This window comes from Salmo trutta, chromosome 5 (assembly GCF_901001165.1).
Source record: "Salmo trutta chromosome 5, fSalTru1.1, whole genome shotgun sequence".
Lineage (NCBI taxonomy): Eukaryota > Metazoa > Chordata > Actinopteri > Salmoniformes > Salmonidae > Salmo > Salmo trutta.
This window is the reverse complement of record NC_042961.1, coordinates 20,764,822-20,909,000: the sequence shown is the minus strand read 5'-3', so window position 1 is coordinate 20,909,000 and position 144,179 is coordinate 20,764,822. Positions and strand designations below refer to the sequence as shown.

General features: G+C 41.2%; 3 protein-coding genes and 1 long non-coding RNA gene across 8 annotated transcripts in view; 1 reads left to right on the top strand and 3 right to left on the bottom strand.

Annotated features, from left to right (window-relative positions):
- Positions 1 to 32,426, bottom strand: part of LOC115193839 (V-type proton ATPase subunit B, brain isoform) — a 46,664-nt gene extending 14,238 nt beyond the window's left edge. Inside the window, exons 1-7 of the mRNA XM_029752911.1 lie at positions 32,232 to 32,426; positions 10,393 to 10,448; positions 9,788 to 9,886; positions 9,612 to 9,705; positions 8,949 to 9,026; positions 7,534 to 7,673; positions 4,802 to 4,903 (exon numbers count right to left, since the gene is read on the bottom strand). Coding sequence (XP_029608771.1) covers positions 4,802 to 4,903; positions 7,534 to 7,673; positions 8,949 to 9,026; positions 9,612 to 9,705; positions 9,788 to 9,886; positions 10,393 to 10,448; positions 32,232 to 32,337 — 675 coding nt within the window. The 5' untranslated portion in view covers positions 32,338 to 32,426. The remainder of the gene's footprint in view (positions 1 to 4,801; positions 4,904 to 7,533; positions 7,674 to 8,948; positions 9,027 to 9,611; positions 9,706 to 9,787; positions 9,887 to 10,392; positions 10,449 to 32,231) is intronic.
- Positions 32,427 to 54,432: 22,006 nt separating this feature from the next.
- vax1 (ventral anterior homeobox 1) lies at positions 54,433 to 86,228 on the bottom strand. Of its 4 annotated transcripts, none has more exons than XM_029752910.1 (4): positions 86,055 to 86,228; positions 62,724 to 62,977; positions 60,309 to 60,496; positions 54,433 to 56,482 (listed from the first exon to the last, which is right to left on the bottom strand). In XM_029752910.1, exons 2-4 carry the CDS (start codon positions 62,938 to 62,940, stop codon positions 55,943 to 55,945), a joined length of 945 nt encoding a protein of 314 aa, XP_029608770.1. In that variant the 5' UTR covers positions 62,941 to 62,977; positions 86,055 to 86,228; the 3' UTR covers positions 54,433 to 55,942. The 4 variants fall into 4 exon arrangements, with proteins under 4 accessions (XP_029608770.1, XP_029608768.1, XP_029608769.1 ...); XM_029752908.1 differs by lacking the exon at positions 86,055 to 86,228 and adding an exon at positions 63,087 to 63,695; XM_029752909.1 differs by lacking the exon at positions 86,055 to 86,228 and adding an exon at positions 63,114 to 63,695.
- A 10,373-nt stretch (positions 86,229 to 96,601) lies between these two features.
- Positions 96,602 to 99,565, bottom strand: LOC115193836 (uncharacterized). Of its 2 annotated transcripts, XR_003878243.1 has the most exons (3): positions 99,295 to 99,565; positions 98,532 to 98,585; positions 96,602 to 97,244 (listed from the first exon to the last, which is right to left on the bottom strand). It is a non-coding gene; the product is annotated as an uncharacterized LOC115193836 (long non-coding RNA). The 2 variants fall into 2 exon arrangements; XR_003878242.1 differs by lacking the exon at positions 96,602 to 97,244 and having other exon boundaries at positions 98,021 to 98,585.
- A 193-nt stretch (positions 99,566 to 99,758) lies between these two features.
- On the top strand, positions 99,759 to 139,901 carry pla2g4f.1 (phospholipase A2, group IVF, tandem duplicate 1). Its single transcript, XM_029752906.1, has 21 exons — positions 99,759 to 99,929; positions 103,175 to 103,257; positions 105,451 to 105,523; positions 105,722 to 105,858; positions 108,315 to 108,443; positions 108,533 to 108,573; positions 121,069 to 121,111; positions 122,741 to 122,795; positions 127,378 to 127,517; positions 127,622 to 127,729; positions 127,854 to 127,888; positions 131,944 to 132,082; positions 132,353 to 132,489; positions 132,801 to 133,023; positions 134,499 to 134,616; positions 134,904 to 135,041; positions 136,775 to 136,882; positions 137,992 to 138,171; positions 138,347 to 138,516; positions 138,685 to 138,871; positions 139,203 to 139,901. The coding sequence occupies exons 2-21, from the start codon at positions 103,249 to 103,251 to the stop codon at positions 139,421 to 139,423; spliced, it is 2,391 nt and encodes a 796-aa protein (XP_029608766.1). The 5' UTR covers positions 99,759 to 99,929; positions 103,175 to 103,248; the 3' UTR covers positions 139,424 to 139,901.
- Positions 139,902 to 144,179: the final 4,278 nt, after the last annotated feature.

Below are 144,179 nucleotides of genomic sequence, written 5' to 3'. Positions count from 1 at the left end.
TCCATTCAACACCTGGTCTTCCAGGTCGGTTAAATCAAAAACATGAACCAGGGTTGCCTACCCATGATGTATTGTATTATGTTCTGTATATTATGTATTCTATTTATTATATGTTTTGTTTTCTGTTACGACCCAAGGAAGAGTAGCCGCTGTGTTGGCAGCAGCTAATTGGGGATCCTAATAAAATGCTCAAATACTACAGATGGATGGACCTCCAGGGCTACAAAGAGCTACTTAACAGTGAAGTACCGTGCATCAGACATGCCCTCTTTATGAGAGTCACACAAGCGTGCATATATTTCTATGTGTAAGAAAACATTATAGCATAGGCCTATACCAAGGATTCCCAAACTTTTGGCCCATAACCCCATTTTGACAGTACTTCAATCTCAAAGAAGTTGAAGTGACAAACATCAGAAAGGTAATAATTTGGTATGATCTTCTGTGTAGAAAATAACAATTGACAATGTGCCCCCCCAGTCTGATTATGTGCCTGATCTTGTCCACTCTGTTCTAATGAGTCCTGTGCAGCTTGTGGGCATTGTAGAGACACAGTGTTCCTGACATTAATCTTTCAGGGATATTTTGTAGCTTAAAAACAGTTCAAAAGATAAAGCGTTTTCTTCCTACAAATGTGACTGTTTATTTCAACTGTTTATTACTGACGTAACCCCGGTTCTATCAATCAAGCACGATCTCTCCCCAGAGTTTCTCTCATGATTCCAGGTTGAAATCAGACAAGCCCAAATGGGGTCATGGCCTCCAATTTGGGAAACAGTGGCTTATACAAATGTCTGAGCCATGTTTACATATTGATTTTACACATATTTCACTTTATTTTAGTGTTGTTGAGAAATTGTCTAATTTAAGAATGCAAAGTGTTATTCCTGATTGTGCTCTCAGACATATGACTCAGGAATAAACACTTTTTAAAATAAACCAAAATTAAACTACACTAACTGTTGGAATTTCATTTCATGGAAAAATTGCATATTTGTCTTCTTTATTCAAGTGCTACAGTATACTACGTAGCAATTTTGGTTTTCCTCAATAGCTGACCCTACTCATTTTTTATTAATTGAGGATTTGACAAAACTGTCGGACTTGACCGAAACTCCAGAGAAAAATATTCCTTAAAGTCATGGGATCATTTGTCAGTTAATACAGAATTTTTGTAACTTTTTGGGAGAGTTTGAAATGGTGATCCTTTGCTCTGGACATAGACATTTCCTGGCACAGAGCCGACATGGAACTGAATAATACAAACTAATATCTAGAAAACAAAACCAGATATTTCCCCTTATAAAATTCCCCTAAAATTAATTTTAAGCTCAAATAATTAAACAAAATACATTTCAACTAAAAAAAAATTAAAAAACATTTCCCTGCCAGACAAGGATTGTCCCAACTTTCAAGAATCCCTGAAATAAGAGCACATCTTGTTTGACGCCTTTCACTCCAATTGCGAAATATCGTCCTGCTGCAACCCGTCAATTATTTAGTCGGAACTAGGGTTGACCGATATTTGGGGAGACCTCTTCTACCAGCTCCTACTCCAAATTCGATAGAATCGTTTTGCGGCGTTAATTACTGAATAATTCCAGACTGTGCGATTTATGTGCTTATTTATGCTATTATAGTCTCATTCTCATTAATGGCGAAATAATAAGGCTTAGTTAATTCATTTAGACTTCATTTTCAACATATTGATACAGCCTTAACTGATTCAATCTAAACTATGCCGTTTTAAGTTCAAAGAGTAAAGTCTTGAATATCACGATATATCATCAATGCCAAATATTCTAGTGAATCATATCGGCCCAACCCTACTCGGAACAGGTTTGATTGTTGGGGCGGCGCACAATTGGCCCAGCGTCGTCCGGGTTAGGGAGGGTTTGGCCGGCAGGGATATCCTTGTCTCATCGCGCACTAGCGACTCCTTTGGCGGGCCTGGCGCAGTGCACAGTGATCATGTCGCCAGGTGTACGGTGTTTCCTCTGATGCATTGGTGCGGCTGGCTTCCGGGTTGGATGGGCATTGTGTCAAGAAGCAGTGCGGCTTGGTTGGGTTGTGTTTCGGAGGACGCATGGCTCTCGACCGTCGCCTCTCCCGAGTCCGTACGGGAGTTGCAGCGATGAGACAAGACTGTAACTACTACCAATTGGATACCACGAAATTGGGGATAAAAAAAAAAAAAATAAATAAATAAAAGTGTTGGGTGCAGGGAGCGACAATTGAATGAAAGTAAAAAATTTTTTTTTTTTACATTGTTAAAACATTTTCAGCGTGACGCGTTATGCTCAACCTAGTTTCACCACAAAACAGCAAAAAAATGGCCAAAAATAGAATCAGCTCACCTGCTTTTACACTATCTAATATACTGTATGCGTACAATTTCTACTTACATTATAAAAAAGGGATGCAAAAGGCACTTTGTGGAACGACCGTATAGTTGTTCCTTCTATCTGATTAAAAGAGACGGAGTCCAGACAAACTAGTACATTTTAACTAGTGTTATGACACGTAAAATAACAAGACGACTATAACCTGAATGGCCTTCCGTACAAACGCTTTTGCTGCGGTCATTCTCAGCGGCAATGTTGCTCAAAGAGGGGAAACGCAAAACTATCAAAGGCTAAAACACTTGGACAAAAGAATATGGAAGGCTATTCAGGTCATAGGCTTCTCATTATTTGAAAAAAATTATAAATACTGAACAAAAATATGAAATGCAACAATTTCTAAGATTTTACTGAGTTACCGTTCATAAGGAAATCAGTCATTTCAAATAAACTAGGCCCTAATATATGGATTTCACTTGACTGGGAATACAGATATGCATCAGTTATTCAGAAACGTGGATCAGAAAACCAGTCAGTATCTGGTGACCACTATTTGCCTCATGCAGAGTGACATCTCCTTCACATAGAGTTGATCAGGCTGCTGATTGTGGCCTGTGGAATGTTGTCCCGCTCTTCAATGGCTGTGCGAAGTTGCTGGATATTGGCAGGAACTGGAACACGCTGTCGATCCAAAGAATCCCAAACATGCTCAATGGGTGACATGTCTGGTGAGTAAGCGGGCCATGGAAGAACTGGGACATTTTCAGCTTCCAGGAATTGTGTACAGATCCTTGCAACATGGGGCTGTGCATTATCAGGCTGAAACATGATGGCGACGGATAAATGGCACAACAATGGGCCTCAGGATCTCGTTACGGCATCTCTGTGCATTCGAATTACCATCGATAAAATGCAATTGTGTTCGCTTTCCATATCTTATGTCTGCCCATACCATAACCCCACTGCCACCATGGGGCATTCCGTTCAATGTTGAAATCCGGAAACTGCTCGCCCACACGAAGCCATACACATGGTCTGCGGTTGTGAGGCCGGTTGGACGTACTGCCAAATTCTCTAAATCGGCGGCAGCTTATGGTAGAGAAATGAACATTCAATTCTCTGGCAACAGCTCTGGTGGACATTCCTGCAGTCAGCATGCCAATTGCACGCTCCCTCAAAACTTGAGACAATGTGGCATTGTGTTGTGTCACAAAACTACACATTTTAGAGTGGCCTTTTATTGTCCCCAGCACAAGGTGCACCAGTGTAATGATCATGCTGTTTAATCAGCTTCTTGATATGCCACACCTGTTAGGTGGATGGATTATCTTGGCAAAGCTCCCTAACAAGAAAGTAAACTTATTTGTGCACAAAATCTGAGAGAAATAAGATTTTTGTGCACATGGAAAAGTTATGGGATCTTATATTTCAGCTCATGAAACCAACATGTTGCGTTTATATTTTTGTTCAGTGTATATTACCAGTTTCCAAACTGTCATCGATGCTGACGTATGTGGTGACGTGTGAATATTTCAGAAAAGTGTGGGGGGGAAACGCATCGGACTTGGTGTGAATGGTTTTGTGTATCAAAATCGGAAATTCGTTTTTTTTCTGGAATTCGTATGGGGGAAAAATGCAATAGTTTGAGAGACAGGGACGTTAAATATTAAAGGGGTGGCAGGTAGCCTAGTGGTTAGAGCATTGGGCCAGTAACTGATAGGTTGCTGGATCAAAACCCCGAGCTGACAAGGTAAAAATCTATCGTTCTACCCCTAAACAAGGCAGTTAACCCACTGTTTTGCCCGGTAGGCCGTCATTGTAAATAAGAATTTGTTCTTAACTGACTTGCCTAGTTAAATAAAGGTTAAATACATTTTTTTTTAAATCTGATGTTGAGGCTTAATACACTGTTCTTTACACTGTGTCCTTTTCCTAAATTGCAAACTTCTTCTCAATGAATACATACGATTTAAAATGTCTTAATCCCTTTTCATACCCATCTGCCAGTACGCATTGCATTTCTACTACCCTTTCAGAGAGTTAGTGCTTATGTTACAAAGCCCTCAATGGGTGTGTGAATTAGCCATCAGCAGGGAGAGGATAAGGGGGGCCAGAGGAGCAGAGGTGGGGGTCACTAACATCTCTGCCACAGGTCACAGAAGACTCCCCACACAGTGTTAAATAGTCAAGAGCAGAGCAGCTGAACTGGAGAGAATTTGATACTGGCTAGCTAAATGTGTTCAAGACTGCTGAATAATAACCGGCATGGCCAGAATCTGCTCAGAGGAGCAGAAGTAACAGGGGACTTAAACGCTAAGTCACCTGGTGAATGAGAGCGAGAAGAGGAGAGGGGGGATTGTCACGGTGGGGTTAAGAGGAGGGATTAGCCTAACACTAGAGGGAAAAAAACAGATCAGATAAAGAGAGATATTTTGTCCATCTAGTGCCGCTCAACTCACCCCCATGGCAGCAAAGACAATGGCAAAGTTATCGTCGCTGTAGTCCATCACATCCTTGGATTTCTTCACCAGGCCAGCCTGACGACAAATCTGGGCAGCAATCTGAGAATCAAAACATACACAGGATTAAAAATGATGACGTCTTGAAACATTCACGTTGATAAAACAGCCAGTCTATTAAAAATGACTGGACATCAGCGAGCACACCATCCAGCTAGCTACCGGAGCGGTGCGCGTGTTTGTGTGTGCGCGCATGAGTATGCATGTTTGTGGGGTGTTTGGGTATGCATAGTTGAAGAACAACTCTGTGATTAGGAATCGAGAGGGGAGGAATTTCACGCTTAATGTAATGGTTGCCACCTGTTGATCAGGGCTGACCTCTCATTGCACCCTGAGCTGAGACACCTGGCCCATAGAGAACCATGGCAAAAATGACCCCATGACATCTGTTTAATGAAACGAGAAGCGCTTTATAGCATTCCAGTGACGCGAGAAGTCGAACAGCATCATTAGTCAGACAAGGAGTACCCTGTTCACTGTTTTTAGTACAGTGGGACACTACAGTGGGCTCTCTATCCAACTGCCCTCTTTTGATCATGCACTTCCAGATTGGAGGATCATTATTTTATTCCCATTCAAAACAGTTGCTAATCAAGGGACCGGATTAAAAAATATATATGTATACACAACACCCAAAATCGGTGTCATCCTTTTGCTTCAGTGGGATTCTATGCATTTGACTGAGGCTCCCCCTCCGCCAGAATCTGATCGCGCATGTTTCAGTTTGGCAGTCTGCCCTGACCAACAACACGGCTTTCTGTGAACACAGAAAAAAACTCAAGTGTTGGGCCTCCATTGTCTGGCCTGAAGGTCATAATGAGGCTGTTTGCAGACTGTGATGGCTGGTGAGAGGACAGCCACCTCAAGCGTTAAGGGCCTCATGGCTGGGCTACCGATCCTATATTAATCAGTGCCCTTCACACGATCGCCTAATCCCCTCTCGCCATCATTGTCTTATTGGTTTAATTCATTTCCCAGTTCAACCAGGGGGCATCAGCTCTCTCTCCAAGACCTTAGAAAATAGCCTCCCTTCAGTCATGGAAAACCATGGCCACTGTCTGATATGACAATATGAACTATCGAAACTATTAATCTCGTTTCCAAATCAAATGTGCAATAGTTTGGTGGTCTGGACTTTTTTGGTAAGTCCTTTAACACTGATATTCTCATCTTGTCCCTGAGATTTAGTGGAGAGGTTAGTAGAGAATGATCAAACTAACACCGAACGAGGCTTGTAATAAGAACATGTTGGAATGGAGAAAGATTTGGACTTCCTTGACACTGCCCCGCACCTTGTCCCCATGTCGTGCCATAAATCACAAGATTGAGTTAGATGAACAAAAGTCAAGCTGGCAATGACCAACATTCCTCACTTTTCAGGTTCAGTCAAAGGTAAAACCCTGTCCTCCATTAGTTGCTAAACGTCCTATTAATTTGAGTTCACTCAAAGTCGGCTAACTGTCGCGTTGAAACAATAAGATAACTATTCCAATGAATCAGATAAGCAAATCGTTTCAACTCTCATTTGTCCAAATCCTAATGAAATACTTCAAGGCACCAGAAGAACTCTGGGGGGGGGGGGGGGGGTTTGGTTGGTCAATTCTATTTTTAGACTGAGATTCGGAAGTCCAGATGGCTGCCATGTGCCGATAACTAACACACTGACACAGAGGCATGGATCTGAGTCACGCTTTCATGACACAATAACATCAACTTAAAACTAAATCTGACATATTCAAAAGATTTCAAGTGGTGCCTACGTATATGGTATTATGCCACCTTCAGGTTTCTCTTTAGTAGGTTTAATGTGTTCATACCATTGACTAAATAGGCTGTTAATATGAGCCTAAAATTAAATGGAGAACAAGCATCTAGTTAACAGTGTGTCTGATACACAGACTATCAAATGTGACAGGCACATGATTGTGCGAAAACAACATGTATGCCACTTAGCAGTGCATACATTTTTATGTATGGGTGGCCTCAGCAGGAATTAAACCTACACCTCTTGGCACTGCAAGCACCATGCTCTACCAGCTGAGCCACACAGGACACAAGACCTATGCTCTCAATTGACTCCAAGTAGTCCAATAAGTAGGCAGTAAAATGATTAAATGTGTTTGGCATTCTGGAGTCCTGTGTGTGGAGATGGAGACAGGGTGAGGCAAGGCTCTGTGTGAAATAAGAAAATGCCCTCCACAGGCAGTAAAATGTCAAAGTGGATTTCTGAGATGTCCTCCTGACCCACTTCGCTGTTTCTGCCAGTTCCTGCACCACAGGGCCAAAACAATAAAATCTTCTCAGCCCATTAGCACTAATCATTTAAACACACGTGCACGCGCACACATACATGCGTTCACTTGCACACTTAAGTGCGGGCACACTCCACAAGGGGTGTTTGACAGAAAAAATAAAGCACAGAAGAATAGATTACTACAAACCAAAACAGATGACACTAAATTAGAATCCCCTGACTGTGATAATGCAAATAGCTGAGGTGTCTAACAGAATGAACTGCCTCATGTTACAGATCACATTGTTCTGCTAGTGTTTGAAGGTCCTCTCCAATGCTATTGACTGAGGCTAGAATATGGCAAAATGCAGCCCAAGGCACATATAGCTTATTTGTTTGTGTGGCCTAGCCTTGTCAAGAGCTGGCGTCTCCATCGTACCTCGTTGTGGGGTAGGCCAGCGGCAGAAAAGATGGGGATCTTCTGACCTCGAGCAATGCTGTTCATCCCATCGATGGCAGAAATACCAGTCTGGATCATCTCCTCAGGGTAGATACGGCACTGAGGGTTGATGGGTTGGCCTGGGACAGGTCACAAGCAGAGGTTCAGAAACACAAACCAGAGGGTAAGCCACTTCCAACCCAGGCATTGGCCAGGTAGAAGTAATATACAGTGCCCTCCATTAATATTGGCACCTTTGATAATTATGAGCAAAACGGGCTGTGAAAAATGCCTTTGCTGTTTATCTTCCTGGTCTTTCATTCAAAATATTCACAAAAATCGAACCTTTAATTGAAGTAAAATGATTGAAATAAATACATGTAAAAAATATTTTTCTCCGATACGTGTGCCACAACTATTGGTACACCCAAGAAATTCTTATGAGTAAAATCTAACTGAAGTATATTCCCATTCATATTTTACATTTTTAAGTTCACCTGAGTGATGAGGAACACTTAAGTGGTAAGCCATGACTTCCTGTTTCACTGGGGTATAAATATGAGGTGACACACAGGCAAAGTTCCCATAGTCATCCATCACTATGGGAAAGACCCAAGAATATATATGTGCTCTCCTCCAACTCATCCCACAGGTTTTCTATGGGGTTTATGTCAAAGGACTGAGATGGCCATGGCAAAACCTTGATTCTGTGGTCTGTGAACCATTTTTGTGTTGATTTTGAGGTGTGATTTGGCTCATTGTCCTGTTGGAAGATCCAACCACGGGTGCCAATACTAGTGGAGGGCACTGTAATGGATATAAATGGTAGAGTTGGCCTCATAATAGTTTAAATTCAGCTATTTAAACTATGTGTAGTTGCACACAAGTAAACTATGGTTTAGAAAATAAAATGAAATAAGTACACGTGAGGGAGATGTAGGAAATCCCCAAAAGGTTTCACATCAATACATGGTCGGAAGATGGAACAAAAAGGTCAGAACGGAAATCAGGGTCAAACACATTGTTGCCTTTAAGATGACAGACTCATGACCCTCTTTCAGGTCATCTATTCATTGGGATGCCATGCCAACACGATGGCACGCTACACGTGAAAAGGGACTCGGGGGATGGGATCAACAGTCAATAAAAGAGACAGAGTTTGGCCTTGTGGCAGAGATACAACTAAAGACTGAAATCACACTATACAAGCTAAAATATAGCTTCACATCTAGATCCACTAGCAGAATAGAGATGGACGCTTATCCGTTGTGAGCTCAGTATATTATGATTATCGTCAAGGTACCATGGTTCTATTTTTTTTATCATGTCAGGGTCAATTTAATTTCACCACAGACAATGTTATCTAGGAATATTTTTTCACTTGGTGAATGAACTGAACTATAGCTCCGTCCTACCCATGATATCCAGGTAGTCTTCAGCCAGCACAGTGGGGCCGCGGTCAATGGGCTTGCCTGAGCCATTGAAAACACGTCCTGAAATGAAAAAGCGTAAGACATTCTCTATTGGTTTCATTTCATAGCACATGGATTGCCATCAACATAATTCTCTCTGCCTCTGATTCCTTAATAAATAGCAGTTATTTCAGGTTTCAGCCAATAGTGGAGATACTGTATCTAACATGTTCATTCATTTTAGGCCCATTAATCAGAATACTCTAGCAACAAATGGTTCACTCTCTACTATTCAAATACACCTGACCTTGAGACCCAATGATGTGGTTTGACATTTACAAAAGGTCATTCAAGCCTCAGATTTTCTTCAATGTTTTGTTCCCCTAAGTCACGTGCGGGGAAGACTCAACGCAGGACTCAAATTGAGGAATTAACAGAGGTGAGGTAAAAATGGAGCAGAACAATTGTATTAAGCACACTAAGAGAGTAAAGCTTCCAGGGTATGTTCTTCTTTGTGTGAGAAAGGGGCAGTAGGAAACAGTTATACAGATTGATGAAAACAGACGTAGAGCAGCCTAATTAAGTCTTAATCAGTGGTGGATTTCATGCTTCCTCCTGCCTAGCACCCACAGGATGCCACTCAGCTTGTTGGAGGGCTCATCTTACCCAGCATGTCCTCAGACACGGGTGTGCGTAGGATGTCACCGGTGAACTCACAGGCCGTCTTCTTGGCATCAATACCAGATGTCCCCTCAAACACCTGAAAATTACATTAAAACAGGAACTTTCAGTCGTTTGTGGTGTGTACGCGCGTTTCTGTGTGTGTGGGGGGTGGGGCTCACCTGTACGACAGCCTTGGTGCCAATCACCTCCAGCACCTGGCCACTCCTCCTGGTGCCATCAGGTAAAGTCAGATGCACAATCTCAGCATACCTGGGAAACTGCCACAAGATGGAAAAACATACATTTAACAAACATGTTTCTTACGGTCTTTCAAAACAGGAAACATACACAGCCATCAATAAGGATAACCCTGCAGAAAATAAGAATATCAATAAGCAAGCCAGAACACAAATTATTATAGAGCAGAAACCCCCCCCAAAAAATCTGACATAATTGCATCAGATGCTCGATTAAGTTCTGGGGGGTGGCGACGTTAAAAGGAAGATAAACGCAATTTGCGAAGTCTCCACCCCCCTTAACAGAAACTCTGCAAGTTTCAGGCAAGTCTATGGGCCAAATGTCCCCTCCCCTTCCCGAAATTCAAATGATGCGAGCATTGAGATATCGTGATTAGTCCAAATGATCAGTGACGAACAATCTGCATACCGGAACAAAGTTCCTCATTATCAGTCACAGCCTGTTGACAGACGTTACGATACCAGTTAAGTTACGTGCGTCTGTCCACGAGAGATTAATAGAGAAGTAATGTTAAGTTTTCAGTCACCTTCACATTATCCAGAATCACCAGGGGGCCATTCACTCCAGACACAGTAGAATAAGCTGAAATAGAGAAGAACAGTCAATTTGTTTTGCATCACGAACCACATTTTAATCCACAGTTTTTATGCGAGTCAAGTCGTACCGTATGGAGAAATTTAAAAAATCACGACAGCTGTGATGGAAACAGGAAGTTACGGTACAACTTCATATGCCGACAGATAATTTGTTTGTTTGACACGGTGGGATCTTTGTGTCTAAAATTAATTATGCGAGAAATGTCAGTTGAAACTCCTTTATGCGCAAATATTGATATAATAACCATCACATCGAAGTAAACTTGAAGTCACGATGATATGGTGTGTGTTCCACCCACCAGGGAATCCATGCAGTTTATTAGGCTACAGATTAAATCAATTATGATGAACTTCACAGTGTGAAAGCGAACAGTGATGAGCTTGATGCACCTTTCAAATAAATGTCAAGGTCTTATTCTGGTGACATGGTCGAAGCTTGACTGTCGTTTGACAAATATTCTCGCTCTTATGCATAATAATCTCACGTAGACTAGCCTTCCAGCACAGCATCTGCAAGCTGATGGCTAGAGCACATGCCAGAGTAGGCACATTTTCTATTTAACGCAACCGTTTGTGACAAAACTAAAAATCGGGTAGAGTTGAAAATGCAGTGGAAACGTATTGAACTTCTGAAAAAAACTTCAGCGAAAAAGTACTGTGTGTGTGCACTGTTATCAAGCACTGATTTTTAACCGCAACAAATCAGTTTGGTGGAAACACACCATCGGTGGGAAAACAATATTTTCTTAATTCAGATTTTGAATATTTGCATGAAAATCTGTTCCTAATTGGATGGAAACCTAGCTACATAGGCAAAATTGTTTCGCTTGCAAGTAGATCAAAACCATGACCTTCAGTATAGGGGGGGGGGGGGGGGGGGCATGAAAAACATGTCCACCAGACCCAAGAGTGGGCTTAATGTTAGACAAGAGATGCGACACCTTTGAACCAAAATGTTAAAAGCAATAGTGACGGAGGTTAAGAAAGGGGCATGGCTTTTTTTGCATGAAAGCCAACAATCATATGGTAATAAGTAGGCTAGTGTTTTTTAAGGATACCTATGTTAGTAATTACAAAGTGACCTTTCGTAAAGGGGTTTAAATGGCTTTCATGCATTTCATGGCCAAATGTCAAGGCCAGGCGAATGGAAAGGAAAATACATGAAATATACGCACTTTGAACATAAGGGGAAAATTGTATATACCTAGACCAAAGTCTACAATTTCTTAAACAATAGGACAGACATGCAAAGGTGATTGTTATGGGAATTAGTGAATTTCGTAGAATTATAACTTAGCACAATCCATTCATTAATTCATTCCCTGTACTCACATTCACCCCAGTGTCTCCACTTTTGCAAGCTTGTTAGTTTTTTTTGGCTCCAACCATCTCTTTTGTCTGTGCAATTAGCCTAATTATTAATTGCTTAAAATGACTTTCACCCATCTCCAAAACATCCGTTTAAGGTGGATCAAGGATTCAGCACTCTTTTGTGTTCACTTGGTCCCGAGACCCTAAACCTCATTGTAAATACACATATTAGAGCACTAACCGCCTTAGGGAGGGATGTGGCCCCTAAGGGCCAGGAGTTCTACACAACCACAGTGCGCAAAGCCCTCCCAAACTGACTTTCTACTATAGCATGGGTGCATGGGCCCATTTCCTGCTTCCAAAACACCAAAACGCACACCCCATCAAAATGATCACAAAACAAGGCAAGGCAAACTAGGCGATCAACCATGTTTTAACAAATACCCAAGAAAAGAAAAAATATGTTTTGGTGGATCTTTAAATCTGAACTAGGACTTTTAACCCAACGAGTCTCACCGTAATGCCTGTGCGTTTTGGACTTCTAACCACTATTAAACATTGCGTGTTCATCTGCATCTGTAGATACCAACCATTAGTCAATGTGATTAACGGGGGCTGAGCTACAGTGATGTTTGTGAGACAAGGGTGGATCCCGGCCTTTTCACTAAAATGTCTGTAGAGTCCGAATGGTTTGAGCTACAAACTATTAAAAAGCTGACACCCTCACGAACATTTATGACACAAGACTGGTTAGAAGGTAAGCAGTTCTTCTACATAGAAGACAATAGGAAATCCTAGGGCATAGTGTCTATAATACTGTAATAAACTAAATTGTGGTCACAAACTCCGAACAGTTGTCACTGACTAGTTGTTTATCCCACTGAGCAAAGACTTTCTGTACTTACAGCATTCATATACATTTAATCAAGGCTTTTGCTTTAGCTGACATTATTAACAGTTGTAAATAAAACTCATGAATGCAACTCTTTATGTCAAATTGGTTTGTGTTCTACTTGTAGCCCAGGTTGTCCTGAAAATAAAATGGTAAAACACTTCATTGTGAGGCTAAATATAAGGGGTGGACATGCAGATGAATTAAAGTGAGATAAATGAAAAGCTGATTTTTTTCTGGGGTCTCAGGACTGATAGGGTTAACTAGCCAAACTCACCACACTGTGTATTGAGGAGCCCAAGCTGTCAGTGTCATGGGAAATATACAGGTGGATGAATAGGTGGAGGCGGGCCTGGAGACTGTCATTAAAGGCCCAAGTAGAGACAAACAGAAGAGCATGACGGTGGTCCAAACTTTGTCCTCTTACTTTCTTTGGGAAAACATTACCTCTGCTGACATTGGAGCCAATTTGTCAGTGTATGTAAAAACGTGCGCCTCCGCCTGCTTCTCCTCGCACATCTGTAGCATGTGAAGGCAAGGAGAAGGGCCGTACGGGGGGGGCATTGTTTCCACCAGGTCTTCCATCATGCCCTCCTTTCTTTTTTTGTGTGGCCCGTCAATCTCTTGGCCAATATCAAAGCTGCAAGGAAATTAGAGCAGACTGGTTCTAACACTGAGTACTAAAGCCTGGCGGGGTGCATCCACTATGCCACTAATTAGGCAGCGGCCAACAAATAACCTGTCAATGCGCTATAGCCATTTCTCACACACACACACACACACACACACCTGCATTTCAACCCCTATTACCCAGCGTAAGAGAGGGGGGGCGAGAAAGAGTGTGAGAGACAGATGGCGCACTCAAGTGTGATAAAAAGAACCACCACAACAGAGGGGTGCTAGTTGCCCTTCATTCACCAAATAAACTGCCTCTGCTCTGACTATCAACCCCCTGCACCAGGAGTAAAGACATTTGTCGAGTCAAAAATAGACTATTTAAGATTCTAAAATCCACAATGCAATTCTGCAGCACCTCATCTGAACCAGATAGCTAGAGACAGAGCCTACCCATACAAAGGCAATTACAAAGTCACTGATTGATTCCCTGTTTTGCCTCCCTCTACCCTATGGCACAGGCCTTGTATGTAGGCTAATGAGTCGTCTAGCATTAATTAACACTGTGCTAAGCCTCAGTGCGAGCCCACGATCGCCTCAGTCTCAACACTTAATGAAATGATCCCCTAATTAGCTATGAATCCTGGTTCTCTCTATTTCATAACTTTAATTCAGAACGTGTCACTACTCAAATCTGCAAGTAGGCCTATATGAATTAAATAAGCATGCGGTGGCGATAATCATGATTTAGGCTAGCCTTGATGATATCTTGATATCTAGCCTAAATGATTAACTATGGTGCATCATAATATAGCCTAGCATTTGAGTTTCCATTCTACCCTGTTGATAAACAATATATGCCCATCTTTAATTAGAATTTACTTATTTAGGTTAGGGGTCATTGATGGCATACTCAAACAAAAAACCTTATGTAAACCTTGTAATTGACCTCGCATCTAAAATCTGGCTCCTTTCATAGCCTAAAGCCCTTGAGTTTCCACTCAAAATGGTTCCCAAAACTAAAAATACAATAATATGAATGCAGAAATATGCAGAACCACTGCAAATATCCCCACAATGAGTGTAGTGAAGGCCAGCAAAAATATGTCACTTCTATTGGCCCACAAGCTCAGTCTTTGCAAATAAATAAAAGATTAACCTCATGACTGACAGGATTATGCTTTCGCCTCCAACAAATCTTGGATATTCCCTTTAGAATCTTTTTTTGTTGTTCACCCCTTTTTCCCCCTCAGACAAATTGCAGAATGTACATTGGTTGGTCGTGTTTAGACCTATTATGGAGTTAATAGCTACACTTACCTTACAAATTGTCCATATGTCTAAAAAGGAGATTCATATGGCTATTTACTGAAGGGTTATAATTATGATGCAAGAAAATTGCAGCTGTATAATTGTACATGAACCTCTTAAAATCTTTTCAGAAGTCCACAAAGCTCTAATGGAAAATATATGAAAACAAATGGGAACGTAAGCGCAATTTCAAGACGGGCCTATTTTCAGAGACTTCATCTACGCATTTATTGTGAGAAAGAAAATTATTCTTGCAGCATCTGGTGGATGGTGCTCTCCTAAAATACCCCCCAAAAAGTCATTCCAACAAAACAAATAAAACGCATTGTTGCAATTATGGTTTAGACAAGGCCCACCAGAACTTATAATAATGAAAAACAATTCAAAGGCATCCTCTTGGACAGTTGCACACTACAAAAAATATATATAGTAGGCCACTTATTACACAAGATAACGATTAATCAATGGGCTATACATTCATATGGTGTGAAGTAGCAACATTTCCCATTAGGTTTGAAAAACTTTCTCCACCTCTCTTTTGCTACTTGAGCTCAAGTGCAGCGGTCCCCCGGCTTGGCATGCAACGGCAGTGTGGGTCACCCTCCGGCCTGTTCAGCTGCCAGAGCCCTTTGTGTACAAAGATGTTAATTGGTCCTAATCCGCCACTAGAAGCTGTTTTGGTAGCCTGACCTCGCACCCTGAAGAACACCTTGGTGTGAAATACTAAAGGGCCCATTCAAGTACCAGAGAAAAGAGGTACAGAGCATTCCAACACAATTCAATTTCCCTGCTGAAAGAGGGGGATCTGGGGGGGTGCTGGGATGGAGATGGGGTGCATCATCATTTGAATGCTGAATAAAATGGTACAAAGCAGTGGTAACAGTGATGTGCGGCTCACAATCACACATTCTACCCGACCACAAGCATGGACAGGGGGCTTCTCACAGGCTGCCAGGAGATGGGAATGCTAATTGGCCCAAGCCTGAAACCAGGGAACCTCCTCATACTAAAACATCCAACTAGCCAACAAACCCACTCCACCCCCCAAAAAATTAAGTCTAAACAGGTTCCATGGGATGTCCCAACTGACGTCACCCCATTGAAGTTGAAATTTAAAACGATTAGTGTTAGGGTTGAGTAAGGGTAGGTCAGGCAAGGGTTGCGTTAGAGTTCAGAAATCTGCATTTTAAACCATTTCACCTGAATGTATATTGAAAGTCAGTCTTGTTTTTTGCTTCAATAGAGTAATCATGGGCGTGCATCTATAGTTCCCATATATATATATATATATTAGTGCTTACAATTAAAAAGCAAGGTCTTCTTTACAAAAACTACGGCCATCATATTTCTAATGTTTATCATAGAAAGAATGTAGCCAGCTACATTTCCTAATGTTTAGCATGAAGTTAATCATGCATATAACCAGAGAAAAGTACTAGAGAAAAGGAGCTACACATCAGTCAGAGCGCTGTCTGCTGATAGAAAGCCCCTTTGTGAATTCTGATCCGAGTGGAGGAGAAGTGCAACTCAAGCACAAAATTAGTCTGAGGCTAGCAGAAATTACAATAAGAAGCATTTTAGATGTGCGTTTATGCGTTCTTTTTTTTGTTGCATAATTCTGCATTAACACGAGCCCTGGGTAAAGGTTTAGGGTAGGGATGTTCCCTTTTGTGCTATCCAGGATCATTATAATGGATATATGCGAAGGATTGGCAATAGAAACAAAGGTAAAACAAACTAAAAAAGTACAGTTTGCTGTTTTTTCAGCTGCTTGATGTGTGTGTGTTAGGTTTAGTTGGCTAGCAATGGTGAAGTAACGTTAGCCTAGCTATCCTCCAGAACTATATTATTTAGTCGACAATCAGCTCGTTGTTGACCATTTAGACCAGGGGTGTCAAACGTCCGGCCCGCGGGCCGGATCAGGCCCGCAAAGGGGTTTAATCCGGCCCGCGATATGATTTTGTAAAGTATAAAAATGAGCTGCAATTTTTCAATAAAAGAAACTGCTGTTCCAATTGCGTCCACTGGATGGCGCAATAGCAATTGTGTTAAGCAAGCAAACTGTTTATACCGGAGCAGAGCAAGTAGGTCAAGCAAGTGCAGCCAGTCCAGATGAGCTACTTTGTTTTGCCCGCGATAATTATTACGGCTTCTACTTTTAACATTTTGTGCTATGGCACCCTCATTGCCCCAATATGTCTCTGTCAAAAAAGAGAAAAGTGGACGCAGAGTGCAGTGTTCCAAGAAAAATGGTCATCCTCCTATTTATTCACGGAATTGAATGGGAAAGCTGTATGTTTGGTGTGTTCACAGCATGTTGCAGTGCTGAAAGAGTATAACCTTCGTCGCCACTATGTGAGTCTTCATGCCGACAAATATGACAACTTTCAAGGACAGCAGAGAAGAGAAGAGAGAAGGTGAATGAACTGTTGGCGGGTCTGAAGAAACAGCAGTCTGTGTTTACTCACAGCCGAGACATCAGTGACGCTGCAGTGAAAGCTAGCTACCTCATTGCTAATGAAATCGCAGTGGCTTCAAAACCATTTAGTGAGGGTGAATTTGTAAAAACATGCATGATGAAGGCAGCGGAGATTGTGTGCCCTGAAAAGCGCCAGGCTTTTGCAAATATCAGCCTGACAAGAAACACAGTTGCAGACAGGATTTCCAATCTTTCAGTGGATTTGGACAGCCAGTTGAAGCAAAAAGTAAAGTCATTTATTGGGTTTTCAGTTGCAATTGATGAAAGTACGGACATTACAGATGTTGCACAACTGGCCATTTTCATCCGCGGAGTTAATGACACATTGACCGTCACCGAGGAGTTCGTGGAGTTGGTGCCGATGACAGATACAACGACAGCAGCTGATATTTTCACCGCACTTGTTGGCGCGCTGGACAGGGTCGGAGTGGACTGGTCCCGCGCTGTCAGCCTGGCTACAGATGGTGCGCCCTCAATGATCGGGAAAAAAGCAGGCGTTGTGACAAAGTTCAAAGAGAAAGTGCAATCTGCAAATGGAGGACGTGATTTTTGGACTTTTTACTGTATTTTGCACCAGGAGGCTTTGTGTTGCAAGTCATTAAAGATGGATAACGTCATGAAGGTGGTCATCCAAACTGTTAATTTCATCCGATCCAGAAGCCTGAATCACCGTCGGTTTGACAGCCTTCTCAGAGAGAAAGACCACATCCATGGCCTGCCATACCACACTGAGGTAAGATGGTTAAGCCGAGGTGCTGTGCTTAGGCGTTTCTTTGATTTACGAGAAGAAATTGAACAGTTCATGGAAGAAAAGGGCAAACCAGTGTTAGAATTTCATTCCGCAGAATGGATGCAGGACCTTGCATTTATGGTGGATGTTACAGAGCACCTGAATAACTTGAACAAACAGCTGCAAGGGCGCAACAAAGTCGTCACGCAGTATTATGACAGCATACGTTCTTTCAAGTTGAAGCTGTCATTGTGGGAGACGCAACTCGCCGGTGGTGATGCAGCTCACTTCCCCTGTCTGAAAAATGTGTGCGCGACCCAACATGTGGCAGACATGAAGCGGTTCAAAGATAAAATAACGAACGGCACTGTTACGGGAGTTTGAGCAACGCTTTCAGATTTTTGGTGAACTGGAGAAAGACTTCAACGTTTTTTGCTCGCCATTCACCGTGAATCCCTCTGATCTGCCCGTCAGCATCCAACTTGAAATAATAGACTTGCAGTGTGACTCGGATATGAAGGGCAAATTTGCCGCAGCTGGCTTGGACACATTTTATCAGAATCTCTTGCCAGGTTACCCCAACTTGACAGCCCTCGCTGCAAAACTGTTGTGCATGTTTGGAACCACATATCTTTGTGAGCAAGTTTTCTCTGTAATGAGCATAAATAAAACAAAGATGCGCTCAAGGCTCACGCACAAGCACTTGAATCACATCCTGAAGTTGGCTGCCACTCAGGATGTGACGCCTGATATTGATGCGCTGGTGAAAGCTAAAAGATGCCAGGTATCAGGAGTCAAATAAACTATGCAACCCCACTTAAAGTGCTGCATGAGACACCCTGATATAGTTCTGTGATCTGTGATATACTTCTGTGAATCACTGAGGCATTGTGTGTTTGTGTGTTCTTTTTCTTTAGAATTTTCAAATAAACTTGGTGTTTTATGATTAATAGTGATGTTGTGCTTGTACTATTGTGGACACACTGTCCTCAGGCTCCAGCTTTATGTTTTATGTTGATCGTATTAAAACAAAGAAAACAATCTGAAGTTGTTGTTTTTAAGTTATATATACCATGATTTTACCGGTCCGGCCCACTTGGGAATAGATTTTCCTTCATGTGGCCCCTGAGCTAAAATGAGTTTGACACCCCTGATTTAGACATTATTTATTAAATAATGATTTAATGAAGTTGTCTCTAGTCATCATTGAACCTCTGCTAGCTAGTTACATGCCAATGATTTGATTAGCATAGCAACGTGGAATGAATAGAATAAACGACTGGGTCAAAACATGAAAATAGAATTAAAGACCAGCCTGTTTGGTTTGCAACTTCAGAACTAATTGGCTTTTGCCTGGACTATATCATCTGGTGGAAGGAAGGGTGAAAAAAATAAAATAAAAATGGTATCATTTTTTTTTTTTTTACACATTGGCAACCATTTTATAAAACCCATAAAGGCCCTCGACCCCGGGAATGATCGTGTAATAACTCCCGCCTTGGGCCTAAGAACAGCCCAGAGTTATCAGCCGATTGTCCCCGAGTTCTCATGCCTTATTGCTTAACTAACTGTCCAGTGAAAATCTTGCTTTTAAAAGCTCATACCCAAATAATGTTATTGACTCGTTCTATACTTGCATTTGTGGCCAAAGCATAAATCTTTTTTTAAAACGCACAACAACAAAAAAAAACACTTAAAAACCCCATCTCAAAACAGACCATTTCAATAACACTTGCCAATTCCTCAGAGGATGACGTCATGTTTTTGGCCAGGATGTTTCATTGGCTGAGCTAGCAAACCAGCAATTTACTTGTCATTAATATTTTTTGTTGACAGCTATGCCCACACCATTTTGTTGTTGGGTACGCCCACACCATTCAAAAACCACAGAAAATCTGCTTTTTAACACAGCTGAAGTCGGAAGTTTACATACACTTAGGTTGGAGTCACTAAAACTCGTTTTCAACCACTCCACAAATTTCTTGTTAAACTATAGTTTTGGCAAGTTGGTTAGGACATCTGCTTTGTGCATGACAAGTCATTTTTCCAACAATTACTCATAATTCACTGTATCACAATTCCAGTGGGTCAGAAGTTTACATGCACTAAGTTGACTGTGCCTTTAAACAGCTTGGAAAATTCCCAAAAAATGATGTCATGGCTTTAGAAGCTTCTGATAGGCTAATTGACATCATTTGAGTCAATTGGAGGTGGTTGTCACTATGTATTTCAAGGCCTACCTCCAAACTCAGTGTATCATTGCATAACATCATGGGAAAATCAAAAGAAAATCAGCCAAGACCTCAGAAAAAAATTGTAGGCCTCCACAAGTCTGGTTCATCCTTGGGAGCAATTTCAAAACGCCTGAAAGTACCATGGTCATCTGTACAAACAATAGTACGCAAGTATAAACACCATGAGACCACGCAACCGTCATACCGCTCAGGAAGGAGACGCGTTCTGTCTCCTAGAGATGAACGTACTTTGGTGCGAAAAGTGCAAATCAATCCCAGAACAACAGCAAAAGGACCTTGTGAAGATGCTGGAGGAAACAGGTACAAAAGTATCTATAGCCACAGTAAAACTAGTCCTATATCGACATAACCTGAAAAGGCTGCTCAACAAGGAAGAAGCCACTGTTCCAAAACCGCCATAAAAAGGCGAGACTACGGTTTACAACTGCACATGGGGGTAAAGATCATACTTTTTGGAGAAATGTCCTCTGGTCTGATGAAACAAAAATAGAACTGTTTGGCCATAATGACCATCGTTATGTTTGGAGGAAAAAGGGTGAGGCTTGCAATCCGAAGAACACCATCCCAACCGTGAAGCACAGGGGTGGCAGCATCATGTTGTGGGGGTGCTTTGCTGCAGGAGGGTCTGGTGTACTTCACAAAATAGATGGCATCATGAGAATTAGAAATGATGTGGATATATTGATGCAACATCTCAAGACATCAGTCAGGAAGTTAAAGCTTGGTTGCAAATGGGTCTTCCAAATGGAAAATGACCCCAAGCATACTTCCAAAGTTGTGGCAAAATGGCTTCAGGACAACAAAGTCAAGGTATTGGAGTGGCCATCACAAAGCCCTGACCTCAATCCCATAGAAAATGTGTGGTCAGAACTGAAAAGGCGTGTGCGAGCAAGGAGGCCTACAAACCTGACTCAGTTACACCAGCTCTGTCAGGAGGAATGGGCCAAAATTCACCCAACTTATTGTTGGAAGCTTGTGGATGGCTACCTGAAACGTTTGACCCAAATTAAACAATTAAAAGGCAATGCTACCAAATACGAATTGAGTGTATGTAAACTTCTGACCCACTGGGAATGTGATGAAAGAAATAAAAGATTAAATAAATCACTCTCAACTATAATTCTGACATTTCACATTCTTAAAATAAAGTGGTGATCCTAACTGACCTAAGACAGGGAATTTTTACTAGGATTAAATGTCAGGAATTGTGAATAGCTTAGTTTAAATGTATTTGGCTAAGGTGTATGTAAACTTCTGACTTCAACTGTAATTGGGGACCCCTCGACTACGCTATGGATGCAAGGACTGACCATCCATGACATCATAATTCGTTTTAACAATGCTTTTAGGCTACACAGCGCTTGTTTACATTTACTTTGTTTACAAACATTGGAGACAGGTAGCCTTGCTCAGGGGTCTTAAAAAGAGAGGTCCTTTAAAAAAAATGAAACGTGACGAGCTAGTCATTTCTTTCTAGCTTTAAAATAGGCACATCTTTCTCCTCTCACCTGAAACTCTTCTTCAGGTCCTTAATGTACAAGAGAAAGTAGTGCAGTAGTAGTGTTGTAGTATTTTCTGTCAATATACCTGGTAAAACACACTCAACTATAATTCTGACATTTCACATTCTTAAAATAAAGTGGTGATCCTAACTGTCCTAAGACAGGGAATTTTTACTAGGATTAAATGTCAGGAAATGTGAAAAACTGAGTTTAAATGTATTTAGCTAAGGTGTATGTACACTTCTCACTTCAACTGTACTTGATAAAAAAATAAAATCAGAAGGAAACCGATAGTAATTCATTATAGATCATATTTCATAGAAATCTGGAAACAGCTACTTTAAACCTGGTACACCAGGTGGATACAATTAGTTATCAGGTAGAACAGAATACTGCTGGTTCTCTGGATAGTAGGGGTGATTAAGTCATACAAGGATCATGATGGCGGTGTTCAAATATGACAGTTCCAAAGATTAGCCCAAGTACTGTAGACAGGCATTAACATACCTTTGTCAAAATACCTTAACTATCCTCATTAGGCTAACTGTTTTTAAATGGTGCCATTTCGACAAGATGTTGACCTAATTGTTTAACAATTCAAACCTTCAGGCTGGTGGTAGAAAATAAACCTATTTCTTCCACAGCGCAAATAAAAGACTGACACTGCTAAACTGAATTAAAGCAACCTTCAGATAAAATCTCAATTGCTTCTAAAACCAGTGTAAGAGATCACAAATGGAAACCAATTTATAAAAATACACTACCGTTCAAAAGTTTGGGGTCACTTAGAAATGTCCTTGTTTTTGAAAGAAAAGCTCATTTTTTGTCCATTAAAATATCATCAAATTGATCAGAAATACAGTGTAGACATTGTTAATGTTGTAAATGACTATTTTAGCTGGAAACGGCAGATTTTTCATGGAATATCTACATAGGCGTACAGAGGCCCATTATCAGCAATCATCACTCCTGTGTTCCAATGGCACGTTGTGTTAGCTAATCCAAGTTTATCATTTTAAAAAGGCTAATTGATCATTAGAAAACCCTTTTGCAATTATGTTAGCACAGCTGAAAACTGCAGTCCTGATTAAAGAAGCAATAAACCTGGCCTTCTTTGGACAAGTTGGGTATCTGGAGCATCAGCATTTGTGGGTTCGATTACAGGCTCAAAATGGCCATAAACAAAGACTTTCTTCTGAAACTCGTCCGTCTATTCTTCTTCTGAGAAATGAAGGATATTCCATGCGAGAAATTGCCATGAAAATGAAGATCTCATACAACGCTGTGTACTACTCCCTTCACAGAACAGCGAAAACTGGCTTTAACCAGAATAGAATGAGTGTGAGGCCCCAGTGAACAACTGCGCAATAGGACAAGTACATTAGTGTCTAGTTTGAGTAACAGATGCCTCACAAGTCCTCAACTGACAGCGTCATTAAATAGTACCCGCAAAACACCAGTCTCAACGTCAACAGTGAAGAGGCGACCCCAGGATGCTGGCCTTCTAGGCAGAGTTGCAAAGAAAAAGCCATCTCAGACTGGCCAATAAAAATAAAATATTAAGATGGGCAAAAGAACACAGACACTGGACAGAGGAACTCTGCCTAGAAGGCCAGCATCCCGGAGTCGCCTCTTCACTGTTGACATTCAGACTGGTGTTTAGCGGGTACTATTTAATGAAGCTGCCAGTTGAGGACTTGTGAGGAGTCTGTAACTAGACACTAATGTACTTGTCCTCTTGCTCAGTTGTGCACCGGGGCCTCCCACTCTTTCTATTCTAGTTAGAGACAGTTTGCACTGTTCTGTGAAGGGAGTAATACACAGTGTTGTACGAGATCTTCAGTTTCTTGGCAATTTCTCACATGGAATAGCCTTCATGTCTCAGAACAAGAATAGACTGACGAGTTTTAGAAGCAAGTTATGTTTCTGGCCATTTTGAGCCTGTAATCGAAAACACAAATGTTGATGCTCCAGATACTCAACTAGTCCAAAGGCCAGTTTTATTGCTTCTTTAAATCAGCACAACAGTTTTCAGCTATGCTAACAATTGCAATTGGGTTTTCTAATGATCAATTAGAAAACCCTTTTGGATTAGCTAAAACAACGTGCCATTGGAACACAGGAGTGATGGTTGCTGATAATGGGCCTCTGTACGCCTATGTAGATATTCCATAACAAAATCCGCCGTTTACAGCTACAATAGTAATTTACAACATTAACAATGTCTACACTGTATTTCTGATCAATTTGATGTTATTTTAAATGGACTTTTTTTTTTGCTTTTCTTTCAAAAACAAGGACATTTCTAAGTGACCACAAACTTTTGAACCATAGAATATACACTATGGTACAAGGACAGCTGAGCAGGATTATTTTTGATGAATAAGGAATTGAATAGCCTAATCAGCCTGCTTCCTGAAAACACTGTTAATGCTATAAAAGCCTGCATACAGGCATTGGCATGTTACAGACTTTGTAAATAATTTGTTGAAATGGCAGAAACTCAATATGTATATAAAAAACAAAAGTGTCACATTTCTGAGAAGCCAAATTTAAAACCAAATAGAATGTCACATGTATAGAGGGGGGGAGGAAATGCATGTCTGTTGAAATATTACAACAGTGATCATAAAGGTAAGCACGCACATGATTCAAACACAGGTATCAATTAGTATGAATAGGTTACATTGATAAAAGTCATTTACAGGGGCATTGACAAAAAAAAATGGGGATGCTGTCCAATTTGCCAGTACCTCCTACTCACCACTGTTTCTAACATACAGCTCTTCTAACAATGCTCCTCGTAGTGATGACAACCCCATCAAATGGGCATGCTTTTAACATTGCAGGTAGATGGCCCCAAAATGGAAAAAGGACTCCCCACCTGACTGCATTGATTGGGAAGCATGTAATCAGGCTCGGACCAGGGGAGAATTGGCTAGCAGGGTGGGAACACTAATCTGTGGGGTAGTTTTGCTGGTGGGGAGCATACTGATGGGGGACACCTATACAGAGAGGCAGCTGGTTAACCCCAGAGCCCATCTGCAAAGGTGGTGCATTTATAACAGATTGAAACAAGAAGGATGCCACAGCAACAGTTAAGAGCCATTTGCAGGGGCGAGAAGCATTTCGTCATTCTCTTGGTAGCCTAACCTGTCTAGAGATGGCTCAGTTTGGGTCCCTCATTGTCGGCAGTAGCAAAGGAAGGTTGAATTCAATTCAATTTCAGTCATGAAATGCACTGAATATTTGCTAAGTAAATTATAGTACTTTCCATTCTAACAAATTCTAGTAATTCACTGGGTAATTTAAAAGGGTAGCCACTTACTGTATGTTGTATCTGAAAAGGGGAAATCACTATTCTGATCTTGGAGGAAGTGATCAATGGAGCAACAGAGGAGATTTCTTGACATGGAAAATAAACTGGCCTCTCACTTCTCCATAAGGCTCACTACAGTCTAAGGAAGACGTGAAGAAATGTAAAAAACACCAAGCTAAGGAAATGTCTCAACTCGGATTGATTTCTTCTCATACAAATGCAAAAATAAATGTGGCATGTTCATTTTCTTTCATGTTAAGACAAACATCCACAGAAAGTATTTATTTCTCTGACAAGCCAGTTGCTTAAATACTTGCAGAGACAAATAATGAACACTATAGAATTGTTCAAAGAAATAAGTTTAGGACAGGTTTTGTACATTGAAAATGATTTCTACGTACCATCTGGAGGCATTTGCTTATCATTAGCCTACTACATCATTACAAAGAAATAGTCTGCCTTGTGCAATGCCTTTATAACACTGACTGTGTCCAACTAAAACAATGGGAAGCCATCCACTGGGTTAATTACCTTTGTCTCATGTCAATTTCAACAAAGGACCTTTATACAATTAAAGTCAAAGACTTGCTGTACACCTCTGTTTATTTCTCCTCCATTTCATAGAATATTTTCAGTGCCTCGCTCAGACGCCTGTTGATTCACTTTTGTACCGCAAAGCATTGGTACATTGTGATCCTATAGCCTAGGTTGCATTCATATAGCTACCCCAGGAAAATTGTTTATTTGAACCAAGTCTCTGAAAGTACAGGTTATGGGCTACCCACCAACCTCTCCCAATAAAGTTGGGTCTATGGCACGCATGGTACTGCAAAGATGCCAACTCATTACTATGATGGAACGCAAGATGTTCAATGCGTAGCATCTTAAATTATACATGAAAAGGGTGTTTGTCACTATTTTCATACCAGTTTCAAACATTTTTAAAAAAGAAGAAAAACAGGACGCCTTCTTATGAAAAACATGTGCAAGCTCATGCACCATTAAAATAACAGAGAGAAGGCTAAACTGCTTTCTAAAATATTATTTGTTGAAATTGCTGCCCGGACTATGAGCATGCATTGAATGGCGGCTGTTCAGTATGATGTTGGATGAAAATGAAAAATGGTTCAATCTGGCATGCCTACATTAGAGGGGACATTTGAAAAGTAGGATGGGAGGGAAATAGGGTTATAACGCAAAGCAGCATCTTCGCCTTAGCTTTCAGATGGCCTCTGCTCCATTAAGTAATTTCCTTCCAGTTTGCTAAGAGGCTTTTAGTCCATGCTTTCCTCTGATACTCAAGGAAAAATACCACCTGGCTAGCTCTATGATAGGACATGTTTGAGGTGTAAATTAATGAGGGACAGTGAAGAACATCAGTGAGATATAGACAAAGAGGCAATGTGAGGTACCGTCTACATGTAACTGCCAAAATAAAAGGAACCACTTCAGTAAATCAGGGACACAAAGTATTTTGAAAGCAGGTTCTTCCACACAGGTGTGGTTCCTGAGTTAATTAAGCAATTAACACCCCATCATGCTTTAAAAGGTCATGTATAAAAATGCCGGGTTGCCAATTATTATGGCTACCATGGCTGGAAGAGGAGATCTCTGTGACTTTGAAAGAGGGGTCTCAAAGGAGCATGGGGGTTTAAAAAGTGTGTGTCAGTCACCAGATCTCAACCCGATTGAACACTTACGGGCGATTCTGGACTGGCGCCTGCAAGAGCATTTTCCACCACCATCAACAAAACACCAAATGATAGAATTTATCATGGAAGAATGTTGTCACATCCCTCCAATAGAGTTCCAGACACTTGTAAAATCTAGGCCAAGGCACATTGAAGCTGTTCTGGCTATTAAGACACGCATGTTGGTGTTTCCTTTATTTTGTTAGTTACCTGTATTTCTTATGCAAAGGTAAATATCAATCAGAGCTTATTATTGTAACCTAAATATAGTGTCTGACCAGCACATGGAATATTTGTCTTTAGGCTAAAAACGTTTGGACAAAATCTCATATTGAAACTGTATTTCCAGCTATTGTCTACAGCAGAAATATTGTGTACGTTGTAAGACCTTAAAATGTCCTGAAAACCTGTCTGTACAAGAAACATACATATTTAAATACATCTTCAAGAAAGGTTCTTCTTTGATTTAGATCAGAAATATCAACTAAGGCCTAGTTTGTTGTCGTGAACATAGTCCTCTCCTCAAATAAGACTCCCTCCCTGCCTTCCAATACTTTCCTTTGTGGTCTTAAATATATTGAAGAGGTGTATTTCAGTTAATCAAGGCTAGGGGAAGCAAGACCAAATCTACCAAGAAACAAGTTTAGGATTAACAAAGGGTGAGGCAGGCTTCAGGTAGTGGAAAACTGATGAAAAATGGTAGTAAGAAACGATAAGTCATTTCCCAACAGCCAATGAGGGCAAGATTCCAATTAGGAAATTAGAACCATCACAAAGGCTAAAACTTTGTGATAATCATAAAATGCCCAGGGTGGGACATTAACTTTTTGGTCCACCAGCCACTGTTGTTAGATGAAAAAAATATATATATATTTATCTGAGTGGCTGGTAGATTTGACGAGCCAAAATATTTTTGGCATAATTACACCAAAAATCACAAGTACCGGATGAGCATGCTTGTTTCTAAGATAAAAAATATATTACTAGTAAGAAGTAAATGTTGTATATTGCTCAATTCAATTTAATTTTTGTGACCCAAATCTTATAACCAATATGCTAAAAGTTATAATTTAGACAATAGTAAAAACAGATAAACAACTGAACATCAAGAATCAACTGCCTGCCCTGCCACAAAATGCTGTGAAACAGCTTATTTATTATTATTATTATTATTATTATTATTATTATTATTATTTCACAGCTCAAATGCTGACATTTTTTACAAGGAGTACATAAGTTCATATTTAGGTGCGCACAAATACCATAAAATTAAACGCCGAATCTGAAATAGCTGCCTGTCCCTTTTAATAGCCAGGCAACGGCACACATTTCAGCAAATAAACACCCGTTTTAAATAAACATTGGGTCTAAATCAATTGCTTACGAGGTTACCATGAATGTTTACAAGGTTTATTTACATTAAATAATTCAGTAATGACTGGTAAAAAAAAAAAAAAATAGGCCACTGAGAACTTCTAGTTAACTGGCAAAAAGCTTTATTTTTTATTTTGAATAGAGGCATACTAAGACAAAAGAAACATGACAGTGTGTAAATGATCACACAGTGCAGGAAATAAAGACATTGAAATGCTGGTAGTGAATGCAGGAATTAAACAATTACCTAAAAAAATGAGCAAAAGCTGTGTGCATTAAGGAAATGGACACCTGGCTCAAATGGAAGCCTGTCTTCTAAGCGCCTTTTGTTCAGTGATTTAAGCAAATAAATGCCTGGGCTATTACTTGAAGCTTAAAGGTACATTTATGAGCACAAATAAATTATTTTCGTGTTTTAATGATAAGAAATGACTAAAAGTTCATGAATAAAAGGTTTTTGGAGTGTTCCATGGTCAATCAAGCACAACGTACTCACAAAAATAGGAGTCAGTCAGGTGAGACATTTTCAGCTGCCCCTTTAAGGGGAGGGCCTTTACCATGGTAATGGCACTCCGTGTCTTTCAGAGACTGGAATCTCTGTTGTAGAAAACGAACTAATATTGGAAAACAACCTAGCATGTGAACAAAACGATGCAACTAGCCAAGAAGCACAAGGACCGATAGTAGGTCTTTCAGGTCAAGTCAACCAACATTTGGGCTTTGGATTAAAAAAATAGGTTTTAAATGTTCCCGAATTCTGTTTGACCACCCGCCAACGTGACTGGTGAAAAGGACATTCTTACCTGCCAATGCCAAAATCTACCTGCATTTGGCGGGTGTTCATTTCCCTTGAAAAAGAAAATGAGCCACACGCAATAATTTAATAACCTAATGACCAACATTTTGACAGACAAGCTGTCTTCATCAGGGTATAACAAACACTGCGGGCCACTAGTTTATATAGTGTCAAAGGACACACAGGTGTCTGTAATCATGGCCGGGTGTGGCTTGATAACATTGGTTAATTTACAGATATAAATATTACATATAAAACACAAATGGATAGCATACGATCATAGATACAATTTGGCTACATAGGCCTACAAACATTTACAATGAATAGCAACATCACAAGAATGGCACAAGGTGTTCATTTCCCACCCTGAAAGTGCCACTTAAAATGGATCATGAACAATTGCCGCTTTCCATCATAAACTAACATACATGTACACTCACTAGCCAGTTTATTAGGTACACCCATCTAGTACCGGGTCAGACCCCCCTTTGCCTCCAGAACCGCCTGAATTCTTTGTGACATTCTTCAAAGTGTCAGAAAGTTCCACAGGGATGTTGGTCTATGCTGATACGATGGCATCACGCAGTTGCTGCAGATTGGACATCGGTACATTCATGCTGCTAACAACCCGTTCCATCTCATCCCAAAGATGCTCTATAGAATTGAGGTCTGGGAACTGCTCATGCCACTCAAGTAAACTTAACTCTCATGTTCCAGGCGACGTTTTTCCACTCCTCAATTGTCCAGTGTTGCTGATCGCGTGCCCACTGGAGCCGCATCTTCTTGTTTTCAGCTGATGGAACCCGGTGTGGTCATCTGCTGCAATAGCCCATCCGTGACAAGGAATGACGAGTTGTGCGTTCCGAGATGTCGTTCTGCGCCAATATGTCTGTTTTTGGACCGCCTGTTTGCTGGCAAAATTCTTGCTATTCTCCTTCAACCTCTTATCAACGAGCTATTTTCACTCACAGGACTGCCGCTGAATGGATGTTTTTTGTTCCTTGTAAATTCTAGACACTGCGTGTGAAAAGCCCAGGAGGGTGGCCATTTCTAAGATACTGGATCCAGCGCGCCGGGCACCGACAATCATACAACACTCAGTCGCTTAGGTCACTCGTTTTGCTCATTATGCTGCTTCTTGTCCTTTACAGAGATGTACATAGGTATACTCCTTTGTTATGTTGACAGGCAGGCCTATGGGCTACCATTTTATGTTCAAACTCAAAACATACAATATATGCCTACATCAAATGTCCTTCCACATATGTCACCAAGAGCAGATAGAGGCTGAATTCAGACGACAATATGGTTCTAAAGTCCTGCCTTTAGCCGGAATCAGACAGCCGATTCCACACCACAGCTGGATGTTGGCCATGCCTATTTTCACACCCTGGTGAAGAAAAGATGGCTGAAAGGCACCCTCTTCCCAATACACCACTGTTAAAAGGCCTCCGAGATGGAGGCATATCACAGATGGATGGTGACTCCATTAACTGTTCCTTGAAATAATAACATGGGGATATGATTTCTCTACATGTTCTCTTTCATATAAACCTGTATGAATTATTTTGGCCGCTGCTGAAGTGTTTAAACAAATAGTTTTTACTTTAAATGTATGAATCTGAGCTGCAAAAGGAGACTATTAGCTAAGGATGCTAATTAGAAATTTAGCAACATTAAATTCTATGCAGACAGGTATTTTGTACTGACAAGCAAAAGTCATTACAAGCTCCAGTTTAATTGATAAAGCTGGTCTTAATTTGTTATTATTAATCTGAGTACGTTGATAATGCTAACGTTAGTCAAATTTTCCAATTGCTGATGGCTAGGCCACATCTTGGGAGCCAATTTCATTCCTACAATCCGGTGCCTTTTGGACCTCAACTTCTGGAGGGAAAAATAATATCATTTTTCATTTTTTGTATTCTATCAGAAAAAGGGACATGTTTGACTTTCAGAAAAACATATTGGCTCACTCAGGCAGTTAAACCCCTGTTAGGTGCATAAGGTGCATAATCACATACAGTCACTGCATATTCCTAACATGGTGGAACCTAACAAGGTGGAAATGTGGAGACAAAATTATCCATAGCTCTGTGGGTGATTGAGATTAAGATAGTATAATGGTAAATACTTGAGGATTTGAACTTCTATATTAAATGCATTTTTGAATTTGATTAATTTTCTCTATAATTTAGCCTAAGAGGGTGGAAATGTATGAGTGAGACAGACTAGCATCATGAAACATGTAAAAACATAAAATCGAGTGTTAATATTTATTTAGCTTTGCACCATTGTTTTCTCAACAAACAATGACACTTCCTGAATGTGATGTCATTGTGGAAAGGGGCCGTTTACTTAAAAGGAGAATTAATACAAACTAAAAGGGTGGAAAGTGATATCAGGGACTCAGAACATGTTAAATACAATATTCATGAAAAAAATGTTTTTTGATGAGAGATTTTAAATGTTGTATTATTTGATGGCTTTTATTTCATGTAGAAGTTGATGAATAACATCCTTGGACATGGAAAAAAACAAACACGTACATCCAATGAAAGCAAATAAAGTGTTCAAAATGCAAAAAATTCCCTTTCAAGATCCATATTTTTGTGTTAAGGTAAAGGACACCTGAAATTGTATTTGAATCTTTTTAGACTCCACATTTTACACTAAATAAGGGGGACATGAAAGGCACCACACACTAGGAAAGACCCTTACATTTATATTTTAGAATGGGGCATCGACTGGCTATTAGTTTTACTCTTTGCAATGTCAGTCAAACATGTTTAAAGATATGTATGTAAATTATTGCTAGGATAGGGAATGAATCAATTAAAAATGAATGTATGCATGACACATCCTCTCCTGCAGCCGCTCACGTGATTACGTCACGAGTGGGATAATCGACCCATCTGTTACTATTCATGTCTTCCTATCATTTCCACACCACAATACAATTAGCTAGCTACCTAGATAGTTACAATTTCAAAGAAATGCAGCAGCGTATTAAAAAAAAGTAGCTAAAGCCGTTGAATGTGTGACACGATATATTTCGCTACCGTTTCACGGTTATTCAGTCAGGAACAGTCAGCTGACGATAGTTGAATTTGCTTAAACTAGCTAGCTAATTTTCGCATGACACTTGATTTAGTCCAACAGAGTACATAGCTTTAAACATATGCATGTAACGATTATTAAACTCTGATTATAGAATTGCATATAACATACAAGCAAAGATGATTTAGACTTCTGCAAAACAGCTCCGCGTACTGTACAGGTTTGCTAACGAGCTAATGCTAACAATTGGGCCCATAAGCTAATGTTAGCTTGCTAGCTAGTCATTTCACTCCTTTTCGCATTTTACTTATGTCGCCTACAGTGATAGTCGGTCAAGTTTTATATTAGATATTTCACAGACACTAAGTTTTTGTTTTCTCGCTAACGTTACCAAGCTATGGAAAAATCAACATTTGTTCTGACTAGGTACGTACTCAGCCTTGGTTGTGAGATGTAGTTTCTGGTCACAGCCTGTGTGTGTGTCCTTGCCGCAGCAGGTCCGTTGATGTCCATTGTCCTGTTTCCCACCAATGTTGCCATGGTTAAATTAACGAAACTCACTGGTTACCTGCTACGTTACAGTGTGCTGTGATGCTATTAAATGACACTGCGCTGGCGGCTAGTCATATGACTTTGGAAACCGGATGTTTGGGATTCCACTAGTTACTACAAACGCAAAGTCAAAATTGTCTATAGCAAAACATTTATGAAATAAATGGCTTATTGGTCTGAATTTAAGGTTAGGCTTATGCATAAGGTTTATCATTGTCGTTAGGTTTAAAATCTAGATGTTATGAAGATGAATTGTATAAATAGACGGGGTTTATGACTTTGTGGCTGTGGTAATTAGTGACGACGGGCTGTTTGAGTGTACAGGAAGACAAGGTCTTCAGTTGGATGCGCACGCCGCTGTTTATCAATTAGATGCGCATGCCTCAGCGCAATCATCTTTCTGAGTGTACAGTGAATATGGGATAGCCTACAAGACCGATCCTATGCTATGTAATCATATTAACACGACACTCAACCGATTAATTGGAGGAAATAGGTGAACATTTTCACACACACACTTAATAGATTTCATAATGCCAAATGAAAATGTGATTATCTAGATTGTCTTTCACAGCACATGTGGGGATTGCATTTCAGGCGGTAGCCTATCTAGAGATGGACATTCTCCCAGTATGTCCGCCTTTTGGTTATAGTGGTACTTGTATATTGAGGGCCTACAGTTTTAAAGGTCCTTGAAAGTAGGCTACTTCAGTTAGAATACCTGAACAGGGCTAGAAAAGGCCCAAATTGGATGACTTCTCACACTGCCAGTGGTCCGGTAAAAATCTATTTCCGTGTCTATTATTGCAGAAAATGTGTTTTATTTGAACTTTTGAACTTATGAAGTTGTGTGGTTTCAGGTACGCTATTAGCAAATTATGAGAGAACAGCAGAATGCAATTCCCACTGGAATCTCATAACTGAAAATCATGACTTCTCACTTTATAATTTAGTTTAATGGAATTTCTGGCAAAAGAGAGGGGCTTTGTCTGAAATCTTACATTGTATTCCACATAGCTTATTGCTGCCCTACATCACATTGGTATACTGTACGAGATAGTGATCTGTCACAATCGGTGATCTGCTTGTGCATCGTGACCTTCATTTGAGCTACAGTAGTAGCCTACTGGCTCCAGATTGCTCAAATCACATGTGCCTCACACTCACACAATGTCCTGGTGAGTGCATTATCACTTATTTTGAGTGACAGGGAGAAAAACGGCACTGATCCTGTCTCACTTGAAGCAGCACGTCCAGCACAATAGGTTGTAAGCGAATGTTTGAAGATGGTTTTGAACTGGTGCCCCCTACCCAACTGACACACACACATACACACCAGCTCTCTGATGGCAGAAAAAGCACTACAGATTGAAGTGGGTAAGCACTGCAGCGGTGAAGCTGACGACACAACCCATTCCCGTAGTCCCTGGAGAGCCTATCCAAACGTTTCAGACTGCATGCAAAAAATAGCAAATTGATGCTACTGAAGGGCTCCCGCCCACAGGAGCACTGCCCTCATTTAAAAAATATCAGCTTTTTTCCTGAGTATTTTCAAATGAGTTCAAAGGATATGATTTCACACAAACACCTTGTTACTACCTACCTAAGCTACTTGGAATATTGTGTTACTGTAAAGGTGAGGCCATTGTACATTTGGTGTTAGTTGATATGTTAAATCAACCAACATTTGGTGTTAGTTGATATGTTAAATCAACCAACATTTGGTGTTAGTTGGTATGTTAGGTCCACCAACATTTGGTGTTAGTTGATATGTTAGATCCACCAACATTTGGTGTTAGTTGATATGTTAGGTCCACCAACATTTGGTGTTAGTTGATATGTTAGATGCACCAACATTTGGTGTTAGTTGATATGTTAGGTCCACCAACATTTGGTGTTAGTTGATATGTTAGATGCACCAACATTTGGTGTTAGTTGATATGTTAGGTCCACCAACATTTGGTGCTAGTTGATATGTTAGGTCCAACAACATTTGGTGTTAGTTGATATGTTAGGTCCACCAACATTTGGTGTTAGTTGATATGTTAGGTCCAACAACATTTGGTGTTCGTTGATATATTAGATCCACCAACAAATGGATAAAATAATAAAGGCCTATTGTTTTATCAGGCTGTTAGTGGCTACATTTGTATTATTTAATATGACTAAAATGTATTGATATGACTACACAAAGATTTCTATAATCTTCTATCTCAAGGACAATTGACCTACACGAAATTAGATTGTTTCCCACATCCTCGAAAAATGTAAAAGCCCTTTGAAACACATTACTTGAGGTTGAGTCATCATGCCTACAGAATGCCTTTATATAAGAATGACATACTGTCAGTACATATAATGGTAAATACTGCAATTCAATTGTTATTGTTTCAAGTAAGGCCACTTAAAGGGGCAATCCGGGATTGTAAAAACAGCAAACCGTTTTGAAGCTATACAGTGTTTGTTTACAATTACATTGTTTACAAACATCATAGTAAAAACAAGCTTATATTATGGGTTCTGATAGGGTAAGACAGTTGAACTAAGCTTGTGAGGTGTTAGTTATATTGTAACAACCTTAACCCATCACCTAGCGACCTCATCAGGAGGCCTAATGGCTAAGGTGTTGGGTTGACAGTCGCTGTAACTTTCTAAACGTGGGTCTGCTGCAGCTGGCTTTGCACGGACTGATTGTTAGCGACGCTAGTGTTATGTATTGGGATTGTGCCGCAGAGCATCATGGGGGTTATGTGTGTGTAGATGATCATATTCTAGATAAATGGTTGAACTGAATTCCTTTGAGGATGAAACGTTAGTGAGTGAAGTGAATGAAGATCATGTGACTGAGGAAAATATTGCTGTGGCAGAACAGAACGTAACCATGTTGAGGAAAATATTGAAATGAGTGACAATCAGGAGCCTTTTGAGGAACGAAACATTTCTGGAATTGTCTGAAATATTGGACAGTTTGATGAAAGAATTGAGCTGTTGAACTCATATACAGAACACTTTGAATATTCTTTTCTTGCAAATAACATTGATAAAGACAAAATTGTGCCAACATGTTTTAGTGTAATGGCACAAAAGACATTTAATTTACTACGCAGCCTGCTACACCCAGACATGCCAGATGAAATAAGATGTATGGGGATATTGTGGAAATACAATATATATATACAAAAATACAGTGGCAAGAAAAAGTATGTGAACCCTTTGGAATTACCTGGATTTCTGCATAAATTGGTCATCAAATTTGATCTGAACTTCATCTAAGTCACAACAATAGACAAACATAGTGTGCTTAAACTAATAACACACACATTATTGTAATTTTTTTGGTCTATATTGAATTTTAAACATTTAAACATTCACAGTGTAGGTTGGAAAAAGTATGTGAACCCCTAAGCTAATTACTTCTCAAAAAGCTAATTGCCGTCAGGAGTCAGCTAACCTGGAGTCCAATCAATGAGACGAGATTGGAGATGTTGGTTAGAGCTGCCTTGCGCTATAAAAAACACTCACAAAATTTGAGTTTGCTATTCACAAGAAGCATTGCCTGATGTGAACCATGCCTTGAACAAAAGAGATCTCAGAAGCCTTAGATTTAGAATTGTTGACTTGCATAAAGCTGGAAAGGGTTACAAAATGATCTCTAAAAGCCTTGATGTTCATCAGTCCACGGTAAGACAAATTGTCTATGAATGGAGAAAGTTCAGCACTGTTGCTACTCTCCCTAGGAGGGGCCATCCTACAGAGATGACTGCAAGAGCACAGCGCAGAATGCTCTTTGAGGTTAAGAAGAGTGTCAGCAAAAGACTTACAGAAATCTCTGGAACATGCTAACATCTCTGTTGTTGAGTCTATGATATGTAATACACTAAACAAGAATGGTGTTCATGGGAGGACACCACGGAACAACGGAAGAAGGCACTGCTGTCCCCCAAAAAATTTCTGCACATCTGAAGTTTGCAAAAGTGCACATTGATGTTCCACAGCGCTACTGGCAACATATTCTGTGGACAGATGAAACTACAGTTGAGTTGTTGGAAGGAACACACAACACTATGTGTTTTGGAAAAAAGGCACAGCACGCCAACATCAAATCCTCATCCCAACTGTAAAGTATGGTGGAGGGAGCATCATGGTTTGGGGCTGTTTTGCTGCCTCAGGGCCTGGACAGCTTGCTATCATCAAAGGAAATATGAATTCCCAAGTTTATCAACACATTTTGCAGGAGAATGTTAGTGGCCCAGTCAGAGTCCTGACCTCAACCTGAATGAGATGCTGTGGCATGACCTCAAGAGAGCAGTTCACACCAGAAATCCCAAGAATATTGCTGAACTGAAACAATCGTGTATTCCTCCTGACCACAGGTCAGATCCACAACTACAGAAAATGTTTGGTTGAGGTTATTACTACCAAAGGAGGGTCAACCAGTTATTAAATCCAAGGGTTCACATACTTTTTCCACCCTGCACTATGAATGTTTACACGTGTGTTCAATAAAGACATGAAAACGTATAATTGTTTATGTGTTACTAATTTAAGCAGACTGTGTTTGTCTATCGTTGTGACCTAGATGAACACACCGTGTCACCGTCATAGGATGCCACTTTTCAAACAAGTCAGTTTGTCAAATTTCTGCCCTGTTAGAGCTGCCCCGCCCAGTCAACTCTAAGTGCGGTCATTGTGAAGTGGAAACGTCTAGGAGCAACAGCGGCTAAGCCTGAAGTGGTAGGCCACACAAGCTCACAGAATGGGACCGCCGAGTGCTGAAGCACGTAGCGTGTAAAAATCATCTGTCCTCGATTGCAACACCCACTACCGAGTTCCAAACTACCTCTGGAAGCAACATCAGCACAATAACTGTTCTTCGGGAGCTTCATGAAATGGGTTACCATAGCCGAGCAGCCGCACACAAGCCTCAGATAACCATGCGCAATGCCAAGTGTCGGCTGGAGTGGTGTAAAGCTCGTTGCCATTGGACTCTGGAGCAGTGGAAATGCGTTCTCTGGAGTGATGAATCACGCTTCACAAACTGGCAGTCCGGCGGATGAATCTGGCTTTGGCGGATGCCAGGAGAACACTACCTGCCCAAATGCATAGTGACAACTGTAAAGTTTGGTTGAGAAGGAATAATGGTCTGGGCTAGGATCCTTAGTTCCAGTGAAGGGAAATCTTAACACTATGGCACATAATGACATTCTCGACGATTCTGTGCTTCCAACTTTGTAGCAACAGTTTGGGGAATGCCCTTTCCTGTTTCAGCATGACAATGCCCCCGCGCACATAGCAAGGTCCATACAGAAATGGTTTGTCGAGATCGGTGTGGAAGAACTTAACTGGCTTGCACAAGCCCTGACCTCAACCCCATCGAACGAACACCTTTGGGATGAATTGGAATGCCAACTGCGAGTTAGGCCTAATCGCCCAACATCAGTGCCCGGCCTCACTAATTTATTTATTTTATTTTATTTCACCTTTATTTAACCAGGTAGGCAAGTTGAGAACAAGTTCTCATTTACAATTGCGACCTGGCCAAGATAAAGCAAAGCAGTTTGACACATACAACAACACAGAGTTACACATGGAGTAAAACACACATACAGTCAATAATACAGTAGAAAAATAAGTCTATATACAATGTGAGCAAATGAGGTGAGATAAGGGAGGTAATGGCAAAAAAGTCCATGGTGGCGAAGTACATATAATATAGCAAGTAAAACACTGGAATGGTAGATTTGCAGTGGAAGAAAGTGCAAAGTAGAAATAGAAATAATGGGGTGCAAAGGAGCTAAATAAATACAGTAGGGGAAGAGGTAGTTGTTTGGGCTAAATTATAGATGGGCTATGTACAGATGTAGTGATCTGTGAGCTGCTCTGACAGCTGGTGCTTAAAGCTAGTGAGGGAGATAAGTGTTTCCAGTTTCAGAGATTTTTGTAGTTCGTTCCAGTCATTGGCAGCAGAGAACTGGAAGGAGAGGCGGCCGAAGGAGGAATTGGCTTTGGGGGTGACCAGTGAGATATACCTGCTGGAGCGCGTGCTACAGGTGGGTGCTGCTATGGTGACCAGCGAGCTGAGATAAGGGGGGACTTTACCTAGCAGGGTCTTGTAGATGACCTGGAGCCAGTGGGTTTGGCGACGAGTATGAAGCGAGGGCCAGCCAACGAGAGTGTACTGGTCGCAGTGGTGGGTAGTATATGGGGCTTTGGTGACAAAACGGATGGCACTGTGATAGACTGCATCCAATTTATTGAGTAGGGTATTGGAGGCTAATTTTTAAATGACATCGCCAAAGTCGAGGATCGGTCTGATGGTCAGTTTTACAAAGGTATGTTTGGCAGCATGAGTGAAGGATGCTTTGTTGCAAAATATGAAGCCAATTCGAGATTTAACTTTGGATTGGAGATGTTTGATGTGAGTCTGGAAGGAGAGTTTACAGTCTAACCAGACACCTAGGTATTTGTAGTTGTCCACATATTCTAAGTCAGAATCGTCCAGAGTAGTGATGCTGGACGGGCGGGCAGGTGCAGGCAGCGATCGGTTGAAGAGCATGTATTTAGTTTTACTTGTATTTAAGAGCAGTTGGAGGCCACGGAAGGAGAGTTGTATGGCATTGAAGCTCGTCTGGAGGGTTGTTAACACAGTGTCCAAAGAAGGGCCAGAAGTATACAGAATGGTGTCGTCTGCGTAGAGGTGGATCAGAGACTCACCAGCAGCAAGAGCGACATCATTGATGTATACAGAGAAGAGAATCGGCCCAAGAATTGAACCCTGTGGCACCCCCATAGAGACTGCCAGAGGTCCGGACAACAGGCCCTCTGATTTGACACACTGAACTCTATCAGAGAAGTAGTTGGTGAACCAGGCGAGGCAATCATTTGAGAAACCAAGACTTGAGTCTGCCGATGAGGATGTGGTAGTTGACAGATTCGAAAGTCTTGGCCAGGTCAATGAATACGGCTGCACAGTATTGTTTCTAATCGATGGTGGTGCTCTTGTACTCTTGTGGCTGAATGGAAGCAAATAGCTGCAGTAATGTTTCAACATCTAGTGGAAAGCCTTACCAGAAGAGTAGAGGCTGATATAGCAGCAAAGGGGGGACCAACTCCATATTAATGCCCATGAATTTGGAATGAGACTTTTGACGAGCAGGTGTCCACATATGTTTGGTCATGTAGTGTACTTAAAGGACACTTTTCACCAAAACCACTAGTTATTGCTGAAAGGTTTAAGTTCCACAGAATGAATCAGGAAGAGGGAGAATCAGTGTCAATGTTTGCTGCTACATTAAAGAAACTATCAGAGCACTGTTCTAAGGTTACATCCAGGGGCTACTAAATGACACCATTAGAGACAGACTAATATGTAGGCTACAGAGTGAAGCTACACAAGAGACTATTGACAGAAAGTAATCTGACCTTGGCAAGGGCTATTGAAGTCAGTGTGTCCATGAAACTAGCTTTTAAAGAAGCTCAGCATTTGAGTTTATCTGGACGAGTGCACAGAGTTGCAACTGAAAATCAGACACAGGGAAATCAAGGTACATGCTTTTTGCTGTGGCATAGCGGGAGATCAGGCGTGCATGCTAGTGTAAGGACGTACATGCTAGTGTAAGGACATGGATTGCCAAGCCTGTGGTAAGAAAGTGCCACGTTGAACAAGCCTGTAGAAACAAAAAGAGGTCAGAGAAAACGTCAAAGACTGAAAACAAGAAAGAGACATTCCAACGAAAGAAAAATAACTGGTCCGCTTGCGTGAATGGGCAACACCGATCGTACAAGTACAAGGATCGTGGAATCACGATATGTGGGAACTTTAAGGTCACGCTGTGTTGTCGGCTGAGCAGTATCCGCTACCACACATCAACAACCTTTCGCGGGCTTAACTGGGGGTCAAAAGTTCCACAATAACAACCTCTGCAAGCCTACTTGCAGATGCATGTGGATGAAAAGTCAAAGGAGCTCCTGACCATCGTGACACACAAATGTCTTTTCAGGTACTGTCGTCTACCGTTTGGAATCACAAGTGTGCCAGCACTGTTCCAGAGGGTGATGGACCAGATCTTGAATGGATTACCAGGAGTACATTGCTACCTGGATGACATCCAAGTTACTGGAAAAGATGAAGAGGGCCATTTGATTTTTAGTCCAGAGTGCCTGTCTAACTTAGTTTTTTTTTCACAAAGTATCATTATCTGGCTAATAATGGGGGCCAGTGTGGGGGCCTCAAAGAAAAGAATGGGCCGATGTGTTAGAAATGCAAGGGACGATTTTAGGTCGCAGTAGCCACCTGGATGCAACCTTAAAGAGATTGAAGAACTATGCACTCGAGTTCATAATGACAAATGTGCATCCTTCCAATCATCGGTTGAATACCTCGGACACGTCATTAATGCCACAGGCCTTCACAAGGCTCCGTCCAAGGTCAAGGCTATCTTAGACAGTCCCAGCTCTTCAGAACATCAGCCAACTACGTTCTTTCCTGGGTTACTGAATTACTACGGACGCTTTATCCCGAGCTTAGCAACGAAGCTGAAGCTACTGCATGAATTGCTTTGTCAGGACAAAACATGGAAGTGGACAGAACAATGCAAGGAAGCATTCGTGAAAACCAAGGAAACACTCCTCAAATCTGAGGCACTTACATACTTTAACCCATCATTGCCCATCCAACTAGCTTCTTCTGATGCTAGTCCATATGGTGTGGGAGCAGTCATGTCCCATATCATACATTCCGGTGAAGAAAAGATTATTACTTTCACATCGAGGACATTAAACAAAGCAGAAAGTAACTACGCACACATAGAACGAGAAGACCTAGGCTTCGTTTTTTGGAGTACATAAGTTTCACCAGTATCTGTACGGGAGGAAGTTGCCCCTCCTTACAGATCATCATCCACTGACGAGCATTTTTGGACAGCATACTGGGATTTAGTCACTTGCTGCAGGCAGAATAAAAAGTAGGGGTTTGTCGAACTTGTGGATACTCATAGCAAGTGGCCAGAGGTTGCCATCAGGAAGTCTACTACTGCAGAGAAGCTTGGAGAAGTGTTTAGTCGGTTTGGATCGCCACTCCAACTCGTTAGCTACAAAGGGATGCAGCTAGTGTCCCAAGAAATGGTCACTTTCCTACAGGTGAATGGCATACAACACATCAGGTCCGCACCATATCCTCCTTCTACCAACAGGCTGGTGGAGAGGTTTCTACAGACCATGAAACATGTCTTAAAAGCGTCTCAGGGTCAAGGGACACTGCACCAATGATTGAACAGCTTCCTGCTATCCTATAGGATCATACCTCACACTACAACCAAGGCTTTGCCTGCATCGCTACTCATGAAGAGAGAGCTACGCACAAGCTTCGACCTACTCAAACCTCTGAATGCAAAGGAGTGCGATGTCAACAGGAGAGTCAAGTCAAACATTGTGAACTGAGAGCAAAGGATAGAGCTTTCAATCCTGGATAAAATGTCTTAGCTAGGAACTACCTCAAAGGACCAATGTGGGTTCCTGCTACAGTCATTGCTCAGACTGGTCCTGTGTCCTACACTGTCCAAACTGCAGAGGACGTCATCTGGAAAAGGCACACAGATCAGTTACTGTTGAGTAAAGGCACGACAGGACCATCAGTTGTAAGTGGTCTGGAACTGTTGCTGGGTAATGCCCTGACCCAGCGGTCGTCATCTAGTGGCTCACAGTCACCTTCTCAGGACACCAGCTCAGACGCACCAACACAGGTGTGTGGCGAGACTGTGACACAGGCAACTCGCATACCTACACCTGTGTCAACACCGCAGTCTAAAGGCATTGTTGAGAGTCACGTTGACCGCCTACGAGAGATAGGTGGGCACCTAGATGTTTGGACTTGTAGACAGACCCTCCCAACAGTTAATGTAAACTCAGCAAAAAAAGAAACCTCCCTTTTTCAGGACCCTGTCTTTCAAAGATAGTTCGTAAAAATCCAAATAACTTACATTTTACATTTACATTTTAGTCATTTAGCAGACGCTCTTATCCAGAGCGACTTACAGTAGTGAATGCATACATTTTTTTCTTTTTTTTTCGTACTGGTCCTCCGTGGGAATCAAACCTGCAACCCTGGCATTGCAAACACCATGCTCTTCACAGATCTTCATTGTAAAGGGTTTAAACACTGTTTCTCATGTTTGTTCAATGAACCATAAACAATTAATGAACATGCACCTGTGGAAAAGTCATTAACCTGTTGGGGCTAGGGGGCAGTATTTGCACGGCCGGATAAAAAAACGTACCCGATTTAAACTGGTTACTACTCTTGCCCAGAAACGAGAATATGCATATAATTAGTAGATTTGGATAGAAAACACTCTAAAGTTTCTAAAACTGTTTGAATGGTGTCTGTGAGTATAACAGAACTCATATGGCAGGCCAAAACCTGAGAAGATTCCATACAGGAAGTGCCCTGTCTGACAATTTGTTATCCTTCTGTTGCATCTCTATTGAAAATACAGCATCTCTGCTGTAACGTGACATTTTCTAAGGCTTCCATTGGCTCTCAGAAGGCGCCAGAAAGTGGAATGAGATGTCTGCAGTCTCTGGGCGAAGTACAGCAGCTCTGTTTGTTACTGGTCAGGCTGGGGACAGTGACACTGGAGATGTGCGTTCATGAGAATCCTCCATTTTTTTCTTTCAGCCTTTGAATGAATACAACGTCGCCCGGTTGGAATATTATTGCTATTTTACGAGAAAAATTGCATAAAAATAGATTTTAAACACCGTTTGACATGCTTCGAAGTACAGTAATGGAATATTTTGAATTTTTTTGTCACGAAATGCGAATGCGCGTCACCCTTCGGATAGTTACCTGAACGCATGAACAAAACGGCAGTATTTGGATATAACTATGGATTATTTGGAACCAAAACAACATTTATTGTTGAAGTAGAAGTCCTGGGAGTGCATTCTGACAAAGAACAGCAAAGGTAATCCAATTTTTCTTATTGTAAATCTGAGTTTGGTGAGGGCCAAACTTGGTGGGTGTCAAATTAGCTAGCCGTGATGGCCAGGCTATGTACTCAGAATATTGCAAAATGTGCTTTCGCCGAAAAGCTATTTTAAAATCTGACACCGCGATTGCATAAAGGAGTTCTGTATCTATAATTCTTAGAATAATTGTTATGTATTTTGTGAACGTTAATCGTGAGTAATTTAGTAAATTCACCGGAAGTTTTCGGTGGGAATGCTAGTTCTGAACATCACATGCTAATGTAAAAAGCTGGTTTTTGATATAAATATAAACTTGATTGAACAAAACATGCATGTATTGTATAACATAATGTCCTAGGAGTGTCATCTGATGAAGATCATCAAAGGTTAGTGCTGCATTTAGCTGTGGTTTTGGTTTTTGTGACATTATATGCTGGCTTTGAAAATGGCTGTGTGATTATTTTTGGCAGGGTACTCTCCTGACATAATCTAATGTTTTGCTTTCGATGTAAAGCCTTTTTGAAATCGGACAATGTGGTTAGATTAACGAGAGTCTTGTCTTTAAAATGGTATAAAATAGTCATATGTTTGAGAAATTGAAGTAATAGCATTTATGAGGTATTTGTATTTCGCTCCACGCAATTCCACTGGCTGTTGACTAGCGTCCCACCTTGCCCAGGGAGGTTAAGACACTAACAGCTTACAGACGGTAGGCAATTAAGGTCACAGTTATGAAAACTTAGGACACTAAAGAGGCCTTTTTACTGACTCTGAAAAACACCAAAAGAAAGATGCCCAGGGTCCCTGCTCATCTGCATGAATGTGCCTTAGGCATGCTGTAAGGAGGCATGAGTACTGCAGATGTGGCCAGGGCAATAAATTGCAATGTCCGTACTGTGAGACGCCTAAGACAGTGCTACAGGGAGACAGGACGGACAGCTGATCGTCCTCGCAGTGGCAAACCATGTGTAACAACACCTGCACAGGATTGGTACATCCGAACATCACACCTGCTGGACAGGTACAGGATGGCAACAACAAATGCCCGAGTTACACCAGGAACGCACAATCCCTCCATCAGTGCTCAGACTGAGAGAGGCTGGACTGAGGGCTTGTAGGCCTGTGGTAAGGCAAGTCCTCACCAGACATCACCGGCAACAACGTCGCGTATGGGCACAAGCCCACCGTCGCTGGACCAGACAGGACTGGCAAAAAGTGCTCTTCTCTGACGAGTTGCGGTTTTGTCTCACCAGGGGTGATGGTCGGATTCGCGTTTATCATTGAAGGAATGAGCGTTACATGGAGGCCTGTACTCTGGAGTGGGATCGATTTGGAGGTGGAGGGTCCATCATGGTCTGGGGCGGTGTGTCACAGCATCATTGGACTGAGCTTGTTGTCATTGCAGGCAATCTCAACGCTGTGCGTTACGGGGAAGACATCCTCCTCCCTCATGCAGGCTCATCCTGACATGACCCTCCAGCATGACAATGCCACCTGACATACTGCTCATTCTGTGCGTGATTTCCTGCAAGACAGGAATGTCACTGACAAAGAAATGATCAGTCTATAATTTTAATGGTAGGTTTATTTGAACAGTGAGAGACAGAATAACAACAACAAAAATCCTGAAAAACGCATGTCAAAAATGTTATAAAATGATTAGCATTTTAATGAGGGAAATAAGTATTTGACCCCTCTGCAAAACATGACTTAGTACTTGGTGGCAAAACCCTTGTTGGCAATCACAGAGGTCAGAGGTTTCTTGTAGTTGGCCACCAGGTTTGCACACATCTCAGGAGGGATTTTGTCCCACTCCTCTTTGCAGATCTTCTCCAAGTCATTAAGGTTTCGAGGCTGACGTTTGCCAACTCGAACCTTCATCTCCCTCCACAGATTTTCTATGAGATTAAGGTCTGGAGACTGGCTTGGCCACTCCAGGACCTTAATGTGTTTCTTCTTGAGCCACTACTTTGTTGCCTTGGCCGTGTGTATTGGGTCATTGTCATGCTGGAATACCCATCCACGACCCATGTTCAATGCCCTGGCTGAGGGAAGGAGGTTCTCACCCAAGATTTGACGGTACATGGCCCCGTCCATCGTCCCTTTGATGCGGTGAAGTTGTCCTGTCCCCTTAGCAGAAAAACACCCCCAAAGCATAATGTTTCCACCTCCATGTTTGACGGTGGGGATGGGGTTCTTGGGGTCATAGGCAGCACTCCTCCTCTTCCAAACACGGCGAGTTGAGTTGATGCCAAAGAGCTCCATTTTGGTCTCATCTGACCACAACAACTTCACCCAGTTGTCCTCTGAATCATTCAGATGTTCATTGGCAAACTTCAGACGGGCATGTATATGTGCTTTCTTAAGCAGGGGGACCTTGCGGGCGCTGCAGGATTTCAGTCCTTCACGGCGTAGTGTGTTACCAATTGTTTTCTTGGTGACTATGGTCCCAGCTGCCTTGAGTTCATTGACAAGATCCTCCCGTGTAGTTCTGGGCTGATTCCTCACCGTTCTCATGATCATTGCAACTCCACAAGGTGAGATCTTGCATGGAGCCCCAGGCCGAGGGAGATTGACAGTTCTTTTGTGTTTCTTCCATTTGCGAATAATCGCACCAACTGTTGTCACCTTCTCACCAAGCTGCTTGGCGATGGTCTTGTAGCCCATTCCAGCCTTGTGTAGGTCTATAATCTTGTCCCTGACATCCTTGGAGAGCTCTTTGGTCTTGGCCATGGTGGAGAGTTTGGAATCTGATTGATTGCTTCTGTGGACAGGTGTCTTTTATACAGGTAACAAACTGTCATTAGGAGCATTCCCTTTAAGAGTGTGCTCCTAATCGCAGCTCGTTACCTGTATAAAAGACACCTGGGAGCCAGAAATCTATCTGATTGAGAGGGAGTCAAATACTTATTTCCCTCATTAAAATGCAAATCAATTTATAACATTTTTGACATGCGTTTTTCTGGATTTTTTTGTTGTTATTCTGTCTCTCACTGTTCAAATAAACCTACCATTAAAATTATAGACTGATAATTTCTTTGTCAGTGGGCAAACGTACAAAATCAGCAGGGTTCAAATACTTTTTTCCCTCACTGTATGTCTGTGGAACTTGTTCAATTTATGTCTCAGTTGTTGAATCTTGTTATGTTCATACTAATATTTACACATGTTAAGTTTGCTGAAAGTAAATGCATATGACAGTGAGAGGGCGTTTCTTTTTTTGCTGAGTGTAGGAGGGGAGGAGTTATGTATTGGGGTTGTGCCGCAGAGCATCAAGGGGATTATGTGTGTTGAGATGATCAGGTTCTAGATAAATAGTTGAACTGAATTCCTGTCTCCCATCTCATCATTATTGAATTGCTATAAAGATGTGGTTATGAAACCCATGAGATATGACACCTAGTGTGCATGTCAACACCACTAGCGTTTTTAAAATTGAATAGTAGGTTAATTTGGGAGTTTCATGTGTCATCTCAAGGTCAAGGAAAGGGAAGGGGGGCATTGACAGTTCATTTGTTCATTAGTAAGAGGCAGATGTCAGCAGCAGAACAAGTTTAAAACAAGTAAAGACTAGGTAGCTTGTTTCAACAGCATATCTAACTAGTTGATTGATTTATATGCGCTATACCACAGGAGGTTGGTGGCATCTTAATGGTTTCCATGTGTTTGATGCCATTCCATTTGCTCCATTCCAACCTGTAATTTGAGCCTTCCTCCTCTCAGCAGCCTCCTGTATGCTATACGCACTCATAGATTCTACCCACACATCCACAGGCACATACACTGACACTCTCGCATCCCCCCACACATACACACACACACGCATGCACACTCACAAACTGAAGTTCATACACACACACATTCACTCACACACTACACACACACAACCACACGGCAGGTAGCCTCGAGGTTGGAGCGTTGGGCCGGTAACCGAAAGGTCGCTGGTTCGAATCTCAGAGCCGACATGATGAAAAATATGTTGCTGTGCAATTGAGCAAGGCACTTAACCCCAATTGCTCTAGGAGTGCTGGACAATAGTGACCCTGGCTGTGACCCCACTCCCTGCAGGTGTCTCAGGTAGAGTTGGGATATGCAAGAAACACATTTCCATTACACACTTGTGTGTAACAGAACAAATATAAACACCCCAAAAGTATTCTCACGTCTACACACAATTACCTTATTCGCTGCTGCTACTATTTATTATATTTATCCTGCTGCTCAATCACTTTAACTTTAACCCTGATTACACAACTTTCACCAGTATCCCTTTCACTAATTGGTACTGATGTTGAACTTGCATATAGTGTATATTTTTTGTATTCCTCACTTGTATTTCTTTTATATGACTTAGTATTACTGCAACGTTGAGGAAGAGCTCAAAGCAAAACATTTTACTTTACTGTTTACACCTGCTGTATCCGGTGCACATGACAAATAAACTCTGATTTGATTAGATTTAGTATGATCAGCTGATAGCCCACCCCAGTGGTTCTAGCTTGCTTATGAGTTGAGGCCTTCATATACAGTGCCTTCAGAAAGTATTCACACCCCTTGACATTTTCCACATTTTGTTGCGTTACAGACTGAATGAAATGGTTCTCACCCATCTACACACAAATGTCACTGGCCTACACACAATACCCTATAATGTCAAGGTGAAATTATGTTTTTAGACATTTTTACTAAATCATTTAAAATGAAAAGCTGAAATGTCTTGAGTCAGTAAGTATTTACCCCTTTGTTATGGCAAGCCTAAATAAGTTCAGGAGTAAAAATGTGCTTAACAAGTCACATAATAAATTACATGGACTGTGTGCAATAACAGTGTTTATCACAATTTATTTATCTGTACCCCACTCATACAATTATCTGTAAAGTGGGTCCCTCAGTTGAGCAGTGAATTTCGAACACAGATTCAGCCACAAAGACCAGGGAGGTAGATGGGTAAAACAAATAAAAAGCAGACATTCAATATCCCTTTGAGCATGGTGAAATTATTAATTACACTTTGGATGGTGTATCAAACACCCAGACACTAGAAAGATACAGACATCTTTCCTAACTCAGTTGCCAGAGAGGAAGGAAACCACTCAGGGATTTCACCATGAGGCCATTGGTGACTATAAAACAGTTACAGTGTTTAATGGCTGTGAGGATTCGTCAACAAAATTGTAGTTACTCCACAATATTAACCTAACCACAACACTAACCTAACCCATCAGTCGGATTTTAGACCAGGTCATAGCACTATATCTGTTGCATCCCTAGTTATAAACGAAGTGGTTAACTATGGATAAAAGGCAACATTGCACTGCCCTCTTCATTGACCTGTCAAAGGCTTTCGATACTGTTGATCACTCACGGCTTTCCTCAATTGGCCTAGACCAGACTGCATGTAACTGGTTTAAAAATTACTTGACGGATAGAACTTAATGTGTATCCACTGATGGTTTTAAATCAGGTTTACTGTATATTACAAAAGTTGTCTCACAGGGGTTGATTCTGGGTCCTGTACTTTTTACTGTTTACATTAACAGTATCAACTCTGTAAAAACATTTTACCTGCACTTGTATGCCGATGATAGTGTTGTGTATGCCATTGCCCCCACGGTTGACCAGGCTCTATCTGAACTACAATCTGTCTTCGTTGTATCACAGAAAAACATTATTGATCTGAAATTAGCATTGAATGCCAGTAAAACGAATTATACTGTATGTTGTTCTCTAGAGCGCATAAAAATAATTCTGATGATTTAATCATATGTACTTTGGATGGTGCATTTGGATAGATGAAAATATGTCTTTTAAAAAAAGCATATTGATGAGTTTATTAAGAAGCTGAGAATAAAAATGGGCTTCTTCTATAGAAATAGGTCCTACCTCTCGCTAAATAGCCGAAATCAGATTATTCAGTTGATGTTCCTATCGGTCCTAGACAATGGCGACATCATCTATATGAACGCAGCTGCCACTTCATTTGTTCTTAACTGACTTTCCTAGTTAAATAAAGGTTAAAAAAAAAAAAATTTAATGTCACGTAGGTTGATACATTGCTATGTTTTCATTTATAAAGCCCTTTTACAAAAAGTCGAACATCTTTACTTAACTTTAGACATACGAGGGATGGCTAACTCTGGAAATGAATTTGGTCTCTACTGAGTTAGGTAAATCAGCTTTTAGTTTTCTTGCGCCTTATTTGTGGAATGATCTTCAAAATGTTCTTACATTTGATGTTTTGATGCAGCTAAGGCAATTCAGTATTTACTGTAATTTATGTAATTCAGGGCTTATCTGTAAAATAGTATGACTCCCTGATAAAATAAAGGTTAAATAAAATAAAATTGACAGAGTGAAAAGGAAGGAGGAAGCCTGTACAAAATATTCCAAAACATGCATCCTGTTTGCAACAAGGCACTAAAGTAATACTGCAAATAATGTGGCAAAGCAATTAAAAAGTTGTCCTAAATACAAAGTCCTAAAACAAATACACTTCTCCATATTTTCAAGCATAGTGGTAGCTGCATCATGCTTGTAATTGTTAAGGACTGGGGGGTTTTTCAGGATAAAAAATAAAAGGAATGGAGCTAAGCACAGGCAAAATCCCTGAATAAAACCTGGTTCAGTCTGCTTTCCACCAGACACTGGGAGATTAATTCACCTTTCAGCAGTACAATAACCTAAAACGGAAGGCCAAATATACATTGGAGTTACAGTTTTGACTTAAATCAGTATGGAAATGAATGGCAATACTTGAAAATGGGTGTCTAGCAATGATCAACAACCAACTTGACAGAGCTTTGAAAATAATAATGTGCAAATATTTTACAATCCAGGTGTGCAAAGCTCTTTGAGACTTAACCATAAAGACTTACAGCTGTAATTGCTTTTATTTTCATGACATTTGCAAACATTTCTAAAAACATGTTTTCACTTTGTCATTATTGTGCGTAGATGGGTGCATTTTTTAAATTTTTTTTGCCATTTTGAATTCAGGCTGTAACACAACAAAATGTGTAGTAAGTCAAGCGGTTATGAATACTTTCTGAAGGTGCTGTAAGAAGGTATGGAATCCCATGTGCACTGGTCACCTGGACTGCAGGTCCTCTAATGTCCAGATTTGAGATGATTTTACGACTAAACAAACTGTGAAGGTACCTCACGGGCAACTCCAACGGAACGTCAACCAGAGAAAAAAATCTTGGCCTTTTCAAAATGAAACCACGTTCCTAATTATCCTATGGGCTATATTTTGGTATGCATACTTTATTTTACCAGTGTTGTTTTGGAAAGGACTCTTGTTTGCCACTCACAAATGGCCCCCAATGTTTGTAATGAAGTTGACGTGTTCATTTAGAAAAGTTTAGAAAAGTGTAGAAAAGTGGGTTGGCGGAATAGGCAAATGTATATTGCTTCATTTGCATATTTTAATACAATATTTCAGAAAGTGTGTCATACAAATAATGTCATATTTGTGTCTATATTCAACTGGAAATGGTTATTTTGATATATATAAAGAGAAAGAAATACTCTATTTTGGGTGTGGTGCCTGGCTTTAGCCTAGACAGTATGCTATTCAAGCTAACTGTAATTATGGAGTTCTAAGGTATTATGGCTTCTGTTTACTTTTTTAAAACTTTCCAGGTGTCAACAAATGTGTCATGATAGATTTTGATCAAGAAATCAGACTCGGTAACGTCAATAGCAGAGTGTAACATTCATAATAGTAATTGTTCCTCTCCAAAGTCATAATGGAAATGACAATATTTACAAAATTATAATATTTGTGTTCAGCAAAGCCTTTCCCTCGAAATGGCTATCCATGTTTTGACCTAAGACTTTCAAACTCACAGACTTTTGGTAATATGTTCAGTCTCTGCAAAAAGCTTGTCAATTTCATATAACATCCATGACGCCTCTTATTTACTTTATTTATCCAACATGCCAATACTTAGAAGTCCGCTTTTTAGAGACACGCATAAAAAATGTCATTTATGTTTTGTCTGTCCATTCTGTGAAACATTAAAAGTTGTGATTTTGCATGCAAATGTAATGTCGGTAATGTTGGTATGGCCCACTACTCAAAGTAGTCTCATAGTACAGACATGTAGGAGATTAGGCACTAAGGGTTTTTTCTCTTCTCAATCCTTTGATTGCATAATTGGATTAATTATTCAGTGAGGTTACCAGCCTGTCCACGGTAGGCGGGTCACTTAACATTCTGGGAAGGACTAGGAAATCCTCTAGATTTGTCACACTTCAGGAACTGAGGTCACTAGTTCTCGCTGGTCTTATGTGGCATGAGCGAGTTGACGCTTTGATGAGACCTGTTTACTTTCTAATCCCCATACATATGTACAAACAGAAAGAGGAAAGAGGTGAACAAAAAGAACAAAAACAGACTGGATGCAGCTTTTCTTTCCTCCCAAGGCCTTAGCTTAAAGACAGGTCATGTGATGGGAGAAATGTGTTGGTGGTCTCAAGCTATGACACTCCCCCCAACAACTCCAACGGCTCCCTGACCCCCCCACTTACAAAATCTCCCGAACTTCTGTCTAATTGGACTGCAGGAGAAGAGAGATAATGGGTGGGTGTAGGGGTGGGGGCATAAATGTGACCGTTTTTTTCTCCAGGGAGATTCCCAAGACACAGTGGGAAAGGTAAGATTCTCTGCCTGCGTTCATACTGCTGAAAGACAAAAGGCCCTCAGTTTCCAATGCCACTGAAGCATCACTTCATTCACCCACAGCAGAGAGAGGGATTGATGGAATGGAACTGCATCTTACAATTCTACTTAAGACCCAAGGCAAACATGCCCTGAACATTTTTATAAACGTATATGGCATGTTAAATCTGAACAGGGTTTTGTGTTCCCGTGGTACCCCAAATGTAATAGGAGGTGCAGTATCAGCACTCTTGAGTTGAAATATTTAAATGGGCACAGACTGTTCTTGTATCATCAGATTTCCTTGTAGCATATATTTCACAGTAATGACTAAAATGCTAATTTTACTAGTTCAAAGTTAGGTATCAAGGTAAAAAAAGATGAATCCTTTTTATCAAATTCCATCTGCACACAGGGAAATAAATGTCCAACATGGAACCATAACTTCAGCCATATTGGATTACTCCCCTCTTTATTTCTGAATCACTGGTTGAATTGCCATGTACTTTGTGTGTAAGCTCTTTGTACTGGTCCATATTTAAATTGTTGCTGTGGCAAAAGAGGGCTATAGCATTTTTAAATATGTGACCATATTTGACAGCCAATGTACCAGGTACAACTTAATGAACATGGCTGATATAAGCTAACGCTAATCCATTTGAAAAAAAAAAATCATATTTTTATGCAATAATCATTGACTCAAACAAACAGAAAGGTGTTTGACACATGGTTGTACAATTTGGTACACATGTAGTATGGTAGCCCAGTAGCCGTATCAGGGGTATTATGCCATTTAGCCACATGGTGGGCTATGTGCTTACTTGTTTGGAAACCCTGTACTACCTTGATAACAACAATAATCACATTCGTCCCCAGACTTTCATGGTTATGACTACTGCAACTCCTTTTTTAATTGAATTTTTTTTGTGGGTTCTTTTCTCCAGGGAGATTCCCAAGACACAGTGGGGAAGGTAAGATTCACTGCCTGCGTTCATACTGCTGATAGACAAAAGACCCTCAGTTTCCAATGCCACTGAAGCATCACTTCATTCACCCACAGAAGAGAGAGGGATGGACAGATTGGAACTGCGTCTTAAAATGTAACTTAAGACCACTGCAACTGCTTTTTAAAGAGACAGTTCCCCCCGTTGTGTGACATTTTTTTGCATTTTGAGTGGCTAAACTCAATTCTTTTCTTAGGCCGGAGTGGGATTTTTTCCTATTCCATAGAAAACAGTACTAATGAAAAGTCCTCCAAGGGTTCTTGAAGACAGAGACCTGCAAAGGCCCTTTTCGCTGCATTGCTTGGCTTCCAGACAACGTTTTTTCAGTGTCCATTTTGACAGTTCTATAACACTTTTAACAATGGTAATCTTTCAACTAACCCCATCTAGTTCTGAAAGTTTGTAAAAGTGAGTCAGACCATATTTTTTATATCACATCACCCTAGTCTCCTTTATTCCCACAATCACATTTTTGAATTTGTGATTTGCAATTGGGCAAATTATTGGTTATATTTATGCATATTTTTTATTTATTTTTTGTTTAACATTTATTTAACTAGGCAAGCCAGTTAAGAACAAATTCTTATTTACAATGACGGCCTACCCCGGACGACGCTGGGCCAATTGTGTGCCGCCCTATGGGACTCCCAATCACGGCCGGATGTGATACAGCCTGGATTCAAACCAGGGATTGTAGTGACGCCTCTTGCACTGAGATACAGTGCCTTAGACCGCTGCGCCACTCGGGAGCCCTAAGACTATGTACTCTCACTTCCTCTCCTCCATGTTATAATGATCTTTATCCAGTTAACTTACGAACATCTTCTCAAAGTCCTTTGACTTCAGTGGTAATATTCAAGACCACACTATGAATACAGCATTTTGAGAGAGTTGCACTTTTTGAAGTGCACTATTTTTTCTATTAATTAAAGGGTGAAAATGTATCAACATATAACATTTATTCTTCTATGCTCCTATCATTATTTATTAAACTGTCTCACACGATTTGTTTATAGCGATTCCATCTGCAGCTCACTATACTGTACATTTTCCCATGAGTGAGTGGTTAGGGTTTGGATTAGGGTTAAGGTAGCAAACAAAACCCTCCCCCAAAACACGTATGCTACTGTTGAACACAATCCTGGATACCAGCTTAGGGGGACTAATTCAATAACTGACATTTCCTTCCCCTTGTGTCAGCATTTCCTTTATAGTGCTGTGTGAGTTCACCATACGCTGAATAGGCTACAGTAAGTAGCATTGCAACCCAAAATAATACACAAGAAGGTCTCTGCATAGGGCATAACACCTCATTTGAATACCAACAAAATATGAAATAAATTGCTATTCAACCCATTGTCAATGAAGGTACATCATGGCCTTTTTATCATAACTGGATTATCATCAAGACGAATCCATGAAAGAAATTGAAAAAACACACATGGCTTTTTTGGTAGCCATATATATATATAATATATATCCACACTTGTACCACACATTTCACAAAGTTCAAAATATTTCACAACAACAGCACCAAAGAGCTTTGATTGATTTATCACCCCCCTCTTTTACATTCATTCATTCATTATTTTGCAGATATACTAATCATCTATTAATTACAGACGTGAATAATTTACAATAAAATAACAATTTTAGGTACAATTCTCATTTTCTTTCTTTTCTTTTATACTACAGTAATTTCACTCAGTCACCTCATGCTAATTTCCCTCCAAACCTTCCGCCATGGTGACTGACCTTAAAACATTTCACATGAGAAAAGTTATTGTCTTAAAGATTGAAAAACCTTCTGCACCGTTTTCAATCATGTTGCATCAAGCTCAATTCTGTATATCCAACTATGCAAGCAGCTTTCTGAAGTTCAAAAGCTTTCCCAGAACCCTTTTCTCCATCCTCTCTTTTCCCCACCCCACATTTCCAAGCTTCACTCCAACTCTTATCTGTACATGTAAATCTGGACTACCACTCTAATATTATTAAAATCACAGACGAAAAAGTGGAATACTGCATCTTTAAAACATGAAAGTCACAAATTTAGACTGTGTTAAAAATCATATTGGGAAACCCCTCACAGACCCATTTAGAAAACAACTAACACAGAACCATTTAACTATGACAACATTTTTCTTTAGTTTGTTTTGGGCCAAAAATAAAAACAAATACAAACTGGTATAAAAGACTGTTATTGTAGCTTTATATTGGAAAACTGCATATGTAAATGGCATTTGCATGTTAAATACCTGTGTTCGTCATGAGTATCTGCAAATGGAAAAAGAGACCTGCGATATTTACGTAAACAGAAATGTCATATTTGACAAAGGGCCGAATTAACTCCAAGTTCACCAGGCCGTCCTGAACTGACTGTCTGTCACCTGAATTGCACAAGCTGTAGTGCTTGATAACTCTAAGTCTACACACTGTGACACAAGTCTACCCAAAACAAGTAAATAATAAAACACAAAATCGAAAAAGGTACCATCATGTTACACCCTTGGCCAACCACTCAAAAGCTTTGTATGTAATGTGTCAATTATCTCCAGTAGCTAAACATTTGTGATGTGTTACCCAAACATAAACAGACTCATTTTCTGTGCTTTTTTTGGGATTACTATTGCAGATAAATAAATGTGAGAAAATGTGGCTAAAAAATAAAATGCTGCTCCTTAGTAATCTCATGGATATTTGTTCCTCTGATCATTTGTATTGAAATTCAGAACTTGGAGATTCAATTTTAATTTAGTGCATAAGTAAGAATGAAAATGTATACATGTGTATGTTTTTGTTTTGCTCCCTCTGAGAGGCATCAGATGTTCAGTTGGATTTACATGAACAACAACCACAACACAAACAGGACAGAAGAGGGTGAAACAAACAAACAAAACCAAGACAATAAAAAACAAGGAGAACAACAAAACAAATCAAAATCCTTTGAGAAACATCATTCCAAAACGTTTTTGTCCACACTCTCCTTGCCATTGGTCCGTGAGTAAGGTTCAAAAGCAGAAGAGCTCAGATAGCGGGCAGACAGTTCCTGCAGGTTCCCGGCCAGGGAGCCGGCCATGGAGAGCGGGTTGGAGGACATGCGGGTGGCCACGCTGCCAAGCAGAGAGGGCATGGGGAAGCTGAACAGGCCGTGAGCTGATGGGGAGCTCTGGAGGCCTGCCACCGTCCCTGAGCTCGTCACTATAGGTAGAGGGGGACTGCCGCCGGCCGTCCCAGAGCTGGCACCACTGCTGCTGCTGCTGCTTCCGTTGCTGGCCATGCCCATGGAGGGTCCTCGCAGGGCGGCACCCAGGGTGCCGTTGCCACAGTGCTGCAGGAGCCCCGGCAGGCCTGGTGGCGTGAGGAGCCGGCCCTGCTCCAGAAGTCTCAATACACTGCAGGTGGCCGCCGTCTCCGACACCACCGAGCGCAGCTCTGAATCTTTGCCCTGGTCCTTCTTCTGCTTCGTGCGTCGGTTCTGGAACCAAACTTTAACCTTGAGGGGAGGACAAAAAAACGCTCCAAAATCAGCCAGAAAATAAGCAGTAGAGACCTTCAGCAACAGGGTCTATTTGCAAAAGCCAAATTAATATACTTTGGTTAATATGTATTATTTTCTAATATCTGTAGGCATTTACTGCTACACCAATGTTTGCAGAAAATGACTGAATCATTTGGATTGTTGTAAATAATTACTAATTCCCTTGTGAACTCAGTATAGGTCACATTGATGTCCACATGAATTGAATTGAGATAGTAATAACATTGGTAGCACGATCAGGGACTTAGACCAGGGGGCCCGGCTTCTACCCCTTGACAGATTTAGTAGCTAATTTACAAAAATACGGATTAAATCAAAACCTAATGCCTTATAAATATTTACATATCAATGTCACATGAATGGATGTTATCAGAGTCACACATATACAATACAGTACTGTTTGGTCTAAACTGGTCTAAACTTGAACAAAACTTTCTGTAACGGGAGGCAGAAATGACTTTATAACATATTTTTATTCTAGTGAAATGCAGACTGTAAGATAAAGTAGCTAGAAATTAATAAAATGTACTTCCATGACCTTAGACATTTTATGAAAATTAAAAATAATTAATGAACTCAAAGACATGAAAGTAACAAAAGCAGGGTCAGATAGTAATGAGTATATATGTATGTGTGGTTGAAGTATACTGTAACAAGGACATGAGTATAACAAAGTAAAGTGTGCATACAGATAAAAATGGCTATTGTATTCCCATTCATGTGGATAAAGAAAAAACGTGTTTGTGAAGAGGCCATTTTGACGCTGAAGAAGTAATGTTACTGCATTTGTATTGCACATGTTTGATAGTCATTCAACAATGAAAACAGACCTCTCTTTTCCCATTTGCATTTCATATATTTCTATTTTAAATATTCTATTCCTTTTCCAAAAAGGATAATAGGAGTTTGTATTTTTTTTCTTCAGTTTTCTTCATGTATTTCCCCACCTCTATCAAGTCTGTGGCAATTAAACCTGATTGCTTTCATACGGATCATAATTAGAGTGAATGTGTCTCAATCAATGAGCCTCCAGCTACAGTACCTCAAACTGCAGCTACTTCAATCACATCTGAATAGCATGTTTTCCTCCATGTAGTTGTTGTAGATAAACAACTCAGTAATTCTCAAGGTTAGTTGGTCAATCGCAAATCTATTTTACACTCTGGAAGTAAGGAATTACATTATTACCATATTCCCTCATGTTATAAGAATATCCTAAATTATTGATGAACATCTTTTATCTGAGAGGATACATTTTCAACAAGGTCCAACGAGGGGCTCTGAAAAGCCAGCAACCCACACAAAGATGATTAGGTATGCACACTTCAGCATATGTCTGTCGTTTCTTAATGTAACACCCCAAGAGTGCATTGGAACAAAATGTTAATTTCATGATGCCATCATTAGAGACCACTTCATCAACGAATGAAGGAGACATTTGAAGATTTAATGCAATCAAGGAGCATGGCGGCGTGCAACATTTAATGTTGCATGTGAAAATACATTAAGAAATTCAAGCCTACTGTCCTCCCTATGAATGGGGACCAAAGGGCTGTGTGAAGTCTAAAGCACCATTATTCTATTCTAAAAACCACCAAAGAATTCTGAATTCATTGTGTGCTGACATGGTAAACTACATGAATACTGTAGCTGAATACAAAATAAAAGCATCAAATGTATTGGTCAGGAAAACATTTATTTATCATTGTAAAATGTATGGGGAATTTCTACTTTAGTGTGTGTATGTGTATATATATATATATATATATATATATATATATATATATATGTGTGTGTGTGTGTGTGTGTGTGTGTGTGTGTGTGTGTATATATACACACACACACACACACACACACACACACACACACTCACACACTAAAGTAGAAATTCCCCGAGATCAATATTAATATTTCTTGTAATGATCAGAAATGTGTGACAGAAACACGTGTCGATGCTGTGACTCAGAAAATAACATTGCATAATGCTCCAGTCTGACCTCTGTTCAAAGTCAAGCTTGTTTAGGCGCACTGAAACATTCATGAGGTACGTAATAAACATATAAGGTAAATGTGGCTGACTATGCCATTAGCCAGCTTGCAAGATAAACTAAGAAATAAAACTGTGCTACAAATATTTTGGACTAAGCTCTGAAGCAGAGAGCAAGATTTCCCTGAAGTGAAAATTATAAATTGGAGGGTGACTAAGCTTGGTATCTCGTCGAGAACGAGCAGACAAGTGCAAATACAGTTCACCCACAGTGGGCGCAGTGTGACCTTTCCCTGACCCCACAGCTTAGCATGAGGTGAAAGCACTTTTTTCTTTTTTTAAGGCCTGTGGACTAGAAACATACTGTTTCTGCACTGAAAATGAGCCTCCTTAATGCAATAATTTAGGCTAACAAGGTTCTAGAATTTGTTGGGATAGCAGTGATATGAGATGCATAGTTCACTAGGCTAAATACAATGAAAGAGATTTGATTTGATTTGAGTTTTGTATAACTTAACAATACTATTGCTAGAGCTATATGATCAGTGAAGCAGTCTGCCTTTTTCTAAATTATCTTTAACTAATCAGTCAGCTAAATAGAAAATGCCAGGGTTATAGTAAAACTTGCAAAGATTGTATTGGAATGGGATATGCTTACAGAAGTATGATGGCAATATAGAAAGCATTGCGTAAGTGAGGTAAGTGTGTGTAATCATACACTCTAGTTTTCTCATTTGAGATAAGATTTTGAAATACATAAGGGTCGTTCCACGAATAGAGTGCCCTTTATGTCCTTGTGAGTATATCTGTGTACATTTTGATAAACCACTAATACTCCAGTAGTAGTGTTTTCATGTTTGTCCGACTTCTAGGAAGATTGTAACCCACTTAAATTATTTGTATTTTATTTAGCTAGGCAAGTCAGTTAAGAACAAATTCTTATTTTCAATGACGGCCTAGGAACAATGGGCTAACTGCCTTGTTCAGGAGCAGAACGACAGATTTTTACCTTGTCAGCTCGGGGATTCGATTTGGCAACCTTTCGGTTACTAGTCCAATGCTCTAACCACTAGGCCTCCTGCCACCCCTTAACCCCAAGATTTCACCAAGTTTTCACCATCATTGTAAAGCCCTAGTTTTTTTGTTGCTTTGAAAAAGTAACTTCTGAAGATTATTATTTATTTATTGTGATTTAGTGATTAATATTAAACATAATATTAAACATCTAACATTGAACATCTAATAGTCAAATAATATTGTAAAAGCAGGTGAGCTGGTTCTACTCCTTTTGGCCATTTCTGGGGTTTTGTGGTAGAGAAATGAGTGCAACGAGCATAACATGTCACGCCTGTTAGACTAGATCGATAGGCTAGCTCAATTTTTTGGAAAGCTTGCATTCAATTGCCCCTCCCTGTTGTACACAACAAGCTTCCATTTCCCCTGTCTCAAGGGGAGTTATGGCTGACTTAAGATGAAATCGTCAACTTTGTTACGGTCAACCCTGTTACGGTCAGTCCTATTACTTTAATTGCCACTTTTATAGTCTTTTTTATTTTACTTAACCTCTTGACATGGGAAAACATTTTTTATGAAGTTGAACAAGTGCTCTTTATGACAGAATGTTAAAATGGAGTGAAAAAAACAGTTATTTTTTACAAAATTACACTACCCAAAAGGCACTCTATTCATGGAATGACCCATAACATATCTATGATAACACAGAATGTGGATTTGGTATTTATTTACTGATGGCCAGAGTGAAATAGGTACATGTATTGTGTTGCTTGAATTTACCTGCGTTTCAGATAGATTTAGCTGGCGGGCCAGTTCTGTCCGTTCCCTCCCAACCACATACTGGCACCTCTGGAACTCCATCTCCAGACGATAGAGTTGCTCTGCAGTGAAAGAGGTCCGGGTTCGTTTGGGACGGTCCAAATCCAGTCCCTTTGGCAGAATGATCTCTCGGATAGACCCTTTCGCATCTACAAAAAAGAAGAAGTGACCATTGAAGATTTGTCAATGATAACTATATTCAAAATGTAGAAACACTTTTGGCTCATCATTATCACAACATCAGAATGACCATTCATCCTTTTTAGTAATGTGTGTAGGCCTTCTGTTGTCCATGAAATGACCGATTACCGTCAACGAAAGACTTAGGTCTTGTTGCAGTGCATAGCATAAAGCTATATGAAGATAAAATCATCCTCTATGTTTGCAAAATTGAAAAATGAACCATCCAGGTAAGCACATAAATACGGCGCGTTATTTATATGAATGCATCACATGCACAACATCAACCACAGTAATATGCATAACTTAAATGAATCCACTGACATTTTCCCAGACAACTAGTGTACTTTCCAAACATACTAGGGGATAACCTCAACCACATTAAAAGCAGTCAAAAATAACAATTACTTTATTTGAAAAAGTACCGTTTACAGAAGAAAGTTGATCAAAAGTATAAAACAAATACAAAATACAATGATACATTTTTTTTTTCTTCATTGTAATCATTTCCTTTGGTCCACCCATTTAATTGCATCAATACTCCAGTCTAGATGATCCTATTTTAGCATCTCAATCAGTACTCTCTCCTAAGTAGTAAACTAACCTCAAAATAGTTGTTTTCCCTATAGTTTTCTACAATCAAAATGTAAATGTGTAATTAAAAAGTTGTACTTTTGTCATGTCAACGGAAAATAATTAAAGGATATACCTTTAGATAATGTGATATTAATTGTATAACTGTACGAGCTTTTAATGACTTAATAAAAAGGAGAGAAATGAGGAAAGATCATAAGGAAAAGGTTTTTTCTTAAGAATTTACTCAATGAACTAAAAGGAATTATTACTTTTTAAATTGTGATTGTTTCTCCCATCATCTGAAAGCAGCAAAAGATAACCTGAAAGCATAAACATTTATGTTTGAATTTAGTTGTCATTTCGTTGCTAAATTATTTCCATAACAGTTAGCAAGGATATATTCATGTTTTCAAACAGTCTTCATGTTTGACCAACTGTGTTAAACAGATTAAATAAATGATGTGTGCTTATTCTGCTACAATTTAGCCCTGAGGCCAGACGACACTCAGTAAGAGTACTTAAACAACATAACAATTAACTCATTTCTTTGTATTAACTGCATATGAAATACCTTATATTATTTAGAACAAGATGATGTAAGCAAATGCATTTTACGTCCATTATTATTACTTATTCATCATCTGTATCAGAATAAGATAAGATAGTGAAAACCTGTGTATCTTATGATTTGAAACTTCTGTGAATATTGCTTTCAAATGAAATAGTATTTTCATGGAGAGAGATTATATAAAGTAGCATGAAATTCATCCTTTATTTTAAAACCAAATGTACAGTACTTAATATCTTAAATAGATGTGCTCTATGATTCTAGAAGTGTGCTGTATAATTCAATTTCAGAAGAAACAAAATTGTTGTGAATGCAAACCATTTTGATAGGAGTATATCACAGGGGTAAAATTCGTAACGTTCAAAATTCATAAAAATGTGCAGATAGTACATTTTTACAAAAGTGCCAAAAAAAATGTATGTTTGTATTTACTTTAAATTCAAAATGGTTTAAGAAAAAAGCCAAAAATACTTTTACAATGACTAAAACTACCACGAGACAGATAAGAGTGGGGGTGTGTGTTTTTTATTTTTTTATTCTTTTGCATAATGTTGCACTCTCACCCGAGAATGCCCCGGAAGCTGCAAAAGGGACTATAGCGCATTGTTAACTGATAGTGCCTAATTTCCTGTGCTTTTTCTGAAAATGAACGAGTGATAAAAACAACAAAATAAACCAAATAGCACTCGGGAGAAATTTGCTGCTTTGTGTCAAATATATAAAGTCAAATGAATAAGTTTAACGATTCTAATGGTGGAAAATTTTTTGCGATCCAATACCTCAAATATATTGTACATACAGTATACAAACAGAGCATTTGGTTGGGGACAATGTAGCAGTATGTCTGTGAAACCAAAAGCTATTTCTATGCTTTTTGAGTCTACACAAAGCCAATACCAGAATCCCATATCCAAAACACCCGTCTGGCAATTCAGCATATCTCACATAGCAAATGATCTTATTTCATCCTGTGGATACATATAAAGTAAAGCAATGAGCAAACAGAGTTTATACACTGCAACAGGAGTAAATATGAGTGGAAATCCTCTCACCTCGGACAAGTATTCTCCGGCAGTAGTCCGGGTCCCCCGTGCTCCCCCGGTTTTTCTCACAGCTTTCCACCGTCCCAGATGGCGAGAAGGACTCCTGCTGATCCTTTAGGAAGGTTTTGGAAAGGTTTCCCTGGGAATCCTTGCCGTTGTTCCCATCCTTTATGCCGTTCTTCAGCCCCATCCCTGGTTCAGGCTCTTGGTTGTATCTGACCTCCATACTAACTTATCCTCTTCAATGTTTCTTTCTTTTTTTCCTTTGTCAGGTGAAAAAAACAGTGATTACAGAGAGTATTGCACGTTGTGTTGTCTCAACAGAGTGGCTTTGTTTTAGAACAGCACCTTTTAGACCAGAGAGTCACCTACCTAATGTTCGGGGAACGCTTGCCTCACCTGCCAAGGTGCCCTATTATCGTTGTCCAACTCACTTGCCCAATGATCATGGACTTATCACTGAAACTCAACAGCCTTGTTACATACACATCAGGCTGATAGATGATCTCCAAATAATCAGAGCCATGGACCGACGCACGCTCACTGTTTCAATTGATTACGGTAATTTTGCTGCCTCCACATTTGCGTAGCCTCATGAATACACTAAATTGTTTGGGAAATATATCAGGTCCTAATGGAGGGGTTTGCTCGCTCCGTCCCTCTCTGTCAGCCAGCTCTCAGCCAGGGAATCAAGAGAAATGATTGGTCTCACTTTGCAAAAAAAGCCTTCCTGAGCACACAGACACAATCACAGGGGTACGACACTTCCAGAAAAGTTCCCAGGCACTTCATTCTTCGATCCCCAAAACATGGCCAGCCATTTTCAACATTTCTCCGTTGTGGGTTGTCTGGCCACGATGGCTAACTTTAATTGCATTTACTGTGTCTTTCGCCAATGATCGTCCCTCTGCAACATACAGCTCTCACCGCTATAGTGCTATCCCAGGCGAGTGGGAGGGAGAGAGGGATAGAGAGAGAGAGAGAGAGAGAGATATAGAGAGAGAGAGAAAGTGAGAGCGAGATGAGAGATAGAGAACAAGAGAGAACGAAGAGAACGAGAGAGACTGAGATAGAGAGAATAAAGGCGAGGCGGAGAGACAGAGAATTCAGAAAAAAGTGAATCCACCCCAATTGAAATTTGTACTGGCCACGACAGCTGATTCACAAAAATCACACGGCTCTGCTTCACAGGAACCGTGTTAAAGTTTCCTATGTTGACTCACGTCACTCAGCACGACAAACAACAGCACGAAGAGTAGCCCACAGGTCCTTGTCATTAACGCTGCGTCCCCACCATTCATATATATGCACCACAGAAGCAGTCTGTTGCACTAATACAATCTTAACCTGCACGATCTGAAAAACACAAAAATGGGACAAAACTTGTCATTAGTGCCTACACTAACACCCCTGGAACGGCCCCCCTCTCCAGCACTCTCCTTCCACCCCGCTACCCACCCACCAACTTTTAGCTATTTTCATTGTCAGAGCAACAATATCTCAGGGAACAGCAGTTGCCAGTAATCCAATAAGACCATTGATTAGGCTACAATGATTCAATTCAAACCAATGGCCTTGTGCAAGGAACATTCTCCAGCCCTTCTCGTCACCTTGCGGGGCCAGAAGCCCTCTTCAAGCTGCCCCCCCTCCCTGAACACCATTCATTCCTTTATGGGAAACAGAGAGGAAAAGGAGTGAAAGATGGCAATTATCTAATTGGACTATTAACAAACAATTCTGTGAGTGTGGCTGCCAGGCAGCAAACTTGGGGTGGGTTTAAGGGCCGCATGTTGGACTAACTTTATTCACTGAGTGTTTGGGGGCGGCTGGTTGGAGTGGAGAAGGAGCGATTGTTAAATAAAGGTAAAAGGGGGCTAAAAAGAAAGCGACTGAAGAGGACTTCTGCTTCTCAAGCTGTGTTGCTGAGCTTCAGCCTGAGAAACAGCTTGTACACGCAGCCCTGTGGCCTCTCGGGTTCCAACAATGGCTCATCTTGTAAAATCCGGTCCTCAATGGCCAGTTCTACAGCAATATTGCAAAGACAGTACCGCAGAACAGTATGAATATAATGTTCAAATGCAAAATCCATGTTAAAGTATGCACCTTAAACCTTGTGAGTGTTCGAAAATCAATGGGTGGGCTTGTTGGGAAATTAAATGCTCTATTTTATGCCTTAGCATCTTGCATGTATTTTCACAGGCTTCACAGCTAGTTTCCCAATTAATTCCAATGTTTTCATCACAATGTGTTTGTTGTGTTTCTCATTTTTAATTATGAGCTCACTTGAAAGCTTTGCATACATCAAACAAGGTAGTAAAAGAGCACAGCAGTAACAGTAGCTCTGTACCTGTGTAGTAATGTTGTAATTACTATAGTAACAACATTGTATTAACATGCGGTTAATCACTTTGTAATGGTTATGGGGTTGAGCGTTCTTTGCTAGTGAAATAAGAAACAGTCAAGATACAGAAACCCTGGACCCACTCCAATTGACATACCGCCCCAACAGATCCACAGATGACGCAATCTCAATTGCACTTCACACTGCCCTCTCCCACCTGGACAAGAGGGGGAATAACTATGTGAGAATGCTGTTCATAGACTACAGCTCAGCGTTCAACACTGGGGACCCTGGGACTGAACACCTCCCTCTGTAACTGGATCCTGGACTTCCTCACGGGATGGGCCAAAGTGGTGAGTGTAGGCAACAACGCCTCCGCCATGCTGACCCTCAACACGGAGCCTCTCAAGAGTGTGTGCTTAGTCTCCTCCTGTACTCCCTGTTCACCCGCGACTACATGGCCACGCACGACTCCAACCACATCATAAAGTTAGCTGACAGTAGATAGGTAGACTGGTAGATCACCGACGGTGATGAGACAGCCTACAGGGAGGAGGTCAGAGACTTGGCAGTGTCGTGCAATGACAACAACCTCTCCCTCAGAGGTAGCAAAGCGCTAAAGAGGGTGGTGCGATGGCAAGGGGCCTAGCTCCCTGCTATCCAGGACCTCTATATCAGGCCGTGTCAGAGGAAGTCCCAAAGAATTGTCAAAGACTCCAGCCACCAAAGCCATAGACTGTTCACTCTGCCACCGTCCAGCAAACGGTACCAGACCATTGGCTCTCATGACCAACAGGCTCCGAGACAGCTTCTACCCCGAAGCCATACGAGTGCTAAATAAGTAAATAATGATGGTTATCCGGACCGACCCTGCACCGACCCTATCTTGCACTGACTTTATGCACACTCACAAGACTATATATACACACTATATACAATACCAACACTCATACACACACTACATTGATACTCCCACACACATTCACAAACACACAACACAACACCCGCGCACACACACACAGACACGCACACACATGCATACCAACACAACACAAACCCACATATACACACACACACACGAACACACATGTTTACACTCATCATTTGCTGCTGCTACTCTGTTCTTTATTTTACTCTTATTATGATCTATCCTGATGCCTAGTCACTTTACCCTGCCTTCATGTACATATCTACCTCAAATACCTCTTACCTCTGCACATTGATCTGGTACTTCCTGTATATAGCTCCATTCCTGTGTATTTTATTCCTCTTGTGCTACTCATTTTCTTTGTATTATTATTTTTTTATTCGTTGGGAAGGGCATGTAAGCAAGCATTTCGTTAAGTCTATACATGTTGTATTCGGTGCATGTGAACTCCATTACTACGCAATCAGATTTCAAATACTAAATTGCTGGTACTAACATGGTTATTACACAAGTATAATAGCAAGTTTATGTAAATTGTTACCAGAACCAGCGAGTACGCTAATACTGGTCAAAGTGCGACTGGTTGAGCTGCGGGTACTAAATGGGCATAGCCTTGCCCAGTATCAGTCCTGGCAGAGCAGTGTGCCCTCGGATCAGATGGCAAAAGCAAAACGAATACACTTAGAGGCTGCACCCCATGGTGCTGCAGCTTTAGTCAGACTTTCCACTCTATCCAAAAAAGAAGGTTACATCCCTCCCAATAACGGGCATGAGACATAACAGTCTGAGTAACAGTAACATTTTGCAACAGAAATAGCACTCGCCTTTAGCATTATCCTCCTGCAAATACAGTGGTGTCCGCTTGTAAGAATCATAGATAAAATCATTTATGGTGGGAAAGAAATTAAGGGAGAGAAACGTTTATAGACTTACAATTACTTACTCTGCTTGTAAGAAGTAATTGGTTATAAGATTGTCAAAGTTCTGTGGGTTGAATTTGTTTATCTTAAGAGAAGTACATTGTGGTACACATTATTCACGTATGTACAGTTGAAGTCGGAAGTTTACATACACTTAGGTTGGAGTCATTAAAACTCGTTTTTCAACCACTCCACAAATTTCTTGTTAACAAACTATAGTTTTGGCAAGTCGTTTAGGACATCTACTTTGTGCATGACACATGTAATTTTTCCAACAATTGTTTACAGACAGATTATTTCACTTATAATTCACTGTATCACAATTCCAGTGGGTCAGAAGTTTACATACACTAAGGTGACTGTGCCTTTAAACAGCTTGGAAAATTCCAGAAAATGATGTCATGACTTTAGAAGCTTCTGATAGGTTAATTGACATAATTTGAGTCAATTGGAGGTGTACCTGTGGATGTATTTCAAGGCCTACCTTCAAACTCAGTGCCTCTTTGCTTAACATCATGGGAAAATCGAAAGAAATCAGCCAAGACCTCAGAAAAAAATTGTAGACCTCCACAAGTCTGGTTCATCCTTGGGAGCAATTTCCAAACGCCTGAAGGTACCACGTTCATCTGTACAAACAATAGTATGCAAGTATAAACACCATGGGACCACGTAGCCGTCATACCGCTCAGGAAGGAGACACGTTCTGTCTCCTAGAGATGAACGTACTTTTGTGCGAAAAGTGCAAATCAATCCCACAACAACAGCAAAGGACCTTGTGAAGATGCTGGAGGAAACCGGTACAAAAGTATCTATATCCACAGTAAAACGAGTCCTATATTTCGACATAACCTGAAAGGCTGCTCAGCAAGGAAGAAGCCACAGCTTCAAAACTGCCATAAAAAAGCCAGACTACAGTTTGCAACTGCACATGGGGACAAAGATTGTACTTTTTGGAGAAATGTGCTCTTGTCTGATGAAACAACAATAGAACTGTTTGGCCATAATGACCATTGTTATGTTTGGCGGAAAAAGGGTGAGGCTTGCAAGCCCGAAGACCACCATCCCAACTGTGAAGCACAGGGTGGCAGCATCCTGTTGTGGGGGTGCTTTGCTGCAGGAGGGACTGGTGCACTTCACAAAATAGATGGCATCATGAGGTAGGAAAATTATGTGGATATAATGAAGCAACATCTCAAGACATCAGTCAGTAAGTTAAAGCTTGGTCGCAAATGGGTCTTCCAAATGAGCAATCACCCCAAGCACACTCGCAAAGTTGATGGCTTAAGGACAACAAAGTCAAGGTATTGGAGTGGCCATCACAAAGCCCTGACCTCAGTCCTATAGAAAATTTGTGGGGAGAACTGAAAAAGCGTGTGCGAGCAAGGAGGCCTACAATCCTGACACAGTTACACCAGGCTCTGTCAGGAGGAATGGGCCAAAATTCACCCAACTTTATGTGGGAAGCTTGTGAAAAGCTCCCCGAAACGTTTGACCTAAGTTAAACAATTTAAAGGCAATGCTACCAAATACTAATTGAGCGTATGTAAACTTCTGACCCACTGGGAATGTGATGAAAGAAATAAAAGCTGAAATAAATCATTCTCTCTACTATTATTCTGACATTTCACATTCTTAAAATGAAGTTGTGATCCTAACTGTCCTAAGACAGGGAATTTTTACTAGGATTAAATGTCAGGAATTGTGAAAAACTGAGTTTAAATGTATTTGGCTAAGGTGTATGTAAACTTTCGACTTCAACTGTATGTATAGCTCGATGGCAGATGGTAGGGAAACTACCCCTAATCTTTCCCTTAACTTTCTTCACCAGTATCCCACTTACCACTATCCTATCATATAATATGCATCTGTAGTTCATTCAAAACCTCTTTCAGAACACCTAACAGCAGCGGCCCCCAATGACATATTGGTCATCATGGGTGGGCTAGCGACTGTTTACAGAAACGGCCAAGTGCAAGCAGGGCCACTACCACTATCAGTTCTAGTAATGCCATAAAACATTCATCATGATCACAGCCAGCATGATTGGTGGGAAGGTTCAGTATCAGAGCCTTGCTCCTTCAGTGTGATTGTGTGTGTATAGTGTAATGGATTGGGAAACAGAGAGAGGACATTTCAATATCCTTCCAACAATCAAGGCAGGAAACCAGAGGTTTACTCTCAACACATTTAATGCCTGGATAGAAATGTATGTGTTTTACAAACAGACGCCCAGAAATCAAATAGGCCTTCAGGTAAAATATAAATTGGTTCAATGGTGTGGCTTGACATTTGTAGCTATCATTTGTAATTCCTTTAAGCTGCCTAAGCAAAGGTACTGCTGGCATTAGTGAAGAACCTGCTCAGTCAACAGGGAGAACCTGAGAACTCTCTTGTTGTAGGTCATTCATGCCTAATTACCAAGCTTCCCAGTGTTTTCTGTGGGTAATGTTACTTGGCACTCACTAACAAAGCTTCTAATAGTAGATAACTTACTACCAGGGGATAGACCTTGGCAAGTCTTTAAATTTTTTTCAAAATGTTAAATTCAAGGTAAATGCACGTATTTAAAGAGTTTTACGTTTGCAATTAGCATGATTATGTCCTGCACAGTAGTGAAGCCAACTGTTTTCCAAACTGAACTCTGTAGTAAGGAGCTTATTCTACATAGGTACCTAGGGGACTGCACAGGGAGCTGAGCTGGAGAGTCTTGTGTGGGGGTTTACAGCATAGCACAAGCTGTCATTTTTATCCTGCTTTGACATTTATTTTTTCTTGTCAAAACCCTTGAGGCTTTACATTGGAGTGCTTTTGGTTACAAGTGATATTTTGAAAATAAACTTGCCTCCCAATTATACTCAACATTTCGAGACATGGGTTTGCACTTGTACTGAGGTTTAACAATGACCAATTGTGACAAGTGAGCTAATAATTGGGATGAATGAGTTTGTATTGGGTTCAGGTGGAAGTACCATATGTTCTTAAAGGTCCTAGCTGCACCAAAAGAAACTCTGTTGTTTTCAAAGAGTGGGGTGGGAGCTAATCTTATGCCCTTTCTCAATCAACAGGTTATAAAGACGAAGTACTGTAGACTTACTGAATCCTAACGTATACTACACTGAACACTGAAATGTAGCCTGTAAATGAAATGAGAGAAAGAAAGAACTTGATTTTTAATGTCTTGTTGTACTGCTGTTTCATTTAACAAGGCCTAAATAAATGATGCCTTCATATCAAGAAACAGAAATGAGGCAACATAATCATAACCAATTCATATTCCACCAAAGCTTTACCATGAGACCTGTTCTCCCCTCTATGAGCTCAGTGAGGGGGAGGGAGAGGACGAGGAACAAAAGCCAGCAAGAGGGAGAGTGAGGGGAATATTTTAATAGGTTCAGTCTTAGAAAAAAAAGGTGCTATCTAGTACCTTAAATGGTTATTCGGCTGTCCCCATAGGAGAAACCTCTTAAAGAACCATTTTTGGTTGCTGGTAGAACCTTTTTGGTTTGCATGTAGAACCCTTTTTACAGAGGGTTCTACATGGAGCCCAAAATGGTTCTACCTGGAACCGAAAAGGATTCTCCTATTGGGACAGTCGAAGAACCCTTTTCGTACCCTTTTTTCCTAAGAGTGTAGGCGCTCATCACACACCAGGCCTGTCCCTATGTAGTGACTGTTCCACAACTGTACATTGCGTAATAGGTACAACTCACAGCAGGAGTAATCCTCTGTAATTCTCTATCACGTAATACAGTTAAGATGATGTTAAACGGAGAGCACCACAGCCTCCCCCACTCGGCCTCCCATGTTTCCAAACACTCACAAAGATTTACCCCAAAAATCCATCTGTGCGCCTGAAATGACATCTATTGTTGGGTGGGAAAATGTATCTATTTTAAAAGCCTTTATGGCGCTTTTCATCAAGACTGTCATCCTTAGTCTAAAGCTATACAGTGACTGACAATGGCACATAAGTGTTCCAGAGATACAAAGGAACAGCTCAAATTACACCTGTAGCAATTACTATACCGATAAATTATACAGGACAAAGAGTGCTATCTAGAACTCCTCGGGAATACTGTAGAAAAATCTAAGGCCCATACTTGCTTCATCATAGCTTTTAAGCAGTCTGGTAATGTAAAAAATGTATTGTATTTTAAATAGTAGATTAGTGCATGCACACTTTAATGTCTTCTTTCTTTATATATATACCAGCCTTCTGACTATTCAGAATATCCAGAATATTGAAAGATACCCCTGTCAATGTAAAATATTTATATTTTCAAATCAATTAGAGATAAATGGTATCATTTTTTTGTTATTCTCCTGGCTACACTTCATTGTACAATACGATCAATTAAACTGTGGGCCTAATCATCCTGATGTGGAGTGATGTAACACAACGGTTTTAAAGACCACAGCACAATTGGTTCAACACAAAGATATCATAGGAAGGTAGGCAGACAATACCCTCAGGGTGAAAACAAGGTGTCATTTTGTATTTCCCTCACCATCTTGTGACCAACGGCATGAGTGTTCACATGGTGGCTTGAGATGCCTTCATCCAGACAGAACATGAGAACTGTACTGCATGTGATTAATAAAAAACAATGAATATGAAATCGGAATGAATTCAGACTTAAAGGGAACACTGTAGTCTTGTAATGTGGAGTTAGAAGTGCAACGGTGGTCTAATTAAGCAATACGGCCTGAGGAGGTGGGTTATATGGCCAATGTACCACGGCTAAGGGCTGTTCTTACGCACAACGCCATGCCGAGTGAATGGTCACAGCCCTTAGCCGTGGTATATTGGCCATATATCACAAACCCGAGGTGCCTTATTGCTATTATCAACGGAATTAGAGGAGTAAAAATGCATGTTTAGTATACGGTCTGATATACCACGGCTGTCAGCCAATCAGAATTCAGTGGTCGAAACACTCAGTTTATAATGAAACATATCTGATCAGATAAAATCAAATTATTTTGCTCTGAAATTGTGAATGATGCAGTATGAAGAGTTTGATTGGATTCTTGCTGATATACTGTAACTCTCAAGGCTATGACTTTAAAAAGGAACTACACTCTCGACTGATGAGGATATGATCATGTGCATGTAACAAATCAGATACAGTTTACATCCCAGCTAATGACAGAGGGTATAGAAAAGACTGAACATTTTAAATAGATTACTGCATTTAATCGTGTGTATTATGATCCCCTTCTATCAATATCACCAGAAAAAATGGTTCAAGGTTAGTAAAAATAAAAAATTATTGTCACCTGGCGGTTTTATGTGAATAATAGTTACAAATATCCTCAATAATCAAACAGCATTCTATCTGGATCTGTAGCCATATGCGATCATTCAGTCTCCAAGGAAAATCAATACCTTCATAAGTAGCCTACTTCTTCAATAAACAAACCAATGCAGTGAACCTGCACAACAATGAAGTCTGCACAACAATGACTACCTGGATGAATACAGCTCTTTTCAAATATGTCCCCATTACCCTGTGTTTAGTCTTTCTGTATGGGGGTGATATTCTTGTCAAGTGCATGGCCTGATCTTCCTCATCAGAAAGGATATGTGCTCTTTTTATTGTAGGCTCCTGAGGCCCAGATCGGGGGGGGGACATCTATTTTGATACAGTCAGGAAAAACAGAATCTTACCAACATTGGCAATCATTGGAAGAGGGAAAGGGATTATTGTGCTGAGAGTGATCAATAACTTGATAAGCATTATAGATGTGAAGTACCATATACTTTATTAAGGAAATAAATACAGTACATTCAATTTCGCGTGTACATTTGCTCCACATGGCATCAATAAAAAGTTATGCATAGTGGTTATGCATACAGTAAAATTTGGACCTGTGAATCATTTAAGAGCAAGCACTTCAAATAAAGCATATAAAAACACATTTCATGCACTGAGTCCAGATTGCTTTCATGAAAGGAATATGAAAAGTATCATCTATATATAACACTGTCCGAGATGACTAAATATGTTTATGTTCATGTTTAGTTAAATTCATTAATATCTTATTCAAATAGCATAAAACAATTCATATAACTATTATCTTACTGTAATTGTAACATTTTGTGCATACATTTTTTTTTACAGGAGAAAACATTCAGCATTTGAAGAACGATTAATTATGTATGCTTGCATACAGTATTCAACAGCTGCAACTATGAAATGTGATAATCTTGACATTGTCAACTTCATTCAATTTCAACGTAGCCGGCATTTGGACAAAGGTGTGCAGAGGCTTATTAGCTTAGCTATGAGATTTTGGGTGTTGGGCCTCATTACAGTATCTTATACAGCCACAATAACATCAATATGAAAACTATAAGCATCTCATGTTTGTGACTACTAGCCTGAATAATTCAACATTTTAAAAATGTAGATTTGAATATTTCCTGTGCACATAGATTGAGTTGTATGGTGCAGCCAGCCACATTTAAGTCTATTGATGAGTACCCCCTCCCCCAACTGCCCTCCAGCCCCCCGCCCCTGAGAGTGTCCCACTTTAGCTTGGTATCAGCATTTCGTCCTCAAAGCTCTGCTTATAGGAATATCCTAAAGACTCCAATCTGTTTGCAAGGTATTTAAACTCGTCTGGCAGCCTCTTACACATTAGAGCTGTCCCCTGTTCCTAAAATGAGTTCAACGGGTAAATTAGGGGGAAGAACTAATTCTATTTAATCAGACTCTGATTTGGGAATTAAAGAGGTCTGGTTGTGGGCTATTTTGAGATTACAGTTTTAACTGGCATGTCTAATTTAGAACAACAAATGCAAAAGATAAATTGATGATTACTGCAACTCCATTAAAATGCTCTGACATAGACCACTGTGAATGGTAGACCACTGTGAAAGTGAGAAAATTACATCCAAACTGGACTTCTTTTAGGGTAGAATACCCAAAATGCTCTCCACTGCCCCATATCCCCAAAGAGTTGACGTATATAACAGGTACTAACATGCCAACTGATGGAGCATGTTTAGGCGACTAATGGTCAATCAGACTATTTTACATGTTGATTATGGTATTTTTACTGCCTGGGTATACAAAACATCTCAAATTGAATGTTTTTTTTCTTTTTTTTTAAAGAAGTAAGGTGAGCCGTAAACAAACCATGACAAAGACCAAACAGAGAGGTGATCAAGAACAGACGATAAAATATGGCCATGGGTTTCAATAAGCTGCAGCCTCCTCAGTTGATTACTGAGACTGGAGGTCTCTAACTATTGAGGCTCTACCGCCCTCATGTGGCCATCCCCATCCCCTGTAGTGATAATTATGAGTATAGGTGGGGGTGGGGGTATCAGAAACAGATTGTGAACAAAGATAAGTGTAATACCAATTATTTACAGATTATTTCGTGTTTACAGATTAGTAGTCAAAACAGAGTTGTCAATTCCTCCGTCTGTGGCTCGAAAAACATGAAAGCCACTTGTTTTGGTATACAACTAAGGGGCGGAGCTAGGAATATGTAACCCCTCTTAAAATATAAAAAAACAGTGTTCTAGATGCAAGGACTGGCAGTCCATGACATCCAAGAGACAGTTTAACCATATGTTGAAGGTATACAATGTTTGTTTACATTCTGGTTGTTTGTAAACAATGGAGTACTAAAACCTTTTTAGCCAATCGCAACCACAGGACAGAAGTGCACGCAGATGTGCGTTAGAATGTTACTATGGTTGTGTTACACTGCTCAGACGTTGCTGACACATGCAAGCTTATCCTTCTGAAAAATGTACAGTTATTTTATTGCAACACAACCATTGATCGTGCTTTGTAGTACACCTATTTGTTTTATTTTAGTAATTTAGCACACAATCGTATCCAGAGCAACTAACAGTATTTTTTATTTCAATTGAACCTTTATTTGACTTGGCAAGCCAGTTAAGAACAAATTCTTATTTACAATGACGGCCTACCCCGGACAAACCCTTATCCGGACGACGCTGGGCCAATTGTGCCCCACCCTATGAGACTCCCAATCTGGAATTGAACCAGGGTCTGTACTGACGACCCCTAGCACTAAGATGCAGTGCCTTGGACCGCTGCGCCACTCGGGAGTGCATGCATTTTAATACTTTTTCCATACTGGTCCCCCGTGGGAATCGAACCTACAACCCTGGCTCTTCCAACTGAGCTACACGGGACTAACCCTCAGCAGATCAGTCGATTTCATGTCATAATGAGACTACAATTAAACTAAAACACTCCTGAGTACCGCCGTATGGACCTATCAGGAACATTGGAAATCACAAGTTTGGTAATTATGCGGCGTTCATGCGCTATCGGAGTTATTGCAAGCTCCTAGTTCCCAGTGGGAAGTTTCCCTTGAATGACCCTCCAAGTCGGAGTTTACAAGTGGGACACTCAGACAAAATGTTGTTACCCAAGTTGCAGAGTTGTGATGTCTCACCACTGACCAAAACAAATAATTGTTTTCACATTACAACCTTATCACTATGTATAATGTAGCTAGTTTGACCATATTGCCAATGCTAACCAAGCGAGCTTACTTTATTATTAGCAATGCTAGCTTATCAAGTTAAATAAAATGTTAATGGTTGAAGAATTTTTTCCGACTTCAAAAGCACTTGAACACAATCATGTCGGATTTATCACTTCCCACTTTCCCATTTCCCACGAGCATGTGAAGCCTATTGCCGCAGGAAGTAGGGGGGCTTAGGGTGCTGCAGCACCCCCTGGAAAATCATAATTAAAAAACAAATGTATTTATTTTTATTGATTTGTTCTTTTATATACATGAAAGTAGTGCACTGGGCCTTTACTATTCCTGTATTAGCGGTCCTATATAGCCATCTGTAGAGGGGCCCAGCATTTTTTTAATGTGCATTTTCCTACCAGTGGTGTGTTTCCACCAAACAGACTTCTTGCGGATAAAAATGAGTGTGTGATGACATAGTGCACACAAAATGTACTTTTTCGCTCAAGTTTTCATTGGTTGGTGGCACCTTAATTGGGGAGGATGGGCTCGTGGTAACGGTTGGAGCAGAATCAGTGGAATGGTATCAAATACATCAAACATAGGATTTTCATGTGTTTAATCAACTTGGACTCATAGTAAATGAAAATCCGGGACACTCAATTTAGTATGATATGTTATGTTTGGTATGGTAGGTATTAATTTGTGGATGTTCATTATCCATTTCGTATGATATGTTAGGAATTACAATTCATATGATACCGGTATGTTACAAATTTGCAATACGTATATGTTACAAATTCCAATTTGTTGTGGCTAGTGTTGGCTAGGTGACTAACGCTAACTTTAGCTAGGTGGCTAACGTTAGCTAGGCTAGGGGTTAGGGTTAGGAGTTAAGGAATAGGGGTTAAGGTTAGGAGTTAGGTTAAAGGATTAAGGTTAGGTTAGGGTTAGGGGAAGGGTTTGCTAACATGCTAAGTAGTTGGAAAGTAGCAAGGGAGTAAATGTTATTTATACTGAACAAAAATATAAACGCAACATGTAAAGTGTTGGTCCCATGTTTCATGAGCTGAAATAAAAAATGATCCATAAGTACAAAAGGCCCCCCAAAAAATGCTACGCCAGCCCAGGGCCTTTACATCCGGCTTCTTCACCTGCGGGATGTTCTGAGACGATTGGGCAAACTGTGGGTTTGCACAATCGAAGAATTTCTGCACAAACCTCAGGGAAACTCATCTACGTTCTCGTCGTCCTCACTAGGGTCTTCACCTGACTGCAGTTCGGCATCGTAACTGACTTCAGTGGGCAAATGCTCACCGTCGATGGCCACTTGCACGCGGAGAAGTGTGCTCTTCACAGATGAATCCCGGTTTCAACTGTACCGGGCAGTTGCATACTCACCAGACATGTCACCCATTGAGCATGTTTGGGATGCTCTGGATCGATGTGAATAATTTAAATTGACCGATTTCCTTATCTGAACAATAACTCAGTAAAATCTTTGAAATTGTTGCATGTTGCGTTTATATTTTTGTTCAGTATAATTTTTTTTTGGACCTCTCTGAAATGAAAATGGATGGCGCTCCTTCTGCAAAATAGGATTAGGGTTACCTAAACCCTCCCTAAAAGCTTGACATTTAAAAAAAAAGTGACCCTCCCCTATACCCAAAATAATAATTAGAACAAAGTGGATAGCAGAGAACATGTCTGCTGTTTACCCTCACTTCTTGGACAGACCGAAGCCTTAGATATGCAGTTTTAGGAACTGTTCGTCGTCCTGTAAGCACCACATGGCATCGCACACGGCTGCGGGCCAGAAGGTTGTGGTTTCGCAGATCACCGTGGACAAGAGTAGATGTGGATAGATCTCCTTTTTTATAAAAGCATTGCATGAATCTATCATCGTTTTTGCAGGTCTGATTAAAAAAAATGTGGCTTTTCCAAACGTTTCATGCAATTCTACGTAGTTTTACATATTAGCACAATTTTTTTTAATACCACTCAAATTACAGAAATTTACAGGCTAAGAATGAGAGATAAGATAGGCATGTGTTTATCATATTTCTCCAATGCCAAATCAGTGTGTCCTGTTTGAAAATAATTCAATCTGAGACGTCATTAGAAATCTGAGCATGGTACCTTTCCACCCCAGTCAGAGTAGGCCTACCGAAACAGAAAAATGTAAGCTTTAACTGCTGGCTACTCTTCTTCCGTGGCTTAAGTCAATGAGAGAAGGACACAAGTGTGGGGCGGGGGCGCGCGGGGGTCCCCCTCCCAAAAAAAGGAACTCAGTCTGTCTTTCAATTTACTCTTCAAAGTTGTAATAGTAGAATGCATAAGGTGTAATTTTGAAATTGGGTATTGCATCATCAGTTTTTCTCTTGTCATGTCAGTCATTCCATACCTTAGAGAGCTATTTAGACCTTGTCAGAGATGTCCAGATCAACTAGCCCATGTCAGCTAATGTTTTTTTGCTATTTTGTACTAATGTTTGAGTCACTCAAATATCACATGAATACACATTAGACATGGAAAAATGTATAGAATTGCAAGAAAATTAGCTGTGTGGGGAGGAGGGGGGGGGGGGGCTGGGGGCACAGGATATTCCCCAATGCAGGAAGGGGGGCCTGAGTGAAAGGTTTGGGAACCCCTGTTCTATTGTACAGAGTGAATAGCTTAATCAATTGATAGTGACAGAATTAGATTACTTCCCAAGCAAAGTACATTTTTTCTCTCCTCAGCTGTAGGTTGTAGCTCAGCCTCTGAATGAAAAACAAATGAAACAATGATATCCTCATATGCAATGGAGTTAGGCCTTTCCCAGGTATTTTACAGCTTGTTTCTAGCATAAAGCATCGCGGACCAAAGCGCTGTTATGGACCACTTTATATAATCGGATCCGTTTTATTTTCTTCAAAATCTTAAGCTAACAAGGGGTAGGCGTGTGCTTTTTGCCATTTTCTTGGCATACCCTCTCAATTCGAGTCTTGGTTTTAACTTAGCCCTTCACTGACATGGAGGTAGGTTGTTATTTAAAAAGTGCACGGTGGGTGGAGGAATTGACTGACAAACAGTTGCGACCCGTCATTTAGGGCAGGTGGGGCAACAGGCTTGCCTGTTTTGCATGTTATTTTGGGATTAATACATGTCACATATCAGTTTGCAAACAAATGTAAAAATATATATAATTGAGTTAATAAAGCCGCATACAAACATGGTCTTTATCGGGGTCACCTTGGGGTCATGATAGAAGCTGCACCAAATGATTGATGTATTATAATAATTGATTATGCTTATGTTGTATTAATAGAAGGGGAAGGGCTATAAGACCCTCCCCCACTACATTTATAGGGTCCTGGACCACAGATTAGCAATATATGCATTATAAGGTTTAATACTGTTCCACAGTTCTTTTCTAGTCTCTGCCTCTTTTATAAGAAACGGTCTGAGCAGATGTGTGAGCCATTGCAGTCAAACCTGGGTGTCTGTGAGAAAGCGCCTCAAGGCTAAAAGAGATACATAGACACAGACCCCTGCATGGGGAGTAAATAGATAAGAAACAAGTCAGACACACCACTGTAAGCCACACGGAATGGAAAATTACTGCTGAGCCCTTAGAAAACACTGGACTATTGTTTTCTCCTGCAAGTTTGTATCACTGTATATGCATGGGCTTGGTCTCATGAGTAGAAGGTGTTGACGTAGGCAGTTACATCACTAGGGGTTGACTGCAAGCATATTAAAGCAACTTTGACCTTTTTTATTTTGCAGAACTTACTCTGAAACATATGCGCTGTGTTTCCATTGTCAACTTCTGTCTGCAATTGCATTAATAATCAGACAAGATATTGTCTGATTGCTGATTTCACCAATAAGCCAATGATTGACAAGGAACAAGAAATCTACCCCAACAGTCTCTTTTTTGTTTTGAGTAAGGGAGCTCCAAAATGCAGGTGTTTCAACCTAGCTCAGTGCTTTCTATGGTGGTGGGGCAAGCCAGCAGAAAATACGGAGCGTTGCGCCGTGATTGGCTCAGCGTTCTGTCAGTCATGGGGACACTACGTCAGCACCAAGTCTAAGGGTAGAGCTAAATAATTCTAGCACCTTGGGTGCTGCCATAGAGTTATATTAGAAGTGCCCATCCAAGGAGGCTCAAGGTCATTTGCCACAGATAAAATGACGTCAAATCACGTCATATCTACAGTAGCTTTGATTGGGCTGATCATGTCAACATCATACCTTCCAAATCTTAGCTAGCAGCCAACATCATGAATCAAGTTCACAATTTACTGGCAAATCCTTTTTCATCCTTGTCATATGAAGAGAAATAATGAAGAGAAACTATAAACTCAGCAAAAAAAGAAACGTCCCTTTTTCAGGAGCCGGTCTTTGAAAGATAATTCGTAAAAATCCAAATAACTTCACAGATCTTCATTGTAAAGGGTTTAAACACTGTTTCCCATGCTTTTGGAACGGTCATTAAGACACTAACAGCTTACAGACAGTAGGCAATTAAGGTCACAGTTATGAAAACTTAGGACACTAAAGAGGCCTTTCTACTGACACTGAAAAACACCAAAAGAAAGATGCCCAGGGTCCCTGCTCATCTGCATGAATGTGCTTTAGGCATGCTGCAAGGAGGCATGAGGACTGCAGATGTGGCCAGGGCAATACATTTTTGCAATGTCCGTACTGTGAGATGCCTAAGACAGCGCTACAGGGAAACAGGACGGACAGCTGATTGTCCTCGCAGTGGCAGACCACGTGTAACTACATCTGCACAGGATCGGTACATCGGAACATCACACCTGCGGGACAGGTACAGGATGGCAACAACAACTGCCCGAGTTACACCAGGAATGCACAATCCCTCTATCAGTGCTCAGACTGTCCGTAATAGGCTGAGAGGCTGGACTGAGGGCTTGTAGGCCTGTTGTAAGGCAGCTCCTCACCAGACATCACCAGCAACAACGTCGCCTATGGGCACAAGCCCACCGTTGCTGGACCAGAGAGGACTGGCAAAAAGTGCTCTGCACTGATGAGTCGCGGTTTTGTCTCACAAGTGGTGATGGTCAGACTCGCGTCTGAGGTTTGGCGGATGACAGGAGAACGCTACCTTCCCAAATGCATAGTGCCAACGGTAAAGTTTGGTGGAGGAGAAATAATGGTCTGGGGCTGTTTTTCATGGTTCGGGTTAGGCCCCTTAGTTCCAGTGAAGGGAAATCTTAACGCTACAGCATACAATGACATTCTAAACGATTCTGTGCTTCCTACTTTGTGGCAACAGTTTGGGGAATGCCCTTTCCTGTTTCAGCATAACAATGCCCCCGTGCACAAAGTGAGGTCCATACAGAAATGGTTTGTCGTGATCGGTGTGGAAGAACTTGTTTTTACATGTTATTTACATGTTGGGCTCCCGAGTGGCGCAGCAGTCTAAGGCACTGCATCTCAGTGCTAGAGGCATCACTTCAGACCCTGGTTTGATTCCAGGCTGTATCACAACTGGCTGTGATTGGGAGTCCCATATGGCAGCGCACAATTGGCCCAGTGTCGTCTAGGTTAGGCTTTGGCCAGGGTAGGCCGTCATTGTGAATTAAATAAAGGTTAAAAAATAAAAAACTTGACTGATATGCACAGAACCCTGACCTCAACCCCATTGAATGCCTTTAGGATGAATTGGAACTCCGACTGCGAGCCAGGCCTAATAACCCAACATCAGTGCACAACCTTAATAATTCTCTTGTGACTGGATGGAAGCAAGTGCCGCAGCAATGTTCCAACATCTAGTGGAGAGCCTTCCCAGAAGAGTGGAGGCTGTTATATCTGTTGACCAGATCCATATTAATGCCCATGATTTTGAAATGAGATGTTCGACGAGCAGGTGTCCACATACTTTTGGTCACGTAGTGTATATGCAGGAACACGTTTGATTGGAGAACAATCTAATGAGTGAACATAGAGTTCATCTGAAACATTCTTATGAGAGTTTAAAAACAGCATGTATTTAGTTTTACCCATTAAGCACAAGTTTTACATCATCCAGGGATTATTGCATAGCTATAAAATCTGATTGTAGTTTTGACACAGCCAGATCTACAGTTGGGGCAATATCATAGTACATAATAGTATCATCCGTATAATAATAGAAGTTTAAACATTTTAACAGATTGATCAATGGTGTTTGTATAAATAGTGAAGAGAACAGAACCCAAAATGTAGCCCTGTGGTACACCTATATGTACTTCAACAAATTCAGACTTAACCCCATCCATCAGGATGGCTTGAGTTCTGTCACTAAGATAATCATGAAACCAAGAACAGGTGTCAGAGGTCAGGCCTATCGAGGACAACTTATTCAATAAAATAGCATGCTCAACAGTATCAAAAGTTTTTGACATGTCCACAAACAAAGCAGCACATTTCAGTTGAGTGTATAAAGCATTGGCACGATCAATTAACCAACTAAAGTGGTTGCTGTAATTGTGCAATGCCCAGGCATAAACCCTGATTGATTTACATTAAAAATACATTCTCAGATAAAAAAAATAGTAAAGTTGTACATTTACCAAGGATTCAAGAATCTTAGCCTTGAAATCTTAGCCTTGATAGTTATTAAGATCACTACTATCCCCACCCTTATGGAGTGGCAGCACAAGAGCTGATTTCCATACTTTTGGAATATTTCCTGATAACAATGTTAAATTAAAAATGTGGGTTGTTGAGCCAACAACGATGGGCACTGCGCAATTTAGCAGACAAGGATCCAATTTGTTGGCCCCTGTGTATAAAATTTTGTCTATTGCTAGCAAAGCATCCAGGACTTAGCCTAAAAGAAAAGATTTGACTATCAATTCTCTGATCATTCAGCAAGTTTACCCTACCAGCATCCACCCCAATACCATTGTGCTATGGCTTAGATATTCTTTCAAAGAGATAGCCCGCTGAAATAAAATGGTGATTAAATGCCTCAACGATGGCAATTTTCCATAATGAGGCCAGCGTCTGAATTAATTTGTTGTGGCAGAGGAGGAAGTAGAACCCTTAAGGGATTTGACAGTTTTCCAGAATTTAGCTGTGTCTCCATTGCAATCTGAAAGAGTGGTTACATAATAATCAGATTTAGCTTCTCTGATTTGTTTTACACAGTGTACCAGGCATTCAATCTGCCTTTAACCCTTAATTTTTTTAACGAAGCATGATTATCCACAATAGTATTGAAGACATCTGCAAAGAGGCTCAAAGCTAAATCAGGTTCAGGGATAGCTGAAATACAATCAAGGTCACTAAAATAAAGATGTTGTAAAAAAGCCTGTTCTTCTTTGTGATGACACAAGGCTTAGATTTCTCTAACATAAACAACTGGGCAATGGTCACTAATGTTTATGGTAAAGACAACAGTAGAAAAATATTTATCTGATTTATTCTTTAAAATAAGATCAATCAGAGATGACTTGAAGGATCTCTAGAGTTGGGCCGTGTAGGCATGTTCACCAGCTGGGTTAGGTTTAGATAATAATGTTTTTTAGATTGTCTGAAGCCTGCATTTCCCAACCATAATTTAGGTTACCCAGGATAATTACTTCTTATTTAGTAAAATAAGACAACAAACTAGTTAACTCCTCGAGTGCACAAAGGTTATCTGAGGGAAGACGGTAGACCCCTATAACAGTTATGGCTCAAATTTTCCCCAGACAAAGGCTTAAAGATAGTAGCTCACATTTTTGGGCAAGGGAAATGGATTTCAGTAAAGAGACAGATTTATTTATTTTTTTAAATAAAAATGCCCACTCCACCACCTCTACTCTGTCTTTCAGCTCTGACCACATGATAACCATCAATATTAATATCAGAGTCCAGAATGTCCCCAGAGATCTAAGTTTCAGTCAATACCAGAATATCCGGATTCGTCTGCATAGCCCAGATCTTGATGTAATCCAGTTTAGGAAGTAAACTCCTAATGTTCAGATGCATCAACCCAAGACCTTTCCGATTTTTAAAGTCACATGGAAACTCCAACTCAAACGAGCTACGTTCAATAGGTGGTTGCAGGCCCTGTCTGATGGTTGATATTGATATAGTTGGTATGGCTATGAGATTGCATAGAACTGCACTGTTTGGTTGATCCCTATCAGTAATAGAGGAAGAAGAAGAAATTGGAATTAGCACCATAGGTTAGCACCATAGGGCTCGAGGCCGCAGCCAATGCCATTATGACGAATTATCAGAGTAACCAATGATGGATTGTTATAAACTGACTTACATAGGCTTTGGTTGCTATCGTGCGACAGCCGAAACCCTCTACGTGATTTGAAAACCAAGGGGGTATTCAGGTTGATGTAATTCACATTTAAACTAAAAGCAATGGGTGAGCAGACCACAGTGGGTTCCTCTTTTGAGCTTACAATAGCAGATCTAGGAGTTGTGTTCAAATGAATGGGTTCAAGATTACAACTGACAATACCCCTGGCAGTATAGACAACCATACGACGATAACGCTTAGAGAGGATGGGAGGTATTACCTGAGCGGGGTTTGGTCTGTCTCTTGAGTCAATATCTTATTGCAGCCTTGAAATATGAAGAGAGGGTCCAGGCTCCTAGATGGTTTGGGTGGAGTCCATCATCCCTGTAGAGTATCTTTAGTTTCCAAAAGTGTTGAAATTGTCAATAAATGTTGTGTCAACAGAGTGGCAGTAGTCTTTAAACCAGATAGGAAGTGCTAAGCGCGTGCTGCACCTTTCGCGGTCATGACCCAGTGACAGCACAGGACCAGAGATAATTGGATGCTTTTCAAGCCTTTTAAGGTGTTGATCAGCTCAATAAAATCATTTTTCATTAGCTCTGATTTATCCTTTTTGATATCATTTGATCCCATACTTACTACGACAGCAGCAGGTCTTAGCTGTTGATGTAGGACGGACGGAAGACATTCTGTGATATCCTTCACCGTAGCCCCTGGGTAGCAAAGGGTTTTTGCTCCAGGAACTAAGATGTGCCTCACCATGAAACTAACAATGATGATGGCTGGAGGAAGGTGAGTGGCCGTCCGGCCTTTTCTCAGCCTCCTTGAGGACCGACAGAAGATGGAGTACAGAGGACCCACATCATCAATAGAAGCCCTCCGAGCAGGGAGGTGGGGGCGCTGGAGCCTCAGACACCATCGAGGCCTGATGTGCGAGGGAGCCCGGTAGGTACAGGCCTATGGTAGAGACCCCCTGAGCTGGACCCTCAGGAGACAGGGTAAAATATGAAGGAGCAGGAATCTCTGGAAGCAGGTGGGCGAAACTGTTGGTCATCAGTATGGGATCCCCCAAAGCCATTTCAGCCCCACTCACCAAAGACTGCTGCCTTGCACTGGGTTTACGGTGTGTGACATACCTCCACTTGGATGTAGCATCGATTATCGTGGCATACGCCAGCTCCTCATAAATACATCATGGGCAAGAAACATATTGTTTTTAATTAAATCAATTATGGTAGTAGCACGCTATCAAAGTTGACCTCCGGTCCTCCTTGTCCTCTTCGAGCTCTCTTTCTCAAACTGAACAGAACATAGACTATAGGCTAGTCCACACGCAAGACAGTGCATTTTTCAGACTAGGCCTAATCTAAAAAAAATTGCGGTAGAATACTTTTTGACTCTCATCCTGAACTGCCATAGTTTTATTTACACCATCCCAGCAACTGTCTTAGAAATATAACTTTGCTCTGTGCTTCTTCAAGCATGCACTTCGTAGCCTATAGCCTACAGACTATGGATCATTTGGTTGAGACCACACTAAATAGCTTATAGGCAAACTTGATATTGTGCGCCCAGAGGAGAATCAGAGATGAGGGCACACATCGATATATAGACTAATAAGCAACTCATTCTAAAACACAGAGAAATTTCATCAATTACAAATTATATGACCGTCCCCTGGACTAGATTAACTGAAATTGAAAAAGCATGATCCTCCCCGATACAGGTACCCCTTATGTAAATGTAGATCCATCCCTAAGTAGTTGCAAATTAGCTAAAATGCTAAAGTTGTCCGTGATGAGATTCAACCACGCAGCAACTGTTGGGTTGCTGGACATTCGCTTTATACGCCCATCCATCCACCCCGAACAAACAACCAACCAACCACCCGCCTTTCATTTTTTCTTTAAGTGCCCTTCAGTCGTATGTAACCATACCAAAAGTAACATAGCATACTAATTTGAATGTCTCCGATTTTCGTTTACTTGGTTACATCTAGTCTGAGACCAGCCTGGTTTGATGCCATTCAATTTGAGCCATTCCACGCATTACTATGAGCCGTCCTCCCCTCAGCAGCCTCCTGTGGTTGAGCCATTTTTTACATTCAGCATCACTACATCAAGGGAAATATAGTATTCTTTCTAACAAAGATATCTACATATATTTCAGGAAGTGGAGAACAGTATAACCCTGGAAATAATCAGAATTCATGTACACGTAAAAGTTTTGAAAACATAGCAAAAAAAGTGGCCTCCTGGCACAACTTACCCCAGGACAGGGTAAGTTGAGGCATCTTAGGGTAATGGTGGGTGATGGTGTCCTGTGACAGTGGGTGATGGTGCTGGTAGGTCAAAGTTTAATTCATGTAAATGGGGGTGTGGTATATTGTATATCTTAAATGTATTCCTACATTCAGATACTGTTCAATATCACTTACCCTTCCATTTCTTGACCAGCTATCTGGGAAAGGGATGTTGTTTAGTTGGGCCAATTCGTAGGCAAGTTCTCTGTATTTGAGGCTACTAAGCTCATGAAACTGGTCTGCGAGATTCTTGATAAAGTATGTTGAGCAAGCTCAGACTCCATGTTATCAGGTAAGACCTTGTGTGCTCCTACTACTCCATCATAGCCTCTCTTTCGCACAGGTACATGTTTGTTTTATTTCTTGTCAATGTACCTCTTCAAAATAAAAGTCCTGCAGTTTACAATTTCAAAATAAGAGTCCCATGATTTGTCATGTATGTTGTAGTTTTTTTTTCAATGGTAATATAAAACCCCAGGGGGGAATGTCATAAAATTAATTGTCAAGGCACAAATATAGATTAAACACAATGTCATGCTGTTAACCCACCCCTTTGTTTATGTTTGCCCAACTCATGTTAGGTTGCCTCTGATTACCAGAACAAACACGTCGACATCTGTATTTACATCATATTGCTGTTTATGTAAATGATTCATGAAACACGGAATGAAACAGCATGGGAATGGCAATGTTTTGGGGGTGGTCTTAGCAATGTATTCAGCTACAAGTGTTTGTGCCAAACAAGAACAAATCACTTTATTCACTGTTTTTAGTCTATCTTGTGAGGGATGGTATTCTGGCGGCTTCCATTTGATAAACACCTATCAAACAGACAGGGTCCTATGTAATTGTGTCATTTGAAGCATTTGGGCTGGGAGGATCCTTCAAAGAAGTGTGTATCTTTTCCTGTCAGCGTGGAGACGGTTGTAGACACAACATGGACCATACAGTAGCTGCAGCCACCTCTTTCAGTTCAGCTTGAGTTAATGGTGTGTGACATCCATCCAGCTCACCCAGGCAAAGGCATAAAAACAGTACGAGTCAAGACATGCAAGACCTCCAGTGATACTGAGAGCATCAACATGTTTTGCAATATTGTCCAGACTAAACAAACATTTTGGGTCTACCTTAAAGTTGGTAACAGTAGTTAGAAAAATGCTAAATGATCAACATGGTAACTACAGTTGTGATCCCTGTAAAGTTATCTCATACCGTATTATTGGAAAAATACATGTTGTCAGTGGTTTACCAAATTAAGTTTTGACATTCAACATTCATGAGTTGGAGACATTCATTAGAACAAATAACGCATTTAACATAGCAAAGAGCCAACTGGCTACATTGACAGATTGGGTCGTTCCATGTCATTTCAGCAAGCCGTGACACCCACCATGTCAGATTATGTTGATATTGTTTCTGTAGTTAGAAACAGATAAGATTAGAATTCCTGCAACATTATTTGTTGAAATTAAGAAATGTATAGGATTTATCAAACAAATGCATTCAATAAATATAGTACCTAACATCCGATTTGGACCAAACTTGTTTCTAACAATGAGTAAGACATGAGGAATCGCAAGAAATAGTCAAAAGCCACCCACGGACCCCCCATACCCCACCCCATCAACAAGTATATGGTATCAGTTCTCTATACAAGTAGTAAGGAGCTGGGATTCGGAGTATTGTTTCTTCATGCTATGTAACATATTCTCAATGAATTTGGTGATTTTTTTGGCCCATGTTCAGAGAAATTTGTCTTCGAAGTTGTTAGGTTTATGTCCCATCCTACACTCTGATATTACCAAGTTTCACCCCCCCAGATGTCTTAAACAACAGTCCAAACAACATATAAGCCTGTTAGAAAAAAAACATTTATTATGAAATGCACAAGCATTTGATAAATATTGAATACAATAGTCTTGGTAATATCATACACATTGTAAAACTTCAATATTCCATATAGGGCCTAATATTGCACTACCCTGTGCTCCTCCTCATACAACTATTTCCGTTATTTCAAGCTGAATTACAAAATTAGCACTTATGTATTTTCATTGCAGAGAGGTATGATTTTCTCCATGTACTCCTTACTATAAATAACACAGTCCCTAAGTTAACACCAACATCAGCTATAGGGAGTGGTAATATGGTGGCCAATAATGGTTTCAATTAAGATCATCTGTGTTAGAGATCTTAGCGCATATTAATGCTTTAACGAGAGATCACTTGCCAATAATGGTTGCAACACACACACCTTTTATCCACGTCCTTCTTTACCAACATCCTCTTTAACATAGAAATATGATTTCTAGGATCACACTGATAACAGGCAGGAATGTTTGGTTGGAGACTGAGATTGCGTAAGGAAAATAAACATTATAATAACAGGTGGGTGGAGTGAGTGATACATTACCATGACTTGAAGGCCCCACCAGAAGGGAATGCCAGCCCTATTTCGACTTAATTCCTGTCCTAGAGCGGAAAAGCTCGTTAAGGTTCCACCTCCGAAGAATGACGTAGTGGTGATTTCTAGGTTGAGTGGAGAAACAACAACAAATAGGGCACTGACAGCTGCTAACCTTATTTAGCTAGCTAATGTTACTGTATCTGTTGTTGCTTTTTTTTGTATTGCACCGTATAAAAAATATTAGCCAGCTAGCTAGGCTATGGCTGGATTTGTCATATGCATTTAGGGAAAACTTAGCCACAGATGGATAGGGGAAACCAGTATCTTCGACTTCACAATCTACTGTTATCAACAACATTTTGGCATCTTCCATAAATTGTGGACGCGTATCAGCCATAGAAACAGTTAGAAAGAATAAGATGAAGCTCCAGTATGTATAACTATTGAACGGTTCGGGCTAGAGACGTGTTTTTCTACACTATAATGAGCACGGTGCAACCTTTGATAGGCTGGCAGGCTATTTGTCTGTGGTAGGGCAAAGCCAAATCTCATGCTCATGGTTCTCACAGGGGTGAAATTGTAGGCTACAATAACTTTGCTCATGATGCACACCGGAAATTATATGTAACAACACTGTGTATCGGGCAAAAAAACACCAATACAAATGTAACAACAGCACAACAAAATATTTAAACAAGTTCCTTTAAATCTCTTTTGCGGGCGCCTTTTTGTTATAGGATAGTGGAGTGTGTAGTTACCAAAACTTTAGTGGTCAAAACCACTCATCTTAGGGCAACGGGGGAAGCAGGGTTGCAATATCAAATAAATCATGCAATTATACCATTTATAAAGGGGTCAGATAAATATATTTCTTATACTGACAAGCTCAAAAATAATTTAAACTTGACATGTGAGGTCTTAGTGGCCGGGAGAGGGGTGCCTAAGTGCAGATGCCTAGGTTCGCCTGGTGGGCGAGGTTGTGGAGGTAGCTGAGCCATGGCCGGGATGCTTTGACGGGTGATGCCCAGAGAGGGGTGTTGGCCGAGTAGGGAGAGTAAGTGTGGAGGCCTGGAGGTATGGAGGTCCAGGGAGTAAGCTGAACCCTTAAGCCCAGGGAGAGGGCCCTCACGGGGAGGACTGTGCCCCGGCCGTTCACCGCTAAACACGCCCAGGTTTTACCTCTACGTTGCGGGGGGCTACCTGGTTGATCCTGCCAGTAGCATATGCTTGTCTCAAAGATTAAGCCATGCAAGTCTAAGTACACATAGTCAGTACAGTGAAACTGTGAATGGCTATGCTAGCGATGATAATGATAAAGATGATCAAAATATACATAACCAGATACATACAGTCTATGATCTAGCTACTGGTATACTCACCACCACTGGGGACCAACGAATTCCAACCACCTATTCTGCATAATATGGTGCTTCGGCAGGACACGCAAATCATAGTTGTTGGCTCTGCATCCTACTGGAAGCATGCATGCACGGTCAATCCGTATAGGGCTTTTCAGTCTTAAATGGCCGTGATCCTTTTAACGCGTTGGTTGGGTGGGATGAAAAAACTGAGCCCCATTAAATGAAGGGAAGCTAAGTGGGCGGAGGAGCGATTTGCAAGTGGAGCTTGGCAATGGGGAGCATGATTTGTAAACATGATTGTAATCCAAACCCAACCTTCATTTACTTGTTGTGACGCACTGTGGTTCCAATCTACATTTTAGATGAGACTGACTTTAGGACCAATATGATCCTATTTACACTTTTTAATCAATTTTGACACTAGAATAAATGTTTCTGACTCATATAGATGCAACATAGGGCGTTTTCAAAGTGATTTGTTGTTTTTTAGGGGCAGTCACTCTTTAAAGCAACTACTCAGTCACAACCACCCATAGTAGGCCTTTTGCAACCACTGTACGCCACCATTTTACCTCCGGGTGATCTCTCATTAAACCACTAATATGCACTAAGATGCTTCCAACATGTCCCGCTTCCAAAAAGCTGAAATACGAGTGAGGTCAGTGCTAACTTAGTCCTGCTTTCTTCCAAACTTTTCCAAGATATATTCACCCTCTACAGGGTATTATCTTCAGTTGAAATAAAACCTGGCAATCGAGAAGACTAAGTGGCGATTTCACTATTTCCCATCAATGCTCAATAAGAAATGCTAGCGGTAATGACAGAAGGCAAACAAGAGTTGTCTTGGGGGTGTGGTTTGATGTGAGTGTTTCTGCAGTAGTGGTAATAAGGCCTTGGTAATAATACCCATCTGACACTAGTGGGAATTTATCGTATTCCTTCTGCCTCCTTATGTGCTCTTAGCAAATTATATGACCTGCTGTCTAACTATGCTAAATCCAAATTATTAATAGTTGGTGATCTTAATCTGGATTGGTTTATGCCAGTATCTGATAGGCTGAAAGATGTTCGTACTGAGCTAAATCTAACTCAGCTGAAAACTAACCCAACTCGCCTCAACTTTAAACTCCCTGAAAAATCTACTATCTTAGATTGTAGTGGTCTGGGTGTAGCTGGTGCAGAGGAGTCAGGTGCAGGACAGCAGAGATGAGTAACACAAGTAACTTTACTCAAATATTCCAATAACATGTCGTAATACTGAGCCCACAATAACGGACCGAACATACATAAAACAATCACGCACAAAAACCATGGGGAAAACAGAGGGTTAAATAATGAACATGTAATTGGGGAATTGAAACCAGGTGTGTAAAACAAAGACAAAACCAATGGCAAATGAAAAGTGGATCGGCGATGGCTAGAAGGCCGGTGACGTCGACCGCCGAACGCCGCCCGAACAAGAAGAGGGACCGACTTCGGCGGAAGTCGTGACAGAGATATGATTCTAACAAATGCCCCTTATAAGTTTACAGCCAATGGGATATTTGCTAATGAGTTCAGTGACAAAGAGAAATTATTAGGATTTTTCGGAGCAATTTTTTTTGTCTGAGCTGGTGTTGGGTTATGTCAACTATAACTGACTTGGATCAGGCCCTTAATTGTTTTATTTCCCTGTTTAACTCTGTTGCAGATAAACGTGCTGTTCGGGGCCTCCCGAGTGGCGCAGCGGTCTAAGGCACTGCATCGCAGTGCTAGAGGCGTCACTACTGTGACAGAAAAATTACATATTTACCTGATCTATTTGATATTAATGGTTAACAATTCATGTTTAACTAATAGGAAGACATTTCTGTCCTACTAGTGTCTGTGTTTTTATGGTCTCCACTCTAGTTCCCTGTAGCTGATTTGGGTGTGTGGTCACTAGACATTGCTTGAGTTGACAAATGAGTTAGACTGCATTACATAGATAAGATATGGTGGGTGTAACCGAGACAGAGATTGTTCTAAACTCTTCGAGACTATCCCTCATTGTCTCAAAATAATCCTTGCATCTGGGAAACTAAGCCAGGGTGGGGTTAAGACAACAACCCTGTGCAGATAACGACAGGATGAAGCGAAAGTGGCTTATGGTGCCTCGAATCTGCATGGGAGGGATGGAACCAGCCATGGCTAAGTATTCTTGGTGTCAGCTATATAAGAAACAGCATTGTCTGGAGGTTAAGCTCTCGGCAACACACACTTCGGAGTGTGGGGTTGACGGTTTTATTATTGCAATAATTAATCGATATTGAATGAAGATGATTGTATGAAGAAATGACAGTCTCTCTCACTTGAGTAGAATATGCCACCACACTACAGACCCGGGTTCGATCCCAGACTATGTTACAGCCGGCCGCGAGCGGGAGATCAATGAGGCAGCGCACAATTTGCCCAGTGTCATCTGGGTTAAGGGAGGATTTGGCATGCCTGGATGTCCTTGTAACCATCACGCTTTAGCGACTCCTTGTGCCAGGCCAGGTGCATGCACACTGACTTCGGTCGGTGTTTCCACCGACATATTGGTGTGGCTGGCTTTCAGGTTAAGCGAGCAGTGTATCAAGAAGCAGTGTGGCTTGGCAGCGTCATGTTTCGGAGGACGCATGGCTCTCGACCTTCGTCTCTCCCGAGTCTGTACAGGAATTGCAGCGATGGGACAAAACTGTAAATACCAATTGGATTTCACACATTTGTGGAGAAAAAGGGGTAAAAAGTAAAAAAAAATCTATATAAATTCTTCCATACAAAAGACTAAGGACAAAATACAAACATAATCCTTGGTTCGCGCATGAATTGTCTGAGAAATTACAGGAAAGAAATGTAGCTTGGGCTAAGACTAGACTGACTGATTCTACATCTGATTGGCAGTTCTTCAGACATTTTAGAAATAGATGTCTATCCCTGGTTAGAAAAGCAAAATCAACATATTTCTTGAATTGTGTATTGGAAAGTGGTGGTAATCCAGCCAACGACTGGAAAGTGGTCAAATCTTTGAAACCACCCCTTGTTGACCCAGCAGGTTTTGAGCAGGTTTTGACAGCCACTGGTCCCATACTAGACAAAATGGAATCACATGATGATATGGTGTGTGGTCTTCCCACTGCTGCTTGGGAAACCATACAGTTTATTAAGCTACAGATGAAACAATTTATGGTGGTGAAATTGCACGGTGATCTTGATATTAATTTTCAATAAATATCGAATGTCTGAATCTAGCTGTCACGCCCTGACCTTAGAGTTCCTTTTTATGTCTCTATTTTGGTTTGGTCAGGGAGTGAGTTGGTGTGGGCATTCTATGTTCCCTATCTATGTTTTGCATTTCTGTGTTTTGGCCTGGTATAGATCTCAATCAGGGACAGCTGTACATCGTTGTCGCTGATTGGGAGCCATACTTAGGTAGCCCTTTTTCCACCAGTCTGGTGTGGGAAGTTGTTTTTGCATTGCTCTGTGTAGCCTGCGAAACTGTTCGTTGGTTGTGTTGCTTCTTGTTTAGTTTTTTTGCTGGTTCACCGTTTATATTAAAGTATGATGAACCCAACCCACGCTGCGCCTTGGTCTCATTCCAACAACGGACGTTACACTAGCGACATGATGCTTGACTGCCGTTTGACAAAATAAATATCCATAATAATCTTTATTCGGTACATGAAAAATTACATTTTGTGTGCACTATGTCATCACACACTGATGGGAAAATGCCCATATCTTCTTTATGCTGATTTTAGAATATTCGCATGAAATTCTGTCGCCAATAGGATGGAAACCTAGCTATTGATGTATTAAGTACCTTGCTAAAGATCAATGTAAAGAAATCCACAGGTGCTGATTCACTTTTCCCCTTCTTACTACAGATCTCTGCCCCACTCATTGTTAAACCTTTAAAGACGGATGGACACTACACAACTTTCAAAATCGCTGAGCCTCTCACATCAAACGACTGTCTTTCCTGTAGTTTTTTGTCTTGTCAACGTAGTGGTGTACACACTAAACAATGTGGCACAGACGTGAGGATTCTTGATACCACCACGCTGTCTCGCGAAAAATATGATGTGATTAGATTGTTAATGTAGCTAGAACAAAACAGCCTCAAACGTTTCCAGTCAGACATTAACACCTGCCATACGGAGTTGAAACATCTAGCATTTTGAATTTAATTACATTGCTTGTGAACCTCAGAGCTTTAATGATTGGACACTTTTGATGCAGAAAAATGTAAGCTTTAACTGCTGGCTACTCTTCTTCTGGGGGGGATGCCACCTTTCCATCAAGTCATTTCCTCAAATTTCTGCCCTGCTAGAGCTGCCCCGGTCAACTGTAAGTGCTGTTATCGTGAAGTGGAAGCCTCTAGGAGTAGCAACGGCTCATCCGCGAAGTGGTAGGCCACACAAACTCACAGGACGGGACTGCCGAGTGCTGAAGCTCATAGCGCGTAAAAAATGGTCTGTCCTCGGTTAAAACACTCACTACTGCGTTCCAAACTGCCTCTGGAAGCAATGTCAGCACAAGAACTGTTCGTCGGGAGCTTCATGAAATGGGCTTCTATGGTTGAGCAGCCTAAGATCACAGCCGCACAAGCCTAAGATCACCATGGATTGCTGTAAAGCTCGCCGCCATTGGACTCTGGTGCAGTGGAAACGCGTTCTCACACTTCACCATCTGGCAGCCCGACAGATGAATCTGGGTTTGGCGGATGCTAGGAGAACGCTAGCTGCCTGAATGCATAGTGCCAACTGTAAAGTTAGGTGGAGGAGGAATAATGGTCTGGGGCTGTTTTTCATGGTTCGGGTTAGGCCCCTTAGTTCCAGTGAAGGGAAATCTTAACGCTACAGCATACAATGACATTCTAGACGATTCAGAGCTGTCAACTTTGTTGCAACAGTTTAGGGAAGGCCCTTTCCGGTTTCAGAATGACAATGCCCCTGTGCACAAAGCAAGGTCCATACAGAAATGGTTTGACAAGATTGGTGTGGAAGATCTTGCCTGGCCTGCACAGAGCCCTGAACTCAATCCCATCTAACACCTTTGAGATGAATTGGAATGCCGACTGCGAGCCAGGCCTAATCGTCCAACATCAGTGCACAACCTCACTAATGCTCTTTTGGCTGAATGGAAGCAAGTCCCTGCAGGAATTTTCCAACATCTAGTGGAAAGCCTTCCCAAAGGAGTGGAGAGTGTTATTGCAGCAAAGGGGGGACCAACTCCATATTAATATCCATGATTTTTGAAAGACGGTGCCACATTGAAAGTCACGGAGCTCTTCAGTAAGACCATTTTAGTGCCAATGTTTGTCAATAGAGATTGCATGGCTGTGTGCTTGATTGTACTGTATACACCTGTCAGCAACAGGTGTGGCCGAAACAGCCAAATCCACTAATTTGAAGGGGTGTCCACATACTATTGTATATTCAATATAGTGCATTCGGAAGGTATTCAGACCCGTTCCCTTTTTCCACATCTTGTTACGTTACAGCCTTATTCTAAAATGTGTTAAAATGTTTTTTCCCCCTCATCAATCTACACACAATATCACATGATGACAAAGTGAAAACAGGGTTTTAATTGTTTTTGCAAATTTATAAAAATTAATAAAGTATTCAGACCTTTTGCTATGAGACTCGAAATTAAGCTCAGGTGCATCCTGTTTCCGTTGATCATCCTTGAGATGTTTCTACAACTTTATTGGAATCCACCTCTAGTAAACTCGATTGATTGAACATGATTTGGAAAGGCACACACCGGTCTATATAAGGTCTCACAGTTGACAGTGCATGTCAGAGCAAAAACCAAGCCATGTCAAAGATAATGTCTGTAGAGCTCCAAGACAGGATTGTGCTGAGGCACAGATCTGGGGATCACAGTGGCCTCCTTAAATGGAAGAAGTTTTGAACCACCAGGACTTTTCCTAGAGCTGGCCACCCGGCCAAACTGAGCAAACGGGGAGAAGGGCCTTGGTCAGAGAGTTGACCAAGAACCAGATTGTAACTCTGACAGAGCTCCATAGTTCCTCTGTGGAGATGGGAGAACCTTCCAGAAGGACAACCATCTCTGCAGCACTCCACCAATCACACCTTTATGGTAGAGTGGCCAGACGGAAGCCACTGCACAGTAAAAGGCACATGCACCTGAGAAACAAGATTCTCTGGTCTGATGAAACCAAGATTGTACTCTTTGGCCTGAATGCCAAGCTTCACATCTGGAGGAAACTTGGCACCATCCCTTCGGTGAAGCATGGTGGTGGCAGCATCATGCTGTGGGGATGTTTTTCAGTGGCAGGGACTGGGAGACTATTCAGGATCAAGGGAAAGATTAACGGAACAAAGTACAGAGAGCACCTTGATGAAAACCTGCTCCAGAGCGCACAGGACCTCAGACTGGGGAAGGTTCATCTTCCAACAGGACAACAACCCTAAGCACATAGCCAAGACAATGGAGGAGTGGGTTCGGGACAAGTCTCAATGTCCTCGAGTGGCCCAGCCTGAGCCCGGACTTGAACCCTATCAAACATCTCCGGAGACCTGAAAATAGCTGTGCAGTGACGCTCCTCATCATACCTGACAGAGCTTGAGAGGATCTGCAGAGAAGAATGGAATAAGCTCCCCAAATACAGGTGTGCCAAGCTTGTAGCATCATACCTAAGAAGACTTGATGCTGTAATCGCTGTAGGTGCTTCAACAAAGTCCTGAGTAAAGGGTCTGAGTACTTACTTAAATGTGATATTTCATTTTTTTTTTTATTTGATCAATTTGCAAACATTTCTAAAAACCTGTTTTTGCTTTGTCATTATGGGCCATTGTGTGTAGATTGATGACGGAAAAAAACAATTTAATACATTTTAGAATAAGGCTGTAATGTAACAAAATGTGGAAAAAGTCAAGGGGTCTGAATGCATTGTACATGTATTTTTCATCATATGATTTTCTTTTCATCAACAAGTAAAGAAAATGTATAAATACATTTGTTATGCTTATTTTAACCATTGCAACTGACAACAAAGGAAAAAATGTCAACGTAGCACACACAGACGTCAATGTAAATTATTCAAAAGATACACAGAATGAAACACAGAATGAAACAGCATGGGGATGACTATGTTTTTGGGGCGGTCTTAGCAATGTATTCAGCTACAAGTGGTTGTGCCAAACAAGACTAACCTAGAGACAGCAGTCAGGATTTATTCAATCATATCGGGAAAGGGTAACATAAAATATGTAGTCAACATGTAATTAATCATTAGTTTATGATAAAACAGCTTCAATCAAACAATCACTTTACTCAGTGATTTTCATCTATCCTGTGAGGGATGGTGTTCTGGTGGTTTCCATTTGATAAACACCTATCAAACAGTCAGGGTCCTATATAATTGTGCCATTTGAAGCATTTGGGTTGGGCAGGATCCTTCTCAAGAAGTGTGTATCTTTTCCTGTCAGCTGGAGATGGTTGTAGACACAACATGGACCATACAGTAGCTGCAGTCTCCTCTTCCAGTTCAGCTTGAGTTAATGGTGTGTGACATCCATCCAGCTCACCCAGGCAAAGGCATAAAAACAGTATGAGTCAAGACATGCAAGACCTCCAGTGATACTGAGAGCATCAACATGTTTTGCAATATTGTCCAGACTAAACAAACATTTTGGGTCTACCTTAAAGTTGGTAACAGTAGTTAGAAAAATGGTAACTACAGTTGTCATCACTTTAAAGTTCACATACTGTAATATTGGAAAAATACATGTTGAATTGAGTGGGTAAGTGTCCCGTCAGTGCTTTACCAAAATTAAGTTTTGACATTCATTAGAACAAATAACACATAAGATAGTTGATTGCACCCAAATTGGACATTTGAATTTATAGGATTCATAAAATGAATTCATTCAATAAATATAGTACCCAACATCCGAATTGGACCAAACTTGTTTCTAACAATGAGTAAGACATGAAGAGTCCCAAGAAATAGTCAAAAGCCACCCACGGACCCCCCACACCCCACCCCATCAACAAGTATACAGTATCAGTTCTCTATACAAGTAGAAGGGAGCTGGGGCTCGGAGTATTGTTTCTTCACCCTATGTATTTGTATTTGTATTTATTATGGATCCCCATCTTCCTGGGGTCCAGCAAATTTAAGGCAGTTTATAAAATTTTAAAACATTACAATATATTTGCAGATTTCACAACACACTGTGTGCCCTCAGGCCCCTACTCCACCACATATCTGCATTACTAAATCCATGTGTATGTATAGTGCGTATGTTATCGTGTGTGTGTGTGTGTGTGTGTGTATGCATGTGTCTGTGCCAATGTTTGTGTTGCTCAGTGAATTTGGTGATTTTTTTTCCACACTACCTGTATTGCACTACCCTGTGCTCCTCATACAACTATTTCTGTTATTTCAAGCTGAGGTACTAAAGGAGCACTTGTGCATTTTCATTGCAGAGAGGTATGATTTTCTCCATGACCCTAAGTTAACCCAATTTATTTTTTTTATGTATAGAATTTTTTATTTTTTACTTTAAACATCAGCAATAGGGAGTGGTAATACGGTGGCCAATAATGGTTGCAATTAATATCAGCTGTGCGGGTGATCTTAACGCATACTAATGGCTTAATGAGAGATCACCTGCCGATAATACTGTGTGGTGGCAAACAATGGTACAGTAGCAATGGTTTCAACACACACACACCTTTTATCCACATCCTTCTTTACCAACATCCTCTCTAACACAGAAATCTGATTTGTATTGTTGGAGACTGACATTGTGTATGGAAAATAAACATTATAGTAACAGGTGGGTGGAGTGAGTGATACATTACCATGACTTGAAGGCCCCACCAGAGGGCAATGGCACCACTATTCCGACGTAATTCCTGTCCAAGAGTGGAAAATCTCGTTAAGGTTCCACCTCCGAAGAATGACGTAGCGGTGATTTCCAGGTTGAGTGGAGAAACAACAAATAGGGCACTGACAACTGCTAACCTTATTTAGCTAGCTAGCATGCTAACCTTATCTAGCGAGCTAATGTTGGGGCGACGGGGAGAGTGGGGTTGCAAAATCGATCATATCACGTAATTATACCATTTATAAAATGGTCAGATATATTTTTTAAACAGACTAGCTCGAAAATAAGGGAAGCTTGACAAGCGAGGTCTTAGTGGCCGGGAGAGGGATGCTTAAGTGCAGATGTCTAGGTTCGCCTGGTGGGCAAGGTTGTGGAGGTGTCTGAGCCACGGCCCCGGATTGCTCTGATGGGTGATGCACAGAGAGAGGGGTGTTGGCCAGGTAGGGAGAGTAGGTGTGAAGGCCTGGAGGTCCAGGGAGTAAGCTGAACCCTTAGGCCCAGGGAGAGGGCCATCGCGGGGAGGACTGTACCCCGGCAGTTCACCGCTTAGCGCGCCCAGGTTCAACCTCTACGTTGCGGGGTGCTACCTGGTTGATGCTGCCAGTAGCATACAAGTCTAAGTACACACGGCCGGTACAGTGAAACTGAAAATGGCTATGCTAGCAATGATAGTGATAATTATTATCAAAATATACATAACCAGGTACAGTCTATGGTCTAGCTACTGGTATACTCACCACCACTGGGGACCAACGAATTCCAACCACCTGTTCCGCATAATATGGTGCTTCGGCAGGACACGCAAACCATAGTTGTTGGCTGTGCATTCTGCTGGAAGCATGCATTGCATTGTCAATCCGTATAGGCCTTTTCATCTCAAACGTCCGTGATCCTTTGAACGCGTTAGGGGCGATGAAACAACAGGGCCCCATTCAATGAAGGGGGTGGAGGGGTGATTTGCACAAGGAGTACTGATATAAGTAGGACACATGACATCCCGGCAACTTTGAGAAAAAACACTTTATTTCGGAGTTGTCTTGAGATGGCTATGCATATTCATGGCATGAGGCTAGTAGCATAGCATCTCTCTCCTTTTATTACAGTCGGTTGACGTCAACAACCCTCATCGAAAATTCAAAAAAGGATTACAATAATGAGATGTATCCACCAATCCAAAGAAAGGATAGCCGGGAGCAAGACAGCCCACCATGCCGCTTTGTGAACAACGACTCCCATTGTTAGGGCTGAGAGACATGTACTGCATGCATGTATGTTGTCAGTATATACATACTCCATGTGGCAGGTAGCCTAGTGGTTAGAGTGTTGGACTAGTAACTGGAAGGTTGCAAGATCGAATCCCTGAGCTGACAAGGTAAATCTCTGTTGTTCTGCTCCTGAAAAAGGCAGTTAACCCACTGTTCCTAGGCTGTCATTGAAAATAAGAATTTGTTCTTAACTGACTTGCCTAGTTAAATAAATATGCTAACATACAGCTGCATGTTAAATTTTGCCTGTTGGTTGCAGTGGGCCCATTGGGTTATTAACAAGATAGACAGTTGTGCATGGGGCAAAGGGCCCATTGGGATATTAACAAGACAGACGGTAAGTGCATGAGACATTTATAAGTTATATTCTTCAAGAATAAATGGGTAAATATCAAGAATTTAAATGACCATTGAACAGCTTCCCAAAATCCCAGACTGTAGCTTTAAAGGACCAATCTGGAATTGAATCAATAATAAAGCATATTTCCCACCACTGTTTTGGTTAAAAGCTGAGGGATGGGGCTAGAGAAATGTAATCACTCTCAAATTCATAGACAGCGATATGAGAGCAAGGACTGACCATCTATGGTATAAAAATTATAGTTTAAACCATGTTTTGAGTATATCATGTTTGTTTCCATTTACTTTGTTTACAAACATTGGAGTAAAACAGGCTTATATTTTGGGTTCTGATGGGGTACAACAGTTAAACTAAGCTCATGCGGCATTTATAATAATAATAATGTGATGGTGCTTATATTTGTCTTATTTCACACACGTACACGTGTGTATTAATATGCATGTGTGAATGTGTGAATATGCTGGCAGAGTGGGTTCACTGTCAGTGTCTGCCATTATCAATGATGACCCAGGAACAGTTAGGGTTAAGTGCCTTGCTCAAGCTAGCAACCTTTTAGTTACTGGCCCAACGCTCTAATCGCTAAGCTACCTGCCGACCTGAACCATCCATGATGTAACTATGTTTTGAAGCTACAGTATGCAGTGTGTGTTTACAATTATATTCATATAGAAGTTTTAAAAAGTGATGTACCAATCCTAATCTAGAATTGGTCCTCCATTTTTACCAAAACAAGTGGCAGGGGAACTGCTTTGTTGTTTTTCGAATCCCGGATGGCTCATTTAAAGGTTTTGAAGGCCATTTAATAACTGTTAATGGACAGACAGAACATTCCCGGCCAGTGCCCACTCCATACAGGTTAACGTGAATGTAGGTGAAAGTTGCTCTATAGCTGTCCTTTTTAGATTGCCGGTTTCACGAGGCCTCTGTTAGAATGGAATGACATAAATGAAAAAGGAACTATTACCAACAGCAAACATACTGATGAGTTGCTGCTGATCAAAGTGTAATTTTATCCAATTCAAGCACATACAATATATAAAGGTGATCATTTGATGTGTGGAAATGTGAAGAATATTCAGCAACTTGATTTGACCGACTTTTTCAGAACACGGAAGTGGTTTTGCGTCTGGCTTCAATTTAACAAAATTGCGCTTTGATCAGCATTTTCTCGTCAGAATGTTTGCTGTTGATAATAGTTATTTATTCATTCGTCATCCCACGCTTATCAATCATGTTGTAACCGAGTCCTTATAAACCCTACATCTCATAAGGACAGCTTTAGAGCAACCTTCCCCCACATTCGCATTGACCTGCATGATGTTTGACATGCTTGAGCCTGAAAAAAGTGGAACAGCGGGCCCTCCCATTTTGCCTCTCACACTTCTTGAGAAGGGCAGGATCTCTCTCAAGAAGTGTGTATCTTTTCCTATCAGTGTGGAGAAAAACAGTATGAGTCAAGACATGTAAGACCTTCAGTGATACTGAGAGCATCAACATGTTTTGCAATACTGTCCAGACTAAACAAACATTTTGGGTCTACCTTAAAGTTGGTAACAGTAGTTAGAAAAATGGTAACTACAGTTGTCATCACTTTAAAGTTCACATACTGTAATATTGGAAAAATACATGTTGAATTGAGTGGGTAAGTGTCCCGTCAGTGCTTTACCAAAATTAAGTTTTCACATTCAACATTCATGAATTGGAGACATTCATTAGAACAAATAACACATAAGATAGTTGATTGCACCCAAATTGGACATTTGAATTTATAGGATTCATAAAATGAATTCATTCAATAAATATAGTACCCAACATCCGATTTAGACCAAACTTGTTTCTAACAATGAGTAAGACATGAAGAGTCCCAAGAAATAGTCAAAAGCCACCCACGGACCCCCCACACCCCACCCCATCAACAAGTATACAGTATCAGTTCTCTATACAAGTAGAAGGGAGCTGGGGCTCGGAGTATTGTTTCTTCACCCTATGTATTTGTATTTGTATTTATTATGGATCCCCATCTTCCTGGGGTCCAGCAAATTTAAGGCAGTTTATACAATTTTAAAACATTACAATATATTTGCAGATTTCACAACACACTGTGTGCCCTCAGGCCCCTACTCCACCACTACCACATATCTACATTACTAAATCTATGTGTATGTATAGTGCGTATGTTGTCGTATGTGCGTGTGTGTGTGTGTGTGTGTGTATGCATGTGTCTGTGCCAATGTTTGTGTTGCTCAGTGAATTTGGTGATATTTTTTGTTTACAATTATATTCATATAGAAGTTTTAAAAAGTGATGTACCAATCCTAATCTAGAATTGGTCCTCCATTTTTACCAAAACAAGTGGCAGGGGAACTGCTTTGTTGTTTTTCGAATCCCGGATGGCTCATTTAAAGGTTTTGAAGGCCATTTAATAACTGTTAATGGACAGACAGAACATTCCCGGCCAGTGCCCACTCCATACAGGTTAACGTGAATGTAGGTGAAAGTTGCTCTATAGCTGTCCTTTTTAGATTGCCGGTTTCACGAGGCCTCTGTTAGAATGGAATGACATAAATGAAAAAGGAACTATTACCAACAGCAAACATACTGATGAGTTGCTGCTGATCAAAGTGTAATTTTGTCCAATTCAAGCACATACAATATATATAAAGGTGATCATTTGATGTGTGGAAATGTGAAGAATATTCAGCAACTTGATTTGACCGACTTTTTCAGAACACGGAAGTGGTTTTGCGTCTGGCTTCAATTTAACAAAATTACGCTTTGATCAGCAGCTTCTCTTCAGAATGTTTGCTGTTGATAATAGTTATTTTTTCACCTTTATAAACCCTACATCTCAAAAGGACAGCTTTAGAGAAACCTTCCCCACATCCGCATTGACCTGCATGAAGTTTGACATGCTTGAGCCTGAAAAAATAGGAACAGTGGGTCCTCCCATTTTGCCTCACGTATATAGTGTTTATACCTTCCACTCTGCAGGGAGAAGGATACCCGATAGCTGACAGGATCTTCAATTCTCTGCAAACCTACTGTAGGAGGAACATTAACTAACCATGTTGAAGGTACCTCTTTATTTTAAATATGTAGCTAGAATATTTATGCAACAGATCTTCTGAGAACTTGTGAGGACAGTGTAGGCCCAGGGTTACCCAACTAGTGGCCCGAGGGTAATTTTATTTGGCCTCCCAAGTTGGGGCGGCAGGTAGCCTAGTGCTTAAAGCGTTGGGCCAGTAACCGAAAGGTTGCTAGATCGAATCCCTGAGCTGACAAGGTAAAAATCTGTTGTTCTGCCCCTGAACAAGGCAGTTAAACCCCCTGTTCCTAGGCTGTCATTGTAAATAATAATTTGTTCTTAACTGATTTGCCTAGTTAAATTAAAATAATTAGAAAGTTTTATGAGAAAAATAAATATATATATATATATATATATATATATCAAAAGTTTGGACACACCTACTCATTCAAGTTTTTTTCTTTATTTTTTACTATTTTCTATGTTGTAGAATAATAGTGAAGACATCAAAACTATGAAATAACACATATGGAGTTATGTAGTAAACAAAAACCTGTTCAAAAAAATCAAAATATATTTTATGTTTGAGATTCTTCAAAGTAGCCACCCTTTGCCTTGATGACAGCTTTGCACACTCTTGGCATTCTCTCAACCAGCTTCATGAGGTAGTCACCTGGAATGCATTTCAATTAACAGGTGTACCTTGTTAAAAGTTAATTTGTGGAATTTCTTTCCTTCTTCATGTTCTGTGCATCTGTACATTCTTTACTTTACGCATAGAGAACAGGCCACTCAGGAGAATGGTGGTCATTAAATAAAGTTAGATCAAAGCTGAATCAATGTCTGCAAGATCCCATAATGATCACATTATTGTACAAAACAGAACCCAACATTTATGCATAGTAGTATACTGTAACACTGCCACATTTTTCTCTCATGTGGTCAACACTCAATAGCGTGCGCCACTAGGCAAAATACACAGGTAGGCTATTCTATGGTTTGTTAACACCATCTGCTCACAATCTGCTCACCATTCGAAACAACACTGTAGGCTACTTCGAAACAACACTGTAGGGTACTTCAAAACAACACTGTAGGCTACTTCAAAACAACACTGTAGTCTACTTCAAAACAACACTGTAGTCTACTTTGAAACAACACTATGGGGTACTTCGAAACATCGCTGTAGGCTACTTCGAAACAACACTGTAGGGTACTTCAAAACAACACTGTAGGCTACTTCAAAACAACACTGTAGTCTACTTTGAAACAACACTGTGGGGTACTTCGAAACAACACTGTAGGCTACTTCGAAACAACACTGTAGTCTACTTCGAAACAACACTGTAAGCTACTTCGAAACAACACCGTAGACTACTTCGAAACAACACTGTAGAAAACATCGAAACAACACTGTAGGCTACTTTGAAACAACACTGTAGGCTACTTCGAAACAGCACTGTAGGCTACTTCGAAAAATCACTGTAGCCTACTTCGAAAAATCACTGTAGCCTACTTCGAAACAACACTGTAGGGTGCTTCTCTATGCATAGAGAATATACACATGTGCAGAACGTGATCCCCGCACGCCCAGAAGCTTTGGGAAGCTCCGGATCTTTTAGTCAGCGCATCCCCAAAAAGTTGGATCAGCATCCATGGCCTTACCTTAAAATAAAAGTGTATGCTATGGTCATTTCTTATCAAGATTGGGGGTAAATAATCCCTGGGCTGTACACATTTGAAATGTGTAAATAAATCTTGTTAATCGAGGGGATTGAGTTATTTGTGCCAGAAGGGCATGGGCCGGAATCAGTGGGCAGAAATATGCGCGCTGAAGGCAGCGGCCCAAACCACTAGATTACCCCAGGCCACAATTCAACAAAATGTTGACAGTTGATTCGTAACCTTAGGTTCGCTAGAAACATTAAGATATCCTCCGATAGCCCAAATCAGCTCATGAACTGAGTCAGGGAAACACAAACAGTAGCCTGTTATCAGTTTTCCCACTTTTAATTATGTGACAATGGATAGACCCGCTGGCCCGAATGACAACTGCCTCCGCATGGAGAGAAGAGACATGTGGGTTTCACAAAGCTCATTTGAATTTCCTGATGCGCAAGGGAAAAAAATTGCAACTTAAGAGATCCGATATCTGTACACCATTCAGCACATTTGCCCATAATATGTATGTAGTATGTGTTTGTATTTCTGTAACCATGTATGTTTTTGCCTCCCCTATTAGAGAGAGGTTAAGACCTATCAGAGCCTGACAGTTACCGTACTCCGAGCAATAAACAACTGCTCTCATGATTATTGTGAGTAATATTGTTTTCAATATACCGTATGTATATACTTTTCATAGATTTCTAAATTCATTATCAGAACAGACAATTATTTCAGTTGAAGATTATTTAATTTTTTTACAAAAAAAGTGAACTATCCTTTTAAGCATTTCATCTCTGATCTGTTTTTACACACAAAATAGTTTCTAAAGATCGTGTTTTGTTTTGCAGGGTCTGAGTCCGACTGTTATGTTACTGTAGGTCTCCCCACAGCGTCTGCCAGGACCCACTGTACTAAGACTGTGCCCAACAGCAAGACCCCAGAGTGGAATGAGAGTTTCCAATTCAGGGTCCACAGTCACGTCAAGGTAAACCCCTTCATACAGTATGCCAATCACTAGGCAGATATACCTCATAGGGACATGGTGTCCCTAAAACATATGTATTTGCATATAGGTAGGTAGGGTGTAATGACAGTGTAGCTACACATTTTGGGTGTTCGGGCATGCTGGTAAGTCTCGTCCCTGGGAATCCCCTCTGCTACACACTTTAAGCAAACTACACAAACGCAGCGACGTACTGTCACGCCCTGACCGTAGAGATCCTTATTATTCTCTATGTTTGGTTAGGTCAGGGTGTGACTCGGGTGGGAAACTGTATGTTTTCTGTTTCTATGTTTTTGGGCCGAGTGTGGTTCCCAATCAAAGGCAGCTGTTTATCGTTGTCTCTGATTGGGAATCATACTTAGGCAGCCTGTTTTCTTCCTATGTTTGTGGGAGGTTGTTTTCTGTTTAGTATCTGTGCCTGACGGAACTGTGCGTTTTCACTTTTGTTATTTTGTTTGAGTGTGTTTATGAATAAAGAAATCATGAACACTTACCACGCTGCACCTTGGTCCACTTCAACTACCACTTACGACAAGCATTACAGAACCTCCCACCAAAAACGGACCAAGCGTGGCCTGGAGGAGTGGACATAGGAGGACATCCTGGATGGCAAAGGATCCTGGATGTGGGAGGAGATCCAGGCCGGATGGGATCGCCTTACATGGGAACAGGTGGAAGCAGCGAGGGAGGAACGGCGACGAGATTGGGAGTCAGGCAACGAGGGAAGCCCGAGAGGCAGCTCCCAAAAACATTTTGGGGGGGCACACGGGTAGATTGGCGGAGTCAGGGTTGAGACCTGAGCCAACTCCCCGTGCTTAACGTTTGGAGCGTGTGACCAGTCAGGCACCGTGTTAAGCGGTGATGCGCACACAGCCCGATGCGCTCGTTGCCTGCGCCCCGCATTTGCCGGGCTAAAGTGAGCATTCAGCCAGGACGGATTGTGCCGGCTCAGCGCTCCTGGTCTCCGGTGCGTCTCCTCGGTCCAGGATATCCTGCACCAGCTCTACGCACTGTGTCGCCAGTGCGCCTTCACAGCCCAGTTCGTCCTGTGCCAGCGCCCCGCACTTGCCGGGCTAAAGTGAGCATCCAGCCAGGACGGGTTGTGCCAGACCTACGCTCCAGACCTCCAGTGCGTCTCTCCAGCCTGGTACGCCCTGTGCCTGCTCTACGCACCCGGCCTCCAGTGCGTCTCCCCAGTCCGGTGAGACCTGTTCCGGCTCCACATACGAGGCCTCCAGTGATGATCCATGATCCGAACCCTCCAGTGATGATCCATGGTACGAAGCCTCCAGTGATGATCCATGGCCCAGAGCCTGTGGTGATGATCCATGGCGCGAAGCCTCCAGTGATAATCCAAGGCCATGGCACAAAGCCTCCAGTGATGATCCATGGCACGGAGCCTGTAGCGATGATCCATGGCGCAGAGCCTGCAGCGACGGTCCGGAGCCTCCTGCGACGGTCCGCAGTCTAGAGTCTCCAGCGATGGTCCGCAGTCCAGATCCTCCAGCGGGGGTTCCCAGTCCAGAGCCTTCGGCGATGATCTACGGTACGGTTTCTCCGACAACGATCCAGGGTCCGGAGCCTCTGGCGACGATCCACGGTCCGGTAGCGGAGGGAGATCTGCGTCCCGCACCGGAGCCTCCACCAAGAGGAGATGCCCACCCGGACCCTCCCCTATAGGTTCAGGTTTGCGGCCGGAGTCCGCACCTTTGGGGGGGGGGGGGGTACTGTCATGCCCTGACCGTAGAGATCCTTATTATTCTCTATGTTTGGTTAGGTCACGGTGTGACTCAGGTGGGAAACTCTATGTTTTCTGTTTCTATGTTTTTGGGCCGAGTGTGGTTCCCAATCAGAGGCAGCTGTTTATCATTGTCACTGATTGGGAATCATACTTAGGCAGCCTGTTTTCTTCCTGTGTTTGTGGGAGGTTGTTTTCTGTTTAGTGTCTTTGCCTGACGGAACTGTGCGTTTTCGTTTTCACTTTTGTTATTTTGTTTGAATGTGTTTATGAATAAAGAAATCATGAAAACTTACCACGCTGCGCCGGTCCACTTCAACTACTACTTACGACAAGCATTACACGTACTTTTGTGCAGCTCAAATAACACATTTTATTGTAACACCAATTGAATTTTAACACATAAAAAAATGCATTGTACCCGACTTTGCTTTCACAAACACCTGAAAAGCTTGTTTGGATGCATTTTTTTCCCTTAAATATATTGAAAATAATAGGTTAACGTGTTATTTCACATGCCATGGAACAGATTAGAATTGCAAAAGGAATGCGTTATCTTGTGTGAAAATTCCGCTAAGTTCCAGAATGAGAGTTTATAGACTTACTAGTTTTGCATGTGTAAACAAACATATACTGTAAATCAAAAGACAGTACATCCAATCGTGATTAAATCGAGTAAGCGATGCCCTTGTCTTTTCAGAATATTGTGGAGTTGAAGGTGTACGATGAGGACAGTTTCATTGGCGATGACCTGTGCTCCATCGTAGTGTTTGACATCAATAACCTCAACCCTGGGAAGAAGGAGACCAAGACCTTCATCTGTGAACCGGTAGGACTATTCTAGCGCTAAGGAACATAACTAGAATATGTAATGAATGAATCACATCCTTAGTCTCCTATGCCTCCTCTCTATTTCAGACCAAAGATGAATTGTGGGTTGAGTTTGAGTTGCTGGAGAGGTGAGTGTCAACTTTGACATCCATGCCATTGTGGAAGCGCTATCAAAGCAGAAGATGTTGAAATGTTTTGTTGTAACAACCCTTACAAAAAAAGCACATGTGAAATAGCTGTTTTCACATGTTGAGCTTAAATTTCACCTGTGGAATTGCAAGTTCACATGTGAAAAACAATCTCATTTGCAGTTTCATATGTGAAAAACTTTCAAATGTGATTGTTTCTCCACATGTGAAAGTAAAAATAAAATAGGCAGTTTCACATCTAAGAAAGCATTTATTCATTTAGCAGACACTCTTATCCACAGCAATTAGGGTGAAGTGCCTTGCTGAAGAGCACATCAACAGATTTTTCACTTAGTTGGCTCAGGGATTCGAACCAGCAACTTTTAGGATATTGGCCCAAAGCTCTTAACCTCTAGGTTACCTGCCACTCTTAACCACTAGTTTACCTGCCGATCTTAACCGCTGGGCTACCTGCCGCTCTTAACCGCTAGGCCAGTGGTGTGCCTCCAAACAATTCTAAAAGTATTTTCAGGTGTTCGACCTAGGGCTGTTGTAGTGACCATATTGCCGCCGCACCGGGTGGTCAGGAGTCATGAAGGCAGTCAAATTCCATGTGACCGTTTAGTCACTGTAATTAGGTTACTCCAAGCTCTGATGCTGCTGGTCATTAGTAGCCTACCAAGCTTGCTAACTGCCTGGTACTCAGCACTCTATTGTCCCTCTAATCACTTTGACATCAACAGCTACTCCCTAAGTTTGTTTTACTCACTGCTTTAGCACACTCTGCCAACCCGCATGTCTTAGCCGTGTCTGAATCCTGACTTAGGAAAACCACCAAAAACCCTGAAATCTCCATCCCTAACTATAACATTTTCCGCCAAGACAGAACTGCCAAAGGGGGCGGTGTTGCAATCTACTGCAAAGATAGCCTGCAGAGTTCTGTATTACTATCCAAGTCTGTACCCAAACAATTTGAGCTTCTACTTCTAAAAATTCACCTTTCCAGAAACAAGTCTCTCACTGTTGCCGCTTGCTATAGACCACCCTCTGCCCCCAGCTGTGCCCTCGACACCATATGTGAATTGATTGCCCCCCATCTATCTTCTGAGCTAGTGCTACTAGGTGACCTTAACAGGGACATGCTTAACACCCCGGCATCCTACAATGTAAGCTTGATGCCCTCAATCTCACACAAATTATCAATGAACCTACCAGGTACAACCCCAAATCCGTAAACACGGGCACCCTCATAGATATCATCCTAACTAACTCGCCCTCCAAACACACCTCTGCTGTTTTCAATCAAGATCTCAGCGATCACTGCCTCATTGCTTTATTCCGTAATGGGTCTGCGACCAAACAACCACCCCTCATCACTGTCAAACGCTCCCTAAAAAACTTCTGCGAGCAGGCCTTTCTAATCGACCTGGCTGGAGTATCCTGGAATGACATTGACCTCATCCCGTCAGTAGATGATGCCTGGTTATTCTTTAAAAGTGCCTTCCTCACCATCTTAAATAAGCATGCCCCATTCAAAAAATGTAGAACTAGGAATAGATATAGTCCTTGGTTCACTCCAGACCTGTCTGCCCTTGACCAGCACAAAAACATCCTGTGGCGTTCTGCATTAGCATCGAATAGCCCCCGTGATATGCAACTTTTCAGGGAAGTTAGGAACAAATATACACAGGCAGTTAGGAAAGCTAAGGCTAGCTTTTTCAAACAGAAATTTGCATCTTCTAGTACAAACTCAAAAAAGTTCTGGGACACTGTAAAGTCCATGGAGAATAAGAGCACCTCCTCCCAGCTGCCTACTGCTCTGAGGCTAGGAAACATTGTTACCACCGATAAATCCACTATAATTGAGAATTTCAATAAGCATTTCTCTACGGCTGGCCATGCTTTCCACCTGGCTACCCCTACCCTGGTCAACTGCCCGGCACCCTCCACAGCAACCCGCCAAAGCCCCCACCATTTCTCCTTCACCAAAATCCAGATAGCTGATGTTCTGAAAGAGCTGCAAAATCTGGACCCCTACAAATCAGCCGGGCTAGACAATCTGGACCCTCTCTTTCTAAAATGATCTGCTGAAATTGTTGCAACCCCTATTACTAGCCTGTTCAACCTCTCTTTCGTATCGTCTGAGATTCCCAAAGATTGGAAAGCTGCCGCGGTCATCCCCCTCTTCAAAGGGGGTGACACTCTAGACCCAAACTGCTACAGACCTATAGCTATCCTACCCTGTCTTTCTAAGGTCTTCGAAAGCCAAGTTAACAAACAGATTACCGACCATTTTGAATCCCACCGTACCTTCTCCGCTATGCAATCCGGTTTCAGAGCTGGTTATGGGTTTACCTCAGCCAAGCTCAAGGTCCTAAAAAACATCATAACCTCCATCGATAAGAGACATTACTGTGCAGCCGTATTCATCGACCTGGTCAAGGCTTTCGACTCTGTCAATCACCACATTCTTATTGGCAGACTCGAGAGCCTTGGTTTCTCAAATGATTGCCTCGCCTGGTTTACCAACTACTTTTTATCATAAATCTGCAATAAAGTTTCAACCGGAGAAATCCTTTGTCTTCAGAAATGCAATGGAACTGAGCTACCTCTCACGTGAGCGCGCATGGCTGAGGCTCATGCCCTGCTGGCAGTCCTCTCACTCAATGAGCTCTTATTCTCCCCCACTTCACAGTAGACGCCTCAAACAAGGTTCTAAAGACTGTTGACATCTAGTGGAAGCCTTAGGAAGTGCAAAATTACCCCACAAACACTGTAGTTTGGATAAGCAATCACTTGAAAAACTACAAACCACTTCCTGGTTGGATTTGTTCTCAGGTTTTTGCCTGCCATATGAGTTCTGTTATACTCACAGACATCATTCAAACAGTTTTAGAAACTTCAGAGTGTTTTCTATCCAAATATACTAATAATATGCATATCTTAGCTCCTGGGCATGAGTAGCAGGCAGTTTACTCTGGGCACGTCAGTCATCCAAGCTACTCAATACTGCCACCATCCATAAGAAGTTAAATGCAAGTGAAACTAAATGCATGCTATTCAATCGATCACTGCCCGCACCTGCACGCCCGTCCAGCATGGACGGCTCTGACTTAGTATAGATGGACAACTACAAATACCTAGGTGTCTGGTCAGACTGTAAACTCTCCTTCCAGACTCACATTAATCATCTCCAATCCAAAATTAAATCTAGAATCGGCTTCCTATATCGCCAGAAAGCATCCTTCACACATGCTGCCAAACATACCCTCGTGAAACTGACCATCCTACCGATCCTCGACTTCGGCGATGTCATCTATAAAATAGCCTCCAACACTCTACACAACAAATTGGTTGGAGTCTATCACAGTGCCATCCGTTTTGTCACCAAAGCCCCATACACTACCCACCGCTGCGACCTGTACGCTCTCGTTGGTTGGCCCTCGCTTCATACTCGTCGCCAAACCCACTGGCTACAGGTTATCTACAAGTCTCTGCTAGGTAAAGCCCCGCCTTATCTCAGCTCACTGGTCACCATAGCAGCACCCACTCGTAGCACGCGCTCCAGCAGGTATATCTCACTGGTCACCCCCAAAGCCAATTCCTCCTTTGGTCGCCTTTCCTTCCAGTTCTCTGCTGCCAATGACTGGAACGAACTGCATATATATCTCCCTCACTAGCTTCAAGCATCAGCTGTCAGAGCAGCTCACAGATCACTGCACCTGTACATAGCCCATCTGTATACAGCCCATCTATCTACCTCATCCCCATACTGTATTTATTTATTTATTTATTTATCTTGCTCCTTTGCACCCCAGTATCTTTACTTGCACATTCATCTTCTGCACATCTACCATTCCAGTGTTTAATTGCTATATTGTAATTACTTCGCCACCATGGCCTATTTATTGCCTTAACTCCCTTATCTTACCTCATTTGCACTCACTGTATATAGACTTTTTGTTTTCTTTTTTTCTACTGTATTATTGACTATGTTTTGTTTATTTCATGTGTAACTCTGTGTTGTTGTATGTGTCGAATTGCTATGCTTTATCTTGGCCAGGTCGCAGTTGCAAATGAGAACTTGTTCTCAACTAGCTTACCTGGTTAAATAAAAAAAAGTAAAAAAATTAAATCAATGCAAATGTAATCAAAAATCTAACCAAACACTTCATGAGAGCCCATGAGCTCATGTTGCGCAACATTTCAATAGGCTATGCAATTGCGCGAGAAAACTGAGTGATGGCCTTTATTAGAAAGAGGAGTATCCCATCAGCTTTCTATAGGCTAGGCCTACTAAACTCAGCAAAAAAAGAAACGTCCTCTCACTGTCAACTGCGTTAATTTTCAGCAAACTTAACATGTGTAAACATTTGTATGAACATAACAAGATAACAAGGCTGAACAAGTTCCACAGACATGTGACTAACAGAAATTGAATAATGTGTCCCTGAACAAATGGGGGGTCAAAATCAAAAATAACTGTTAAGGGGTGTACTGGAGGCGAAGTCAGGTGCAGGAGGGCAGAGTGTAGTAACAGGCGCACTTTTGATTCCGTTCCAAAAACCACATAACATCAAACAATTACACACAAAGACATGATGGGGAACAGAGGACTAAATACATGTAGATTGATTGGGGAATGAAAACCAGGTGTGTATGGAACAAGACAAAACAAATGAGAAATGGAGTGGCGATGGCTAGAAAGCCGGTGACGACAATCTCCAAACGCCGCCCGAACAAGGAGAGGAGCCGACTTCGGCGGAAGTTGTGACAGTAACAGTCATTATCTGGTGTGGCCAACAGCTGCATTAAGTACTGCAGTGCATCTCCTCCTCATGGACTGCACCATGTTTGCGAGTTCTTGCTGTGAGATCTTACCCCACTCTTCCACCAAGGCACCTGCAAGTTCCCGGACATTTCTGGGGGGAATGGCCCTAGCCCTCACCCTCCGATCCAACAGGTCCCAGACGTGCTCAATGGTATTGAGATCCGGGCTCTTCGCTGGCCATTGCAGAACACTGACATTCATGTCTTGCAGGAAATCACACACAGAACGAGCAGTATGGCTGGTGGCATTGTCATGCTGGAGGGTCATGTTAGGATGAGCCTGCAGGAAGGGTACCACATGAGGGAGGAGGATGTCTTCCCTGTAACGCACAGCATTGAGATTGCCTGCAATGACAACAAGCTCAGTCCGATGATGCTGTGACACACCGCCCCAGACTATGACGGACCCTCCACCTCCAAATCGATCCCGCTCCAGAGTACAGGCCTCGGTTCATTCCTTCGACGATAAACGCGAATCCCACCATCACCCCTGGTGAGACAAAACCGCGACTCGTCAGTGAAGAGCACTTTTTGCCAGTCCTGTCTGGTCCAGTGACGGTGGGTTTGTGCCCATAGGCGACGTTGTTGCCGGTGATGTCTGGTGAGGACCTGCCTTACAACAGGCCTACAAACCCTCAGTACAGCCTCTCTCAGCCTATTGCAGACAGTCAGAGCACTGATGGAGGGATTGTGCGTTCCTGGTGTAACTCGGGCAGTTGTTGTTGCCATACTGTACCTGTCACGCAGGTGTGATGTTCGGACGTGCTTGATCCTGTGCAGATATTGGTACACGTGGTCTGCCACTGTGAGGAGGATCAGCTGTCCGTCCTGTCTCCCTGTAGCGCTGTTTTAGGCGTCTCACAGTACAGACATTGCAATTTATTGCCATGGCCACATCTGCAGTCCTCATGCCTCCTTTCAGCATGCCTAAGGCACGTTCATGCAGATGAGCAGGGACCCTCATCTTTCTTTTGTTGTTTTTCAGAGTCAATAGAAAGGCCTCTTTAGTGTCCTAAGTTTTCATAACTGTGACCTTAATTGCCTACCGTCTGTAAGCTGTTAGTGTCTTAACGACCGTTCCACTGGTGCATGTTCATTAATTGTTTATGGTTCATTGAAAAGGCACGGGTTTAAACCCTTTACAATGAAGATCTGTGAAGTTATTTGGATTTTTACTAATTATCTTTGAAAGACAGGGTCCTGAAAAAGGGACATTTCTTTTTTTGCTGAGTTTATATTTATTTCTCAACTTTCCTAATTTAAAGCACTTTGCTTATAGTTACAACAGGAGTATAGCCTACCTGGCTGGCATGAAAATGAACCACGGGAACAGCTTCCTCCATTCGCTATTTAAGTTCATCGATTACATGTATTTGTTCCTGCTGCCCCTGTTTCGATACAGGTGCATGCTAATGGTCCATTCTAAATAAATAAAAATTCACACATATATTATTTAGTATATGTAAAAACAAGATTAAATCAAGAATAGTCTGATGGGTGACAATATTAGCCTATCACTGGTGAATTTTATAGTATCACTTGTGAATGATGCCCAGAATAAGAAACAATGCCTTTTTTTTGCGACTTTTTCTAATCATAGTCACACACCTCATGTAGCCTAGCCTATAGGCCTATATGTTTTGATAAGTTTGTATCACAACTAAAGTGGACAGATAAATGAAGCACATTAATCTGCTTTACAAGGGGTGTAGAGCCTAACTGGGAAACATAAACAGCGCCTGAGTTTCAACTTTGGGGAAAATCATTTACACCATAAAAATGCACCTTTATAATTAAAGCATTACATGCATAATTGCATTTATGTTCACTTTTGATAATGGTGTTTTCTGCTAATGGAATATTCGGCTGATTGCCTACTACCATGTGGGCATTCCTACGCTTATAATGTGGAGAAATATCCAAATAGCTTCTAGTGGTTATATTAATTTGGGATCTATCGCATCCCACAACTGTCCCAGACTGTGTTTGGAATATTTATTTATTGCACAGAATAGAATAGGTCAACTTTTGTACTATGGGAGATAGTAGATTGACATAGGCTAGTGCTGTTATGCTAGTGCTGTTGCTGTTCGTTAGGCCTACTCATCTTCTTGGCTGATGAAAAGTGAATGTGGACAGTTCTTCCAATATCTTCAATATGCACCTCAGAATTGGATGAGGACGCCCACAGTTGCGTTCCCGATGTGTCCGTCTTCACTTGTAACCTGTCAGAAAGACCCGATCACTTGATGGAGAGCCATGTGAGTGAGAGGTGATTCTGAGCGGGCACCTCTCAGGGAGAAGGGCACAACCGCCACTGGCCGCAAAAGGCATGGATTATTTTAGGGTGCATTATGGCCACACAAAGGGGATGCCACCGTGAAATTCTAGGCATTATCAAGTGCTTGTCAAATTGTGAATGAGTGACTGATGAAATGTGTACAGCCTGCGCCAAAAAAAACTGAGCTCATGCCTTTCAAGTTACTTTTTTCAAATCATCATTGGAGTTGCATCATGCAGCCTTACAATGTAATAAATATCAAAACATATAGCCCAACGTTTGTAGAGCAAATATCTATTTCTTTGTTAACGACTCCACATAGCCGCATGTGCACACTCCCTCAAATCATTTGGAGAAAATATCCTTTCTATTTTATTTAGCTTTGTTCATTTGCATTCTTCATACTATAAAATAATGCCACAGAATTCTAAGCAAATCTTGTCTGCTATATGAACTAGTGCAGCCCACAGCCATTTGGCGTAGCCAGATCAGGACCTAACATAGTATGCTATTCTGCCTTCCCTGTAGCTCAGTTGGAAGAGCCTGGTGTTTGCAACGCCAGGGTTGTGGGTTCGATTCCCACGGGGGACTAGCACGGGGGGGGGGAAAAAATAAAAAAATGAATGAAATGTATGCATTCACTACTGTAAGTCGCTCTGGATAAGAGTACTAAAATGATGAAATAGGCTACATTTTCTTCATATCGTGCTTCTTTAGACCTGTCTAAAGTAAATAATGGATTTATTGCGACGTGTAGGCTATATTACATTCATTTATTAGAATTTTTAAATGTAGATATTCATCAGTGGCAGTGGAAGCCAGGAGATGCTAAATGTGTTTATGTTAATCAATGGTCAAATACCATGAGACCAACAGTTATTTGTGTGACAATCACCGGCTGACAATATTTTGTGACTGCCACAGCCCTAGTTCCACCGCAAACTGTCATAAACAAATCTAACAAATATCTCCTAGCGACTATCTAATATACACAACATTAACATTATCCCACGCCTGGTTAAGCCACTATGGCTTAAAAAGTCAATTCATTTCCAGCAATATTGTCCCTCTGTCCGTGTGGTGCCACGTTTGTTTATCACTCCCATGTGTAACCAGTGGATGTGATAATCTTCTTCTGGGTTGACAGAAATACTTTCTCCAAAACCTATAAATTAAATGTAAATTGTAAAGTAGGCTTTCCTGTCAGAAGTATATCATGAGTAAGTACAGTATATCATTTGTATCTACTATTTGTTATTTGCAAACTTTGCCATGAGCAGCTGCCGTACAGAACCATCACTAGACCGGCATATTGCACATTCCTCACTTGCTAGACGCTCAATTAAAGGGCCAGATGCGCAATTAAAGGGGAAATACAGTAAAAAATCTAAGTTTGTTATCTTCCAGACCAATTTTTTTTTTAATGTGATTTAGGCATTGACAACATCCAATGTCATTGTTTCTCTGTGAACAATTGTAATTTTAAGAGTGAAAAGTAAAACTGAGAACATCATTTGGATAAATATGAAATAGAATTTGCGTGAAAATGATTTTACCAGGTATATTGACAGAAAATACTACAACACTACTACTGCACTACTTTCTCTTGTACATTAAGGACCTGAAGAAGAGTTTCAGGTGAGAGGAGAAATATGTGCCTATTTGAAAGCTAGAAAGAAATGACTAGCTGGTCACGTTTCATTTTCTTAAAAGGAGCTCTCTTTTTAAGACCCCTGAGCAAGGCTACCTGTCTCCAATGTTTGTAAACAAAGTAAATGTAAACAAGCGCTGTGTAGCCTAAAAGCATTGTTAAAATGAATTATGATGTCATGGATGGTCAGTCCTTGCATCCATAGCGTAGTCGAGGGGTCCCCAATTACAGTTGAAGTCAGAAGTTTACATACACCTTAGCCAAATACATTTAAACTCAGCTATTCACAATTCCTGACATTTAATCCTAGTAAATATTTCCTGTCTTAGGTCAGTTAGGATCACCACTTTATTTTAAGAATGTGAAATGTCAGAATAATAGTAGAGAGAATGATTTATTTCAGCTTTTATTTCTTTCATCACATTCCCAGTGGGTCAGAAGTTTACATACACTCAATTATTATTTGGTAGCAATGCCTTTAAATTGTTTAACTTGGGTCAAACGTTTCGGGTAGCCTTCCACAAGCTTCCCACAATAAGTTGGGTGAATTTTGGCCCATTCCTCCTGACAGAGCTGGTGTAACTGAGTCAGGTTCGTAGGCCTCCTTGCTCGCACACACTTTTTCAGTTCTGACCACAAATTTTCTATAGGATTGAGGTCAGGGCTTTGTGATGGCCACTCCAATACCTTGACTTTGTTGTCCTTAAGCCATTTTGCCACAACTTTGGAAGTATGCTTGGGGTCATTGTCCATTTGGAAGACACATTGCGACCAAGCTTTAACTTCCTAACTGATGTCTTGAGATGTTGCTTCAATATATCCACATAATTTTCCTGCCTCATGATGCCATCTATTTTGCGAAGTGCACCAGTCCCTCCTGAAGCAAATCACCCCCACAACATGATGCTGCCACCCCGTGCTTCACAGTTGGGATGGTGTTCTTTGGCTTGCAAGCCTCCCCCTTTTTCCTCCAAACATAATGATGGTCATTATGGCCAAACAGTTCTATTTTTGTTTCATCAGACCAGAAGACATTTCTACAAAAAGTACGATCTTTGTCCCCATGGCGGATTTGGAGCAGTGGCTTCTTCCTTGCTGAGAGGCCTTTCAGGTTATGTCGATTTAGGACTCTTTTACTGTGGATATACAGTGAGGGAAAAAAGTATTTGATTCCCTGCTGATTTTGTACGTTTGCCCACTGACAAAGAAATGATCAGTCTATAATTGCAATGGTAGGTTTATTTGAACAGTGAGAGACAGAATAACAACAAAAAAATCCAGAAAAACGCATGTCAAAAATGTTAGAAATTGATTTGCATTTTAATGAGGGAAATAAGTATTTGACCCCCTCTCAATCAGAAAGATTTCTGGCTCCCAGGTGTCTTTTATACAGGTAACGAGCTGAGATTAGGAGCACACTCTTAAAGGGAGTGCTCCTAATCTCAGTTTGTTACCTGTATAAAAGACACCTGTCTACAGAAGCAATCAATCAGATTCCAAACTCTCCACCATGGCCAAGACCAAAGAGCTCTCCAAGGATGTCAGGGACAAGATTGTAGACCTACACAAGGCTGGAATGGGCTACAAGACCATCGCCAAGCAGCGTGGTGAGAAGGTGACAACAGCTGGTGCGATTATTTGCCAATGGAAGAAACACAAAAGAACTGTCAATCTCCCTCGGCCTGGGGCTCCATGCAAGATCTCCCCTCGTGGAGTTGCAATGATCATGAGAACGGTAAGGAATCAGCCCAGAACTACACGGGAGGATCTTGTCAATGATCTCAAGGCAGCTGGGACCATAGTCACCAAGAAAACAATTGGTAACACACTACGCCGTGAAGGACTGAAATCCTGCAGCGCCCGCAAGGTCCCCCTGCTCAAGAAAGCACATATACATGCCCGTCTGAAGTTTGCCAATGACCATCTGAATGATTCAGAGGACAACTGGGTGAAAGTGTTGTGGTCAGATGAGACCAAAATGGAGCTCTTTGGCATCAACTCAACTCGCCGTGTTTGGAGGAGGAGGAATGCTGCCTATGACCCCAAGAACACCATCCCCACCGTCAAACATGGAGGTAGAAACATTATACTTTGGGGGTGCTTTTCTGCTAAGGGGACAGGACAACTTCACCGCATCAAAGGGACGATGGACGGGGCCATGTACCGTCAAATCTTGGGTGAGAACCTCCTTCCCTCAGCCAGGGCATTGAAAATGGGTCGTGGATGGGTATTCCAGCATGACAATGACCCAAAACACACGGCCAAGGCAACAAAGGAGTGGCTCAAGAAGAAGCACATTAAGGTCCTGGAGTGGCCTAGCCAGTCTCCAGACCTTAATCCCATAGAAAATCTGTGGAGGGAGCTGAAGGTTCGAGTTGCCAAACGTCAGCCTTGAAACCTTAATGACTTGGAGAAGATCTGCAAAGAGGAGTGGGACAAAATCCCTCCTGAGATGTGTGCAAACCTGGTGGCCAACCACAAGAAACGTCTGACCTCTGTGATTGCCAACAAGGGTTTTGCCACCAAGTACTAAGTCATGTTTTGCAGAGGGGTCAAATACTTATTTCCCTCATTAAAATGCAAATCAATTTATAACATTTTTGACATGCGTTTTTCTGGATTTTTTGGTTGTTATTCTGTCTCTCACTGTACCATTAAAATTATAGACTGATAATTTCTTTGTCAGTGGGCAAACATACAAAATCAGCAGGGGATCAAATACTTTTTTCCCTCACTGTAGATACTTTTGTACCTGTTTCCTCCAGCATTGGAAATTGCTCCCAAGGATGAAGCAGACTTGTGGAGGTCTACAATTTTTTTTCTGAGATCTTGGCTGTGTTCTTTTGATTTTCCCATGATGTCAAGCAAAGAGGCACTGAGTTTGAAGGTAGGCCTTGAAATACATCCACAGGTACACCTCCAATTGACTCAAATGATGTCAATTAGCCTATCAGAAGCTTGAAAAGCCATGCCATCATTTTCTGGAATTTTCCAAGCTGTTTAAAGGCACAGTCAACTTAGTGTATGTAAACTTCTGACCCACTGGAATTGTGATACAGTGAATTGTAAGTGAAATAATCTGTCTGTAAACAATTGGTGGAAAAAATACTTGTGTCATGCACAATGCAAATGTCCTAACCGACTTGCCAAAACTATAGTTTGTTAACAAGAAATTTGTGGAGTGGTTGAAAAACGAGTTTTAATGACTCCAACCTAAGTGTACGTAAACTTCCCACTTCAACTGTACATTCAGCCGTGGCCCAATTTTTCCTTGAGCTGATGGTCACGGGGACGGAACATAGTCATAAATAATTTGTACAGAATCATTTTTAAAAATGGAATAATTTCAAACTTTAATTACATTGGGATACAAACAGATATGCCTCTCTATTACTTTGGAACAGATTTCATAAAATAAAATCACGCAATTTAATTTCCTGGTGATTTTACGGTCTTTTATGTCCGACAACAAAAATGAAAACAAAACAATTCAAATCACCCGTGTGCCGAATTTGGACAGCGGGCTGCCTATTGGGTAACCCTGTAGTCTATGGATTTGAGAGTGGTTGCAATTCTCCAGCCCCATCCCTCAGCTTTTTACTGAAACTGGAGGGGAGAACACTTTGTTAATGTTTCAATTAAGGATTGCTGCTTTAAACACCTTTTTTTGTAAGGGAACTACTTCCATGACTGAAAAAAAAAAGTTTGTGTTTCTTGTGTTCCCTGTTTGCAGTAAAGAGCCTGCTGGCGAGTATCTCTCTAATGGTGTACTAGTGGTAAGGGCATTCATTTGGTTTGCTGATCATTCTAAGGCAAAGTCAACATCACAAGGATGGTCAGAGATGGATAATGATGAGGTCAATAATGACAGGACATAGCATTGTGCTATGAGAACCAACAAATTATTCACACCCCTTTTTCCACATTTTGTTGTGTTACAGCCTGAATTTAAAATGGATTAAATTGAGATTTTGTGCCACTGATCTACACACTATATCCCACAATGCCCCACAATTTTGACAAATTAATAAAAAATGAAAAGCTGAAATGTGCAATAAAGGTAGTCAATATGGTTATTGAATGATTACCCCATCTCTATACCCCAGACATGCAATTATCTTTAAGGTCTTTCAGTCAAGTAGTGAATTTCAAGTGCAGATTCAACCACAAAGTCCAGGGAGGTTTTCTAATGCGTCGCAATGAAGGGCACCTACTGATAGATGGGTAAAACATTGAAAAAAGCAGACAAATATCAGTTTGAGCATGGTGAAGTTATTAATTATGCTTTGGATGGTGAATCAACACACCCAGTCACTACAGATTTACAGGCATCCTTCCTAACTCAGTTGCCAGAGAGTAAGGAAACCATGCAAGGATTTCATCATGAGGCCAATGGTGATTTTAAAACAGTTTAATGGCTGTGATAGAAGAAAACTAAGGACGAATCAACAACATTTTAGTTACTCCACAATACTAACTTAAATGACAGAATGAAAAGAATACAGTGTACATAATACAACTATTCCTAAACCTACACCCTGTTTGCAATAATGCACTAAAGTGTGGCAAATAAATTAACTTTTTGTCCTGAATACAAAGCATTATGTTTGGTCAAACACATCACAACACATTCATATTTTCAAGCATGTTATGGATATACTTGTCATCAGCAAGGACTAGAGAGTTTTTTGGGGGCATAAAAAGAAACAGAATAGAGCTGACCACAGGGAAAATCCTAGAGGAAACCAAGTACAGTCTGCTTTCCAACAGACACTGGGAGACAAATTCACCTTTCAGCAGGACAAAAACTTTAAACTCAAGGCCAAATATACAGTACACTGGAGTTGCTTGAATGTTTCTGGATTTGCTTGAATGTGGCCTAGTTACAGTTTTGACTTAAGTCGGCTTGAAAATCTATGGCAAGACTTGAAAATGGCTGTCTAGCAATAATCAGCAACCAACTTGACAGAGCTTGAAGAGGTTAAAAAATAATAATAGGCAAATATTGTACAATCCAGGTGTGCAAAGCTCTTAGAGACTTTCCCAAAAAGACTCACAGCTGTAATTACTGCCAAAGGTGATTCTAACATGTATTGACTCAGGGACTTCAACACTTATTTAAACAAGATATATTTTTTCATATACCTTTAAAAATGTTGTAATTTTTCTTCCACTTTGACATTACAGAGTATTTGGTGTAGATCATAAAAAACAAAAAAGACAATTACATTTATTTTAATCCCAATTTGTAACACAACAAAATGTGGAATAAGTTAAGGGGTGTGAATAGCATCTGAAGGAACTGTATGTGTAATATAATGCTGTACAAAATTAAGGCAAATAATTCACACCCACGAACAGAAGGCAATTCTATATGCTGATTATTGTAGTATACTTTGTCCTAGGCCTCCCCATTCTCTACTCTGGATGTGAATGTAGAAAAGCTGATGACCACTGCCAGTGAGTATCATTCAAATTATTATCTACTGTATCAGGTCTGCTTATTCTCCAGGTGCCTGTTGAACATAGTTTTGCCTTTACTTGACTCATAAAATGTTTGCAAAATTAAAGAAGAAAGTTCTATCAGTCTAAAGGCTGCCCCTGCTGCAAAGTTGCTTGCAATGTCCTCATTACATATTTTTCTTCGCATATCTTTTAAAAATATTTTCCTAAACCTCAATTTCTAAATACTCTCCTGCAACCCGCCTCACCCAATGTGGCGTGGATCTGTTTTTTTCCTGAAGTATTTCTATTTACTTCGGATCTGGAATCCCTCAACTGAAGCTAGCCAGCTAACTACCTACCACCTATCAGTCAGCAAACCATTGCTAGCGGTCATCAGCTAACCTTGAGCTCGGAATGCTCTCGCCAGTTCGAACAACGTGACTCAAACCAGAGCATAACGGACCTATTATTATTAAAAAATGTTCCCCATATCCCCGGATTCCTACCGCAAACTCTGAACATTTTCATCTGGATCTTCGCAACTAGCTAACCGCAATCCCGGGTGACTACTCCTGGCTAGCGTTTCCATCCCGGCGCAAGCACCAATTAGCCTGAAGCTAGCCCGGACAGGGCTCCTGTGCTACCACCGAAACCCACTCCTGGGCTACAATATCCGGACCCCTTCTACTGCCGGTACGGGGTACGGAACCCCGCCGATCCTCACCGACTGAAATACCGACATAATCTGCCCGAGGATTCCAACAGGCCCCTCAGGCGCGACGTCCGCTGAAGGCCCATTCTGCTAACCGCGGCCTACTAGCTACCTAGAGCTACTTGGAACCCTACTAATTCCATAACTGGTCTATTGACATCACCGCACGAAGAGGCAAAAACAGACTTACCCCGATCGCGACGTCCCCCAAAGGCTAACTTGCTAGCCCCGGTCTGTTAACTGCTAGCTTGCTTGTCCCGGTCTGCTAACTGCAAGCCTCGGTCTGCCAACTGCTTGCTTGCTAACCCAGTCTGCTAACGGCTAGCTTGTTTAGCCCCGGCCTACTAACTGTTAGCTTGTTAGCATCGGCCTGCTAACTGTCTGCTAACTGTCTGAATCCCTTGGCTACGCATGTGTCACGTCCTGACCAGTATTAGGGATTATTTGTAACTGTAGCTTGGGCAGGACGTGGCAGAGGGTATTTATTTTATGTGGTCCGGGGGTTATGTGTAGTGTAGAGGGGTGTTATATTTATGTGTTCCGGGGTTTGGGTGTATGTTCTGGTTTTTGGTTGTCTAGGGTTTTTCTGGTTTGTGTATTTCTTTGTTGTCTGTGTGGCTCTCGATCAGGAACAGCTGTACTTCGTTGTTCCTGATTGAGAGTCATATATTAGGAGCTTGTTTTCACCTGGGGTTTTGTGGGTAGTTGATTTTGCACTGCTAGTTGTCATTGCCTGCAAAACTGTCTCCTGTCGTGTTTTCTGCATTTCTTGTTTTTTTTCCGTGTTCAACGTATTTAATAAATATGATGTTGCGCACGCAACCCGCTGCGTATTGGTCCGACATGTGACAGCATGCCTCTCTCTAATATCAATATGCCTCGTTCATTACTGTCCTGGTTAGTGATTACTGTCTTATTTCACTGTAGAGCCTCTAGCCCTGCTCAATATGCCTTAACCAACCATGTTGTTCCACCTCCAACATATGCGATGACATCACCTGGTTTAAATGTCTCCAGAGACTATATCTCCCTCATCATTACTCAATGCCTAGGTTTACCTCCAATGTACTCTCCTCCTACCTTACCTTTGTCTGTACACTATGCCTTGAATCTATGCTATCGTGCCCAGAAACCTGCTCCTTTTACACTCTGTTCCAAACGTGCTAGACAGCCAGTTCGTATAGCCTTTAGCCGTACCCTTATCCTACTTCTCCTCTGTTCCTCTGGTGATGTGGAGGTTAATCCAGGTCCTGCAGTGCCTTGCTCCACTCCCACTCCCCAGGTGCTCTCATCTGTTGACTTCTGTAACCGTAAAAGCCTTGGTTTCATGCATGTTAACATTATAAGCCTACTCCCTAAGTTTGTTTTACTCACTGCTTTAGCACACTCTGCCAACCCGGATGTCTTAGCCGTGTCTGAATCCTGGCTTAGGAAAACCACCAAAAACCCTGAAATCTCCATCGCTAACTATAACATTTTCCGGCAAGATAGAACTGCCAAAGGGGGCGGTGTTTCAATCTACTGCAAAGATAGCCTGCAGAGTTCTGTATTACTATCCAAGTCTGTACCCAAACAAGTCGAGTTTCTACTTCTAAAAATTCACCTTTCCAGAAACAAGTCTCTCACTGTTGCCGCTTGCTATAGACCTCTCTCTGCCCCCGGCTGTGCCCTCGACACCATATGTGAATTGATTGCCCCATCTATCTTCTGAGCTCGTGCTACTAGGTGACCTAAACTGGGACATGCTTAACACCCTGGCCATCCTACAATCTAAGCTTGATGCCCTCAATCTCACACAAATTATCAATGAACCTACCAGGTACAACCCCAAAACCGTAAACACGGGCACCCTCATAGATGTCATCCTAACTAACTCGCCCTCCAAATACACCTCTGCTGTTTTCAATCAAGATCTCAGCGATCATTGCCTCATTGCCTGCATCCGTAATGGGTCTGCGACCAAACGACCACCCATCATCACTTTCAAACACTCCCTAAAACACTTCCGCGAGCAAGCCTTTCTAATCGACCTGGCCGGGGTATCCTGGAATGACATTGACCTCATCCCGCCAGTAGATGATGCCTGGCTATTCTTTAAAAGTGCCTTCCTCACCATCTCAAATAAGCATGCCCCATTCAAAAAATGTAGAACTAGGAATAGATATAGTCCTTGGTTCACTCCAGACCTGTCTGCCCTTGACCAGCACAAAAACATCCTGTGGCGTTCTGCATTAGCATCGAATAGCCCCCGTGATATGCAACTTTTCAGGGAAGTTAGGAAGAAACATACACAGGCAGTTAGAAAAGCTACGGCTAGCTTTTTCGAACAGAAATTTGCATCCTGTAGTACTAACTCAAAAAGTTCTGGGACACTGTAAAGTCCATGGAGAATAAGAGCACCTCCTCCCAGCTGCCCACTGCTCTGAGGCTAGGAAACACTGTTACCGCCAATAAATCCACTATAATTGAGAATTTCAATAAGCATTTCTCTACAGCTGGCCATGCTTTCCACCTGGCTACCCCTAACCCGGTCGACTGCCCGGCACCCTCCACAGCAACTCGCCAAAGCTCCCACCATTTCTCCTTCACCCAAATCCAGATAGCTCACGTTCTGAAAGAGCTGAAAAATCTGGACCCATACAAATCAGCCCGGCTAGACAATCTGGACCCTCTCTTTCTAAAATTATCTGCCGAAATTGTTGCAACCCCTATTACTAGCCTGTTCAACCTCTCTTTCGTATCATCTGAGATTCCCAAAGATTGGAAACCCACCATTGCGACCTGTACGCTCTCGTTGGTTGTCTCTCGCTTCATACTCGTCGCCAAACCCACTGGCTCCAGGTCATCTACAAGTCTCTGCTAGGTAAAGCCCCGCCTTATCTCAGCTCACTGGTCACCATAGCAGCACCCACTCGTAGCACGCGCTCCAGCAGGTATATCTCACTGGTCACCCCCAAAGCCAATTCCTCCTTTGGTCGTCTTTCCTTTCAGTTCTCTGCTGCCAAGGAACGAACTGAACGAACTGCAAAAATCTCTGAAGCTGGAGACTCATATCTCCCTCACTAACTTTAAGCACCAGCTGTCAGAGCAGCTCACAGATCACTGCACCTGTACATAGCCCATCTGTAAACAGCCCATCTATCTACCTACCTCATCCCCATACTGTATTTATTTATTTATCTTGCTCCTTTGCACCCCAGTATCTCTACTTGCACATTCATCTTCTGCACATCTACCATTCCAGTGTTGAATTGCTATATTGTAATTACTTCGCCACCATGGCCTATTTATTGCCTTAACTTACCTCATTTGCACTCACTGTATATAGACTTTTTGTTTTCTTTTGTTCTACTGTATTATTGACTGTATGTTTTGTTTATTTCATGTGTAACTCTGTGTTGTACGTGTTGAATTGCTATGCTTTATCTTGGCCAGGTCACAGTTGCAAATGAGAACTTGTTCTCAACTAGCCTACCTGGTTAAATAAAGGTGAAATAAAAATAAATAAATAAAATTAGTCATCAGTTTCTGGTTTGAACTAGTTTTGTCTGTTTAGTGTGAGGACATGCCTGGGGGATGTCTACTCTGTTACTACTATTTGCATTCTTCCTAAACCAGTTGCTCCTCTCTGTCTAGTCCTATCTAGTAGAGTGATCATAAGTTGCCACTTATTCTCTAAATACCTCCCAATGTATGTATGTATTGTCTGATAGGGTTAAAAATATAGAAGAGATGAAGGAGAAAGGATAGATCTCATCTGTCTGTCTGTCTGTCTGTCTGTCTGTCTGTCTGTCTGTCTCAGTGTGAGCATAATCAGACCGGTCTACACAGGATATTCATAGATCACTGAACTGAGCAACCACATCTATGTTGTTATTGTTCTAGTGAAGCAGAATGTGGTCCTGAAAATGTGTGGGGCCTTTCCAGAAGAGCATAAGATTCTTACTCCTGAGAAAACATCCAACCTGACCAAAACTCTGCGCTACTACATCAACAGAGACCTGGAGACAGAGCTTTGCATGAGGGTGTGGTTAACTTATCCTTCACTTGTCCAATATCTTCCCCATCTTTATACAAGTTCCATATGATTTTTTTTAAAATTCCACAATCATGTGTTTTGTATCCCCAGGATAAAATGGGTGAGGTAGAAGATCCAAATGTCACTGGCTTATCTACTGTTCCACTCCTGCACCTTCCAGCCAGTAATGATTTCAAAGTATCTTTACCTGTGGGAGAGGTACAGTAGACCTAATTTAAGTCTTTGCACCCTTCTAGTGTGTGCATAAAGTGCCAGAGAAAGCTTATTGATGAACGATGCTTATAAAGCCCATATGATTTACATCGACACTCTCCCTTCACAGGACATGGTGGATCTACATTTGAGAACAGAGGACTGGTAAAGTGCTTTCCTTTTTACGAAACAAACCATCAGTATTTGAAGAGTTTCTTTCCAAAACGCTATATATCCATTTTCAGAAATATTAAAATAGCTTGTATTGTTTAAAGAAATTATGAAAGAGATTGGTGCGTTTTTTTCACTATCTAATCATGGCATTGTTCAATGACAAGCATGTATTTGTTTAATATCTTTCACTTGACGGTTTCATTTCAGAGAGACAAATAATCATGTTTTTTTGCCAAATGCTATATATCTGCCTCAGTTACAGAGAAATAAGTAGTACAGCTATGGCCGGTTGTGATACAGCCCTGGATCGAACCAGGGTCTGTAGCGACGCCTCTAGCACTGCAATGCTGTGCCTTAGACCGCTGTGCCACTTGGGAGTATATATATACGGTACCAGTCAAAAGTTTGGACACAGCTACTCATTCAACGGTTTTTCTCTACTTTTACTATTTTCTACATTGTAGAATAATAGTAAAGACATCAAAACTAAGAAATAACACATATAGAATCATGTAGTAACCAAAAAAGTGTTAAAAAAATCCAAATATATTTTATGTTTGAGAATCTTCAAAGAAGCCACCCTTTGCCTTGATGACAACTTTGCACACTCTTGACATTCTGTCAACCAGCTTCATGAGGAAGTCACCTGGAATTTATTTCAATTAACAGGTGTGCCTTGTTAAAAGTTCATTTCTGGAATTTCTTTCCTTCTTAATGTGTTTGAACCAATCAGTTGTGTTGTGACAAGGTAGGGCCGGTATACAGAAGATAGCCCTATTTGGTAAAAGACCAAGTCCTTATTATGGCAAGAACAGCTCAAATAAGCAAAGAGAAACGACAGTCCATCATAACTTTAAGACATGAAGGTCAGTCAATCTGGAACATTTCAAGAACTTTGAACGTTTCTTCAAGTGCAATTGCCAGTTTCATCAAGCGCTATGATGAAACTGGCTCTCGTGAGGACCGCCACAGGAAAGGAAGACCCAGAGTTACATCTGCTGCAGACAATAAGTTCATTGGAGTTACCAGCCTCAGAAATTGCGGACCAAAAAAATGCTTCACAGAGTTCAAGTAACAGACATATCTCAACATCAACTGTTCAGAGGAGACTGCATGAATCAGGGCTTCATGGTCGAATTGCTGCAAAGAAACCACTACTAAAGGACACCAATAAGAAGAAGAGACTTGCTTGGGCCAAGAAACACAAGCAAAATACTTAGACCGGTGGAAATTTGTCCTTTGGTCTGATGAGTCCAAATTTGAGATTTTTGGTTCTAACTGCTGTGTCATTGTGAGACACAGAGTAGGTGAACGGATGATCTCCGCATGTGTGGTTCCCACCACGAAGCATGGAGGAGGAGGTGTGATGGTGTGGGGGTGCATTGCTGGTGACACTGTCAGTGATTTGTTTAGAATTCAAGGCACACTTAAAACCTGTTGAGGCCACGGGTTAGCAATGAACCTTGAGACGGGATTGCTAGCAAGGCTGGAAATTCAAAACATCAAAAATCTAATAATTTCAATTTCTCAAACAATCAACTATTTTACACCATTTAAAAGATAAACATCTCCTTAATCTAACCACATTGTTCGATTTTCAAAGAGGCTTTACGGCAAAAGCATAAAGTTAGATTATGTTAGGACAGTACATAGCCACAAAAGTACAAACATCCATTTTCAATTCAAGGTCAGGCGTCACCAAAAGCAGAAACCAGCTAAAATTATGCACCAACCTTTGACAATCTCCATCAGATGACACTCCTATGACATTATGTTATACAATACATGCATTTTTTGTTCCATCAAGTTCATATTTATATCCAAAAACCGCATTTTACAGTAGCGGTGAAATTCTGATTTTTTTCTTCTCTGAAATGCTTCCGGTGAACAACGTTACAATTTTCAAAATTACTATTCGAAAACATTGGTAAATTATAATATTGTCATTCAAATAATTATAGTTTAACATTTCGTAAATGATACTGTCTTGCCAGATTTCAAAATAACTTTACTGGGAAATCACAAGTTGCAATAAACCAGGTGCTGTGCTAAGAACAATAAGCTAGCCTAATTAGCTTAGCATCATCTTGTAACCATGTAATATCAATAATACTATTGTCAATAATCCATTACCTTTGATTATCTTCATCCATTGGCAGTTCCAGGAATTCCAGGTCCACAACAAATGTGGTTTCTTTTGACAAAGTTCATAATTGATGTCCAAATAACTCCAAGTTGTTCCATGTTGTTAGCGCTTCGGTGGCTACTAAAAAGTAGCGCGGGGGGGGTGTGTGAAGTCACGGCAAAAAGTTAAAAAAGTTACAAAAATAATCTATTTATGTTTGTTCAAACATGTCAAACGTTGTTTAGCATCAATCTTTAGAGCCATTTTTAACGTGAAACATCAGTAATGTTTCAACCTGACTTCACCTGTGTCTAGAAAAACGTTTTTTAAAAATGTCTCGTGTCTCATGATTGCGCAGGTGCAGGCCATAATGGAAGTGACGACATCCCACGGACGTCAACTTCAATGCATTCTAATTTGCTCCCTGTTAATCATGGAAGCTTCAAACAACTTTATAAAGATCGCTGACATCTAGTGGAATCCGTAGGAGTTGCGAACTGAATCCTTTCTCACTATGGTATCTAATAAACAATGACACTAAATAGTACAGCCACAAAATTCTCATTTTTTTTAATCTATTTTTCTCAGGTTTTTGTCTGCAATATGAGTTTTGTTATACTTACAGACACCATTCAAACTGTTTTAGAAAATTCAGAGTGTTTTCTATCCGAATGTGTTAATAATATGCATATCCTAGCTTCTGAGTTGGTGTAGGAGGCAGTTAAAAATGGGCACGTATTTTTTTCAAAATTCTCAATACTGCCACCGTGGCCCGTAGAGGTTTTAACCAGCATGGCTACCACAGCATTCTGCAGCAATATGCCATCCCATCTGGTTTGTGCTTAGTGGGACTATCATTTGTTTTCAACAGGGCAATGACCCAAAACACACCTCCAGGCTGTGTAAAGGCTATTTGACCAAGAAGGAGAGTGATGGAGTGCTGCATCAGATGACCTGGCCTCCACAATCACCTCACCTCAACCCAATTGAGATGGTTTGGGATGAGTTGGACCACAGAGTGAAGGAGAAGCAACCAACAAGTGCTCAGCATATATGGTAACTCCTTCAAGACTGTAGGAAACCATTCCAGGTGAAGCTGGTTGAGAGAATGCCAAGAGTGTGCAAGCTGTCATCAAGGCAGATGGTGGCTACTTTGAAGAATCTAAAATCTAAAATAGATTTTGATTTGTTTAACACTTTTTTAGTTACTACATGACTCCATATGTGTTATTTCATATTTTTGATGTCTTCACTATTCTACAATATAGATAATAGTAAAAATAAGAAAAAACCCTTGAATGAGTAGGTATGTCCAAACTTTTGACTGGTCCTGTATATATATATATATTTGTAATAATAATTTAATACAGTAATATGAGATCTGTATGTAAAACATTTACATTTGACATTTTAGTCATTTAGCAGATGTTCTTATCCAGAGCGACATACATTAAGTGCATTGATCTTAAGATAGCTAGGTGAGACAACCACATATCACAGTCAAATAAATATACAGGATGCTAACCTTCCATTCCACCTAAACAATAGATGTACGTATAGCGTTTTGCAAAAAAACCCTACATTTTCATACACATCTAAAATCTATTCATAAAAAAATCTGAGAACAGTAATATTTTACACACACATGAAGGTATCCATAAGCAATAATTTCTGATGAAAAAAACACAAAGAATTGGTTGATATAGATATAGATGGAAATAAACTCTTCATTTCATTCAGAAGTATGCAAACACGTGGCATATTTAGTTGTTATTAATGTGTTAGATGTGTGTGTGTGTGTGTGTGTGTGTGTGTGTGTGTGTGTGTGTGTGTGTGTGTGTGTGTGTGTGTGTGTGTGTGTGTGTGTGTGGGTTCGTGCGCGGGTGGGTGGGTGTATTGTATGGCCTCTGTAAATCCACAGCCCAGACATTGAATTTGAGGTGCGTCTTGATTTTGACATCCCTCCGGAGGAAAAAGAATTCCTGAAGAAGAGAAAGGTGCTAGTGGGCCAGGCCTTACGAAAAGAGTTGGGCCTCACCTCTCCCCCTGACCCTAAAAAGGTGATGATTTTTATGCACTAATTTACACACTGCACTGATTGCTGCTTATCATCCATAATTTCAACACTAATGGAGACTGAATATTGATGCTGAGCAAATTTGTTTGTCTTTTTTCAGTCTCATTGTTGTGGGGAAATTACTAATTTCTACTGTGGTGTGCAGATGTCGTCCACTGTCATTACGAAACAAGTCTCAACAGAATGTGTTAAAACGGATTGACTGACAGATGGAAGATCCAACCAGAGATGTTGTTTGTCTTTCTTCCCCCAGTTGCCTGTTATAGCTGTGGTTGGCTCAGGGGGAGGGACCAGAGCAATGACCGGCCTGTATGGCAGTCTGAAGGGGCTGCAGAGACTGGGCCTACTGGACGCTGTGAGCTACATCACTGGTGTGTCAGGCTCCACATGGTAAGCATGGCATTTATCTCCATTGCAATTAAATCTGCAGTATACTATAAGCTGAATGAATGAATGAATGAATGAATGAATGAATGAATGAATGAATGAATGAATGAATGAATGAATGAATGAACAAACAAACAAAAACTAACAAACAACATTTTGTCACTTTGAATGTCCTTATGAGCTCAGACAGTTTTGGCTCACAGGTATTTTTACTCTGTAATCTCCACAGTACTCTAACCTGTCTTCACTTACTACGTTTATACTACTGAGACTCCTACTTACAGTAAGTGACATAACACATTCCTGTTCAACAGGGCCTTAGCCACCCTGTATCAGGAAGCAGATTGGTCACAGCGTGATATGGATGAGTCCATCTCGGCTATGGAGGAGGAAATCACCAAGAGCTTCCTCAGTGCCTTCACCACTGAGAATCTGCAGTACTACAAACACCAGATGGCAGACAAAGAGAAGGAGGGACATATGGTGTCACTCATAGACATGTGGGGTCTGGTCATTGAGCACTGTCTCTATGGGAAGGTACAGCAGCCTACTGTACACTCATACTTTACAATACACACTGTACTAATCACACTTCAATAGGAAGAAGTTCCGCAGAAATGGTTTTGTCGCCTGTAATTATAGTGCCTTTAATTACATTGAAACTATGAGATGTTTTTTCTACAGACCCACTATTATGTCTTTCACACTGAGTTATGATACTTTACATAATGTGTTTTGCGAATTTGGTTGCAGCACCGTATTTGACAGATTGATTTCTCCCAATGATGTATATAAACCCTGGATTCCTGATGCTATTGGCCATAGAGAGGCTTTGAAGCCACCAGTTGGCCATATTGGTACTCCCCAGTAGGAGCAGTCCTCAATGGGAATGAATTCTAAAGTATTTCAATTACATTTTTCAAGGACAAAATTACATGTATTTAAGTATTTTTTGTTGTGTTGGGTACAGTAACATTAGTAATCTCTAAAAAAATATATACTTTAAGGAAAATGTATGTTTAGCTCACATAATATAATTTCAAAGTATGCATTAAGGTGTCTGTAAAATAATATTGTGGTAAAAACAAATGTAGACATTAATAAATGCATTATATAGCTTCCAAAATACTTTTTTACTACGGTGGGGGAGTACCAAGACGGAGGCACGGTGGTATCAACACAGCGCCCCCCTGTCAGTCATCTAGTGTATATATAAATCATTGGTGAGAACTCTAACAACCAAGAACCAACCTCTGTCTTCAGCCTATTCTGATTGCTAGAGTTTACCAGAGATTAATCTGATTAAATGAATATAATCAAATAGCAGGATGATTGCTGGTAGGCACGGAACACAAAATGACTATAGGATCGAGCAGATCCAGAAACATGGGTAAATCAATCCTGTCAAAACAAAGCATGACTGACATGACTATTTGTCACACCCGCTAAAGAAATGAGCCACCAAATCAGAAAAGAGGGGCAGAATTGGCTCTTCACTTAGATAGTAGATTCAAATGCGATGTACCCGACCTAGTATTTAACTTTGTAACTGTGTGGCAATCTAGATAGTCTTAATTATTGAGAGGCAGCTCTCTATTTGAATGGAGCAGGGTTGGCTGGCAACCTGCTTTCTCATTCAAGTCTCTCACACTCCACACTGTGGGTCTGGGAGTGTTTATCACCAGGTCTCTCTGATGTCACAGCAAGCCTTGCTCTGTGCTCAGTCAGCCACTTCAGCCTGGCTGTCACTACCCATGGAATGTGGGGATTGTGGTGCCCTAACTCCCTGCTATCAACCAACCACCATCTAGGATCCAAACAACCCTTTCGGAATAGAATAAAGGTGGCAAAAACGAATGTAGACATTAATACATGCATTCCTATAGCTTCCAAAATATGTTTTACAATGGTGGGAGAGTGCCAAGATGGAGGCACGGTGGCTTCAACACAGCGCCCCACATTAGTGTTGTATATACTGTATAAATCATTGATTTCTCCTGTGGGGTTTGTAGAAGAAAACCAGTACCCTGTCTGACCAGCAGAAGGCAGTATCAGAGGGCCAGAACCCTTTACCCATCTGTACTGCTGTCAACCTGAAGGACGGAGTGAAAGGCACCACAACCGAGTTTGGTAAAGCTGTTCTAGCAACTTATGTTTGATATGTATTTTAATGAAACCCAAACAATGGTCCACATGTTGAAGCAAGGAATATTGTAACATCATTTTGATGGTGTTAACTTATGTTATTTACATATCCTTATGTATCCAGTTATACACTAAAAACGTTTTAGTAGTAGGAGGCGACACATAGATAAAATGTCTTACAACCGATTTAAAATAGCAGTTGCAGTATAAATTACCTATACATTTAATAATAACTGAACAATTTGTTTATCTTTCTATTCCTATCCTTTTAGAGTGGTGTGAGTTCACACCATATGAGGTCGGCTTCCCAAAGTATGGGGCCTATGTCCATGCGGAGGACTTTGGGAGTGAATTCTACCTTGGTCACATGGTCAAGAAACATCCAGAGATGCATATCGCCTATCTGCTTGGTGAGAGAACACTTATTTGTGTGTGTGCATGCGTTTCAGAGAGCGAGAGAGAGAGAGAGAGAGAGAGAGAGATATACAGTTGAAGTCGGAAATGTACATATACCTTAGCCTGTCTTAGGTCAGTTAGGATCACCACTTTATTTTAAGAATGTGAAATGTCAGAATAATAGTAGAGAGAATTATTTATTTCAGCTATTATTTCTTTCATCAGATTCCCAGTGGGTCAGAAGTATACATACATTCAATTTGTATTTGGTAGAATTTCCTTTAAATTGTTTAACTTGGGTCAAACATTTCGGGTAGCCTTCCACAAGCTTCCCACAATAAGTTGGGTGAATTTTGGCACATTCCTCCTGACAGAGCTGGTGTAACTGAGTCAGGTTTGTAGACGCTTTTTCAGTTCTGCCCACAAATTGTCTATAGGATTGAGGTCAGGGCTTTGTGATGGCCACTCCAATACCTTGACTTTGTCCTTAAGCCATTTTGCCACAACTTTGGAAGTATGCTTGGGGTCATTGTCCATTTGGAAGACCCATTTGCGACCAAGCTTTAACTTCCTGACTGATGTCTTGAGATGTTGCTTCAATTTATCCACATACTTTTCCTTGAAGCCATCTATGAAGCCATCTATTTTGTGAAGTGCACCAGTCCCTCCTGCAGCAAGGCACCCCCACAACATGATGCTGCCACCCCCGTGCTTCACGGTTGGGATGGTGTTCTTCGGCTTGCAAGCCTCCCCCTTTCTTCTCTAAACATAACGATGGTAATTATGGCCAAACAGTTTTATTTTGTTTCATCAGACCAGAGGACATTTCTCCAAAAAGTACAATCTTTGTCCCCATGTGCAGTTGCAAACCGTAGTCTGGCTTTTTTATGGCGGTTTTGGAGCAGTGGCTTCTTCCTTGTTGAGTGGCCTTCCAGGTTATGTCGATATAGGACTCGTTTTACTGTGGATATAGATACTTTTGTATCCGTTTCCTCCAGCAGCTTCACAAGGTCCTTTGCTGTTGTTCTGGGATTGATTTGCACTTTTCGCACCAAAGTACGTTCATCTCTAGGAGACAGAACGCGTCTCCTTCCTGAGCGGTATGACAGCTACGTGGTCCCATGGTGTTATACTTGCGTACTATTGTTTATACAGATGAACGTGGTACCTTCAGGCATTTGGAAATTGCTCGCAAGGATGAACTAGACTTGTAGAGGTCTACAATTTTTTTCTAAGGTCTTGGTTGATTTCTTTTGATTTCCCCATGATGTCAAGCAAAGAGGCACTGAGTTTGAAGGTAGGCCTTGAAATACATCCACAGGTACACCTCCAATTGACTCAAATTATGTCAATTAGCCTATCAGAAGCTTCTAAAGCCATTACATCATTTTCTGGAATTTTCCAAGCTGTTTAAAGGCACAGTCAACTTAGTGTTTGTAAACTTCTGACCCATTGGAATTGTGATACAGTGAATTATAAGTGAAATAATCTGTCTGTAAACAATTGTTGGAAAAATTACTTGCGTCATGCACAAAGTAGATGTCCTAACCGACTTGCCAAAACTATAGTTTGTTAACAAGACATTTGTGGAGTGGTTGAAAAACTAGTTTTAATGACTCCAACCAAGTGTATGTAAACTTCCGACTTCAACTGTATGTCACAATATACCTGCCACTAATGATCTATGGATTTCAATGTAAATGCAATACTTTCTACAGTATGGGCACCTTTGCCTCTGTGTTGACAGGTCTTTGGAGCAGTGTCTTCTCTGTTAACCTGACCCAGCTTTGGGACTTTGCAACTGGAGGTCAGACATCCTGGAGCACATGGCTGGGGGAAGATGTCAACAAAATAGGTCTCTAACATGTATATTTGGTATTTAGTATTTATTAGGATCCCCATTAGCCACTGCATAAGTATTAGCTACTCTTCTTGGGGTCCACATGACATAATACATAATACAGAACATTATTAGTCAAGGACTGAAATATGTCACAAATAGCCTACAGTACATACACACAATATTATGTCTAATTTATAGGACAGTGCAAATTGCAATACAATATACTGTATATAAAATGGCTATGTCTCTTTGTGCAGTAAGGTTCTTTTATTGTTTTTGAAACTGATTTTATTACTAGCTTGAGTTATCTGGGGTGGCAGAGAGTTAGTCATGGCTCTATTTCATACTGTGCGTTTCCCAGCCTCTGTTCTGGACCTGGGGACTATGAAGACTCTTCTGGTTGCTTGTCTTGTGCTGTACCGATGAGAGTCCGAACTGTGCGCCCACTGCTTGAACAGACAGTTCGGTACCTTCAACACATCAATACCTCGCACAAAGATCAATAGTGATGCGGTCAATTTCTCCACAACTTTGAGCCAGGAGAGACTGATACGCATGTTACTGACACTTTCCCTCCGTGTTCATCTAAGTGCTATACTTGCTGCTTTGTTCTGGACCAACTGCAATTTACCTATGTCCTTCTTTGCCGCGCACAGACCACACAGCTGGGCAGTAATCCAGGTGCGACAAAACTAGGGCCTGTAGGACCTGTCTGATCTACTGAGACGTCAAGAAGGCAGAGCAACGCCCTATCATGGACAGACCTCTTCCCATTTTCGCAACCATTGAGTCTGTTTTGACCATGACAGCTTGCTATCTAGGGTTATACCAGGCAGTTTAGTTTCCTCAACTTGCTCAATAGCCACATTACTCAATAATTGATCTAAACGAGGTTTAGCGTTGAGCAAGTGATTTGTCCCAAAAATGATGCTTTAGTTTTTGATATATTTAGCACCAGCCTATTGCTAGTCACCCATTCTAAAACTGACTGGAGCGCTATGTTAAGTGTCCCAGTTATTTATTTGACTGTTGCAGCTGACATACTGCTCTGCCAAACTCACAATAAACTCTGTGCGGCAATGTTTGAGATGTTTGACACCACTCCGCTTCTTCCTCTAAAGAAATTGACAATGAACCAAGCACCCTGGACACCTACCTCTTCAAGCCTATCACTAACACTGCCTCAGCGCTGACCAGCTTATTTACCAGCCGGCCAGTCATCACTCAGATCTACAACTTCATGCGTGGGTTCTTCCTCCACCGGAACTACAACGACAACAGCAACTTTACACCCTGGAAAGGTGCCATGCATGAACCACCCGAACTATTGCTGTTAAACCAAATTCAACATGGATTTACTCAAACACTGTTATACAGTGTGTGTGTGTGGCACCAGCAGTCTATTTATGCATTGTATTATTAATGCATGTAGATTCAGATTATGTTTGTGAAGTTTTTCTCCCAATCTTGCTGCAGATAAGCATCCAGATGCCTTCCCCAACAGACTGACTCCAGCTGACCCCACATTCTACCTGGTGGACTCTGGGTTCTCTATCAACACAGGCTGTCCCCCTGTCTTGAGACCAGAGAGGGGTGTTGACATCATCATGTCCCTCAACTATTCGTGGTGCGAGGACCAATTCAAAGTAAATGGGTTGAGTTTATGAATAATACAAGAGTGAACTTAATTAGCTAGATCCATATTTCGCGCAGGTTTCGCACACACACACTAGGCCAGAAGGTGCATATGACTTGTAATTGCCATACACGGTGTTTGAATTGTCTGACTGACATCTCTTGAATCGATCTACCAGGTCCTAAAGAGGACTGAGGTTTACTGCAAAGACCACAGCATCCCCTTCCCCCGCATTGACTTCAGCAGCCTGGAGGGACAGCCCCTGAAAGAGCTCTACGTCTTTGAGGATGAGGAGAACCCCAAGGCTCCCATAGTCCTTCACTTCCCTTTGGTCAACATCTCATTCAAAGAGTTCAAGGCCCCTGGTAAGCACTGTCAAGATTATCATAATTGTAAAAGAAGCAGAGCTAGTCAATGAGCTACTGTAACTAGCTAATGGCTCAAGCTGTCAATATGCCATTCACCCTGTGCCTGTCAATCAAATCAATATTCTGTCAATTTTCAATGTTGTGTGCTTTAGAGATCAGGGCCAAAAATAATTGGCCTAAACCGTTGTATCGTATTGTATTGTATTGTATTGTATTGGACTGGACTGGATTGTATTGCACTTTGTTTATATTGTTGGTTAAACTATAGTTTGATGTTTGTTCGTTTAATGTTTAAGGCTGACAGTATTTTTATGTTCTCATTCTGAAGGTGTGGCACGTCAGGGTGAGGAGGAGAGGAAGGCAGGGGATATTGACATTAGCTCAAGCAGCTCCCCCTACCTCACCAAACATCTCACCTACACAGAAAAGGACTTCCGAGCACTGACAGACCTTACCTCATACAACATCCAGAACAACAAGGAGCAGATCCTACAGGCTCTCGGGAAGGTCCTCGAAAGGAAGGTGCCTGTGGAAGAATCATATCATTGACAGGGGCCCCTCCATGGAGGAAGAGAGAGAACAACATGCCTACAGAGCAGATTTAGAGGAGCAACTCTAACTGCAATTTCTTGGTGGTGCGTCCTAAGCCGTGTTTCTAAAGGTTTAAAGGGGAGAATGCATTTTCTTGTAACTTTGAGTTCTTGTTTCCGAGCTCCTAGTCTACATTCCATGGGTTGTTTATCTAGACTGTCTTTTTTTTAACATTCTACCTTTATGAACCTTACTGTATGTTTCATATTATGAATTGTATCTTGTTGAGTTCATTTTAGCACAGAACTCCTGTGTGTTTATACACACATAGTATTTTCTCTCTTAGAGGTTATTCTGGAGACACATGTAACCACGTTAAATCGTATTTCTTGATAGTAATTTACTCTGCTTTATTATGTACCATGTCTTCAATGTATACTGTTATTGTTTGAAAGTTAATTAATTCATGACTAATAAATCTATTAGTTGATTTGAGTAAATGCATTTTTACTTTTTTAACTTATTTTCATAAGTTAGTAATGGTTACTGTTAAATTGCCTAATTGCACACACACATTAATGCTTCGAGATCCTCACGGAGTACGCCTTCAAAACACTGTCAAATAACTGTCACACTAAAGCAACACTCACAGGAAAAATAAATGTTTACAAAGTGGTTCTTTAACACAGGCGTCTTTTGAAATGATAGAAAGCTTGGCATCTGTCCCAGAGCAAATGAGACTTCTAAACATTATGTGTTTGGTGGTAAAGACAGAGAGCAGGCTCATTGGAAATAACTTCACGATCCGAGCTCTGTCTTGAGACTCATAATATGGGAATTAGATTGTGTTAATGGCACTGGGTCCAGCATACAGCATTGTATCTAAAGGACTGAATTGAAATCGTACACAACTCATCATAATGCAAATATAGACTTGATGGAAAAGGTATACTTTCAGCACTCCAGCTTTTCAAATGCTTTTGCTATTGACCTAACTTTAGAGGTTAATTCCTTCAAAGTGGTGCAGGTGGTAAAATGCAATTCTCTGGTGATGTGAGAACACATGATGGCCTATGCTTGTGACATTGCTGATACTTCAGTCAAGGTCCAGAGGATGGAAAAATAAATTACCTAAATAAACGGATTGAACTGAGATTCCCTCCGCAAGGCAATCAAACAAGCGAAATGTCAGTATAGAGACAAAGTGGAGTCGCAATTCAACGGCTCAGAGTGGCAGGGTCTACAGACAATCACGGACTACAAAAGGAAAACCAGCCACATCACGGACACCGACGTCTTGCTTCCAGACAAGCTAAACACCTTCTTTGCCCGACGCGGCCCGCTAACAAGGACTGTGGGCTCTCCGTCTCCGTGGCCGACATGAGTAAGACATTTAAATGTGTTAACCCTCGCAAGGCTGCCAGCCCAGACGGCATACCTTGTTGCGTCCTCAGAGCATGCGCAGACCAGCTGGCTAGTGTGTTTACAGACATATTCAATCTCTCCCTATCCCAGTCTGCTGTCCCAACATGCTTCAATATGGTCACCATTGTTCCTGTACCCAAGAAGGTAAAGGTAACTGAACTAAATGACTATCGCCCCGTAGCACTCACTTCTGTCATCATGAAGTGCTTTGAGAGACTAGTCAAGGATCATATCCCCAACACCTTACCTGTCACCCTAGACCCACTTCAGTTTGCATACCGCCCCAACAGGTCCACAGACGATGCAATCGCCATCCCTCTGCACACTGCCCTATCCCATCTGGACAAGTGGAACACCTACGTAAGAATACTGTTCATTGACTTTAGCTCAGCATTCAACACCATAGGACCCTCCAAGCTCATCATTAAGCTTGAGGCCCTGGGTCTAAACCCCGCCCTGTGCAATTGGGTTCTGGACTTCCTGATGGGCTGCCCCCAGGTGGTGAAGATGGGAAACAACATCTCCACTTTGCTGATCCTCAACACTGGGGCCCCACAAGGGTGCATGCTCAGCCCCCTCCTGTACTCCCTGTTCACCCATGACTGCGTGGCCATGCACACCTCCAACTGAATCATCAAGTTTGCATACGACACAACAGTAGTAGGCTTGATTACCAACAATGACGAGACAGCCTACAGGGAGGAGGTGAGGGCACTCGGAGTATGGTGTCAGGAAAACAACCTCTCACTCAACGTCAACAAAACAAAGGAGATGATCGTGGACATCAGGAAACAGCAGAGGGAGCACCACCCTATCCACATCGACGGGACAGAAGTGGAGAAGGTTGAAAGTTTTAAGTTCCTTGGCGTACACATCACGGACAAACTGAAATGGTCCACCCACACAGACAGTGTGGTGAACAAGTCGCAACAGCACCTCTTCAACCTCAGGAATCTGAAGAAATTTAGCTTGTCACCTAAAACCCTCACAAACTTTTACAGATGCACAATTGAGAGCATCCTGTCGGGCTGTATCACTGCCTGTTACGGTAACTGCACTGCCCACAACCACAAGGCTCTCCAGAGGGTGGTGCGGTCTGTACAACGCATCACCGGGGGCAAACTACCTGCCCTCCAGGACACCTACACCACCCGATGTCACAGGAAGGCCAAAAAGATCATCAAGGACAACAACCACCCGAGCCACTGCCTGTTCACCCCGCTACCATCCAGAAGGCGAGGTCAGTACAAGTGCATCAATGCTGGGACCGAGAGACTGAAAAACAGCTTCAATCTCAAGGCCATCAGACTGTTAAATAGCCAGCACTAGCGCAGAAAGGCTGCTGCCTACATACAGACGTGAAATCATTGGCAACTTTAATAAATGGATCACTACTCACTTTAATAATGCCACTTTAATAATGTTTACATATCTTGCATTACTCATCCCATACAGTTCAAGTCGGAAGTTAACATACACTTAGGTTGGAGTCATTAAAACTTGTTTTTCAAAAACTCCACAAATTTTTTGTTAACAAACTATAGTTTTGGCAAGTCGGTTAGGACATCAAATTTGTGCATGACACAAGTCATTTTTCCAACAATGGTTTACAGACAGAGTATTTCACTTATAATTCACTGTATCACAATTCTAATGGGTCAGAAGTTTACAAACACTAAGTTGACTGTGCCTTTAAAGAGCTTGGAAAATTCCAGCAAATTATGTCATGGCTTTAGAAGCTTCTGATAGGCTAATTGACATCATTTGAGTCAATTGGAGGTGTACCTGTGGATGTATTTCAAGGCCTACCTTCAAACTCAGTGCCTCTTTGCTTGACATCATTAGAAAATCAAAAGAAATCAGCCAAGACCTCAGAAAAAAAACTGTAGACCTCCACAAGTCTAGTTCATCCTTGCGAGCAATTTCCAAATGCCTAAAGGTACCACGTTCATCTGTACAAACAATAGTACGCAAGTATAAACACCATGGGACGACGCAGCCATCATACAACTCAGGAAAGACATACGTTCTCTCTCCTAGAGATGAACATTCTTTTGTGCAAAAAGTGAAAATCAATCCCAGAAAAACAGCAAGAACCTTGTGAAGATGCTGGAGGAAACAGGTACAAAAGTATCTATAGCCACAGTAAAACGAGTCCTATATCGACATAACCTGAAAGGCCGCTTAGCAAAGAAGAAGCCACTGCTCCAAAAACGCCATAAAAAAGCCAGACTACGGTTTGCAACTGCACATGGGGACAAAGATCATACTTTTTGGAGAAATGTCCTCTGGTCTGATGAAACAAAAATAGAACTGTTTGGCCATAATGACCATCGTTGTGTTTAGAGGAAAAAGGGGGAGGCTTACAAGCCAAAGAACGTCATCCTAAGCGTGAAGCACGGGGGTGGCAGCAACATGTTGTGGGGTCGCTTGCTGCAGGAGGGACTGGTGCACTTCACAAAATAGATGGCATCATGAGGCAGGAAAATTATGTGGATAGATTGAAGCAACATCTCACGACATCAGTCAGGAAGTTAAAGCTTGGTTGCAAATGGGTCTTCCAAATGGACAATGACCCCAAGCATACTTCCAAAGTTGTGGCAAAATGGCTTAAGGACAACAAAGTCAAGGTATTGGAGTGGCCATCACAAAGCCCTGACCTCAATCCTATAGAAAATTTGTGGTCAGAACTGAAAAAGGGTGTGCGAGCAAGGAGGCCTACGAACCTGACTCAGTTACACCAGCTCTGTCAGGAGGAATGGGCCAAAATTCACCCAACTTATTGTGGGAAGCTTGTGGAAGGCTACCCAAAACGTTTGACCCAAGTTAAACAATTTAAATGCAATGCTACCAAATACTAATTGAGTGTATGTAAACTTCTGACCCACTGGGAATGTGATGAAAGAAATAAAAGCTGAAATAAATCACTCTCTCTACTATTATTCTGATATTTCACATTCTTAAAATAAAGTGGTGATCCTAACTGACCTAAGACAGGGAATTTTTACTAGGATTAAATGTCAGGAACGTAAACTTCCGACTTCAACTGTATGTATATACTGTATTTTATACCATCTATTGTTACTTGCCTATGCCACTCTGCAATTGCTCATCTATATATTTATATGTATATATTCTTATTCCATTCCTTTACTCAGATTTGTGTGTATTAGGTAGTTGTTGTGGAATTGTTAGATTACATGTTAGATATTGCTGCGCTGTAGGAACTAGAAGCGCAACCATTTCGCTACACTCGCAATAACATCTGCTAACCGTGTGTATATGACGAATACAATTTGATTTGATTTGATACAAATGTATACCTCATTTGATCAATTCCTGACACGTT

Excerpts from the sequence above, each read along its gene's own strand:
- pla2g4f.1 (XM_029752906.1), top strand. Across the intron at positions 121,112-122,740 it reads TCTCTAATGGTGTACTAGTG|GCCTCCCCATTCTCTACTCT; the intron begins GTAAGGGCATTC and ends ACTTTGTCCTAG. Across the intron at positions 138,872-139,202 it reads CAAAGAGTTCAAGGCCCCTG|GTGTGGCACGTCAGGGTGAG; the intron begins GTAAGCACTGTC and ends CTCATTCTGAAG.
- vax1 (XM_029752910.1), bottom strand. The coding sequence starts at position 62,940 with ATGGAGGTCAGATACAACCAAGAGCCTGAACCAGGGATGGGGCTGAAG. Across the intron at positions 60,497-62,723 it reads CCGGAGAATACTTGTCCGAG|ATGCGAAAGGGTCTATCCGA; the intron begins GTGAGAGGATTT and ends TCTTTTTTGTAG. Across the intron at positions 56,483-60,308 it reads TAAATCTATCTGAAACGCAG|GTTAAAGTTTGGTTCCAGAA; the intron begins GTAAATTCAAGC and ends CCTCCCCTCAAG.